This window comes from Cygnus olor, chromosome 6 (genome assembly GCF_009769625.2).
Source record: "Cygnus olor isolate bCygOlo1 chromosome 6, bCygOlo1.pri.v2, whole genome shotgun sequence".
Lineage (NCBI taxonomy): Eukaryota > Metazoa > Chordata > Aves > Anseriformes > Anatidae > Cygnus > Cygnus olor.
In genome coordinates, this window is record NC_049174.1 from 17,549,798 (window position 1) to 17,693,976 (window position 144,179).

At 38.2% G+C, this 144,179-nt stretch overlaps 4 long non-coding RNA genes across 5 annotated transcripts; all 4 read left to right on the forward strand.

The window, feature by feature from the left end:
* Nucleotides 1-26,349: 26,349 nt before the first annotated feature.
* On the forward strand, nucleotides 26,350-29,764 carry LOC121072422. Its single transcript, XR_005821201.1, has 4 exons — nucleotides 26,350-26,395; nucleotides 26,537-26,593; nucleotides 27,312-27,384; nucleotides 27,482-29,764. It is a non-coding gene; the product is annotated as an uncharacterized LOC121072422 (long non-coding RNA).
* A 2,384-nt stretch (nucleotides 29,765-32,148) lies between these two features.
* On the forward strand, nucleotides 32,149-92,330 carry LOC121072423. 2 transcript variants are annotated; one of them, XR_005821203.1, is made up of 5 exons: nucleotides 32,235-32,247; nucleotides 32,462-32,490; nucleotides 33,265-33,346; nucleotides 89,182-89,255; nucleotides 89,848-92,330. It is a non-coding gene; the product is annotated as an uncharacterized LOC121072423 (long non-coding RNA). The 2 variants fall into 2 exon arrangements; XR_005821202.1 differs by lacking the exons at nucleotides 32,235-32,247; nucleotides 32,462-32,490 and adding an exon at nucleotides 32,149-32,188.
* A 770-nt stretch (nucleotides 92,331-93,100) lies between these two features.
* On the forward strand, nucleotides 93,101-99,889 carry LOC121072424. The gene is made up of 3 exons (XR_005821204.1): nucleotides 93,101-93,238; nucleotides 95,703-95,847; nucleotides 99,767-99,889. It is a non-coding gene; the product is annotated as an uncharacterized LOC121072424 (long non-coding RNA).
* A 674-nt stretch (nucleotides 99,890-100,563) lies between these two features.
* Nucleotides 100,564-106,360, forward strand: LOC121072425. The gene is made up of 4 exons (XR_005821205.1): nucleotides 100,564-100,876; nucleotides 102,251-102,338; nucleotides 105,728-105,939; nucleotides 106,154-106,360. It is a non-coding gene; the product is annotated as an uncharacterized LOC121072425 (long non-coding RNA).
* Nucleotides 106,361-144,179: the final 37,819 nt, after the last annotated feature.

Consider the following 144,179-nt stretch of genomic DNA (forward strand, 5'->3'; position numbering starts at 1 on the left):
CCCACTGAGAAATTACTGAATGTAATCCTCCATGTATCTCTTTATGAAGAGCTGTATTACAGCTCATATGAATAGCTGGTGAGTAGAGCTTTAACACTGTTCTGTCTGAGCTGTGGCTACACTAAAGTTTGTCTTTTCACATCTCTTTAGCTGAACTATATGAGCACTACCCTGCAGGAGGCACACTGCCTATTATGTGGTTACATGGCAAGCATATTATTTCTTAAACTCCATGTGGAGAAAAGAGAGCCAGAGAATGAGAAACCCCTGAAAAAGGCTATCAATATAATGGAGTATTTGTCATAAATTACTGAAAAATACACTACCTATTGTGTCCTAGCACATAAAAAGGGATGATTTTAAGTTGCCTTGATGGGAATAGAATTCTTTGTCTCTGTGGTGGTGACTGGGACTGGCCGTGTCTGTGCATTTGTGGGTGGGTTATGGGTGAGCTGGCAGCAGTCTGGCAGAGGTCTATGGAGCAGGGGGCTTTTGGCATTAATGTGATCCCAAGGCTTGGCTTGGCTTTTCTGAGGCCTTCTGTTTAACAGCTGATGGGTTTGCTCTTTATGTACTCTGACTCCAGTCTCCTGAGTGAAAAACAAAACCCACAGCAACACCTGAAGTTTTTCATGTGGATATTGCTTTGTGCTTGCACCAGGTTCTCCCTGCGAATACATCTTTGAGTCGTGTGCTATGACTGGGGAGAGTCTTTGGGGCTGGTCAGGGTTGCTCACGGCCGTCTGGCTGGATTTGGTTGGGGTGAAGCTCCAGAGAGCTTTTTTGAAGGAGCTCAAAACAAGTTTTATTTATTTTTCCTAAATACTTATTACTTGCATTTGGGACTGTGCTCTCATCAGGCTTGCAGAGAAGGATCAGATTTGGAAACATCCTTGTGCCTTGTATACTTGGATTTTTTGCATGCTAGGGTCACAATCAAAGCAGGGACCTCTTGGAAACTGGGCTATACAACCCACAGCATTTATTGCTGTTGCTTTATGTCTTTAATGAATTGGGAATGTGAGGGTAGAAGTAAAGGCAATCGATGAAGTTTGGGCTTTTATGTATAAAGGTGTTACATTAGGGTAGCAATAGCCTTGCTAGGTGTCGGTCTGAAGCCACACCAGCAATATTGCATGAAATCCTGGAAAATGCATTGTTACAAAAATATTGACAAACTGTTGAGGAGCAACAAAGCAATCAGGGCAGAAGGGACCAAATGATGAGGAAAGATTAAAAAAAAAAAAAAGCTAACTGCCATATCTGTGACTTTGCTGGAAGATGATTGATGGGAAACACAGATAAGTTTGAAGGGAGCCTGAACTCCAAAAAGAGAGAGAGTGAGAACAGTTAGGATGGTACAGGAAGGTATAACTAAGAGTGATGGGGTGAAATTAAGCAAGAGAAAATTTAAGCTGAATCTTAGGAAAAAATCATTACTGAAATATATTAGGCTGCTGAGCGATTGCCCATGGGGAGTAGTGCAAACTGCTGCCGGTAGATTGTTTAGCCTGGGCAAAATGCTTTCAGGCATGCAGCTGAGGAAACTCCAGAAGCAGGAAAGTGAAGTATTTACCTTTTTCAGTGTTCTTTATCGTTTAATGTGTAACATTTACAGGCATAATTTGCTTAAACCTAGAGCTTCAAAAAGGTTTTCAGAGAGTGTTTTTTTTTTTTTTTTCTCCCCACTCAGCCCTGTTGAAATTGGTGGGAGTTGAAAAATGGAAGGTATCTATGGATTTTGGGTGATTTTGGATATAAGTGGCATCTTGATGGGGAGTTGGGAACTTGGATTCTCAGTAATGGTGGCATAAGCAAGTTACCAGGGTCTGGATGGCCAGAAGTCTTGCTGGTGATGAGGAATATTTCCTTGTCATGTGGGGCTTCTGCAACTCCCACCTTGCCTTTGTGAAGGAGACAAATAGAAAATAAACCTTGAAGGGAACAAGCCTAACCATTTACGTCTCTTTCTTCAGTTAACAATTTTGTTTCATAATGCTGCTTACTGTTTTTAGAGTTCTGGTTCTGTTTTTATAACTGTTTGGAAGAGTTTGGAGGGTGTTCCCTCCCACCCTCCATTTCTGCCCTCTGCCTTTTATTCTATGTATTCGCTACTCCCTATCTGAAGAAATTCTGCCTAAATTCCTTGAGGGTCTGACCCTTCCCTTAGCTTTAGTTTATACTCCTTTGTTCTTGTGTTTGACATTAGCTCAAACAGCCTTGTAAAATCTCATTTCTGTTCCCTTCAGGATTGTGTATTCCTCCATGAAATATTTTCCCCACTCTCCTCTAGCCTGCCTCTGCCTAGAAAAGTGCTTCTATTTTAGTAACGGTTTTGTACAAGCAGTTGTTGGTGTTATGAATTGTTTCCTTACTTTCTCTGTTACTGTCTCTGTTCCATGCTATTGTTCTACACTGTTTTAATTAAAAAATAAGTTTTTTACTCATTTTTGGATATTTAGTACTCCATTTCATTTTCCTTACATTCTCCTATTTTTTCCCTTCAGTAGCTCAGTATAGAGTAACAAACTGTAGGCTATTTGCATCACGTTTTGACCTCTGAAACGTATATTTTGGTCCACATCTGATGCAGTTCACAATGGAAGATGTAGTCTGTCTTCCCTAAAATCTTTGTTGTGTATTTATTTCATCAAAATGATCTTATAAAAAATCTTGAGTTAAGATATCCGTAAATGGAAATGGGAAATTAATTTTTGTAAAGTCTGTTAGACTTTATGTTCCTTTGCTAAGAATTATATTTTGAGCCTGTACTAGGCTGCAAATTGCCCTACTATCTATAATATATTATAAATTACATTTAAACCAGATCTTTATCATAAACAGTGCTAAGTAGACACTGTTGAATTTGAAAAACTATATTGCTGCAGACAGTGTGAAATGAAGAGGAATTTGGCAAGAAGAAAGTTGATTGAAGAGGGGAATGAAAATTTGCAGAGAAAAGTGTTTTGCTAGTCATACAGGAGAGCTGAAGGTTTCTGCAAGGCATGTCTCAAACAGCTCAGGCTGCTTTTTAGAACACAATTTTCCAGATTATTTTCTCTGGAGTGTGCCATTAGCTTCAATCTTCCATTAACTTCCTTGGTAACTTCTTAGAAGAACTCTCTAGAGAGCATCTCGTCGCTGGAGGACCAAATACCAGCTTGATGAAATTGAACAAATGAGTGATCTTACTGGTAGGCAATTTTGCTGTTTGTCTTGTATTTTGACTTCAACCAGGGAATAGAAAGTCTGTGATTTTATATTTTATGAAATACAGAATAGGCGTTAATCTAAACACCTCATGATTAGTTTACATGCTGCACTGGCCAGGAAGGAAAGAAAGAAAATGTAAGCTTTAACAGTGGTAGTAGGTATTATTCAAGAAATGAGATCTTTTATTGTGCAACTCTGACTGTGAACTTTACATGCTTCCTGGTGTTTTAATTGTCTACAAAAGTTTCTCAAAATGAAATGCAAAATTCAATACAGGCTTTTTGTGCAGACGTGGATATTTCTAGGATTGTGCTTGACAGATAATTTAGCCAACATCTTGAATACTTTCTTCTGTTTATCCAACGGAAGTACAGCTGGAGACTGAGGAAAAATGTTTCATCTTTGCAAGCATTATTATCCTAGACTATTGTGCAATGTTTTCTAGCAAGTGTTTTCAACTTACAGATTCCTACAGTATTTAGTAATGAGTTAAAACAAGCAAACAAACAAACAAACAAAAAAAAACATGTTCTTTGTTACCAGCTAAAATGTATCACAGCTTTTAGTATCTTGAGTAAGTTTATGGGTTCCAGGGTTCCTGTTGGCACAGTTCAAGCATAGTTTTCTGAGAAGATAATGATGCTTTAGAGTGATCTGGCTTCAGGACAGCCTTGCATGAGGCAGCTCTGTGGCAGCTCCCTTGGTGCATTTTAGGGCTCTGTCCTAGTAAAGGCGCACGCTCTTATCTAGGAGCAGAAGAGCGCATGTCTGATCTTCATGAGCTATGCAGTGAGCCTTGGGCCTCGAGCTAGCTGGTAGGAACTGCTTCGCATATACATATATCTATTTTTAATTTTGTCTCTGGGACTGCCACGCTACCACCAGCAGAATGGGTCTGGCCCACTCAGGAGTCCTCCAGGCTCAGGTGAGTGCTGCTCACCATAACTGTGCTTGAGCTGGTAAGGGTGAAGCAGTGGCCCTCCTTAGTGTCCTTATGATTTGTAAAGCGGGTAGCACTACAAACAGCTGCCAAAATGCCTGCTGCAGGGGAAGCTCTATCTTTCATCCAAATGACATCTTGGACCATTCTGGGAGGCGCTGGAGGCTTCCTGCGTGCAGTCCGGCCTTGTCAGACACACCAGATAGCACACGCAGCAGTGACACCCTGCGCCCAGCAGTGGCCCCAGGTTTGGGCCAGATCCCCAGGGATCAGAGCCAAGGCCCCTCCAGATCCCGTGTTGGAACAAATGAAGCCAGATGGCCAAACGTTGTTAAAGCTGTTTTGCTTCCAGACTTCTGCTTTTATAGTATGCTGTCATGATGTGAGGATATGTCAGGGTACCAGACAGCACAGGGCCTGCCAAAAAAGCAGCAGAGGGCTGTTCTGGGCAGAGGGAACAAAATCTGGTGCAGATCATGTTCAGGCCCTCTACCAGTAATGCTGTCTCTTTTCAACCATGTTGTTTTACATGGGTGCACAAGAGCACATGAACATGCAATGATCAAAGGATTTCCTTCAGCCAAGCCTTTCCAAGTCAGTTATCACCGACCTGCTGACTCGTGAATGGTGGTGGTCGGTGGCAAGGCCCACTCCGCTCCTGCAGCACAGGGCACTCCCCTTCCTTTAGCTCACAAAACTCCAGGTAAGAAACATGGATCCGAGCAGACCACAGTAAGTAGGACCAAATTAAAAATGACAGCATTTACAGTTAATTGTAATGTGGTGTATTTCACATGAAGGCAGGTGTCATGAGCAAGAAAACTTTTTCTATAATCTATTTTTCATTTTTTTTAAACAGAATTTTTAGGGAGAGGGTTTTTTTTTTTTTTTTGACTTCTAGAGCTAGCCAATACCGAGAGAAAAACTAGTTTGACATTCAGTAGAAACCACTGGGTTCAGGAAGGAAAGGTAAAGAAGCTTCCTGTCTCCAAATAAAATTGTCTGTGTAAGCCATTCATGGAAGATGAGGAGATTTCTCTTTAGAAAGATCAGGGAGATCATTGCTGTCAATGTGTATTTTTTCAGAAAACAGCATATTTATTCTTTTTCACTTCACATACACAGATCAGAAATATACTATCTGGGCTCAAATTGTGGAAAGTTTCCTGTAAAAATGGTTGCAGTGATGAATAAGACTGAGTTAGTGGGGTTTTGTTTTTACTCTTTGAGAATTATCCAGTAGGCTTAGATTTCTGACAAAGCTGATTACCTATTATTACCACTTCCATGCTGGATAACTGCAGCGAATAGCCTCTTTTTGATGGGATGGCAGACATCGCCTTACTGCACAGTGCAAAAACTGCTGTTTGTTTTATTTGATGAAGGCAAAATTCAGCCTTGGGGTAAGGAGTTAAAATGACAACAGGGACTGGCCACCAGCATGCTATCAAAGCAGTGCAGAAAAGACAGACTTAGCACATGTTCCCAACATCCTCTAGCCTGTTTTAGCATTTTAAAGAAAACAGGTGCATATATGATGGCTTTTATATAGGGCTGTGCTTTTGTACTGCACCTAGAAACTGTGTTTTTATACAGCATGTACCATGTTAGAGCTTCATCCCCATGAAGACCTCTGTGCTCCACAATAATAATTTTGGTCTTTATCACTGTGCAGCTATCACAGTCTAGGAGCTTAGCTGAGCTCTTGTGATAGCTTAGCTTTTTTTATTGACGATCAGAAAACAAATCTTGGCATTGTGGTAGGAGCTGATCTTAGTCTTGCAGTTTATTGGGCAGTATTCAAGTTGTTTGTACAGCTCCGAAGATATTCTGGATACTTTACAGACAAATATAAACCCGGCATCTGCCCCAAGGAATTTGCACTCAAAATACAAGGTGACACAGGAATAGGAAAGAGAAAACCAAGGAGGAATGGAGAGGACTGGGAGTAAAACATCAACTCATAGTGCAACATTAGCATCAGCGTTGTGAATACTGAAGTCGCTAAAAAGCTTCTCGTTCTGTGGATTGCATTCTTCTTTTCTCATTAAATATTCACTTTTACAGTGATGCTAATGGCTAGTCACTATGAGACTTTGTAGGTAGCAGGTGCTGGAGGTCTGAAGTTGCATGCCAGTGTACTAATCACAGTACACCGTACCAGCCAAGCAGCCGTGGGGTACGAAGCACAAGGCAGAATGCTAGTGTGAGCATACTGCTACCACATTGCTTCTATGCAGGGGCACTCATTTTGGGATGCACTGCCAAATCTCTGTTGTCACTCTGTCTAAAAGAGTTTTCTCCTTGTCACTGAACAATTTTATGCATACAGTCCAGTGCAGTAGGGCTGTAATCTTGTTTATTCTTCGTAGAAACTATGTGGTTTTCCAAAAGCCTTAGAGATCATCACCCCTTTGTTACCATAGCAAGCAGGTATGCACCCTGTGATCTCTCTGTACTAATTGTTAAGAAAATGTTCTCGGTAGTCCTTCACCGGCAGAATCCCAATTGCCAAGGTAATTAATAGTGTTACAGACTTCAAGGCCATAATGCTCATCAGTTATTAATTAGCAATTCATTTTGCTGAATAAATAATACTTATGATTGATGATGGAACTTGTAATTGGGCACTAGTAGTGTTTCTCAAGGGAACCGCTTCTCTGCAAGTATTAACTATGACAGTAACAGCTAAGAAACCCAGGATTACTTAAGAAAATCTACCCTAAACAACTGTGATGCAGCCAAGGGAATTTACATGTAATGCTGGAGAAGTAGAGCTTAAAGATCAGAGCCTTGCCTGTAGTAACCAAATGCTGTTATTTTTGCCTATTTTGCTTATGATTTTTTTTCCCTTTAAGTATTGTCTCCTTATAAGGAAGTGTCCTATATGATTATATTGCAGATGTTACATTGTCCTTATGAGCTTTCATATGCATTTTTCACAATTTCAGAAGATGGTATAAAAAAGGAAATACTTTCCAAACACAACAACTAATTTTAAAGAAATTTACTCAGATTAAATCTATTTGAGATTAATAGATTGTGGAAAATCAATTTTATTTTATACTAGTTGGTACTACTCTTTGGCATGAATAAAGTTGACTTCAGCCCTCCACCCCCTGAGCGGAAGGAGAAGCTGGCAAATAAAGCAAATAAGCTGTTAGCTTTAACTGGGTAGTCAACAAAGACGACAAGTAGGGGAGGTCAGCTGCTGACCAGATGCTGCCTTCAATTAATATTCCAGCCCTAAAAGACATTTATCGTTCAGTTTAGAAGGCAGAGCAGCTGAGTCATAAAAGCAGCCCACAAAAGATATTTTAAAGCATTTATAATGGCTAAATTGCTTGAAATAAATTAGCCCTGAAAATAAACATATTTTGTGCAGTCTATGTAAACCCAATTTCTTCTCCCTGCAAATTGCTCAGACTAAGTAGGAGTTTGTGTTTGACAACAACATACGTTTGCTTCATTACTCCGCATGGGTTATTTTTTCCCGTGAAAAGGGTTAACAAACTATAAGGTATCATTGCCAACTAAATGAGTCCTGCACCCTTTTAAGAGGGGAAGATGCTGCAGAAGAACAAGTTAAAAAGAAACGCAGAGACTGTGTTGTAATGCTAACAGGCAATTAACAAACTCATGGGTGTTAATTATCTTCATACTGTATCATGTTCAATTAGCTCAGCCCCTGCAACAAAGGCGACCATGAGCAATTGCTTTGATAGGCGTACAGTACTTCATTTGTAGTTAATCGGTTTAAGCCTTGCAGTTGCTAGGCTACACTGGTCTCCAGAGGTAAAAAGCTGCACAGATGCACTATGTTTAAATGACTACAGAGAACTGTTTAAACTCAAACCATGTATAACTCTTTATTGATTTTTCACAGAAGATCTCAGCTCTGATGATAAGGTTTTGATATATTTTCCTGCTACAGCCAGTTCCTTGGAGTATTGCAGAAAAAAAATCTGTCAATATGCTTCTATTATGATCTCTTGATCTGTGGCTATAAAAACCTTTAGCTGCAGCCCTTATTATAAAATAATGGAAGAAGCAATATTTGATTTCCCTCCCCCCTAGTCTGTAATACATGGAGATTTTTTTTTTCCCCACTGCCTCTGGAACCAAATTACAGTATGTTCCTTCTGTACTTCTGTGTTAGAATAATACAGAAGAATTTCTAGCACTAATTAATTTGATTGACTCTCAGCAGGAAAGGATCAGCTGTAGCATCATGAACTTTAACAATAACTACCGACTGATGGGCAGTTCACATCAATAAGACCATCACTAGCCTCCCTCACCTGTCACCAGGCAGGGAATGAGCAATAACCACCCCCTGCAGATGCACTGCTTAGCACTTTCTGCCCGATTAGCAATTTATAATGGTGATCAAGAAACAGTCAGCGGCAAATCAAGACAACTGTCTGGCTGCCTGTTTAATTGGCCTTGTTTGCTTTTTGATAAATGGCTCGTGACTGCTATAGGCCCCCGTATTTTGACTTTTAATAGGCCACTGTGATTAGACTACCAACAGATATTAGGTCAAAACCGAGGGAAGGTGCAAAAAATGTTAATTAATATCAATAATAGGCAATTATTAGTTAGACAGAAGGACCTACTAGCTGCGTGCTCTAATGACTCAGAGCTAACTTGAAGGGAAACAGTGCCAAATTAGCATAACTGTGTATGCAGGCTGCATGGTGGATCCTAGCAAACATCTGTTATGTGAGCAATTCAAACAGAATTCTTGCTTTTCGCATGATACCCACAAAATCATCAATTCTTTTTGGTCCTTTCGAGACACTAATGATACTCTAGCGATTTGCGATCTTGCAGTTGGGCTTTGTGTTGGCCCTTGGTTTCAAGAACTAAATTGCAAAAGTTACTTTGGGTGAGGTTTCCAAGATGTTTAGGTTAGTAACTCTCTGTATAAAGGTCCCTAATACTGTACTTAGAGGAACATATGCCGAGCAACTATGTTACACCAAGTGTTACTTCTATTACAGATAAATTTTTTTCCTCTTTATCTCTTTTAAGGAAAAAAAAAAACACCAACAGCACAAAACCAAACAAAAACCAACCACAACCACAGCAACAAAACCAGTGATGGGGATGGGCAGTGAAATATTTCTCGGTCGTTGCTGACCATTTGAATATATATGATGTGATATGGAGGTCAGAACAATTAAAGAGATGAGACAAAGTAGTGAAGAAGCTCCTCTGGCTCACTACATGCTTATCTGCATGTTTGCAGTGATTTTCATGATGCTGGGAATGTCATCTTCATTGCAAATATGAAGTGGACAAAGTGCACACAAAGTGGAAGCATTTCACTTAAAAGTAGCATTTTAAGTACACTTTATATAGAGGGCTAATGATCTTAGATTTTAGGGGACAATTTATTCTTGCAAACATAAAAGTCTAAGCAAGCTGAACTTTTCTGATGGTGGAGGTTAGAGGAGACTTGTTCAGAGCATATTATTCTGTAAGTAGTTTTATCATTCTATCAGAATCACACTGCAACAGTTTCTCATTCTCTGAAATGGTCAGAATTCCGTTTTAATAGTGGTAATATATGCTACATAATACTGTTCTGCCTGTTCTCCATTCCTCTTGCCCAAACATCTGAATGTGTTTGATTAAAGAGTTAGAGCCAAGCTCTGGCAGAGCTCTACCATTGGTATTTCTAAGGCAGCCAAAGTCCCCGCTAATGCTGATGTGTCATTGACGGGAATTGTATCATGACAATATCACGCTGACGCAAACAAAGTCAAGGCCTCATTATCAGTCCAACAGAAACATCTCTGGCTGCTGGCTCAGGGAAGTGCTGCAAGTCCCAGTACAGGCTGGTTACGATTTGGGTGGAGAAACCTCCATTGTTAAGGGCCTTTCCTTTTCTTTCTTATTTATTTAATTTTGTACATACAACATATGCAGCACCAAGATCAGGTTGACAAACAGTCTGATTTGAACAGGGTTTGGCTTTTGAAGCCTGCAGCACTCATTTTTTTGCTGATATGATCTGATATGTAACTTTTTGGAGCAGGAAATGTTTGTGCACATCTTTCCTCTGGTATTTCAAAAACTTTGACCTATATTCTGAAGTTAAAGGAAAAGGCAGGCTCTCAGAGAGCTCACTTCTGGTGACAAGATGAGAGGTATGTTTCAGATGTCTTAAAAATAGTATTTGGGAAAGAGAACATGCTCCTGGCACATCCTCTTTTGTAGGATTCAGGTGTCTGGCTGCTGAGTACCTGTAGTGCTGACTGACAGAGGAGGGAAATATCTACTTAGCAACACTTCACTTGTCAAGGGAAACTTTGCTGGAAGCTGAACCCCTCCCTTCAGAGAAAGAAAAATGCAGGGAGCCTGTAGGATTTAGGAGAAAACAGGTCACTACTTGTAGGGTTGGACCAAGCTCTGCACTTGCCCCTGTGTGGTACGTACACTTAAGGAAACCACTCTTGGCTTCTGACAAATATAGTTAGAAGGAGCACAAATGCTCATTTCCTTCGTTTTCCTCTTCTGATTGACCTCTGCTGCTTGGTAGCTTCCTCTGTAGGGTGCCACAGACCTTTCTGGTTTTGTAGTTTGGCAGATGGTGTTGTGTAGAGCTGTCTCAGCTTCTCAGCGGCCTAATTCTTGGCAGCCATGAGCCAGCTGAAAGGGAATTGTAGTAGGTTCAGGCGCAAACACCTCCACCTGTTATGACTCGTTTTCAGTGTTGCATTGTTTATTTGCAGTAGAACAATGCACATGCACCCCAGAGGAGATTATTGTGTAACACAGTGGTGAAAATACCTCTCTGAAAGAATTTAAGAGCTGAACAAACAAGATGGCAGGAGATGTTTCCACTTCCTTGCTGGAAGCAAAGGCAAGGAGAGGCAGTGATTGAGGCAGGCTTTGTTCACTTTGCCATCTCCTGAGCTCCAGCCCAAAGTCTTACCTGCAGAACTGTCCTCCTAAATACTCCAAAATTCTCCTATGGTATTTTTTAAAAAATATATTTGCATCTACTGCTTAATGGGCACACATATCACCTATAATCACACTTTTTTCTACTATAACATGTGTGGACTTTTTTGGGCGGGGGATAATATTTATGCCAAATTGGGAAAGAAAATTGTGACTGAAGAATTATCTTCCCACTAAGAATCATCTTAAGACTTTACATTGAGGGGTAGGATTAATATGAACCATAGGAAAACATAACAGCTGGGTGTTCCAGGTAGTCATGGCCACTTCATCTCATAAGGAAGGTATTTTGTTGTCTATCACCTCATTCATGCAACAAGAGAAGTACTTTGTACTTCTAGCTTCTGTAGGACTATGAGATTGTTATCAGCTTAAAGAGTTATACATGGTGCTACTTAAATTTTGAAATTTGGATGATACCAAGAGGAGCCATCATAGAAAATGATCCTTTTCAGGAGCTGATCTTTTTCCTTGAACAAAGGTCTTTTAGTTACATAAGTAAAAGAATCAGATACAGAACCTATATTTACGTGCTTCATATCATTTGTTATTTCTTTCAGGTGTAACTGTCATTATTACAAATACTGCTCTTTAAACACAAAATTGACTAAATATACTAGTTTTTGGCTGTCTTGGGCTGGGTTCCTCTGTCTTGGTCATAATTTCTTCTTATTCTTTTTTAATGAAACAAGCAAACAAAACCGAGGCTTCTGTTATCTACAGCTGAATTTTGATTTTATTTTCCTTTACATGAAATACTTGAAGACATGGCAGGCAGTAAAATTTTCTTAACTTTAAACTTTTATTTATTTAGGCAGGATTTGTCTTGAAAATAATTTGCTTAAAATTCAGGAATCCTGAAGTCTTAAGGGCATCTAAACTGCTCAGTTGTTGTCTGTTATCTGTCTCTCTCAAGCATTCTTGATAGCTAGAGACTTAAACAGTCTTCTGGAGGAAGAAAACAAAGCAAAACCAACAACCCCCTCTTGTAGTTTAGATATCCTGACTGACCTTCTTATTTTCTCATTTATTTTGCATAAATTATTTTACTAACCTCATCAGGGAAAGAGTTGTCGAATTCTAAGTCTTATACAGCATGGAAACGTTGCATAGGAACTCATGCTCAAATTGACATGTTCTAGTACTTAAGGACTATCATCTGAAAGAGCTCCAGGAGGTTTTCATTTCAGTAGGAGAGAAAAATTTACCCCAGCTGTTAAGTGTTTTTGTTTTGTTTTAATTTTCCCAGTTCCTTTGAATTATTCAGGTGCTTAGAGAATTGTTTCCCTCAACAGAAGTGAGTTGCACTAGTACAAAGAAGTTGCTCTTTGTCTTCAGGTTTGCTGTAAGCACTGGAGCCTTTTGCCAGATCACACTTCTGTCCCAGGGTGTCCTCATTGTTCTTCAAGATTAATTCTGATTAAATCTCTTTTGAGGTGCTCTGGATGGAGATGCTGTCTTCTTGTGGCTGCGTGTGATGAAGTTGCTTTTGCATAGTGAGTGGTCTAGAACGTGTATTTTTTTTTTTTGTCCTCAGACTGTCTTCAGTGAGCTCAGTGATTTTCAGTGAGGGGATTTATATCCCATTAGCATATGAACTTAACAAGAACGAAGAGAAACCAACACTCTGCTGGAAAAAATAGTATACTGCGGTCTTTAATGATTTTATAGTCTTGCATCATGGAGCACAAAGGTCTAAACAGCCCCTCTAACCTCAGAGTAGTGTAGAAACTGCTTGTGATGTTGGGAGTAATGACCATTTATATTGCATGATTCCCCTATATTAAAAGTTGGTTTGAAAGTTTTTTGCTTTAGTTTTTATAATAATACAATCTCATAATGAAATGCAGCCCTGATTTATTATTATTATCTTATTTCAAAGACATAAGAAGCATTTAAAATCCAACAGGTTTAATTCAGAAAGCTTGCATTCAAATTCTGCTTCATGACTGGCTTTCAAGCATTAAAATCTCTTCTGTAAAGCTGTAGGCACCAGGAAGCTGCATGTATGTATTCCAGATTTACAAGTAGACATGTATTGCATGCCTGTGTAAAATGTGAAAAAGCCTAGGAATACAACATCAGAAAAGACCTTTAACTTTTCAAAATGATATCCCCTGTATTTTCCATGGTTTCTTGAATGATATATTTACTACTACATATATAAAGTGAGAAACTGTATTGCTACATGTGTATATTTAACATTATTATTAAAATACATGTGGAATTAGTTACTTGTGGATTGAAATTTTTATGGCATGTGACTTTATAAGATTTCCATTTTATTAGCCTTTTATTTTAAATCAATAGGCAATACTTTATCACAGGCTGTCATCTCAGAACATTTGACTTCAGACTTTAGCAAAAGATGTCTCCATCTCCCGTGCTTTGCACAGCCTATGCTGGCAGCCTGTTGCCACATCTACCTGATAGGGTAATGATGTGAGTCTAGGTAATTTTATTTTATTTTTTCACACAAATTGTTCTTGGCAAAAGAGTCAATTGAAAAATGCCAAAGATATGTAGTATGATCTTTTGAATCTGAGGTTAAAAAAAAAAAAGTAAAAAATTCTAGACTCTTAAAAACAGAATCCAGGATAGCTAATTCTGATTTCCTGGATCCCTTGCAGCCAACTGTGTATTTGGTCTTGCTTGGCAGGTTTACTATGGCAAACTCTTCATGGCAGAAACTTCTGCTGCTCTTTTTGTACTCTACTGATAACAATGCATCTCCCCTTCTGTGCTTGCTGTGTTCTTAAATGTTACTGTCCTGACCATAAGTGTTAGAAATTTGCAAACCAATGTTGCACTGACTATATAAAGACTTTGATGTATTAGAAGGTATGGTAAAGAAATTAAAACCAGAACCAATCTACAATGTCAGAAGATAAGTTTAGGGCATAGTTCTTGCTAGAAGTAGAGATGGGTTGAATTAAAGCTCTCTAAATTCATAACTAATAAAGGTGGATCCCTGCCTTTCTCAAATTTATCATATTGAAGACATCTGGAGACTTAATCTTAAAATTCAAATAAAATATCTCTTAAGGATAGTGGGTTTTGGAAAAAAAAATCTTAAATTGTGTTGGAAAAAAACCTTCAAATGTACAGTAGAACTAGCTTTCAGGACATGCAGGTGATGCAGTACAGTCTGAAGCACATTGCTCTATTTCATACACTTAGGTAATCTGTGTGCTTCCTTACAGATAAAACTACCAAGTAGAAAAGCATTGAAAGTAGAATGATCTTTCTGTATTAAGCAGTAATCTCAGGATTTTGTACTAGGATTTATAGTTAAATGTTGTGAAAAGAGCACAGATATTTAGGTGCTATTAACATGAAATAAATAGTTCAGCAAAGATGGGAAAAAAAAAAAAGGCCCACATAGAAAGAAGAAAATGAATGACCTAGGAAATGTCTGGAGCTATGTAGTCCACCACAGGTTCCCCCCCAAATGTGTTACCTTTGTGTGATGATTCTGTCATCTTTATGTACCTTTAGCATTATTAATACAAAAAAGCTATGGGAGCAACATTAACATTGCTGATATTTGGGGAGTTATTTCTGGCTAGATTAACAGAAACAATAGCCTTTAGGAAGAGGGAAACTGTTGGAGCTGCACTTGGACTGTGCTGCTGCTACGGACTCGGATTCAGAGGGTACATTTGGGAGGAAAGTAAAAAATTCGGCTCTCATCTGAGCTCAAATCCTGTAAGACTCATTGAAAACCAAATCCCTCAAGTGTATCCATTTAATCTGTGAGGCCAGATACAAGATTAATTTGAATGTACTTCTAATCTATATATCTCCAGGCACAGGAGCTTCCCATAGGGGCTGCCTGAGATGCTGCCTGACATGGTGATGCTCACAGTTCGTTGTCTGAAGAGACTCGAGCAGCTGTGCTCCAAATACTCACCTTGCACGGAGGCTCAAAAGTGCTTTAGATTTATTTTAGACTCAGAGCACACAGCATGTGTGCGTGGACATACGTTTGACTTTTGTCTTTGGGTGGTTTGTGAACAAGCAAAGCAGGAGAGCCACCCTAGTGTCTTGGATTAGCTACTCTCTTCTCTTAGGTAGAAATCAAAGTTATTGCTGTCAGGAGGAAAGGTTTGTTATTCAACTTCCTGAAAAAAAATCACCCTAGTGACCAAAACCTCCAGCTTCCTTAAATAAATCTGTTGCTAGTTAGGATGTAGGACTTCAAGGGAAACAGAACAGCCTCTCAAAGTGCAGTTTGATGTGATCGAGTTTAGGAGAATAGATGCAGTTCTAAGCTAAAAGCTGAGTATTTGAATTGCCTGACACCACTTGTATTCACATAGGAAAACCAAACTAAAACAAAAACCATTAAGGCAATTAAAAGGTTTTCTGACAGAAAAATATTCTGCTATTGGCCAGCCCCAAACAGATTTCTTCCCTTACCACTTCTGTATCTTTTAGTGTTTTTATGTTCTTGTTGAAAAATAAAATTCAGCTACTTCTTGAAACAAAACACTCAGTATTTTCTAATGAAGCTTTCGTCAAGATGAAGTCCAGATGGAAAACAGAGGCAAATACAGCAACTTCACTCAGCAGTTGGTATCTGACTGCAGGCATCCAAGCCCAAATGAAATAAAATGACCAACTTCAATTCCACTACCTTAGAAAACAAAAGAAAATGGCACTTTGCTTTGATCTTTCTCTTTACTTTGTTTTACTTATAAATATGCTGAACATAAACCAAGTTGTTTCTCCCAAAGAAGACAGCAAAATGAGACAATTCTTTCATTTCATTCAGTATTTGTACAGTACTTGAACATGACAGTGCCTGATGTGGTATGCAAACCTAGATACAATTGACTGCTCGCAGGCAAGTCACCTTTTGAGATGGCCTCAGGCAAAAGGCTTCTCCTTAAGGACAAGTGCCTCCCAAACACTAAACATACCCAATGGTGCCTGTTAGGGTCTCGCAGGTGTATTGGGAACCCCACGCTGCTGAGATCTGGACCAGCTGGTATTAGTCCTCCCCTTATGTACATGCCTCCTCTTCCCAGTCTCAGATAGACCTCTGGCAGATTTTAACATTACCATGGTTGAGCCCTAAGAACAAAGGAGTGGTTTCAAGTTAGGTTTTTTCCTTTCCTTACTATTGCTTTCACTTCCATGGAAGATGACATATTTCTTTCTCTTCCTGCCCTGTCTTGAACAAGGCCAGCAGCCAGCAAAGCAGGGAAATGTAAAGCTGGTTCTGCAAAGTCTAAAGTTAAAATCCTGTTCTTTGCTGTGTACACAGAATGCAGGGAGAAAACTGAGACCCTGTAGGTTGCACTCATAAAGCTCTAGAGAAGGCTTCATGGTGTTTTTATTTTTATTTTTGGACATTTTTTGTTAAACTAAGTAACAATTATATGACTTGTTAGCATGGATACTTAATGATTGATTTGCTTTCCAGACTTTAGCAGGATGGGAGAAATTTCTGCATGACTTGAATATGAGCATCTGACCTCAGTGCATATTCTTTTCCCTGAGTTTGTTTAGGCATCTTCAGCATCCCACAATGTCAGGTTAGAGTGAGACAGTAAGTCAGGGTTTACTTGCTTTTTCCTTTGTACCTTACCACCCTCTTCCACTGTAAGTCATCTCTATACTAAATAAAAATAAGGATGAACTGTATGTTAAGTATATCATAAAACCTGCTGGTACAACCATAATTTGTGCATCCAACCACAGACTGTGTTATAAATAATTGTCCTTTACTTGACTCTGTTTTCAGTAGTCAGCCTGTAGCTATATATTTTCTCAGGAATTCTTCGCCACATTAAAAATTACCACGTTTAACTAATGTTCTGTTTAGCATTTTTGCAAAGAATAATTGACATAGATGCACAATCAATGTTGTCTATACTAACTTAAATTTAGCTGCTTCAGCTCTCATTAATGCAAAAAATTGCATGAAATGCTATAATCTGATGGTGAAAAGTTTAATAAATGAAGCACAGTTCTGCTTTTCTGTCTGTTATGTTATGCAAAATAAACGAGGATTTGTTCTTCGGGGGAGTAAGTTTTTTTGGTGGGGAAAAAAGGGGGGAGGAGCTGTTAAAGAAAGCTTTGGAAAAGCCAAATACATGACCAAATTTTCAATGAACCTCCCAGGATTTGTTTTTATTTAATACCACTTAGTTGCAAAATTTGAATTCTATTCCTTGGTTTTAACGGTTAACCTGTTTTAAAACTAAAGAAGCTTAATTGTGACATACGAAAGTCCTTATTTAGGGTAGATTTTTAATTTGATTGCTGTCTGCCCTGCTGTGTAAATAGTCTCTTGGGTGTGGATTTTTAAGAGTGTGTGTTCTCCTTTACATTTCACTGTATAACAATTCCTCTTTACCCATCCTCTCCATCCTCTGAGCAAGCCAAGAGCAGACAATAGATACATACTAATGGAGCTGTGTACTTGCCATCTGTAAGAGCAGCTGCTCTCCTGCATCTGTACAATATGTTGGAACTGAGAGCTTCACTAATCTGCATAATAAGGAGAAGGCTTATCCCACTCTAGCTAATAATCGCAAGCAATCGATGCACTTCATTCCCTCACTGTAGAAAACAACAAAGTTTCAATATGTTTACATATTCTCCAGATATACAGAGGTCAAGCAAAAGAATGGACTGCTTATTCTGCCTTAAGCAAAAAAAAAAAAGAAAAAAAAATAATTCCAATTCACTGTCATTTTTGAAACTGTTATCAACAAAACCCCATTATTGTATTCTTATTTTGCAATTCAAATAGAAAATTAAGAACCTTAAGAACCAAATTAAAATATCAGTACATTCAGTCAAGCATAGCTTTTAAGCTGTCTGTAGTATTGAGCATTTTGATTTTGTACTATGACCCCTCTACCTAACTCCAACACCTTTGGAAATATTAAATTAGTAATGTGATTTCCCCACCCTATGTCCTGCTGAATATAATCCAGACAGAGATGCGCTACTAATTAATTTCTTTTGGTACTAACTCGTTACAGAAAAGCACTTGCGGTTGAGTATACAAATGTCCTTTTCCTAGCTATTGTGCACATACGGGATGCATTTGATATGCATAGCCATTTTAGAATGGAAATTCTATCCATAACTCCCATATTGTCAGAAATAGCTGTAATGTTATATTACGCTAAGGAACAACAGAATGAGCATGAAAATGGGTCAAGAGCAAGTGATAAGCAGTATTTATTTTCATTTCATTTACAACACCAGGATGAGACGTACACTCATCTCTACTGGCATACTGTGGGCAGCAATGCTGAAAGTAGAACAATGAGAACAATTCCATGAAGGAAAAAGAAAAGTAAAATACAAAGGTAAGAGAATATCTGCATTCCTGTTGAAAACACATCTAAATAAATGCGGATCTTGGATTTCTTGGCAACATGTTGCAACCATACATTTTCTCATATTGACAACTTATCCTAGATGAAATGCAAGGTGACTCTGAAGGAAAATAGGAGGAGATAGCACTCTCAGACTTCAGTCAGCGTGCAGTCACTCTGCACCTAGCCCGGTTTCCCAGGAGGGAGGCAGGCCAGCAGGCCTCCCCCTTCCCTCCTAGAGGAGCATCCCAGCGGCACTCGTGGCAGCTCCCTGAAAATTTCCCTGTTCTAACATAATGCATAATGATAAAAACTCTTTCAAGAGCAGGGCCTGCAATAATCTATGAGCTTGCTCTTGCTGACAAAGCTTATAGGTCATAAGATAATTCTGAAATCCTTCTGGTATACTATTGTAGAGCTAGAAGAAAAACAAAAAAACTCCCTGAATGATGTGTTTTGGTACAGTGCATGGTAGTCAAATCAGTCAGCTAGCCATCTGGTAGGACCTTGAGCAGCGTATTCTAAAGTAGACACAAAAGTGCAATGTTATTGAAGATCCATTTTAAGTCAATGTGTAAGAAGAACATTTATTTTTTCTTTCTTTAAAATAAAATAAAATCCAGGAATAGAATGGTTTGATCGTACATCTATCCTCTGACATGGTTGTGGTTAATGTTTTTAACAGTGCTTGCTTTTCATTCCCTGATTATTATCATCATTTATGTTACTGTTTGGAAAAATGCATGACAAGTAGCACAGTCACAAAACAAGTCTTTTCCGTATGCATCTTGGGAACTATGAGTGGTAGGAAACAGGAAATTAAAAAAAAAAAAACAAAGACAAAATCTCTAAGTAGGGTGCCATCTAGTAAACCACATGAAAATATGAAAAACTTGCATACACGTGTGCCATACAAATCTACTTATACCCAAGAAACATTTCAGCTTCAACTAAGCTGAGTTTTTACGATGGGGCACAGCTATAGGTGTGTTCAGATGCTGCACTCAGTTTGCCATGGTCCCAGCATATGCTCCCCTGTCAGCAAGAGCCCACCTCGAGCAGGCTTGACTGTGCACCTGCGCTTACCTCTGCCAGCACAGGGATGTCCTCACCACACCATTTGCTGCCTCTCTTGCACAGGATGCATAAAGCCAGGTGACTTTGAAGCAGAAAATTCTGGGAACAGGCAGCAGTTATTTCACCTCTTGTGATGTCACTACAGTTTTTCTTGCAGCCTGATAGCTGGACACAGGTTAATTATCTCTGAATTTCAGTGGTCAGGGTAAACGGCTTCTCTTATAAACCAAATATTAATGCTCCAGCTAGGCTAAAATCTCTTATGTTAAAATCAAACTATTATCTTTTAGTTGTCCCAAAAGTCAAGGTTTAACCACGAATATTTGGTAATACTGTGTAGGTGATTATGTAGTAATATTGTACTTGTGAGTAGTTGTGTATGTGAGTGTGCAGACAGCAGATGCACAGGAAAAAGGGGAGGTGAGGCTAAATCACTTGTGACAAAAGTACCAGTGAATATCAAAGCTCTGGTTCCAGAGCCCAGGTAGGCAGCCCCAACAATCCCCCTTGGTGTCTGTGAGTGTACAATAATTGTTGAAACAAAATTGAGGGAAATATATTAAATCATGTTATTTTTTCCAATAATTTCCATTTTTTTTTTCTGGGATTTTGTGATGTTCTGGACACGTGAGACACTTCAGTTTGTCATATTACAGCTTTTACATTTTGCACTGTTTTCTTGCTCTGAGCTAAGCAGAGTGGAAGGAATCTTGGGAGAACATTCAGATCCCAAGGATTTGGAGGTAATGTCAGATCCTCCCTCTCACTGTGGTCAGCCATGCTCTTTGCTCACATCATGCTTAGAAAGGAACCAGTGGCTCTAATGGGGGAAAATCAGCACAAAACAGTGACATCCCCAGATGTCCACCCTCCATTTGGTGACTGACAAATGTGCAGCAGATGGTACAAGTGCTCCCAGATGTATTTACAGATCAATGTGAAAGTACACAAATAAATAGCCAACAACAAATGCAAGCCACCAACCTTACTGCCAGTGTCTTGGTGGTACTAATGAGGCACATGGAGGAAGAAAAAACGTGCAATGTGCCTGAATTTACCTGGGCTGGTGCATGGAAGGGAAATGCTGCATTCTCTGTTGAGCTGCCTGTATCTTAGGACAAGGCCCTTTTACCCCTAAGAGGAAATTCAGAGATTAGCACATTTATCAGTGGTATTGTCACCTTCTCTGTAGGTGCAGAGATCCCACCTGTTTTAAGGTAGCATCTGACTTCTTCCATCCTCCGTACATACGGAAATGTTGAGAGATGCACAGTCTTGGCACACGCTTATGGGGTGTCTCATGGGCATCACTTGCTGGTTTCTGCCTCTGCAACAAGTCCTCCATTTTTCAAAAGACACAAGAACAAGGGTGAAGTAAGACTGGCTTTTTATTTCCCTTTATAAAAGCACCAGCTATACAGGGAGTCTGACCACATTTCCCTCTGAAGAAGGCGAGGGAGCAGCTGGGGCTGTGGGGTTAAGCCACTGAGCCCCTCTCCCTGTGTCCTACTGGGCTGTGCTGGATGACCAGAGTAAAAAGGGAGCACTAATTTTTTTCAAAGCAGACTTTAGCAGGTTTCATGGTTTAGGGAAGGTTTGTTATCCCCCTGGGCTAATCAAGCAGGGCAAAAAAAAAAAAAAAATCAGTAGAACATTTTTCATTGATATTATTTTAACAGCGATCATTATGCCATGCTCTGTAAACAAATGTGAGCACAGCATGTCTGCCAGTCAAAGGTCTCGTAGTCTAAATGAAAGTGTACTTGAGGCTTCTATATGGGCAGAGATAGCACAGTTATTCCCTTGTTTACCTTAAAAGCAAACCAGCCTGACTCACCTGCCGTTCTCCTGCTTGGTTTTGGTGCTGGAGTAAGTGCCTCTCTTCTAAAAGCAATCATACACTCATACTTGCAAGTAATAGTCCTATTACTTGTGAGATGTTTCATAGCTGTGAAACACTTCACAAAAGGCTGTTAGAAACATTATTCTCTGGAAAATGTGTTAAAATTTTTGCCCAGTGAAATCAATGATAGCAACCTACTCAGACAAAAGAAGTATGTCTAGATGTGGGAATGCTTTGAAGTTGTGTAGCTACCAGCTAACCACCAGGAACATTTTAGAAATAGTCTTCCCCAATGAGCATTTATTAACTCAGCCACTTTTTCCATTTACAAGTATTTCTGTGGCTAGGTAAAATTGGGACATCCTAACGTCCCCAGTTTCTCTGAAGCTGAAGCTGTTCCTGTGATTTCTCAGTGCCATGACAGGAAGAGATTACTGGATTATTGATTTGTAGCATCTGCATTTTAGTATGCGTGTATTCACAAATTTAGCCTCCTATTTCAGCGCTGAGCTGAACGTTTGTTTGACCTAAGAACCTTCCAGAGCTTCTTTCAGACTTCACCTAGGAGGTTTCCAGGGCTGGAGAAACAATTACTGCCTGTGGGAGTTTGATTCATTACCCTCAATGTTAAAAATTAGCACCATTTGTCCATTTTAATATTGTTTGCCTTTAAATTCCAACTCTTGTCAAGTTCTTAATAACACCAACACAATGAATTCTATATAGTTACAAAAATATTGATTTTAACATGTTTTGAAGTAATGGATGACCTTAAAAATACAGCCACGCAGAAGCGACCAGCTCTCGAAACAAATTGAGTCATGAGAGTTTTTGCACTCAACTTCAGTGGGTCCAGGATTATGCCCTTCAGCTCACAGGCATGAAGAGACTAAACCTTTGTTGAGCAGTTATGATTCTTCCTCTGATGAATGTGTTGGTTGGAAGACTCGCTTTTTATGAGGTTTTTTGCACAGTTTATATTTCACATTGCCTGCAAAGTGGTATTAGACCTGGACTCTGGACCTGAAGTCCAAACAGGATCCAGGTGAGGGTTGGGCAGTGCTAAACCTGGGACTCTGACCTGGATACAAGATGCAAAGACAAACACAGAATGGCGGTCAATTGCTGCATGCCCCCATAGGATCAGTGGCTGGAAGGCTCAAACACCTCTTCTTTTCTGGTATGGGTTTTTTTTCCTCAAGCCCTCTCTGAAATAAGAGAGTTGCATTAACAACCGGACAGTGTTTACTAAAGGAAGCCTTGCCTTCTGGCAGTTCTTTGTTTTCCAAGTTTAAAGCACAATTGTACCCTTTGCCACTGGATATTTGTTTGCTTTCCTGTGAACTCCATTCTGCTGTGCCCTCTTGCATGCACAGCTTTTATTCTTTTTGTGTTGGATGTCATTATCTCTTGCATGTGATAATTTTGTTGTTTTGGTTGCTTTTACTATGACATATCTTATTGAATGGGAAAGCTTTTCTTCCACTTAAGATGCTCACCCTGATTTTCTGGATGACATTTGTATTTTAGCTGACAAAACTGAAATGTGTATGTCCAGCAACATACACAGTGGTTTTGTTACTTGTCACTTATCTGGGAGCTTAGAGAAATGACACTGCTTTTGCAACAAGAAAATCCAAATTTTAATTAGTGACTTTGTCACTAATTCTCTTTGGCCTTACACAGCCAAAGGTGTAATTTCAACTCAAGAAACTGTACCTGACGTATGTAGCTAAGGCAGCAATACCTGCCCAGCGTCCTGGATGGGATGTGCAGCTCCTGTGCCACAGCACATCGTGCCTGGTGGTGGCCCTTGCAGGAGCAGGCACATGTGGGCAAGCAGCAGCCATGTGTTCAACTAAGGCATAGTTACAGCAGGTGTTGTGATCCTGTTTCGATTTCTCCATTTGCCAAATGAGCATACTGACACTTTGTCGTAGGGGTACAGTGGAGTTAAGAACTGAAGTGATCCAGTATTAAGGATTTATGAAGTGCCAAGCCATACCAAATTTTGCTGTTAATAGAAGTTTGCATTTGCAAATTCTTACAAAGATTAAGTCAATTTCCCGTAACAGATACATTTTGTAAAAGGCCACAAAGGAGCTACTGTGAAAATGTGGATAGTGTTAAAACCCCTCTACTGGTTCAAGAATTATTATTTTCAAAATGCAAAATAGGTATGAACCATAAGATGTATCTATATACCCAGCTATCTGGACTTAATTTTCACTCTATAATTCCTATTTCATTTTCACTTTGCCTTTCAATAAAGATCAGAAGCTATCACGATGTCTCTTACCAACAGTATTGGTATAATAATCTCGAAGAGAGCATGTCAGGTTTAAAGAAGCCTGTCTGTGTCTGGATGTGAAGAGGTCCCTGAATGAACGCCCAGCTCACAACAGGGAATAGTACTGCACGGTGAACCAAAGGCAAGTGGTAGGGGAAGGAGCTCACAGTGCTTTGCAGCCTGGGTGAGCTATTTTACTCTGAGCTCCTGGCATCTGAACCTAGACTGCAACAGGTAGTGCAAATTCAGCTCCACTGCCTTTGCACGATAATGGCATAGAGTAGATATGTCATCCATTGCTGACCCTGTACTGAAAAAATAACTCAAGATGCACTCCATATACCCTGACATCTCTTGTACAAAAGCCTACTTACTTGCACTGTGTATAACAAAATAGGATTTGGTGTCCAATACTGTTTTTAAAATGTAAAAAAGCAAACAAATACAAATGCATACAAAATAAGTTTGACATAGTCAAATACCTGCTGAAAAGGAATCTCATATTTTTCAATGCAATTTGGAAGTGGTGGTTTTGGAAGGCAGTTGCTTCTGTGCACCTTTAAAGTTATTCGTCTTTTGCTTAGCGGTGTGTTATAATGGTTAGTTCCTGTTTGAAAAACATGCAGCAGGAGAGTGTATTTTCAGTTCTGTGATAATCAGCTTGTGCTTGCACTCACAAACATGGGCAAGTATTTGAATTGGTGCTGTAGGAAGTTAGCACTCAAAAGACAAATTAAAATTCTTGGTTTAAGAAATGTTACCATCACTACCAACAGCAACAAAAATCAGACCTTGCTCTTGACTTGGAATAAGGAAAAATGTGCAAGGCAAGAAATACTTAAAGATTTTGAATAATTGGTAAAGTCAATTTAGATTTTAAAATACGTTGGGTCTTCTGCCTATAAATGCAGAACCATTTTTCCCCTCATTTACATCATTACTAAGCCGGCTGAAATAAATGATGTTTTCCTTTTTAGTCTGTGATATTGCAGTGATGCCATTTCACACATCTAAGTGGGAGCAGATTTTGCCTGACTAAGCCTATTAAAAAAATTCCTTGTTTTTGTTGTACCAATGTATGCTGCGTGTGACAGCACAGCAGGTGGCTGTATCGAGGTGAACTCTAATTAATTCAAATCAAAAAGTGAAACCCAGATAACAAGCTCTACAATTAGCGAATTACATCAAGTGTATGCAAGCATCTATCAGCAAGTGGCTGACTGGCCACCGGTGTCCTCAGGGTAGATCCAGCCAATGTGTAATTCATGACTACAGTGAGTGCTTACACTTCTAAGCCAATGGGAGTTTTGTGGGTAGTTTCCCACCGGTGCCACCACTGTCTGGCCAGTATCTATGGGCTTTTCTCTCCTAAAGGGGCAAAACACCAATGGGAGCACAGTCTGGGGTTTAACCTGGGTTGCACCAAGCAGCAGTCCATCCAGTTGCTGTCACCACCCACTTCATTATGGAATAAAATAACCCACAATAATCTGAAATAAAATGGGTGGTCTTGCTTCATTACTATTAGGGAGTCTGGAGTTGTACAGCGTATTTATGAATAGTGCAGCCTTATGCCTACTTTTAAAAGCTGTGCTCCAAGTATTTCACTGTTCTTTTCAAAGTAGCTATAAAGCATAGGAAAGGCTTAGGGGAAAAAGATTCTGCTCCCACGGTAAATCAAAAGCGAGCAGACAAAGGTCAAAATACCAAAAGACACAAGAACATTAACACTTAGGATATAGAGATTTCTTAAGAAACTAATGCTTGCTCTTTCCCCAGATAACACAGACACCTTATCTTTGGGAGTTTACAAAATGGAGCCAAGCTATACAAGTAACCACTTAACTAAACCAAGGCCTGGATCTTTTAGCAGTCTGCAGTCATTAAAGCTCTCAGAAAGTCTCCCAGGAGCCAATGTGCTTGCTTAAGTATATGTTGTAAAAGGTCCCTGAGATTTACAAGGAACCACTCCATGCTAAGCTAGGCACCATCTGATAAACAAGCAATTTTAGCTTCAGGGTAAATGATGCTCTTTGAGGCTTTGATTTACAAGGCTGCCGATGATATATTTGTAGTTCTAGGATAGGTTCTGTTGTGGACCTGCTGTGATTACTCATCCATGAACCAAGTTAGGGCTGAGATCTTCAACTAGGAGGTCAGAAAACTGTCAGCGGAGTAAGAAATGTTTGATAAGGTTTATTTAGATGCTAACTGCATTTAAAAAAATAAAAATTAAATTAAGCAAACAGTGGTGAGCAATCCTTAAGCTTTCTAGGGAGTAAGGCTTTTTTTTCTGCTTTTTTTTCTTTTTTTTTTTTTTTTCGTTAAGTTAATTTTAAATATATTTTTGAGTCAAAAAGATATGAGAGTAACTCCCAAATTGACTCTCTGGACTAATTTTACTTTCATTAGACTATCTCTTGGAAAGAGGAATGCACTTAGTTTAACATCTTAAAAAAGAAAATACTAACTTAGAGTTTATGAAATTTCTGAGTTCTGTTACACTTCTCTCCAACATCTAAAACACAGCTTGGAAATAAACAATACATGACAAACCATATAAAATTCAGGAGTTTAGATTAAAAACCCAGACAGCCTTAGGGTAAAGGAAGCAGGACCTAGCATTTCAGGAACATGTTGCTTTCATAATTTTTTCACTGATCCAAGACCTGTGGGTCCAAACCTGCACACTGCCGAGTACCTCCTGAAAAGTGGTGAATAGTCTCAAAGGAGGGATTTTTTTTAGAAGTTCCTCTAAATTTGCCGACAGTAATATATAATTCATGGAATAATAATAATAATAAAAAAGTGATTTTAAGCTTGTCACTACAAATCTTTTTTTTTTTTCTCTCCAGAAAAAACAACAACAACAACAACAAAAAACAAGTTACATAGATCAAACCTTGTTAAAGGTAGTATAAACACAAAAGCTTTAGTTCAGGAAAAATACAGCATTAATTTATTACTTTTAAACAGAACTCATGTTTTTTTGAAGTTTAGAAACTGTAACACTGACAGTTGAGCTTGTTTAATGTCACTGTAAAAGGCTGGAAAATGTTTTTTGTTATCTCAAAAAATGTAGACAATTTTTAAAAGTATATCTAAATTTTTGCTATTTTTTCCAGATCATTTTCAAATTTAAAGCTCATATTTTTGGGAAACCATTGATATGATTATTTCCAAAAATGCTTTTCTTTTAAAATGAAGTTTGCAAAAACCCTTCTGAATATACAATTTTGTTTCTATACCTATCTGTATTTGGATCCTTTAAATACTTTTTCCATTAACCTCTGCTTTGCAAGTGCCACATGCCATGTATTTCACAGCCCTGATTTCTTGCAAAGTTTAATTGAATTTGTCTTGAAATTTACAAAATCATTAAGACTTCATAACGCAAACAAGGCATTTATCAAATGATCATTTGCCTGAAAGAAAACAAAATATTGTTTCCGAAACTGTCAAGGACTCAGCAACTGCAAAAAAAAAACTCCATGCTGCAGGATGTACCAGGGCTTGCCTATCAGTGCGTGTGTGTGCGTGTAAATATGTAATGCTGTGCAAAGAGTGCATGTGGTAGTCGAGATACGCAGGTAATATAATCCTGTACTGTGACATCACTCTATTTTTCAGAGTTGTGGTGGTTAAGTCTGTAAAGGATCATATTCAGTGTTTGGAAATTTTTAAGAACAGCAGTTGTGGTCACGTAAGTACCAATAGCTGGAGTTAAAGTTCCAAAGGCATATTATAAACCACTATAAGATTTGCATTTATATAATTATGTTTCTGTTGAAATCTTTCAGCACAGTAATATCTCGCCTGTGAAGACAAGAGCCTGGGTCTTGTAGAAAAAAGAAAACCTTCTGAGTGCCTGCTGGGGGATGGCACCCCTGAAGGAAAGCATCACCCTGCCTGCTCTCCTCTTCACTGTCTTGACCAGTAATTAAGTCCTGCTTTTTCTGCAGATAATGCGTGTGATACAAGCCAAATTGTATCAATAGCGTGATAATGCAGATATCCCATGGGAGATTTCTACTTCACAAAGCCCCCTACTGAAGTTTTAACAGTGTCAAGAAAATGACTTTTAATTGAAACAACCCAGAGGCTGTGCACTGTCTACCTTCCAGAGTGTGCGCTAGTGTCGTGCCTGGTGACATGAATGGGATTTACAGGTTTGCAAATGACTGGTGTGTGTATATATCTATCTCTCTGTTAGACATATAATGTATGTGAAATATGGTACCGAGGTTCAATTAGCAATGTAGAAGGTCACTTAAAAAGAGCTTGACTTTTGAAGTAGTTCATAAAAGCAGACAACTGGTGTTCCTTTTTTGGTTTCAAGACTTTACATAAAATTAAATATTTCTTTAATAAGAGAAAAGCTAGTAGAATAAGAAATAGCTTCTAAAACATAGCTTTTACTGTAATAAATTTTTTTGGTCATAGCTTTTACTGCCATACTATCAGTGAGAGAACATGTATGGTTCTGTTTGGTACTTCTAAGACAAAGACCATAAACATTTAGAAGTGTCCTTGCCCCAGCCTGTTACACTGATTATCACCCCAAACCATGTTTGTATATTGGTTGAAATGAAAGCCTCTCTGTCCAGTCTCAGAGTACTGGACTGGCAAACCAAGAGTGCGTTATTTCCTCCCTGCAATGCTCCTGGGACTGTTCTCACCCCTGGAGCTTGCTCTTTGAGATCCTCTGGCCTCATCGCATCTGTCAAGGTCAGATGAATGTGGAATCTGAATCCTCATGAATATCATTATGCCCCAGAATTTTCCCAAATTCTGAATGTTGGGACCTTTTCCAATCCTTTGCAAGGCTACTCATCTTGAAAAATAAAATAAATTGGTAAATCTCCATTCCAATTGCGGAAGATAGAATCTAGGCAGCTCACAAAAATGTGAAAATATGCAAAGTAAACAGATTGTTTCTGACAGTAACAACCTTGCGATTGTATAAAGCATCATCAAATTGCAACATGCACGTATTAAGTTTTGAGAACAACTGAATTCACAGTGACACATTCTCAGCTCTTGAATTCATTATCACACCTGCTCAGCTTGGAGATTTGCAGTATTGTACCTTGTTCTCAAAGGTGGCCTCCAAAGGAGCACCGTATTATCAAGGTAATCTCATTTAGGTTCAATTTTCTGAAGTTCTTTGTGAGCTATATGGAGAATTGTAGCAAGGGCAGGGCAAAAAGGTGCCAAGTAGAGAGAAGTATACTCAAGCTCTTCTTTTGGTACTGCCATCTGGAAAGATGCCTGAAGCAAGTCCTTAAGGGCTGCTGAAAGGAGACTGTGGAAGGTTGAAAGGATGTGTACTGCAGTGCCCTCACACCTTGCCATGATCAGCTGGGCTGATCCACATGCACATTTCCCTTTGTGACTTATAACAGCTTTATTAAGAAGAAATTCTTAGGGAAAACAAAAGAAAAACAACTTTAAATACCTAATTCATTGTTAGGCAAATGGTAGTAATGACTCACCAGAAAACAAACTTTTTAAAACAAGAAAAATGAATACTTCTAGACATTAAAGCTGGGCTCTCAGCCCCCTAATAAACACCTAGATAAACTTTCATTCAATTATACAGAAATACATACTTCATGACAATGCTACAGTCTCGATGCTGGTCAGTCTGCTGGGGATTCTTTAAATCAACAAGTTAACGGATATGGTTACGGACATTTTTAATAGTTTAATATATGAACCAGATGTAGAATTTTTAAGCATTTCAAAGTGCTGTGGCTTCTGTTAATTCTACTGGGTAGTTTATTAAAGTATTTTTCCACTTATTCTAAGGAAATATATATGTGCAGACTTGCATTTGGGCTGGTCAGTAGATATCACTAATGCTTGTATAAATAATTTTTCATGGTTGTCTTTTCCAGAAGTAGTTGTTATTGTTATGTTTGGAATCTGAGAGTTCTCTTGTAATAATATTTATTTAAGGTCAGAATTAAGGTTATACTGTGATATAATGCATTCTCTATAAAACACGTGCTGAAGCAGCGCACAATTTATTATGTATTTACATTCATTTCCTTGACTTTATATAATTGATACATGAAGATGAGATAGTCAATGATATATTTATTAAAAATACTTTAAAGCTGTTAAAGGGTTTCCATTTCTGTTTGTTTGGGTTCACTCTAATGTGTTTATTTACGCAATTCATTTCGTTATTTCTCACAGATGTACTAATACATCTTCCAATAAGAAAATTGTTTCCTCTCATGAGAGGCACCATGCTATTACAGCAAATGGCTGCAGCTAATAATGGCTGCAGACTGATAGATCTTTACAGCACGAGGTCTTTCAAGGTCTTGCAGAAGCAGTTTGGCAGAGAGAAGTCACCCGGCCACTGCAGCAGTGCGGGCAGGCAATGCTGGGTCTGACAGCAGGCATCTGCTGCCAGTAGCACCAGCAGTCAGTGACAACATGTGCCCCGCTTCTTCCTCCACTCTGCTCGCTCACATACGTGGAAAGTGGCATGCAAATACAAAATCTTGTCATAAGAAAAGGAAAAGTATTTAAAGACTTTTCATTCGTATTCCTTTTCTTCCTTTTCATCCTTATCCTAACAAGAAATGTGTCACCGTGTTTCACATTTTCAGTGCAACTCTTGCTCAAAAACGTCTGTCAGTTAAAAACCGGTGATATGTACCAAAATACGAACAAAAAATGTTTTTGGTAGGGTTCCCCTACACTCTCTCTGCACAGAGCAGAACGACTGACAATGAAGGACTTTGGGCTCAGAAGAGTTTCCTAGGAGCAAGCTGTAACAGGAGGAGCTGTAGAGATACTCTATTTCTATTGCAGTCACAGGACAGCATCTAAGCAAGCCAAGTGTCCCCTTCACCATCCAGTCTGTGGCAGCTTGCTAATCAGGTAGCAATCGGTATGAATACAGTATTGTAAAACAGAGGGAATTCAGAGAAGAGATAAGATTTTTTATTGCTTTTAAAGACAGAAGCTCTCTGTTTACAAGGAGAGCTCTGAGAGCAGCAAATGTTTCCTGCTAGCAGGAGAAAAGTGCATTGCACAGCAGAAGCTGCCCACTGGGTGATTGTTGCTGATAACACAACAGTCTGTCCTGATAGCTTTCCCTGATTTTTATTTATTTATTTTTTATTTTTTGTGTTGTCAAGGCAAACCAAACTGTTTTCACTTTGTGGCAAAGGCAGTTTTTAATATGTGTCTTCTGTCCACAATGCTAGTTCTTTTTTTTTTTTTTTTTTCCTCCCATAAACCAAGTGTTTCCATTTTCAGGAGTGAAAGGATAGGAACAGCAGGCACACAGAAGTTTTCTGTTTAATTCCTTGCTATAAGAAACCATGACTTCTTCTACATCAATCTGTGCCAGTTTCAAGATGCAGAATAAACTTTGCCTGCAATGTTAAGGAGATTGAGATGTTGTATTTTATCTCTGAATTGGTAGGGATAGTAATGCTGCATCAGACAACAAAGAGCAGTTTCTCTTCTCCTATTCGTCCAGTCCTTCATCTACTTCTATCCATCTTCTCCTATTCATCCACCATCACTACAGTTAAAACCTTTAGCCAGGTGTTTAACGGGGTTGGAGTTTACACCTCAGGGTCATAGGCAAGGCCGGGAATGCCAAACTACTGCACGAAGGTATCCTCATTGAGCCTGCAGCTCCAGTCGGCCTTGAAGAGGCAGAAGCCATGCTCAGCTCCTGAGGCCTTCCCTGCAGCCTGAGGGTTCTCACTGGCTTCTGCAAGAAAATATCCTCATGTCCAGATGCCAGCTTGTCACAGCTCATTGCCACACAGTAGTGCTGATTACCTCTTCTAGACATTAGCAATAGGCAAAGAAATCCAGGTATATTTCAATACGTAACCAGTCTGCTCTCCTTTGCCACGATTCTACATTATAAATCACCAAGGGTGCCTGTTAATAAATACATTTCAGCACAAACATGCCTGATATTTGTGTACTGAGATACATTTCCATATAACTGTGTGAGAGGACAGCTCAGATACCCACAGGTAAATGGGACTTGCCTTTATTACATTTCTATATGTTTGCTATAGCATTGAAAAGCTAAATTAGCCATCTAGCTCCATTTAACAACACTTGAGAAGCAAACATGCATCTTTAACAGTTCAAACAAGCTTTCTTATACTGATGACTTGCTTATTTCCACCAAACACCAGCATGCTCAGGAAAAACCTCCACACATGCCTTTCAGGACGGGTTGAGGAGTCAGCTGGCGCTGCTTCTAACACACCTGGTGCCAAGCAAGGCCCTTGGTGGCTGGGGGGAGGCTGTGGAGGCCCCAGCTGCAGGCAAGGGGCCGGGTAGCACCAAGGGAGGCAGGAGGACAGCTGAGCTGGTGGCAAAGCAGTTGGAGCAGGTGGGGTTGATTACCTGATCAGGAGCTATATAACGGCTGGGGAGGGGGATAAGGGGTGGTTTAGTTCAGCCCAGCCTTGATTTTGTTTTGGGTGTGAGGGGTGTGTGTTGGTTTCCAGGTAGTTACTTCTTTTCAAAGCTTCTGCTTTTACCCTCTGTTTGCAGGTTCACTGTGCTGGTGATGATGAGGGGTGCTTTGTTGGAGGCTTTTTGTTTTAGTATGGGGATAGTGTCTGTGTGCTTCTTACCCTGTAGGACTGGAAGGGCTCTCTTTTTTGTAGAGCTGCTGAAAGAAGAGGGAGGATGTGTGCTTCTTCCCATAGTAGATGTCTCACTTTGCTTTTGTAAATAACTGTAACTAATGTAATAATTTTGACAATAACTTTTTGCAGAACTCTTGGCACTGGCTGGGTATGGTTGGGTAGGTAACAAGTACAGTGTTTCTGGGGGTTGGTGTAGTCTAGCTATTTTCCGCCCAAAGAGCGGAAAACTGGAGTTAAGCTAGCGTTTCTTGTTTGCGATACGTAAACTTTTTCAGTGCTCAGTCCCTCCCTTTGTAGAGGTGAAATGTGTCCTCAAAGCATAGCTTGTATGCTAAAGAAGTTAAGATAAATTTTGAGTGTTAAAGATCAATAAAGAAACCTCTAAAGCAATAGGATCATCTCTGTGGAAGCAAATGTAGCTTGACTACATGGTGGCTGTTAGAAAAGAAACCCTGTCTGATTTCTTGCTGGTTTAAGTTCATTGGTTTCTTTAGGTTCAATTCTAATTTACCTTGGACTGACATAAAAATTCGTTTATGTATCTCTGCCTGCGTTGAATTATCTGCCAACTCAATAGCTGGTTGCTGATGCAACTATCACTACAGACTAGGAAAGTTGTAGCTGGTGTTGATGAAGCTTAATGAAGTTTAAAAGCAGGAGTCAAAGTCTGCTGATGACCATGGTTACTTTCTTTGTCTTTGCTTCAAGTTTATGCTGAACTACCCATGTAGGTAGCTGACTGCCAGCTATAACCCAGACAAATCCTAGAGTAGGTGAGGGCTAAGCCTTGTCATTTACTGGGTAATGGAATATTTCGAAGGAGGCAGTCCCCCTAATGCAGAGAGGAAAAGGACTGTGTGTCCTGTTTCCTGCTATTGAATCCCGCTCTTGCTTTGAGAATTTAATTTAATTTTGTTTTTTAAACCTATCAGACAGTTATGAAGAAGGAAAATGAGAAGCACTTCTGTTGGGTGACATGAAATGCATCTCAGGTTACCAGAATAAATGCGTGTGGTGAGTAACATATTCTGAATTCTCCTACGTAATATTTGCTTACGTTTTCTGCCATAAAGTACACAAAAATACATCAAATGTACTATATTTACTAATCATCAATGCAAAATTAAAAATAAAGGTTCTCAAGGAAGCTCTTTTGATAATTATTCAATGGTTATAAAGTTTATGTTCATTTAAAACAACACACAGAAAGTAAAGCTGAAACTGTAGTCCTGCAAAGGCGTTTGACTATCATTTAAAAGATGTGTATTTGCATGACTGTGTCATTTAAAAAATGTGTTTTCAAACAGGGAAAAAATGAATAACATGGAGAAGGTAGCAGAAACAAAAATATGTAAGTGATAAACAGCTAGGTAGAAAAATAAAATGAACTGACTGAGAAAGGAAAAAAGAACAGAGAGAATAGAGTGAATGACAAAAAGAAAACAAAATCCAGAGGTGTCTTAACTACTTCTATAAACAAACACTGAATTATTTGCAGTATGGAATATTTGCAAATGTATGGATTTTTCCCATTGTAAACTCAGATCACAGGATGTCACATGTTAGTTTTGATCTCATTGAAACGGACTGAAGATGGGGTTTGGAAAGGTTTTTTCTGATCACTGTGCTGCCAGGTGAGTGGGAACAAGCTCTACTCTGAGGCTTATCAAAGCTTTTAACTGAAGCTGGAGATTTGTGCAATGGGTATCTTGAGCATAAATTCTCTTCTTACTTGACGACCTTGAAGGTCTCTTCCAACCTGAATGATTCTGTGATTTTACATTTTGGCCTTTGTCCTTGTGTTACATCTTTGCTGTCTTTATTTGTGAGGAATGTAAAATTAATTGGTTATGGAAAAGGTGTGTGGCTTTTTGTTATTGCAAACCATGTATATATGTGGTTCCTAAGCTGGAATGAAAAACCTTAATGCTGCTTTGGAGTACTTTGGGAGGTGAGGGGAGAATTTCACTGTAGCTCTTAGAAGATATTCTATTAGTTCATTCAAAGGTTTGACTGTCCTAGCAGAACTGATCTGTTTAGCAGTAGGAAGGCTATTCTTTGGAAATGTGAGGAAAGTATGTCTTCCATGGTCTTTATAAACAATTAGCTTTAACTAAATGATTGCAACCTCTGCTGATGGAAATCAATGATATTTTAATACTAGATAACTCTACTAAGGTTGCTGTTTAGTTTCTTGCATGTTGTAATGAATAATCTCAGAAGGAGCTTAAATAATGCAAAGAAATAGGATTGAGTATCTGACCTTGTACTGGAAGAGAGGGGTCAAAAGAAACAGGATCAAGTCCTCAGTGTGACTCGTCAACTGTGTTGGATGGCTTTTAAGCTGGAGAGATCTTGATTCCCTGTTTTGCTTTTCTTGAAAAGGTTTATCAACAAGAGATACTTCAAACTATGTGTTCTGTCCACATTAATACAATCCCTGGCAAAATCAGTGGAAGTTCTGTTTTTAGTACCAAAACTTCAGCCAGGACCTGCAGCTCCTCCAGTTTATCACCTACCATTTTCTGATGGAGGTAGGGCATGTTGCTTTAAACAGCAAATTTTGCAGACAAATTCTTTGTAGCCTTAATGGACAAGACAGAAGATGAAGAAGAAATTCAAGGAATTGGATGTGTCTTTCATAGGACAGAATCAGATTTGGGAGACAGCGGGGTGGCTGGAGCCCTGCAGCAAAGGAGCTAGAAAACCTGGGTTCCTCATCACAGCTGGATGCTGGGTCATACAGCCAGGACATACCAGCATGTATTATGTCCTCAGCTTGTGTCCTGCCAGAAACTGGGAGTCAGTTCTATAGTTAATATTCATCTGACTGATGCTAACTATAGTAACTGATAATGCTGAGCTGAGGCTATTGCTCCAAAACGTTTCCAGTTTCAAGTATCTAGGACAGTTAGTATACTATTGTGAATATTAGTCATGTAAAGGAGACTAATTTTCAGATGCTTGATGTGAAAATATATTCATTTAAAGAAGCTAGTAGGGTTTTAGGTTTTACCTATTGTTGAGGTACTAGTAGACATTAATTTCAGCCTTGTACATACATGGAGATGCTGAAGTTAAGCAGAAGAAACTGGTGAGTTTAGCTTTTTAGGAGATGGCTGATACCTTTTTGCCATAGAACAGAAGTGTCCTGGAGATAAGGAATGTGTGGCTTGGGTAAAGATTTAAGTATACAATTTTCTTTGCAGTGTTATGTGTAGAAGTATTTTTCATTTTCAGATAGATGTGTTTTAAGCAACTGAGGGCCAGCCATGCTATGGTTCAACATGTTTTAGGGAGTTGCAATGTAATATATAATCATTCATATTTCAGATTAATGGATTGATTAGATTAGGAAAAATGTGTATACGTTGCACTTTAAACAATTTTAAAATAGCAGTGTGCAGTAATGAGCCAAGCTAGTCTCTTCTGTTACCTGCCTTATTAGAGTAATAATGTGCAGATCTTGTTTTGCAGTACAGTTATAAACACTTTTTGACATGTAAATTCACCGATGTTCTTCAAGCTTGTATTGATTTTTACAAAAGAGAATTGGTTTATTTGACCTACCTTGCTTAGATTTTTTTTTCCAGGAAAATCAATATAATAAAGTCATTCTTTCCTGTTATCCTCTTCTTCACTAAGCTCTTTTGAGAACAGTCTGAAAACGTCTTCCCTTCAATTATTTCAGTCTTGTTTGCATTAAATCCTTTCAAAGGGACCTATGTAAATGTGCTACTTTAATAAGGATGTCTCCCTATGATATAAGCTAAATAAATTTTACATTTAAGGTGAGTAAGAACCAGTTATGGAGAAAATTGTTCAATATGTGTTCTACCCTAATTTCTTTTTCCATACAGAACCAGCTCCAGCTATAAAGTAGGATGGGAATTTGATGATACAGTATGCATAATTCATGTTTTTGGCCTTCTGTCTGCCCTTTTTCTGGAATTCTACATATTTAGATTAGGTAAAATTATTGTTGCCTGCTATCAATACAGTTTGTTTTTGAGGAATATAATGCAACCTATAACATAGACTACTTGGGGAAAAACGCTGTTTTCTGTTCTGCATGACAGATCCTGACTTTAACACTATTTTGGTGTTCTGTAACAGGACTTTAAACAGAAATTTTCTATATTGTAATAATTTATCTATTTTTTAATAGAGGTTTATATACTTATCTTAGAAGTTTTTCCAGCTGTTTCAATTAATGTTGAATTTAGCAGTTACTCATTACTGTTTAAAAATCTACTGGCTTTATGATTCAGGTGTCACTTCCATGGCCAAAAGCCACTTTCTGCTGCTGCGCAGGAGTCTTACTTGCCCAGCAGCATAACTGTTTGAGATTTCCTGGCCGAATATTTTAAACTTCATAATCCTTCAAGACAAAAATTTAGACTGACATGCCTTTTCTGGACTTCTGGAAGTTGCGCAAGTCCAATGCAACTTGTCAAACAATGTGAAAAAATTTGGTGCTGCAAAATGCTTGCAAGACAACATGCTATTTTTCAAACTTTCAATGTTCCAGAATTATAGTGGGCAAAAAAAAATGCTTCATGGATTAAACTTTGTTTGATATTACTGTCCAGCCTGGTCTTGGTCATGAGGTGCTACTGTACTAAAGTAGTGGGACTCAGATTTGATTGAATATAAGCATTCGCTGTTAAATTTCTTTATGGTTTTGTTTACTCAGACCAACCGGGGGGGAGGGAGGGGAGATAGTTTCAATAAGACTGTAAAAAGACCAAATTAAACAATGGACTCCTGACTTCTAGAGTAAGTGTTAGAATAAGAATTCTTCATTTTAGAATAAACTGGTAATAATGTTGTTCAACCTTTTTCAGCAGCATTACAAATTGAACTTTTTTGGGAAAATGACAAACATAGCTTGCATTTTAAAAATTTTGAATAAGATTTTTTTAAACAAAACTATTCCAAATTGTCTACAAAAAGAAATTTCATTAAAAAAAAACCTCCCTTATTTCAATTATTCAATAGTCTTTTTCAGATGTAGTTTTGTGGTATTATAATGACTTTTCTGAATGATTTGATTTTTTTCTAGCTGCCTTTTTTGGAAAGAACTTGGCATATATGTATGTGCAATTATAGCTTTGAAACAGCAGAATTGTGCAGAATCCTTATGTAAAATGGCCAGTCTGGATTTCACAGCTGGAATTGCGTTTGTGTCTACAGATGAACATGTAAAGTGTTCTTCTGAATACTTTCTCAAGTGTTTCAAAGTTCCCCTTCTGCTCAAATTTATGCTTACAGAAAGAAAACAACAAAAAAGGAGTATTTCTGCACTCTTAAAATAAAGAAAAACTCCCTTTTCCTTGGATACCCTAGCTGCTACCACTTTCAGGTGTTGCAAGCTAGGGCTGGAAAATGGCTGGAGAGAGACTGTCTACTCTTAAAAATGTGGAATTTACCTTCATTCCTCTGAAAATACTTACTGAAAGGCAGGAATTGGTCCCTGATGGTTAATTCACTGTCACAGACAATATCAGCCCATCCTTCCCGAACTGTTTTTATTTACCCATACTATTACTTGGAAAGAATAATACTGTGAGTTCCATTTCCCCAGGGGTCTCCTGCTTCAGTATAGATCCTCCTGCTTTGGCATAGTCCCAAGTCTGTGAATTTGTATCAGAAATTCTGATGTATAAGTGTTCCTGTTTGTTCTGTCTGCAGTTACTTAACTGTCCTGCAAAGTGAAATAATAGTTTAGCACTGTATTTATTGTTTTGTTATTATGCATTGTGACTATTTTGGTTGCAAGTTCCAAATTCCTGGTAACAGTCTATGCTACGTAGCCATTCTATGCTGAGCTCAGGATTTTTTCTGTAGCAACTCTTTTCTTGTCTGGAAAATACTCTTATTTCCTAAATAAATATTTGTTTGAATTAAAATGAAAACATTGGAAGGGTCAATTCCTTGCTCTGGCACAGCTTAATTTTTTTGTATGTATCACTCACCAGCGACACTGGGATCTGCCTTTAGTGGCTGCTAGATGTTAGCAAACTTTATTGGTTTACCAGATTGTGAAAGTAATTGTGTGAATGGCACCGAGGTGCTTAGTACAAACTCTTGTGTGAAATAGCTCATATAAAGTACAAAATGATTTTTGAAATTACTTGAAAAGCCACTTGTGACTTTTTGGCTCCTGTTTCTGTTCTAAATGCTCTGTAAGATAATTTTGTTCATATCCATAGGATCTGTATTTAAAGCTGTTTGAAAATGACTGTTAGTGGATTACAGCTGTGTTCAGTTTGACTGTGGATGGTCCTGCTCTGTGCCTAGTAGAATTATTATGTGGCTGCTCTCATTAAAGCTCAGTAGAACCTAATCATAATTTCAGGATCACTTCTGCTAGAGTGGCTAGATCTGTTCTGGGCTTTAGTTTTCTCAGGACTAGCACTATTTCTGTGACTGTAGAACTGGGTTGGAAAATTCCCAACACAATGCAAAAGTAATTAAGTTGGCTAGATGGTCGAAGAAGCATATGTCCAAATAATTTCCATCCAAATAACTTATAAATCTTATTCAGAATCCATTATCTTCCTTTTCATTCTTTCTGCCCCATCCATATTTCTTTCAGGCTGTTCTGTCTCTATTGGCATTATTCATGGAGTTGCAGCCTAACAGATCTCTTGTAAGGAGCAAGCTCTCCTTTAGAGAGTCTTCCATGTACCAGTTAAAGGTTTTGCGTTGGGTCCCCCAGACGCTCGCCATGATGTGGGACTAAAGGCAGTTTCATAGTCTGGAAAGGAAGGAGCATCATGTCTGGCTGCTGGAGTCAAGATAGATGGAGTCAGCAGAGACTGGGTTGCTTCTGGAGTTAGTCTGGGATCTAAGCTGTATTTGACTGATAAACTTTGGTCTTGAGAGTGCTTTGACTCTATATTGCCTCTGTTGTGTATCTTGCAAGGAATTATATTTCTCTTCACTTATTTTACTGTGCACTTCTTGAGTTCAGTAGTGTCTCTCTTTACATGAAAATCACTGTCATAATTTATGCCATGTTCTTGCTGAATTTAGTACTTTGTAAAGGCAATAATCCTAAGTATGAATAAAAATTCAGCACTCCAGGCAGTAATAGAAGCAATTCTTATATTCCTAATATATTGTAGCATTTTTAAAGGTTTTAAAAAAAATGTTTTCAGTTTGCCTTTAAATGACTTCTGAATGATAGTCTTCAGCTGATTGCTTCCTTGACATCCAAATGACATCCTGTGTTGCACATTCATAACTTAGGATGTGAAATGTGTTGCAAAGGAAAGAATAGAAAATGGGTTTGGAGTTTAATATATTGCTCTTAGGACAAAATTAACAAGAAATAATGCATACATTCCTAGTCTTTATGTTTACTTAGTACATACACAGGGTGGGAATGAATATATTATATCATGATGTATATGTTCTCATATATAAAATTGAAACTATAAATATTTGTCTGTCACTTCATATGTAGAGCACCTATTGTAAGTCAGGGAATGTTGTGTAGGGAAAAAGTATTCAATTTAACTTCAAAGACCAAACCCATCTTGGCTTTAACTGAAGGTAGTGGAACTTGCTGCTGATGAATTTGAAGAACAAGTTCTTCAGTTAAGCCTGTCATCTGTACTTATGTAAAATTCCAATTGCAAGGTGTATATTACTTTTTTTTTTTTTGCTTAGCAGTATTGGCTAGTGATATATTTTAAATGCAACTTATTCATGCTAGGACTTCTGCTGACAGGGAATTAAAGGAGGATGTGTTTTCTTATAACTTCTGCAGAATGAACTGCCTCAAACTATTTTGGGGAAAAAAAAACACTGGGACAACAAACTTTTGCATAAACTGGTAGAGTTGTTCTATCTTATACCTCTTAGATATAGACCATGCTTTGAAGTTATTGTCATTCAGTGAAGATTTATTGGATTATGGACCTCTAGGAGCAGTTCAGCTGGTGCGAACCAGTGGATGGTGACTTGGATAATTTCATGAGACAAAGCACATCACTGCATCAGTGCTGCTGCAGGGGAGGGCCAGTCCCATTCTCTCCTCTCTCTCATGAACTTATGCTGCACAGGCGTTGCTGCCCTGGCAGAAGCTCAACTGGCACTGAGCCACTGCCATTTGAGCCAATGGTGGAGCCTGCAAAAATGATGGGAGGTCAAAGGGAAGGACCTGGGGAATCAAAGTTGGAGCTGGGGAGGGAGCAGGACCACAGGAGCAGAAGGGAAAAGGTAAGACCATTCCCCTTCATGCTTTTGTGGCAAGGAGCTTGCTAGTCTTGGAGACTGCAGCTGTAGATTACCTGGGAGATGTGATGGCGTCTGAGGAACCAGTTCAAACACCTACTGCTTTCTTTTACCTTCTGCACCAGTCCCCATCCCTGCCTACCTGCCTAGAGCTGAAAATTATCTGTTTATGGAAAGCTGTTAGCTCTTCCATGTGAATTTTGGCATTCAGGTTTGCAGATCTTCATATATTTGTAACAATTTGTGTTTTAATGCTTCTGCATGAAATATGAAGGGACTTGTTTTTATTCTTGGTGTATCCATTATTATCTACAAAGTATTACTATTCAGTCCTTCCTGTCTGATCAGTTGCTTTCTCTTCCTGCAGATCAAGGTTTGAAAACAAGTGCTTTATCAGGACCATATTTGTTTGTCTTTTTACATTCAGTAGTTCAGCCACAGGCTCTGGTATGATCTGTGAGCTTTAGGAGTGGTAAAGAGCAAAAATCTATTCTTAGAAGTGTTTTCTTTTATCAAGATCTAACTTGTCTTTTTGCCTATAGTCTTTTGTCTGTAGTTATTAATTATAGTCAGGGCAACATTTTCAATGATTAATTGACTACTGGTTAAAACAATAAGGCTGCTTAATAAGCAAAACACCATGCAGACTTCTTTTGCATTGTTGTCTATATTTTTGTGTGATCTTTAAGTGAGCTCCTATGCGCAATAGCAATTTTGGCTCTATAAAATAAGGGAAAAAGTTTCTAATAGCTGTATACTGTTTAGACTAATAAACTGATGGCTTTTAAAGAGGCCTCCATGCTCGTCTTGACACTCTTCTTGATTTAACTCCTGATTAAAACAAAAAAAAATGGTATCCTTTAAAAAGGAGGAGAAAAAAAATGTTGGACTTAGTAGAGCTGGCAGAAGTATATGAATAACAGCTTTGAGACAACAGGCTTCAAAAACCCTAGAGAGGAATGATAGCATTCAGATGAAAGGTGTATGTGATCAAGACGATCCCATTTTTAATTTCACCTTGAGGCTGATGAGTTCAAGCTACTGAGTTAAGGTATGACCCTTGTTGTCTGTCCACCTCCAAGTTGTGGTGTGCTCCTATTGCTTTTTAGATGTTGAGTTCCACTTCCTGTAAGAAAGTATCTGATTGCTTACAGGAAGTTATGCACACCCTTGACCTCTAAGCTGTCTAATTATACCATCAAGATGCTGTCAACATTTTCAAGGATAAAGCTAAGACCTGCAGGTAGTGCTGGCATAAGCTGACACCTGACTTGTGTCACCATATTGGCATTTCCATGCCATAGCCTCCTGCCCTGCCACCTCCTTTCTGTGTGCTTGCTCCACATCATGGACCAGTAGAATATATATTTTTGCTAGCTGAAGAGAGAGATGTGTTGCCTGAGGGACTGATCTCCTACATTCTTGCAAAAGTTAAATACCTTAAATAGTGGCCATATACACACGGATTACTTTTCATTAGAATATTTAATTCTTTGTTTTTGATTGCTTTGATTTCTTTCACTTCCTTTCACATGCCCATCCCTCATAACTTATCTCATTTTTTTTGCTATTTGGACACCATCTCTCTTAACTGGGATACCATTGTAATAATACTTAAATATGGTATCATGATACTATTTGAGATCAGGCTAAACCAGGCTCCCTTCCTACTTCCAGGAAGATGGCAGGGATGCTACTTCTTTGTAGCTTCTCAGCATCTTATCTACTGCTTTGTAAGAACAAAACAAAAAGCCTGATAATGTGTTTTAGAAGTGCAGTTAAGGACTACACCAATCAAATTTCATATGCTTTCATAGCCACTAGCAAAGGAGGGTCTCCCTTGGAAGCCCTGGAATTAAAATTATCACCAAAATCAGACTTCTACCACTGACTTGATAGGAACAAGGGTGTCCACAGGTCTCTAACTATAACCAATAGAATGTGCAGTAAATATAGCAAGGAAGAAAATTCAGAAATGTATTAAGTTTACTGTAGCTGCTTGGTTTGAAGGTAAGCAAGTTAAAAACAAAATAAATAAAAACACCACCAAATTGTGGTAATTTCAGTTTAGTGAGTCTTTATTGAACCAGCTTAATTCTGCAAGTTTGCTGGGAAGCTGTGTGAATACAATAGCAAGTATTCGCATTCTCTTCCCCTAGCAGGAGAGAACTCTTATAGATAATTAAAAGATGAATTATATCACTTATGTAATAACTTTTTTTCATGTTGGGATTGTCCTTGGCACCCCCTTATGTTTGGTTCCTGAAAGTAATCAACATGTAGAGAACAGTAAAAAGAATTCTTACAGCTGTGTTTTTATCTTTCTGTCTGTAAACTTTCAGGTAATCTGTAATATATTGTAGATGACGCTGCTTATCAATAAAATTGACTTAAGCATCTTAAATCAAACCCACAATTAGACTTAAATTGGCAATACTAATATATGTTAGTAATAGGATGGAAACCTCATTTTGTGAAACAATAATGATTTCTACTAGTTTATAAATTAAACTTTTAGTGTTATAATTGGCCTACTAATGTACTGTTGTTAATGCCTAAAGCAAGCTATGTTGATCTATTGTTAGGCAATAAAGCACTTAGAAATAAATTGTGACAATAAATCAGAGCTTTGAGAGATTTTTTTCTAGTTAAAGATAAAGGATAGCTTCCTAGAAAGGGATCTGAGAGTATAACACTTGAAAATGTATATATGACATGATTTAGGTGGTGTTGAGCCTTCTGATGTGCATAGCAAAAGGAGATGACATCTAGTATTTTTTTTGAAGATCTATATATTTAGAGAAACCTATTTAGTGAAAGCAGTGTACAAGCTGTAAGGTCCATAAACAGCATCAGCAATAACATTTAAGTATGGTGGCTATCACCTTTTTTTTGAAAAAAATAAATGTATTTAAAAAAAATCTTTACAAAAAATACAAGGAAGCTCTTTTAGGTGTTCAGCAGAAAATTGTCACCACTCTTGACATTTAATATCTTTACACTACAAAGTGCATGTCTGACATCAGGAAGGTCTTTGATTCAAATAGTGTTCATGTGGTAATAAACCTGCAAGCTGTATTAAGGACTCTTCAGGTTCCTTAGATCTATTAAGGCAGTTGGGAACAGTGGAAGCTAAGAGCTGGGTACTGGGATTCTTGGACAGACCTGGTGAGAGAAAAGCTGTGAGCAGAAATTTGTCTATGCTAGAGCAAAAATTGGAAACAAAGATGTCATCTTGTGCATCAGATATACTGACTTCCAAGTGGGAAAGTGTGTTGTTTTTTTCTGTGTTCTTGTTTTCAAAGGAACAAGAATTTGCATTCAGTAGCTGTTAGTAAGCAGGCTGTTACTGAGAACTTCTCCTGCTACTCCTCTAAGTGGAATTTCTTACTTCCTGAGAGACTTGTTTTCTGAAGATGAATAATTAGAGCCAAAAAATGCTCTACCACAGAATTTCAAAGTCAAGGCATTCTACAATTGTGGAGCTGATCTGGCTGTATTTAAATATATGAACTTTACAGCTGTGTTTGTAGCTTTTGGAAGCTTTTTGGTTTTTAAAGTTCTCCAACCAGAAAATCAGTGTCTCCTCCAACAAAAACTGCGGTCATCTTTGTAATGTTATTGTTTCTAAATAATGTATGTATGTGAGGTGATAAACATCTATGTTAAGACCAATACTTTGAATATTACATTTATGTTCAAGAATATTTTTGATTGTTTTAGGAATGTTTGAAATATGTACAAGTGGCAGTATTCCACTACAGCGATGTATGACACTTGTCAAACTCGCCAAAACAATCCTCAGAAAAAATGGTGTCCTGATATGAGTTACTTTCATTTCTAAACTTGTACAGTCTTGAAAATAGGAATTGCTTATTGAAAAAGACAAGTGATTCATGTAGCTAAATGTATTGTTGGTGGACAATGCCAAAAGATTAATATTAAATTTAAAATATTAATCCTCACTTTCTGCTGAATTAATATCCCTATGTAAGGGGAAGAAACTTATATTGCAAAGTCCCAATATGGTGAACTTTATCTTTTTCCTGCTACAGTTACTCTTAGCTCTGCTATAATAACTTTGGTGTTCTATATTCAAGATGTACCTTACAATGAAGCACGTCAAAAAAAATAAATGTAGTGAATTAATGCCTGCTTTTTGGATTTCTGCATCCTATCATAGCTAATCAGATGATATGCCTGGGTAGTGAAGCTCCTTTGGGAGATGAGTTATGATTTTATTGGAACAAATAAGATTTTCCTTTTACAACTTAAATTGTCTCTGAATGCCAGCGAAAACATCCCAAATTTTTTTCCTAACCCTGAAGGCAAATTACTATGGAGGTGAAAACTTTAAGAAATGCTATTCATTTCTAATAAAGAAGTTATAAAACATGAAACAGATCTAGCAGAACAGAAATGCTTAGGAAATGGAAAAGCTCATACAGAGACTGTGAAACACTTGGTGGTAGATGGGGAATTATGAAATGGAGGAGGACACTGGCATTAGCCTGGAGCTCCTGAAGGACTTAGGTACATGCAGATAAAGAGAAGTGAGAAGCCAAGTATCCTGCAAGACACTTCCAGAGTTTAAGGTCTATCTGTAATTCCAGAGAATACTGTAAAAACACAATTTCTGTTGTTTATTGGTTACTTGCTGTATTTCTCATCTGACTCTTATTTTTACAGAGAACAGGTTTCTGGTTGATCACCTGGAATTTCTGGTCACAATACTGATTTCAGACAGTTGCAGTGGGTTGATAAAATTTTAATAAACCTATATTGGTACAGGAACATGTGAACTGTCATTACTGGATCTTACCAGTGGTCCGTTACAGCCACTCATCTGTCTCTAACATCAGCCTACTACTCTTACAGAGCTGAAAAAAATAGCAAATCCAAAGTAGAAATGGATAGAAGACTTCTTGTAATTAAGGCTACAAATGCTCTTTTATTTTTCTCACACTTTTATTACAAATTTTGCTGAAGTACTGCCAGTGTATATTCAAATAGAACAAATTAAAGTTTTTTTGACTTGATTGGAGCCAGACCTGTGCAAGTGGCAGTGATCCTATTCCAAGAGGATTTTAATTTCAAAATAAAATTTTGTCCCAAACCCAGAAAATAGTAATGCTTTCCAACAGTATAGCAAGAGCACCTTGAAACTAACGCCTTTACTTACAGTGCAGTTTGTGATCTTGCAGGGATGGCATAATTCTACTTTGAAATAAAGGACAGGAAGGCTGTGTGTAACTTGAACTGGCTGCCCAAGTTCCTGGCTGTAACAATTACAGCTAGACGAAAACTTCAACAAAGATAAAATCAGGAGGAAATAACCTTCTTGTGAGTCCATTATGAAACTTGGAAAGAATTTGCTGGTGCACCTCTGCAAGTTAAAATGCTAATACGTACAAAATTTTCTTTATCAGCTTTGAGGCTGGAAAATGATGGTTGAAAAGTGATATAAATTCTAAAACTGGAAAATGGCATATGCAAATTCCACTGTCTTTTTTTCCTAAATCCTCTTATTAAAATTCTGTGGGACTCAAAAGCATGAGAGAAATTCTGCACATTTAAAAGTAGAATTTATTACATAAATTAATGGCATTTCAAGTGATCTTGTTGGAGAAAGACGAGTCTGGAAGGAGGAAGAGTGATCAGCAAGTTGCAGCTGTTTAAAATGACAGCTGAGAGGATTTCCAAATGTAGAAATGTAGCTATTGCTATATTGCCTGAGTCATAGCAAGAAGTAATAGAATTGGAGCTCTGTAGAGAGAATGACTGAAGTTGGTGGAATAGCAATGTGCATTTGAACATAAGAATTTTGGAAATAAAGGAGAGCCACAAAAAAAGGCGGGGGGGTGGAATTGGAGCAGCAGACAATGGATACAAATGCTCCAAGCAGCTCAGCATGCGTCAGATGCACATTCTAGTGGGTAGTATTTACTAAAATTTCAGGATTGTTCATGGGCGTTTTTATGACAAAGCATATTTTTCATCTTGTGTAATGGGGATCGGCTGATACTATTTTTTTCTTACTGCTATGGGGGTTGTTATTTGTACTTAACTGCAATGAAGCTATATGTTTCTGTATGGAGAGGAAGTATGCACTGGCTGGAGAATCATAGAAGCACAGAATGTCCTGAGTTGGAGGAGTTATGTGTTATGTGTTTGTGCCAAGGGAGTTATTAAGACAGTTCTGGGGTTAAACACTAGGTTCTTTATCTCTAAGTCCAAAAAGGACTTCTGCGTGAGGCCCAAGGAGTGCCTCTTTCTATTGTGGTCTCCTTCAGCAAGGCAAGTTAATCTAGTAGCCCCTGGCATCACAGTTATTCACCAGGGGTTAAACATATTTTGAGTAATGGCAGTGGGAACATTTCAAATAGGTGACAGTGGCAGCTCTTGTACTGGGGGCTGCTGATTCTCAATCTGATGATAAAACCTTCAGAGAATACACAAAACTTGTAATTGCTCTAAACTCACTCATGAGAAGGGAACTAACATACATGAAGTACTTTCTGTGCAGTAGTTAAGTGAAATGAGTAGAAAGGTGTTAGGTTTTAGATGGCAGTCTAAAATGGCCATATTAGTATAGCTGTTCTTCAAACACAGGGATGTTATAGTTGTTGCATATGTACACTGTAACTGAGATGAAATCAGAGCAGGGAGGGAAAATGGTCTAAGTCATTGGCAAGACCTTTATTCTGAGCTGGAGAAATTACTGTTACTTATAGAAGAAATATCAGAAGAATCTCTAAAACAACTGTGTGATGGAAAAGGCAGTGTGGACTTCTTATATTCTTCTTTTTATGCTTATTTTTTACCATGGTATCTTCTCTCTCTTTCTCGATCCGAGTGAAAATACAAAGAATAAGGAGCTGAGAAAATGTAGCAGTTAAAATGCGGAAGTCCGGTGCTTCCTATTATTCATCTGTAGGAAGTCGAAGTCAGTATCCAGCCAGCAGTCTGTGCAGTACCTGGAAATGGAGAAGCCTCTAAAGCCTTCCTGCAGAGCACTTCTCTTTAGTTTACTGCTAGCTGCTGCAGCTCTTTATTGCCACTATTATCTTTCCCTTTTTGCATATGTACAGTATAGAAGTCTGTTAGAGCAGCCTGAAGAAAACCTAAGGGACAAATTCTACCTTCTGATGCACTGCTAATACCCAGTCAACAGGAGTCTTAAGTGTTTTGTTTTAAAGTAAAAGTCATTGCCTTATAAATCAATGTGCTACAGATGGAATTTTTAAGAAATCCTGCAAAACTTCGTAATAAAAACATCACTGGTCTGTTCTGGGCTCATTTGCTGTGATAAGCACTGTGTTCAACAAACCTAGGGACAGTGCGAAAGTGTTGCAATGACAGGTTCAGCATCTTGATCCAGTCTGTTTTCCTGGGTCTGATAATGAGCATCATTGTAGAATTGCCAGTGACAGAAGGAAAGTCTTCCAAAAATACATGTGTAAATTAGTACCAGTTTATTTGTAGGCTGAAGTGTTCAAAGGACAGTTAATTACAGCTGTGTGTGCTGTAGCTGCATGTGCAGAGTGTTTGATCATGCTGCTGCATTGCTGATGGAAGTTGTGTTATGGAGTTACATTGGATTGGAGCTGGGCTTGTGGGGAGGTGTTGGGCAGCCTGCAAAACTGTTAATAAACCCGATGGTCTGTGTACAGCGACTGGCTACCTCATACAACCAAGACATTTAAAATTTCAATACTAACAAAAAAATAATGAAACACTCAGCTGCTGGGCCTCCACACGTCCTGTGTGGCAGTTCCTACCCCAACCAGAGAGATGGCACTTGGAGGTATTGCTGTACCAGGTGTACAGCATGGACTGCAAGGTCCATGCTGGACCTAAACCAAGACTGGAATAATTTCTGCAAGTACCCATTCACCCTCTGAAGTGTGTTAGTTTCCATTTTTACTCAGGAAATGGGAAGCCTTATTTCGGTAGTAAGCCTTAGTCTGTGCTAGGGCAGCAAATTCTGTTGCAGGCATAAAACATGTTTATGCTGTCTTAAGATAACTTACTGGCATACAGAATCTTTTGCATTGGTATTGCTAAAACTTTCCTATTGTGGATAGATGTACTGGAAGCCAGAAAGCCTAAATCTTCTGAACTTTAATTTTTACAAGTTAAAGGGAGAAAACATAAAAAACTACAAGCTGCTATAGCCTTGACTTACTCGCAAATTTTAATATCTAGAAACTAAAACTGTTTTTAAAGTTAGTATCTCTAGGGAGAAACTATTGCTGTTTCTACACGTCTCTGGTTTCCCTCTGAGATGCTTATGGCCATTTTGTTTGCAAAGCTCTTTCTCAATTTGTAGTAATCTCTTCAGCCCATGCTCTCACATAATGCAGGTTTTCGTAGTGCTCTCCGCTCTGGCGTGTCTGTTAGCAAGTTCTGAGTGCCATGACTCTGCTGTTGCTTGTCTGTGCTTCTGCAGGTGCCTCCCTGTCTCCCTTCTTTTATAGCTCTCTTTCCTCTGTCTCCCAAAAGACAGGCAGTATGTATGCACAAAAGTACTTTGTACTAAGAACTACCTTCCAGTGTGGTTTTATTTACGAATTTGTCAGAAGCAGGTATTTATGGGTACTCTGTTTATTCTTTAAATGCAGCTGGTGGTTGCTGCTGCTTTGGTTTAGAGCCACAGGACTAAATGAGACTGTGGGTGAATAACTGCACATCACCCTGAATAGAGCAGCCCTCATGTACTTCATCTACAAAAAATTCAGAAAACTGGAAACACTGCATAATAGCAACCAGCAGGACAGCTGAGCCAGTTCAGGACTCTGGCACCAGAAGGCTTCTGTAGCCATCTCCTATGCATCCAAGTCTGTTTCTTCTGTGCTTCGTTCCCAAATGCATTTGCCTCATAAAAAAGTAGAAATAAAATGGCATACAAGTATGTCGAAAATATCACCTAGCAAAATCAACTGAGTGGAAAAGCTGTTAAAAAGATGATTCCACCACAACTAAACAGAACTCTATGGGGACAAAAAATAGTAATAGCACTTGGTGAATTTATCATTTGTTTGATCTAGAGCCTCGGTGGAATGGTGCTGCACAGAAGCTGGTGAGCAGGAGAGAAACACGCAGCATGCGGTTAAGCTATGACATACTGAGCTGCCCTTCTGTAATTTGGTAGCAGCGTTCATATTTGTGTTTGTCTTTCTGATGGAAGACTTAAGAAGGTTTAAAGTGACCCTCCAAAAATCCCTTCAGGATTTTTCAAAGCATCTTCATTTATGTTTTGTGATTATATTCCTATTAACTTCAAAGAAAACACGGCTTAAAACAAACAAACAAAAAAAACACAGCCCACCAATAACTCCTTTAAAAAACATCCTGTAATCACTGGGTTTTTATTACCATTATCCAAAAGGTAAAATGACAAAAGAAAAAAGAATCTGGATCTGTTTGATCCAGAGATGCCTGGCAGTAATAATTTGGAGAAGAAATGGTACAAAGCAAAACAAAGGAGTTCTCCTGCATACTCTTGCTGTAGAATTATTTTTTTCTTTGCCTCCAAGTGCTCAGAAAATTCTACCAACAGGTCTTCAGCATCTTAAGTTTCTGATCTGCCGTCACTCACTGTCAAATTGTGAATTCTTTAAGGGTCTTTATTATTTTTTTTGTCCTACTACCTATAATAATGGCTCTGATGTAGGCGGCCAGAGCAGGGCTTCGAGGCCCAGAACAACAAATGGCTGGAGGTCTGTGGAGCCATAAGTGGAATGGAGCCGTCTTCTCAGCCTGGATGTAGGTGGGGGAAATATAGAAAAGGACTGAATTGCCTTGCTACCTCAGCATCTCCTCACAGCTGGAGGAGGAAGGCCTGGTCATGGCAGTTGCCTGTGGTGCTGGTGGGGAACAAATCTTTCTCCAGCATGGACCATTTAGGCTTTCCCAAGATGTGGGCCGTGTTGTCCATCTCTTCCCAGCTTGTCTCTCTCCTTCCATAAAATCTGCTTTGTTTAAAGGCAGTAGTTTAGTCTGTCACTCGTAGGTAGTGAAATACTTATTTTTGAGCCTTACATATTGCATACTCCATTATTTTAGTTCCTGGCAACATATTCAAGATTTTTTAAAAAGTCTTTTAAAAAAGGTAAACCTGGTCATGAAAAAAAGTAATGAAAATGTTTCATTTATGAAATGTGCAGCAATATGCTACACTATCTTATGAACACATGAGTGACATAAGAAAGCAGTGCTTTAGTCACTGACATAAACCTATCTTTGAGGGTCAGGTGTATCAATGGAAGGGAGAGCTCGTACCCTGCTCCCCATGATTAAGGTTGTGGCTGAGGCTGAGTCTGTGGACAAATGGGGATGCTCAGAGCACTGCAGACCAAAGTTACTGTCATTAAGGGCCTCTTCTGGAGGTTTTGGAGGAAATTGTGTGTGAAAGACTGCAGAGGCAGAAGGGAAGGATTTAAGGAATCATCCCTGAGGGTTGCTGGAGGTGGGTGAGGGAAAAGGATTTGGATGTGTTCCTGAGACGGGAGGGAAAGAAGCAGTAGGAGAAGTGAGAGAAACCTTCAAAGTCTGGATCTGAAGAGGCTGTTCTGCCAGGGTAGAGACCTGAATAAAAATGGAATAGATATCTCTGCAAATGAGAGACCTTTGAGTAGAACTTGGGTCAAACAAAATAAAAAACAACCACCTTAGATGATGGCCCCATCCCACAAATTATCCTTTAATGACTTCTATACAATTTTGTCTTCCAGTTCAGGGGAATTTAGGAGACAGGTAAGAACTACATGAATTTAAGAGATGAGGAAAAGAGTGATGGCAGTTTTGACATCCTTTCCTGAGTGACCATTGCCATTTTAAAATGCTTCAGACTGAGGACTGGATCTATTGATTTTGCATGATTTTTCATGTATTGCAAGCTGCCTTCTTTGCCATGTCTTCCATGTAAAATGCTCAATTGCCATTTGTTATTTATCAAGACAAATTGTTTCTATATGGAAAAATAACTCTCAGCTGCTGAAATGTTGAATCTGGACAGACCTATGCCACTTGTTCTAGGTGCTTGAGAAGATATCTTAAAAATAATAAAATAAAACAACTCTAAAGGTAAAGTAAACCTTTAAATAGTTTAAACATGTTTCAAGTACTTAAACAAAACAAATAACAAAACCAAACCAACTAAAACTTTTCCCTGTTTTTTGGGAATGAGGGAAGGGGAAGAGGAATATATACTGCCAGGAAAAAAATTGCAGATACATATTTGGCAAAAAAGTCCTTTTTTCCTCCTGTGTCTCATGAAGTATGAATAAAAACAGCACTTACAGCCAAGTCTAGCTCTGCTTTAGCATTTCTACTTTTTTCCAGCGTTCTGTTTTATTAAGAAAAATTAAAATCTTTTAATATAAAAATATATTTAATTCAAGTGATATAGCATTTTAGGATTCTGCAAACTGGACCCATAACCTATGATCTTTTTCTTTAGCTCTCATTTGCAGAGTGACCGTCTTTCTTCACAACGGGGATTAAATGCTCCCCTATGAATGCTCCTTAGCTCTTAGACAGCTCTGATCCCCCTGAGGAGCACAAGCTGAGAAAGGAAGAGAACCATCTGTATTAACTGTGTAACCTTTCTCAACATAACTTGTTAAAAATTTAGATTGGGCACTTTTAGTTAAATAAACTGGAATTGGCATAAGGGTGATTTGACCTTCAGGATCACTGTAATATAACATTCTATATGTAACTACTAAATTAAAAAATGTAATGCTTGTTAGTGGTACATAACTTCTGGAGCTTTCTTTTTAAGCTGACTGTGGATTTTTATGGCACTTCCAATTATTATTGTGCTGGCTGTTTTCTTAATTTCTGTACTGAATAGAGAAAGCCAAAACACCTCTCCCCTTCCAAGAAGTGAAGAGTATGGGTGTGTATGATTAGTGACAACCAGCCCTGGCTTCAAGATGCAAACATGCTTGATCCAGGTTATGAATACTCATTAAATTTAAGAATGTTCAGACTCATGAAATGGCTCCTTCCTATCCAAAGGAAGGACTTGAGTTAATCTGACATTGAGATTTTTTTCTGGTATGGATGTTATGTTGATCCTCTTCTAATAGCTTCATCACACAGGAAAACATTAGCTGTGAAACCTAGCACAAAAGGCATTTGTCTGCAATTTTTTTTTTTTGTAAGGGATCAGCCCGCAATCAGTACCAGACTTGTAGCTGTTTGATGTCCTATGGCTGAATCTGAAAAATCATTTAAATCAAGTGAAAAATGCGTTTTTTCACTTGTTTCTAACAATGATAATTTCTGCTTTTTGGTACTCTGCTTGGAGTCACCACAGTTCTTCATGGTACACAGCAATTTAGGAAAGATTGTTTGAATGATGTAACAGGAGAAAATGTTTTGGTTTATTTGTTGTTGCTGGTTTTAGTCCCCGTCTTATTGATCAGTGACTCATCAGGGAGAAGACAGTATTTTATTTTCAGATAGGTGGTATGGCTGCCTACATGAACAGTATGATTTGTGACTAACGCTGTAGACAGTTAAGCAAAGGAAAAATGTTAGTTATTCTTACTTTGTTGGCTGCTGGCTGGTGTACTTGACTAGCATGTGCTGTATGAAGTCATGTCCACTCAAACACATTTATCATCTCTTTCTGCAGCTACCACACTGACCACAAATGTTTGTCTCATGTCAGGAGGATTTTTTCTGATTTGGTGGAAACTAGCTTAATCTGTTACTGTATTACTGTTACCAGCTGCTACTAAGCTAAGTTGACCTAATATTTCTCTAGACTCAGCAGTCCCATCTTTTTATTTAAAAAAAAAAAAAAAAAGTTGAAACCAGGTTTACTTAACCTTTTCTCTTTTCTTTGCATCTCCTTCTCCTTCTCTATCTTCCAAGAGTATACAAGAAAGTTTATTTTTTTGGGTTTGCACGTGCTTGCATGAGGTGAGAGGGATGAGGACTTACTGCACAAAAGCCAAAGCAGTAAGAACAGCTTTTTCTTTTACTGCCAGTGAGTTAAGCCTCTTGGTGCTGAGCGGTGCTTGGAGCTAAGTGAGTTAACTCACTTGGCTCTTGCAGCAATGAGTTCTATAGCTGAAATTTTAGGAAACTTATCTACTGTATGCTGGAGACTCTTGCTTGACTGTAACTTTGGAGGCTTGAAAGGAATCAGCCCTTTGAAGGTGGTCAATGGCGCTGGAGGGAAAAAGCTAAGACAGACCTTGGGATGCAGCTCACCAGTTCTGTTGGTGCATCAAGCTCAGTTCATGCCTGTAGCTCTCTTGAAATTACTGTTCAGCTACAGAGCATTCAAAGCCTCTGAAAGCTGCAAGCATGATCCTCAAAAACACAATGTTCTGGTAGCCCTGATAACCTAGAAAGAGCTGTAGTGTCGGGGGAGATAATGTTCCTATGACGTCTCAGGAAAGACCATCCAGAAATGTTCCTCCAGTGGATTTCACTACAGAAAGACATTTGGGCAGCTGATGCAGAGATCAGTTCTCAGAAAATGAGGCAGAATAAGACACAGATGTAGGTGGTAATGATGTGATGAGGAAGTCAAAACAAATTGTTTGCACTGTTATTTATGCACAAAAATACTTTAAGAAGACCTTGTAACTAGCTTACAAAACATGAGTGCTAATTTCAGTTTGGTGAACTACTATTGCATATCTTATTGGTGCATTAACCGGCAAGTATTTGCAGTTTCACTTTGTTTCCACTGATGCCCCTATCGTCAAAGGACCGCAGTTCCTTGTCTCCAAGAATATCCTCTTTTCATTGTCTACTGAAGTGAAGATGGGTTGGTAACTGCTGCCGGTGTGTGTCCTGGGCTAATATTTCTGTGTGGTCAGGCAAGAAAAAGAAATATGTACAGAGCCAAGCTCCGTATGTGGATGTATCAGTGTATCCTTCCCCTGGAAATGTAGAAAATGTCTGACATCAAAAGGGAAAAAAAGAGGACAAAAAGGCTTTTCTCTTTGGTCACCTACCTTGAAAGTTGATATGAGAGAAAAATCGAGGAAAAAAAATGAATGAAATATGCTTTGTTCATGTGAAAAATGAAATAATAATTAAAATATTAGTATTGTGATACCCACATGAGAAGCTACTAATCCTAGGTATTGTAAACTAAATATTTCTCTTCCTTACTACTGAGTTGTTACTGACATTTTAACAAATATCACGTTCTTCCATGACTGTTTTCCAGAGGCATTATTCTGTGTTTAATATTTAGATTTCAAATGGCATTCTAGCTATAAACCCTGTGACAGTTTTACAATTCAATAATACCAGTACACTTATTTTCAGTGTTTTTATTCCTTTATTTTAATAAGTCAAGAGGGGAAAAAAGTACCCGTACATATAGATTTATCAGTGTACAATATTGCTTCATATCTGATGCAAAAAATAAAAACTCATAAGAGCTGCCTTATATCTTTATTATAGAATTATATTTTCTCTAAAATGTAAAGTTTAATTTCAGAAGGCTAAATTTTTGTTAATAGATTCTGCTTTCTAATTTTCATTTAAAAAGCTTTTTCTATGCTTTCAGAATATCAAAATTATCAAAATGTATATTATCAAAAATAATTCTTATTCCAAAAAACTGTTCATACATAATTGGGAATAATTTTCATCCACTGTTATTACTCATCTCTATGAGAGAATGGACTTGCTGTCTGTGATCCCATCTGCTCTTTGGAAAAAGGTCCTAGAAATTACCAGGTCAGTAAGTTCATCTTTCCAGTTGCCTTCAAGTGCTGTAGTTTAAAGTGCTTGTTTGAAGGTAAGAACTCTATTCCCTCACTGCATGAGCAGTATCATACTGTGAGATTTACAAGCAAGCAGCTTAATTCCTTCCTCATATTGTCTTCAAGGTATTCCACAGCCTTTATTTTCCTTATTTATTAAATAAGGCTGCAAGTTTCAAATCTGAGTGCTTAAAATTAGGCTTTTAGATCTGTAGTCAGGCTTTTAAATAGCAGTGTTCTGATTCTCAAAAGTGAAACCAGGTTGATTTTGGAAGCCTACAGAGGGTATTAGAAAAACAAATTTAAGCAGGCAGCTTTGGCTTTTTTTTTAACCTCAAATTATGGTTTGCACTGAGGTATTTTCTTCTGATCACAGAGAGCTATGTGGTCGTCATCACACAGCAGCAACCCTGAACTAAACTGTGTATGTGCAAAGAATAGGAGTCATAACACTCTTCTATTGTGACCACTGAGTTGTCAGATCATAAATCACCTTTAATTTATTTAATGTCTTAAAGTTATAATGTGCTTGTGTGTCCAAACTGGGTAAACTGCTCTGTGCGTGAAATGAATTCTTTATTCTCTTTAATTCTGAAGTTTGAGTGATTCAAATATGAAAAAAAACTTTTCACCTTGTAAAACTGCTTTTCACCTCTCTTCCAAGATCACATTACTTAGGAACCTGTGGCCAGACTTTCTGTGCTACCTTCCTTTTGCCTTGCTTGTGCCATCCCCAAGGTGCTCAGCAGAGCATGGCGGGACGGTGATGGATCCAAACTGATCCTGTGGCCACCGCATGGGGATGTGTGCAGGGGCAGTACAAAGCATCCCATGATTAACTTTACTCCTCCTAGACAAAGGCTCAAGTTAGGCTACTGAAAATCTGCTCAGAAATAGCTGGACTGGATCCAGCTCCACGTGTATATAACTGCCCAAGCTAAGCGCTTCCATATTGCTTCTCCCTGCCAGTGGTCTCTCTGAAGGTAAATTTATGGCTGTGTTTGTCAGTACTGTGTCTGAGTCAAAATAATAACCTTTCCTCATAAGCAAAAAAACATTCTTTCTTTTAAGGAGGATTTCCAAAAGCATAATGTGGAGAAATCAATATGGTCACTGTACAGAGATATAACTGTGAACAGGTACCTTTAATAGGGGGGTGCTGCCTCATTTAGTCAGGTAAAACCCCACTTTGCCATGTCAAAGTGGGTTTGGCTCATTGCACTCGGGAGAGAACTTTTTGCCAGTCTTTTGAAGCTCCAAAAGGTCATAAAAGCCCTTAATGTTTATCTCATGTAAACTACCATTGCTGTTATTTTATAGCCAATTCTGGATACTTGAGTAAAAATAACTGAACCTTCATAGTGTTTTTGGATGAGCCCAGTGTATATTAGAAATAACTAAACAGCATCTAGTGTTACAAAAAAAATAAATCAATTTATTTCTCTTCTTGCCTACCTTGTTCTTCATAGTAAGAAGGCTTACACAACTGCTGTCTCTGTGTCCCCCATCACTCCTTCAGCTATTGAGAAAAACAGTTTAATTGCTTAAAAGACGTGAGACAGCTAAGGGGTGAGAGATTGGTTCCTGCAACATAGGGTGTTCACCAGTGGTGTCCCATGGGGCTGTGCTGTTCATAAACATACTTATAAAAGGGCTTGAAAAGGGGGAGAGAAGTGAGGTGACTAAGTTTGCTGTTGATACAAAATTATTCAAGGTAGTAAGGATGAGGGCAGGCTGTGAAGAATTACACAAGGATCTGAAGAGACTGTGTGACTGGGCAATAAAATAGTAGATGAAATTCAGTGTAGATAAATGTGAAGTGATGCATGTGGGGAAAAACAATCCTAGTTTCACATATAAAATGATTGGCTCTGAGCTGTCTGTTGCCACTCAGGAGTGAGACCTTGGCTCATGATGGATAGTTCCATGAAAACATCAGCCCGTGCTGAACAGCAGGCTAAATAGCAAATCAAATTTTAGGAATTATGAGAAAAGGACCAGAGAACAAAACAGATAACAACATTATGCCACCATATAAATCTGTGGTTCACCTGCACCTTGGATATTGCACGTAGATCTGACTCTCTCATCTCAATGAGGATGTACTAGGACTGGGAAGATTCAAAAGAGGGAAACAAGCATGTAGGCAAAGGCTTTGATGCGAAAGGCTGAGTGGTTTGGGACTCTCATCTAGGAAAAAGACAACTGAGGGTGATATTATAGAGGTCTACAAAATCATGAAGGGTTGGAGAGGGATAGATCTGTCACTGTCTGTTTCAGCACAAGAGCCAAGGGCCATCAAATGAAGGTTATAGAAAACTGGTTCAGAAAGCAGATGTCATTCTTCAAAAGTGCATTATGTGCCTTGCCAAAAGTGTGTAGAGGCTCCTTGGGAGACTGGGCAAATACTTGGATGATATGCCTGGTCAAGGGCTGCTAGATGTGCAAACAACACAAGCTCAAGAAATCTCCTGAAAAAGTGTTGGAGAGTTTTAGGTTAGAAATGCCATGTGTTCATCCTGTACTTTCCAGTGTGTCCACTGCTGGTCTTCGAGGTGGATAAGTGCATTTGAGTAGGTGAGCATCTACGGTCTGATTACTTGAGTGAATCTATGAAGTATATGCATGCAAGCAATTCATATATAATTGATATACCGCCAGAACTGCAATCTCTTCTTGTCCATTCCCTGAGTGCAAAGATAACAGGAAAAGCAGTCTGACTTTGGTAGCACAACAAACCAATTGTTAAGGTCTAACAAAACTTTAATGTGCCCAAAAATGCTTATAGTGCAAATTCAAATGTGATTGATGCTGGAACTCTGAGCATACATTAGTAGAAGAAAATGTATACCTTATGAATTTGAGTAATATTCAAGGGCACCAAATAGTTATTGAAATTGTGTATGAAGGTGTTCACAGGTGGGAATCAAAAATTTTGTTGGATCCTCCTCTAAATATGTTGAGTTGTAAAACTTGGAAATAGTAAATACATTCCCCTTCTCATTTTATTTTTTTTCTGAAGTCAGTACTCTATTTACACTTACTGCATGTACTGGATGCAAACATTCTTTTCACCATATATTTTTTCAATTAAAGAAATGAACTATTGTGCAGGCAAATGAATAAATGGAATAAAATAAAACAGTTGTGGTCAATCAGTGCTCATTCTCTTACTTGTCTTGCAAGGAGCACAGTGGTTTACTTGAGCAGTTGCTGCTTGGGACTGAAGAGAAGTTTAATTTATGAATGAAGAAAATGTAGTAGTATAATGTGTATAGTAAATATGACAATGCAAATTCTAGAAAGATATGGAGGAAGAAAAGGCAATGTGCACAAAAGCTATGTATAAAGCTGAGAAACAGTAATTAAGATGCGTAAAGAATTACCTTGAATTCTCCTACTAGTTTTTGGAATATGACACCTTTCGTGTCTTCCATTCCACAAATCAAAATGCACTTTTTGAGTAAAATAGAAAGATAAGTACTAAATTTGCAATTCCTATATTTTTTATTATGCACTAAAGAGAAAAACCCTAACTTGCATTCTGGGAGTAAACTAAATTATCTTTCCTTTTGTATTTTGCAGAGCCTATGAAAGTATTCTGGTAAAAGGTAGGGTGAACAGTATATTGATGAACAGTGATGTGTAAATTTTAGATGTGAGAGGTTGCTTTTCTATGCCTATTCCTTAATCAACGTTTTAGGTCTTTCTTCAAAGAAAATTGCAAGGTGAGGAGCCCAGCAAATGGTGGTGAATGAAAAACTAGAAAAGTAAAAGGCCAATCTGACATCTTATTCTTACATTGTGGGGAACTTTTCTTTAGCACAAGGGATATTCTTATCGAATTATTTCCTTAAAAAGGCAGAAAAAATAAAGCCCCAAATACCTGATGTATATATATTGCAGGGAAAGTAGGCAAAGTATTTTCAGCTCAGTGTTCATTTATCATCTTATGTCTGTAAGGCTGTATTATTCAGCCAGAAGTATTATGACCTATTTAAATATTCTTTTAGAGTATTGGCTAATATTTAGTTCAGTAATAACCTAAAAGATGTGAAGAATGGATTTTTATTTAAAAAAAAAAAACACATTTTTAGTACAATGTAACATTGCAGTGTCATCTATGGTATTCAAGCAACAGATCATCTTTCTTTTGTAACTGATGAACCTATTTCTAGAAGATGTAGGAAGTTGCCTGCTCCAACACCATTTTTGTTAGCATGCCTATAAAAGCCTTGTTAAAATACACTTGTTCCAGCAGTCCCTGACAATACAATACATGAATAGTTTGTGTCCTTGTTTGATTTTGCAACCCTCCACAACAGAAATTAGAAACAGTGTTAAAGTATGAGTATAAAGTCAGTACAAATATCATTCATAATAAATGCTGGTACTGCTTAGTGTTTACATCTGAGGGAAAACTTCATGTGAAAAAGAGCTTTGTTACCTCTCAGAGAAAGGAAGACTTGAGTCTGGCACTGACAGGAAAAGCTATTCTGTGTAAGAGCGACTGCAGCAGCAGCTGACCACACAACTCTGCAACTCTTTGGTTGTTGTTGGCTCCTTCAAAAAGCCTGCCAGGTGCTTTCCTATGACCTTTCCTGCCTTCTGCTGCCCTTTTATTTTGTACATAGTGTAATAACAAGAATTAACTTGTATATTTTTCTAGTTTTACATATCAGTGCTGGCTTTGCAGAAGGCCAGCCTAATCTTCTTGACGCTATCCTACATTTTGTTTGATTGCTAACATTAGATGATGTGACTGGGATAATGTGCTCATGTGCTCATATTTTCATGTGCTGATTAGCAACACTGCTGTGAGTACAACATCTTTATCTCTTCGGAAAGATTGGTGGTTTTGGTTGGCTGTTGGAAGTATTGAAGATTTCTGATCATTTTTTAGCTATCAGTAAGACAATAAACTTGTTTTTGTTGCTTTCCAGCTTAATCCGCTAGGCAGGCTGGGGTGTTTCTGCAAGTCTGAACTACAGCGTGTTTGTTAAAGATGTTTCAATTAATTCACAGTGCTTGCTACAGAAGGGATAGTGGCATCTCTGTGGGTGCTTTCATTCTGTTGAATTCTTGGTGGCATTGTTAGCTTGATTGTTATTTGCATGGCCAAAGAAATTGAATCCTTTTTATTTTTACATAAATGAATCTTAACTATTTAGTGCACTTTGCAAAGTAAGGCATCTCTCTAGAGGTCTTTATTTATATGCTCCTTTAATGACATTTTTTTTCAGGCCCTCAATTCTCAGCTGATTTTATAAAGGAATAGTCACTGAGATACTGAATCCTGAGATGGCTTCTTTGCTGCTGAGGGTTAGGAGGGTAAAGAAATTATCTGAAGCTTATCTTTCCTTTCTTTTCATTTGCTACATTCCCATTTTCATTAGAAAAAGATATAAATGTTCACCAAGGATAATTATCAGATTTTGGAGCAACTTAGCAGGAACTATGGTGGATTTGAAGATGTCAAATCAATTGATTTGAATACTGGTTTTAGTTCAACCAGAAGTTAGTTGTCATTCCCAGCTGAAGGTCCCTGACTGCGTTTTTGTAGGGCTGCAGAGTTGTAACCAGCGTTAACACACAGAGCTCTGAAGGCAAGGTGCTTCCTGAGAAGTCTGTGGCACTGTGGTGATTTGAGTTTGTGGACTAATTGTTTTGTTACAAATTTAATTTATTCAGGTTTCAAATTTTTCATTTTGAACTTTGGAAGCACCACATAGCTCTAAATAGAGAAAAAAGAAAATTAGATATTTCGAAGTATTTTTCTCTTTTTTCATAATCAAGACCATTAGATATGAGTTGTCCTTACATTTCCCCAGCGGTAGTTTACCCAGTCTCTGCCTTGTGATATTGTTCCACTGCATTATCTCATACAACAGCACTTAATTTTTGTTGTTGTTGTTGTTCTACCTGCTGAACAGGAGTAAGATAGACGTTTGTGCTCTTGACCCCTTGATGAGACATTTCTAAACATGGAGGGTCCTCAGTCAGCCCCTTAACCAGTTAAAGCTCTAAAATATTAAGCCTATATCCACCATTATAGAAATATATAAATGTATCTCCAAATGAAAATAATTTTAGATATCACCGTACAAATCTGACCCTTTGCATATTTGTTGTATTGCATACCTTGTTGTGGGTTATGTGGCAGAAGACATGGTTCAAATCTGCAAAAAGTTAACCTTCGTTGTGTTGCTCAGATGATCTCATTGAGCAATGCATGCTCATGCATTCCTGGGTTTTGTTGGGCCATGTCTGTGCTCAGGAAGCCTACGTTTCAGAATTGCAAAGCTCATAACATCCAGCTACTGTGTTGGGAAACAAAAAATGCTCAGTGGTTTCCCAAAGCTATTCTACGTCCCTGTAGGAATAAATTAAACTTATGAGAGTTAATGCCACAAAGAGCTTGAATGATCCCTCTAAGTGAAATATTACAAACCTCCTTACCTCTGTCCCGCAGTCCCTTAAATGAGGGCAAATACATGAAAAAAGTATTGTACCAAAGAATAGTTCAGGAGCTGAAAGTGGGACTGGAAGGGCTGTTAGTGGCACAGCTTCAGTAGTGTAAAAAAAGAAAAAAGTACTGGAGATACACTGTTTTCTACTTCTGAATTAGAAAATACTTCTTGCTTCTCTTAGTTTACTTCTGGTTTACTTCATGCTAGGTTGATGAACAAAGTAACAGGATCTTAATTAGAAAATGTATTCATGAAACTGCCAATATTTTCCGGAAGTATAAATCCAAATTTAGTCTGATCTGTCACAATTGCTAAATACTGGTGTAGAAGGTACCTGAGAACTTGCTGCTGATGATCGTTAGGAGATATACTGTGAGGTCCATGAATGCATGGAGAAGCCTCTCTAATTAATAGTCCTGCTGTGTGTGTGACGTATCTGTGCTGCTGTGTAACTTTCTGGATGCTAGACACTTACGTTTAATGATATTTGCCACTTCAATAGAGGAAAAAGATTGAGTTGATGTTAAATTGCTTTTCTCATTGTGTGTGCCATAGAAAGGGAAATGAAACGTTTTTTTTTTTTTTTTCTGCATGCCTGTGAAGTGAGGGCTCTGGTTTTACCCCATCTTCCCAGTCTGCACGTGGGCAAATCTGAGTCAGCTGTGCCCCATCTGGGAGGGATAAATCCTACTGTGGTGCATCCTCATGCTACCTCTGATGGCCAGCCAAGGACAGTCCAGGGCAGCCACGGCTCCTCTTCAGGGTGGAAGAGCCTTCCCATAAGTTTAGAAAACTCCCCAAAAGCCTGAGATCCAAACAAACTCAGAATTCAAAATCAGGCAACTAAGTTTCAGGGCTTCTTGTGCTCTTCATCTGAAACAGCCTGTTACTGCTGCTAAAGCTGAGGCCTTCGAGAAGTTCACTTTTTGAAAACGATACCTTTTAAACCCCCCAAAGATACTATTTTCCCCTCACTTTTAACAATGCTTCAGTGTGGAGGACTATGGAAATAGCTCAGTGGCGTGACTGCCACCTACTGCTCGCTGCTGATTACACCCCATCAGCAGCTTCGGCAGCAGGAGGGATATATTCTTGTCAAATTCGAAGAAAAGCTATTTATTACAAGGCATTTTTGATCTAAAAGAGGCTACAGCTGGATTTGCAAATATTAAGTGTTGCTTGTGGCTTGCAATCTATAAATTTCCAGCGTGAAAGATGCTGAAGAACTTGAGAGGTGTATTTAGCATGCAGAGCTGGCAAAAAATTGGAGAAGCTCCACATTTGAATTTCAAAACCCACAAAGTTAAACAAGGGAAAGCACTTGATTTAGAAGCCTCTTGGACTTTAAAATGGCAATATGGGTTTTCATCATTTTTTGTGTCTAGCAGTTTTCTAGTGGGGACTGTCATTTAACTCTCATTTCACCCAGCATTAATTCCAGTTTAAGGGGAAAATTGAGGAGCAGTCTACCAAATGCCCTCTCTTCTGCTTCACCAAAGGCCCCATCCTGCATCATACAGAATTGTCCTCTCCATCTGAGGCCCTCATGGGGGCCCTGCCGCCACTCACTGCCATCATCTTGTGCAGTATCTGTACCACTCAAAATCCTGAGAATCAGACAGCGCAGTTCAGACCATTTTCATGGCAGCATTTCTGGAAAAAAAAAAAAAAGTTTTAACTGCTATAATCCAGTTTACAGACCAGTGCCGTTACTTCAGGGACTGTCACGAGCTTTTCCTGTCACTTGGTGTCCTGCAGTCTCGTGCCTGTGATAATTATAACAGTTACTGCATGAAAAATACTGGGAGCACACACAAAACATGACAAAATGACAAACTCAAGGAGCAAATTGTATTACTATATTGTTTACTAATAGAATCAGGATAAAAGGTAAAATAAATTTCTTCACAAAGATATAGGCTATATTTCAGATGTGCTCACCATAAACTACAAATGGGGAACATTTTATGTAATAGCCTCTCTGATAGTAAGCAGGTTGCTACCTCTGGGTTTTCATTTACTACATGCCTTTTCACACATTAAGTGCCTGTGATGGGAAATGGATTTAATTCCTATGAAAACTTTTCACTCTGTTCAGGAAAAACAAACAAAACAAACAAAAAGCTCATCCTCCCTCAGTTTACGATGCTGGTGGAAAGCAAAGGCATGCTCACAAAGTTCAATGGCAACCCCATATAATGCTTTCAAGAAACTAACCATTAGGGCACCATCCATCGAGACAAAATAGTGGTGTTTCTGCAGTACTAATATCATCCAGTCGTGTAAAAGAAAAACAAGTCCTATGATTCAAGTGACCAATCTAATACAATAATGAATAACAAACAGACACTTGGAGTGAGCTGCTTGTAAATTATTCTGAGCTTAAAATTCTTTTAAATAGATTTCTCACAGAGGAAAATGTCAAATATCCAGCACCTTTACAATAAATCCGTGGGCTTTTCAGGAACTAAAATATGTAAGTAATGTATCTGTTGAATTTAGTTCAACGAGTAACTCAGCCAGCTGTACTCATAACTTTAGGAAAGCATTATCTTCTGCTTGTTGTTTGTCTGAAGCCTGTCTGAAGATAAATGTTATTTAAAGATTTAGAGAAATGCTTTTGATCTGGTAACATAAATTTATCATTTTCAGAATAAAAAAGAAAAAAAAAAGAGGTAAAATTAGTAACTTCCCCTCTGATGTGGTTAATAAGAAAACTTGGTAATGATTTCATTTGGATGAGTAATGCTTAAAGACTACCTGCCTTACTAAATTTTAAAGAAGGTAGTGTGAGAAATCTATTAAACTGATAAGTACACCTAGCAGAGTAAAATATTTTTAAGAAAACAATACGTAATTCTTGAGAAAGCTCCATAGTGTATGCAGTACAAGTATGCAGTCAACCAGTTAAAGGGATTTTGAATTTACCTTATTTTATAACTTTAAAAATCCAAACATAAATGAACAAAATCCAGCTGATCAAGTGCTGTTGAATAATTTTTGCAGCAATGAGCTGTTGATTGTTTTACTGAACCTAAAGCTGTGCTAGACCCCTCACAGCACAACCGAATGAAAGCATGCAAAGAGCTTGCAGTTTAATTCCATGTGACAGAACGAGAAGACAAAGCAATGTAGGTTGTATTAATAAGTTCATATGATTATTCAGCAATGTCAGTCCACCAAATGATTCAACTGCTATTTTGGGCATATATTATACATATATAAATTATATTTATAAATCACATAAATGCTACGGTTGACTCGTTCCTTAGGATGTGGCAGGGGATGGCTTTTAAAGGGCATTTTGGTGTCTGCCAAACCCATTCAGGAGGGTCAGAGGCAGCGCCTCGCTAAGCAAAAGCTTTGTCTGCAGGAAGACTTGAAGGATCAGGTCCTTTTGTATTGCGTGAGCCAATATTGTCGTAAAAAGTTACCAGATTGAATTAAGGATTAGCTGTACTCCTCAGGAGTGAATTACACATTTCATCCCAAACCAGTGCCAATGAATGCTTTGTATCTGAATTGCCAAGAGGTAGCATAATGGCAAAACTGACACATACTTGATAGCTGTAACCTTATTTACATCGACCCTGACAGAACTCATCACATTATAATGTAGTATTAATAACATGTTAATTGAACTACTAATTATCATCAGCCATTAAAGTTATAGGTTGCTGCTTCAGTCCTCAAATACAACATTTATCAGCAGCTAAAGAAAAAAATGCTTTTATTTAAAAATTGGTAAAGAAGCTGGACAAATAAAATTAAGCTGACCTTTTGATAGATGTCTGTTTATTGATTTAAATTCACCATTTTGTGAACAATGTCGAAGAGGTCTGTTAGAATAGAAGCATGTATAATAACACGAGCTAAACTATTTCTATTTCTTTGTGTGTCATTATGGAGAGATCGAAGCAAGCTTCACCTAAGTGTAGTGATGCAAAAAAAATAATAGTACCCAGTCTGGATGTGCAAAGGCAGAGGAAAACAAGAGCTTCATATTAAAGTGCCTTCTAGGTAACTGACATGACGCATCTAGTCAGACGTAAATAATGACAGACGGAAACTATCATGAGGTCTGTGAAGCATCAACATGCTGCCATCATTTTCTTTCTAACCTTGCCTTGCTAGCAGCTCTCAGACTTACAGGCTGAGAGATCATTTAAAAAGCAAATCCTAATGATGCTGCCCACTGTAACAACAGCCAGTGAGATTGGCATCAATTTAGCTCGGTTTGGGAGCTCAGGCTAGCAGCCATGGCTGGCTCCTGACACCCTCACCAGGAGCTATCCCTCCTGCCCTGGCTCCTGTGTGTCCTGGGGAAAAGGAGGCTCCTGCATGGGCATGGGGGAGAGGGCAGCCACCACTCCCACCTGCATCTCAGCAGAGAAGCCCTCTCATTCCTTCTTGTTGGATTGGTTCACTTGGGTGCAGGATGCCTGGAATACATTTTTCTCTGTATATGTTTTGTTTGCAGTATGTGCGCATAGGAAAACAGGTAGTGACATGCCAGTGTCCCTGTAGCGTCAGCTGAGCAGTGTTATGATTCAGATAAACACATCTGTACATGGCTGCCATAATGTGGAATGGCAGAGCAGTTTTGCAGCTGCAACTTGGGGAGAGAAAAAAAAAAAAGCAAACACAAAAACCTCATTGCAGTTATCTATCTTGTCCAGCTCAATAGACTCTGTTCGTCAAAACTGCCTACAATAAAACAGTCACACATTTTATTTAAGCCTGTGACTTCATTGCAAACCACTGGGAAACAAAGCTGATGTGCAATAACATAATGGCATTATCACTTTGCAAATCAGCATGTGGCTTTGCTTGGGTGCTAGCAGGGCACGAGGTCTCAGAGAGAGACGATGACAATGTGGGGGAAAAAAGCAAGTAGCTCAGACTGCTTGTTTTTGATTGTAAACATTATTTTCATATACAACTATGAATTTCATCCTGTTTGGTAAGCCTGACCCCAGCCTATATCACTGTATTTCCATTGTTTGTATGTAAATTAAAACATGACAAAAAAAAAAAAATCCTCCCCAGCCCTCCCCATCAGAAGTCTATTTACGCTTCATGGATCTTTCCAGTACTTTAAGCACAACTAAGCAGCTATCTCAGGTAAAGAAGATGCAATTTTTTTCAAGGAGGCATTTAAAAGATTTCTCCCCACACACTTCTGAATGCTCTAAATACTAATGCAGAATTCGTGACTCTCAAAGTAAATAGATGGCACTTAATTATGCTGGTGATGTCAGGTACTGTATAGGTTGATTTCCCAAGGCGTAAGTGAAAAATGTACTATTTGGTCTTAAATTTAGACTTAATAAATAGCTAATTTAGGATCTTGTTCTATATGCAAGGATATAATCACAAGGCATTCATTTTTAAAAGGTTTCATTTATTCTTGTGAGCTTAATTATTGCAAGGAAACTGTGAGCAATTTGTTTTTTTACCAGTGTCTGATTTCTGAGAATGGTTATTAAATATTAAATGGATGCATAATTCAGGCAATTAAGAAAGTAATCACACAAAGTAATGTAATGGAAGTTAATTATTACTGCATAAGCAAATAGTTCATTAATGCTAGTAGTTGCTATGGCTGCATTCTTAATACATGCAGAACTGAAGCATGAATCCTCTGTGTATTCAGAGGTACTAGAAGTATGGTACTGCAGAAAGAGTGCTCCTAATGAAAGGCGCAGGCAAATAAGGTCATATTGACCCCTGACTTGTCTGAATGCTGTTGGATCATCATTACTTAAGAGAGTTTTATCAAAACCATGGCTGCCTCAGATGCTTATAATCTCTCCTGTTTGTAATACAGACCATGGCTTAAATCAAGGAAGAACTTGGGGAATTCAGCCTGTTTAAAATAAAATAAATAAAAAACCCACCAGTCCTGTTTCCCCTGTTAAAATCCTACCCAGTGGTGCTTCCCTTGTTAAAAGGCTATAAAATCATTATATGTAACTTAAAAGGATTGTACAGTTTTTCAGTGCAAAAGCATAATAGCTGACAACCACCTTGTTAGATTTTGTTCTTGAACGACTAGAGCAAAATCTGACATTTCCTTGCTAACATTATTTCCCTAAAGCATAGCACTTCATAAAGACTATTTTAAGTCAAGAGACACTCACGCAGCTGTATTCTGCCGAGTAGGCTGTGATGCAGTGATATTAACCTTACAGTCACACAGTTCAGCCAGGGATGGGGGGATCTGACTGAGGGATGAACAATGCAGAAATTATAACGAGGGTCTTGTTGCAACCTCAAGAGGTGTGCAGTTGGGACAGTTGGTGCCTTCTTTTTCTGGCTTTGGAGATGAGCAGAATGTTACTTGTTCATTTTTGACTAGTCAGTATTTTGACTATAGAGTAAAGGGGGAAGAAAATAAGACAGAGCTGCGCTCATGACAGCAGCAATTATCACGCAGGACAATGATTGTTAAACACTGCAGTTATCATGCCCACTTCTGCCAGCTGCAGGTTCTCATTTATACTTGCTCAAACTACTGCCATGTTGGGTATAAGGAGATGGATTTTGTGCTAGTTTTGCACTGAAGCTAAGCAAAAGTGGCATTGGATTAGTTAGCATGACTGCTCTGAACTGCCTGGGATGTCTGTAGCCCCAGAGGACCATTTGACAACTGAGGATGCTGATGTTCACAGTTTTAAGTCGTGTATCTCCTCATCTCAGAGCATCTCACAAAAAGACCGTAAGGAAAAGAGGGTGTAGGAACTAGCTGTTGGTAGCTTGGTGCTTGCTGAATTTTCTGGGGAAATCTTCAGATAGTAGCTTCATGGTTCCCTATGTATGTAGGACTTGATCAGGCCAGGGAATCTAAGGAGGGGAGGGAAAGTGTTGTGGTGGCAGCTCAGCAGTGCATCCTGTAGTCTTCCCAAGGAGCTGGGTCAATCACCTAGAGTAGTGATATGAGAAATCGGGAAATAAAGCTCTTATAAGCCCCTGTAACTGTCTAGGGAGAAAAAAAGATTACCTTTTTGGATTGAAAATATGCTCTTGCACACACACACAATGACACTTCTTAATTTATATTTAGGACTACTCATTCCATGAAAGTGTTCATTATTTTGAGATTTGTAATGCTGTTTCAGAATGAAAACAAATGTTGAAGTACAGGAAATTCCCATAGGACAGAAATTGTGCTTTTTTTTTTTTTTTTTTTTTACCAGCTTTAATAACCACCAATGCACCAGCATGAGCAGTCAATCAAACAGGAATTGAGCCAGCACAACCCCAGGAAAGTTCCTTTCATCCCTTCTTTATTTGAGAAGCAAACCCTCAGTCTTTTTGCAAGCCCTATTAAATGTACAGCTTTTGTGGAACGTCTGGGAAGGCTTGGGATTTGTCTGCCATGGGCTGAGTGTGAGGGAACAAGTACCAGACTCCCGCAGGCCCCACAAACAACACCTTGCAAACTGCCATCTGAAGCTTTCCCTGCCCGGTGCCCCTCTCAGCAGTGGCAGTGTCGCACTGGAGGTGGGGAGCCCTTGGGCTCAGACACCAGCAGGCCCTCTGCAGCGCTTATGGCTCTGAACAACATCTCACGGTGCTCCTCACACCTCTTTTGGAGCCCAGCTGCTATACACTCAACAAAAAGCCTGTCTCCATGCATACACTGCTGGCCCTGCTGCACCTTTGCACCCAAGTGGTTCCAAAGTGCAGCCCTGTGCAGAGGGCAATATTACCACCCAGAGGAAAAAGATAGCAAAGGTGGCTTCCCGTGGATATCTGACCAAGTGGTCATCTAAAAGGATGCCTAGGTCAATTCAGGTGGTAAAACAGAGACTTGAATAATAAATGTTTCTTCAGTCCTGTACCTGAAGCAGAGTGATTGAATAAATTTCTTGGATAGAGCAGAACAAGGGCAAAAATGTCATAAGACCATTTAAAGCAAAGAATAAACAGGCACTTCCACCTCAAGCGGTTTCTCACAGGCCACTGAGTAGCAGGGCACCTTGTGTATCTTAGCCTAGGAGCTGTTTAAGAAGAAATGACCGATGAGATCAGCTGTTAAACAGCCGTTTCCACTCCTGCCAGGACTGAGTGCTTAATGACACGGCTGGCAGTGAGACTGGCCAGGTCTGAAATGCTTCATGTGAACAGCTGAATATCTGTTACCCAGAAAGCCATCAACCAGCGCAACTCATGACAAAAACATCCTTTGCACATCCGCAACAGACCTCACCACTGAACCATCCCTGCCAGCCACTGGGGCTGGGATGGGCGAGCGGGGCAGTGGTGCCCACAGCTCTCCAGAGTGTGCTGGGACTGCCTCTGGGCACCTTGGTGCTTCTCCCTCTTTGGTGGTGTTCTTATCTAGTACATACGTTTTTGGGTGACTGCATTAGGAGCTATGATTGTTGTATTGACAGCAGTTTTAATTGTCGTGTGGGCTGCTTATTCATATTTTTGACGAATGAATGAGTGGTAAGTGCACTTGGAGGTCTTTCAGTGCAAATTCATTCACAGTGTACAGAGGGATATGCACAAACCATTCCTAGTAATGATTTTATTTTTAAATCCTGATGACCCCACAAAGAAAGCAGATTTCTGGAAATGTATACACAGAGGGTGAAGATCTGATTAAAACTATGATTCTCTGAAATGAGAGAATTCAATATAACTTCAAAATAATTTGTTCTGAATACAAAATTTACTAACATAATCATCTTAACACTATAATGTGCTATATTTTTCTAATCACATAGATGCAACTTATTTCAGGTATGAATTTTAAGTCTCGTCTGCTGTGCCTAGTATTGCAGAAATATCCATCAAAGCTTCCATTTAACAGCAATAATGGCACCATTTTTTATTAAAACTTGTCTTTGTGAAGCAAAATAATCAGTAATTTCAAATACTGATTTTTATTTTAAACAGTCTTGTAATTCTTCTAAGCTCTGGTTTAATGTGTAATATGGATAACCAGTGGATGTTTGTTTTCTCACTTTCCATGGTAAAAGTGATGAATTCTCAGATTCAAAAGAAGTACTGGACCTTTATTTTCACATAAGAAATGTAAAGTTTAGCTTTCAGCTCTATGTTAGAGCTTAAAATTATCTTGTTTTATTTAATTATTACATTATTAGAAATTTTAATTCCCACAGTAAAAATATGTTTCAGTCTAAAGAATTTTTACTGCTAAAGCTGACAGTTACCTGATGGAGAAGGCAGAGACGCTAGGGCTTTTGGAATGGAGGGGAAAGTACCTAAGTCATGGCAAAAGCTTAGCACTTGAGTACATGAGTTTTTTCATAATGTACCAGCTGGCAATAAGAACTCATGACATCTACCTAGTCCTATGTATCTCTTTGTAAATATTCTGCTAACTTCATGTGAGAAATGTATTGTTTGATCCTGTAGTGCATGGCATGGGTATTTCTAATGGCCACAGAACCAATAGGGTTCTTCAAGCATATATATATATATATATATATATATATATATTTACTTTTAATAGGAGTAATCAGATCAAAAGCTGAGACAAATATGCTTACCTTATCACAGAATTTATTAAACTAATTCAAATAAAAATCTTACAAATAGTAAAGAAAAAAATAAATACCTGAGAAAGATGAAAAAATAAAAAAAAATGAACATTAGAGTAGTTTCATTGTTAGTAGAGTTGCAATGAGGAGCTTGCTGGTGAACTTCCCTAATCAAGCATATTACTCCTCCTCTTTGTGTAAGTTACCTACTGTTGTAATATCGTATACTTTAAAAAAATAATTGTAATAAATGAAACTCCACAATACTGGTTCCTATTTAAAACTAAGAGTTTTTGCAGTAGGTTAAGTATAAAAATCAACAGCTTGCTGTCATCACAAGTGATATTATTTAAACTGCTGACTCTTCTGTTTTTAAAATGTCTGCGCTATGATAACTGACTGGCAGCTGAGACTGGTCTTGTCGAAGCCTTCTGAAGCTAGGTTGGAATGCTGCATTAGCAACATGCCTGTGTGTCCTTTGTCCTATGCCAATTGTTTAGACAATACAGGTTATTATTTCCATCAAGTGTACTGTAATTGGGGGATGGAGTAGGACAAAACACAATTTCTCATTTCTCGAGAAGCAGTTGTAAATAGATGAGAACAATAAAAATATTACATGTGGAACTAATCTGCAGTGCAACTGAACTGGGTGATACGGTAGGAAAAAGAAAGCAAGGTAGAGGTAGTTTGAACTGAGAAATAGGCTGGCAGAGCCAGATATTCTGAGGGAAAAACATGATATACTCTAGAGTCAGAATTTCTAAAGAAAATTCCACTCTTCATCAGTGAAGCCAATTTCTTATTAAACAAAAATCTGGATGACTTTTAAAATGGTATGAAGAGAGCTTGAAAAGATAGAGCAAAAACATTTAAGAGATGGTAGTGCATGTGGAAAGTGCCAAACTGAATATAATGGGCCTCTGCATCTGGGAGGCAGAATCTTCACAGGAAATAGTTCAGGCATTTTTTCTTAACTAGCTCTAAAAAGTTACCATGGGGTGGCTTATTTTGAGTGATTCCTTCTCATTTTCTCAATAGTCCTGTTGATTTAACTCAGCATAGTCATACAATAAACATTTCAATAACCGGGTCAACATGCAGTATTCATAAATTCTTGCAGAGCAGCTCTACATCCATCATGCAGTATAGTAAAGGTTGAACACCAGGCTTATCCTATTTTTCATTTTCCTTAAGCATATGCACGTACTTTTTCAAATCATACCACACTGTTATTCATAGATTCTGGGAGGCTGTCATGAAATGTGAATAAAAAAAGGTGTATGTATAATTGTATGGATTCTGATAGCAGAGATAACAAGGAGAAGCTGAAGTTTTAAATATGTCTTTAAGTTTTGGATCCAGAAAATATTTTCCTTTTTCTCTTTGGTCTTTGGCACACAAGTATAGAAGTAACAAATGCTCAGTTGTGGACTAGGTAGGTAAGGTGATGTATCCTATTATCTGTTACTGTGTCTGTATATATTGCATTTGTTCTCATTTTAATAGATATTCTAAATAAATATAGGAATCCTGAAGACCCACCATCTAAGCCTTAACAGAGAATGTACTGAACTGGAAACTTCCACTCTAGGTCCATTTGAACAGAGGTTAAAAAGCAGTATGTGCTTGTGATGGTTCATAATCAGTTGCTTATGCTGTATATAGGACTTGTTTTTTAAATATTTTCATCAAAGTATATTTCATGCTCCTTTGATTTTTCTCTTAACTCTCTACTTGTTTCATCATTTTATTTGATGTATGATGGTTAGGAACCTTTTTGTTTGCTCTTCTTAGTCTCTTCTTTACTTTTAATTGTTTTGCTCACACATCTTGATGAGGTCAGTCACTACTTGTCTTCTTGAACTCTTTGACAAAAAGCTGCTAACCTTTCAAAGGTAAAAAAGCTCCACCTGCATTACCTGACTGCACACCCCTTCAATGAAGTGACTTTGGAATTTTCTGTGAGCCTTGGCAGAGTATAATCTGTGTTGAAGCTACGTAAACCCATGTGATTCCTAACTGGGAACCCAGTCCTGTCCTGCCCAAGGCAGTACTCCTATTATAGCTCATTGTCATATTAGTACATGGTGTTAAGCACTGTTTGCATGGAGTAAACTGAGAGGTGGAACATTTTGAAAATCTGGACCCTTACCTGTGTATGTAAGTCTGTTAACAGCTCTTGGAGTTCAAGATGTTGTGACTGTTATGTAGGGATAGCACTGTAACTTTTCATGGAAATTTTCTAGATCCAGAACTCATTAGTGAACTCCTAATAGGTTCATGACAGTGGTTTGCTCTTGAACTGAGATGCTGGTGGATTGCCAAGCTTGTTTAGCAAAATGCTCCCAGGGAAATTCCAAGGAGTATGAGATCTGCACATAGTGACTCCCACACTTTGTCTCAGTAAAAATATAAAAGCTATTTCAATACTTCTAACATTAGGATGTATTACAAAAAAAAAAAAATCTAATAAAAACTGAAGTTGCTATGCCCTCAAGTTTTAAATAGGAAATTAATATTTAGCAAGGTTTTTTTTTTTTTTTTTAGCCTTTTAAATAAATTGAAAAACATGGTTTTTTTTTTGTTTTGTTTTGTTTTGTTGTTTCCACTGGAGAGATGGAAATTGTTGTTTTTAGTTTCTATGGTATAAACCAGCTAAGTTTTGGAGGCCTACTGAAGCACATTACAGGTGTTCTTAGCTGCAATACATTTCTTAAATTTTGGATAAGCTCTGGAGAAATATTAAATATTTGTACCTTAAACAGATTTTTTTTTTTTAATTTTCTCTGTGTCCGGCTATATGTTTTCAGCTAGCTTTTTTTAGTATACTACATATACCACACACTTGTCACTTGCCAATTATAGCGTGTGAATAATAAAAAGATATATGTAGCTTTTATTTAGAATTTCTGTTTACAATTTGTTACATGTAATTAACTTAATATTACAACAAGGAATAAAATATCATTGTCTATTTCCTCCCTTCCTCAGTGTAATACAATAGACTCTATTACTTGAATTAGGAAGGTAAATTAAAGGGAGACAGGAGTGCTTCCCTTTTCACTGAGCATCTTTAAAGCCATACTGGGAGCAAATTTTAAGGTAATTGTTAAGAAAGATTTGTGAGTAGGATGTGCAAGACATGAAAAGTTTGTCCCTTATTATTGTTCAAAGACTGAGTGGCTAGGGCCATCCAGGAATAATGTACTGTGATTTCTTCAGTACAAGGAGTGCAAGAAGAAACAATAAAATTAAGCGGAAAAAACAGAACAAAACAGGAATACGTTTTATTTATTTTTCAAGTAACATTTCAGTTTCAGAGAACCAAATCTGCATATACTGGAGCAAAAACGTTCTTCCTGGCTTCAGCTTGTTGAGATCAGATCATAGATGAGATCTTTGGTATAATAGGGCATTCCAGTTTACTTAAAATATCACATGTGAAAATGACTGGTATACAGACCTATGGTTATTTCATCCATGTGTTATTTCCAGTCTCAGGCCTTCAAAAATGCTGATACTTTATCCTTGAAAGAGCATCCTGACTTGTAATATAATTACAGGTTGCATTTCAGTAGTCTCAATGAACAGAGAAAAAGAATGAAAGGACATTTTACTCTTTGGACAGCAAGTCTCAACTAAAGAAGGACACATTTTTAGTCTTTGCCGTGTTTTAGTAAGAATACAGTCACTGAATCTTCAGGAGTGAATTAGTCCAAATGTTTTGTATCACCTGTAATTTTGTAGTTGAAGAGAAAATAAAGAGCAAAGACACCTATGAAAACATGGAGGAAATGGCAGAAAAGCAAAGTTTAAAAAGCTTGCTTGGGCAAGTCTTGCAGACCAGAAACACAGGTCAGGAGTCTGAATACCTAATAACACTCATGAGAGGAGGAAATTAAGAACAAGATCAAGAGTAGCATGGGATCAAGGTAGTCCACACAGCCATGAACAGGCAAAAGCACATTGCAGGACTGTCACGTGCATGTAAAGAAGTTACCCTTCAGCAATACTGCGTGGTCTCTTTGAACAAGTGTGAAGGAGGGAAATTTAAATTTTTTGCCTCAAAAGCAGATACAGATCTTGGCTGAAGTGCTAGTGATGTCCTTATCCATCTTGGCCCTAATCCTGAGCTCAGTGAAATCAAAGTAACGTGATTCCTGTTGACTTCAGAGCACCTTGGGTCAGACGCACTATGAAGTATTTGGTAAGAATGAAGTGCTGTTGCTACACTCTTTCCTGCTGCCAGCTCCAGTATGCAAATTAATTCAAAAATTCTATAACCAGTGTGAAGTCAGTTGTATGTTGCTATTGCTACTTAGGGATAAATACAAATACCTGCAAAGACAATAAGTGTGAAGTCTCTACAGATGCTGTCTGGGACATTTCTAGGCAGGAGAGAGCTTGGCGCCATTTTTATAGTTATGCCTGTTAAGATTTAATAGATGGAAAGTTTCATTAGTGAACTGTGTTGCAATTAACTTGAAGGAGGTTCCAGCCTACTGTATGCAGTCCTTCCTCAGAGAAAGTTATTTACATTTCCTTTTGGTAATAATTTATTGGCTTTTCAGCACTTGAATGTTAATGAATAGCGAGGACCATGATTTAACAAAAACCTACCAACAACATAACATGATTTTCTAATTATTCTAACAGAGGATTGGGTCAGCTGTATAAATTTTTATTTCTCAGTGAACACACCAGTTGCTGAAAGTCAAGACTGAGTTGACCTAAGGGCAAGGGATAATGCAGAAATGCAAATTTAGGGGAATAGTTTTCTCCTTGGTAACATCAGTAATAGGGATTAATGAGGTAATGACCTCGCTTTTGTTGTCTCTTTACCAGTCCACCCTGAGGCCAGATCCTGCTTGCTTCATGCAATATTTTCATTGTAAAATAGATTGTATTTAGGTCTTGGTCTTGTGGATGACCTGCCATGGGAGAGGAGTTGCACAATTCCTACTGACTTTAGAGCTATTGTAGATTTTTTAGTGCATTTAGTGCAGGACAGTCCCATATACTTCTTCTGAAAGAGGAACATTTGGTTGCTTGAAGCTGATTGATGTTCATAGTGACAGAAGATCATGTTCCCTGAACTTTCTGGGTCTACTTAAAAACAGCTCTATCAAAGCATGCCTTCCCTTTTATCCTGCTCAGAAAACTCTGCCCTTGGAGGCAGGTCCAGGGCAGGGCAGTGCGAAGGCATCCACAGCACCAGATGAGATGAGCCTGGCTGCTGCCATCTGCAAGCTCTGTCTCAGTGGACAGCCCTTGCTGCCCACCTGAGCTGTAAGATCACATTGCTGAGATGTCTGGAGGACCCTTTCTCCCTTTGAGAGGCTCCCAGTGTACTTTTGCTGACAACCTTAACCATGAAGTGAAGGCAAACTGCTCTGAAAAATTGTTCTCCCCCAGATCAGAGGAAACTTTCTCAGATTTCAGTCAAAAACTTTTGGGAGAAAAAAATGAAGAGATCCATATGAACATCCTCTGGAAGACAGGTTTGTGCTGGCACTGGTGAGCACTGGAAGACTTCTGTGCAGAGTAAATATTCATGTAGTGCCAGCAAAACTGAGAAACAGATCATGTGATAGAGCGAGAAATTATAGTGGCCTGAATAAGTTGCAGGTGATGGCAGTTCAGAGCACAAAAACTGGTAGAGATTCTGGTTCTTACTGAACAGATATTTCTTCTCTGAGAGACACAACGCAGAGCTGGCAAGCTGGTGTTAACAGGATCTGGAAGGTTTGCATTTCTTATTTATTGTGAAATCTGTATATGATGACGAGTGTATGATGTGTGACTTGTATTTGGCCTGGCACCATAATTACAAAATGAACAAACAGAAAAAAGGAAGGCATTATACCATGTTATGCTATTTAACCTATATAGACAGTACTAAATATCTGTGTCTGAGTCATCATAAAACCCTAAATATTTTCACTGCAACAGTGGTGCTATAATTTTTTTCATGTTTCGTTTTCGGGATGTTGTACTGGGTTGGGCTGGGATGTTAGCTTTCCCTGCAGCAGCCCATACAGTGCTGTGCTCTGCACTTGTATCTAAAACAGCAATGGTATCACACCAGCGTTGTGTCTGCTGCTGAGCAGTGCTGGCACAGCATCAGGACTCTCTCTAACCCCCCTAGGGGTGGGCAAAGATGTGAGAAAAGAAACATCACCAGGGCAGCTGACCTAAACCAACCAAAGGGATATTCCATACCATATGATGTCACACCCAGCAATAGAAGGTGGAAAAAGGAGGAAGAGGGGAGGGGTGGGCTCTCGTTGTGAAAACGTCTGTCCTCCTCCCGAACACCGGCTACGTGCGTTGAGGACCTGCTTCAAGGACGTGGTCAAGCATAGCTCATTTGTAGGAAGTAGAGAGTAATTTCTTTCCTCTGCACTTCCACATAGCCTTTACTTGTTTTGTTTAGTTTTCCCTTTCCCCCTCCCTTTTCCCCTTTCCCTTTTTTTTCCCCTTTAGTTAAATTGTTAATTGTTTAGTTAAATTGTTTAGTTAAATGTTTAATTAATAATAATCTTTCCTTAATAATTATTTTTTTTTCCTTTAATTCAATCATCCTTATCTCAACCCGTGAGTTGTTCTTTCCTTTACTTCTTCCCCTCCTCATCTAAGGAGGGGGAGTGAGAGAGCAGTTGTTCTTTCCTTTACTTCTTCCCCTCCTCATCTAAGGAGGGGGAGTGAGAGAGCAGTTGTGGTGTTCAGCTGCCTAGTCTGGTAAAACCACCACAGATGTAAAATTACTAACCAGGACTTAATAAAAAGAAAATGGTAAGCCATCAAAGCTTACTTGGTAGGAGAACGTGTTCTGTGTGAACCGTCCTCTGGGCATGGTTTCTAGGGCTGAGGGAAGAAAGTGTTGTCAGAGTGGACACATGGACTTGCCAAGAGACCCATATGTATGTGAGCAGCCGGAACATGCAGGTTTGGGTCAGAGCTGCAAGGCAAGAATTGTTTCTGCCACTTGTAGTCCCAACCAAGTGCTTTTTCTGAATGGGCACCTCTGCCTGCCACGTTACAGAAGGCCCATTTTGTATTAAAGATTTAAGAGACCAGAGATAGGGAAGAGGGGAAGCCACCATTTATTCCCACTCCCGTTATTGATTCATGAGAAGTGGAAGGAGGAGTGTTAGAGATGGGTATAAGTTATCCCTTGCATATCAGCTTGTTGTCTCATGAGCTCCATCATTCTTGTGGGAGAATCTTTCTCTTCCCTTTTCTGTCTCTTGTGCTGTCATAAAACACTCTGGAAGGTTTTAGTTTTGTTTGCAAAAGAAAAGGAGAAAAGCTGAAAAATTAAAAGAATAAAAAAATCTGCTTCAAATATGATTGCAACTGTGAAGGTGAAAGGGAAGTTTTGGACATGTACAGATCATCCTTTACTTCTTATTTTGATGGACATAATACAGAAAATAAAGGATGAAAGAAGGCAATGAATGTATAAGTAAGGGATAAGGCTAGATGTGTCCCTTCGGGAAAAAAAAAAAAAAAAGATATTACCATGATGCTAAGAGCAGGATATCTGCATACGTGCACAGATGCCAATACATGTTACAGCTTTGGCTTAATAATGAGAAAGTAACTATTTTTTTCTTAATTTTGGATCTTTCTACTTCATTTAATAAATTCAGTATTATTAGTTAACACTAAAAAAAAATAAAAAATAGAGTCAGAATAAGATGGAATATGGTAAGAGAAAAGCAGCAGCCATTGGTCTGTATAAATAGGACTAAGAACATTTTCCAGAGCGTTCCTCACACACTCACAATTCATCTGTAGCTTCCCTGAGGCAAGAGTGAAGGTGTCAATCTCACTGTTGTGGATTTTTTTTGTTACTAAAGGTGTCTGAGCTTGCCCAAGTCAGTTAGGGCTGCAGTGTTGTTGTGGCTGTGGTTCAGTGGGACAGCAGTGCATTAATTCACAGCACATGATAACCTTCCAGACTCCCCGTCTCTCACCCCTCTACCAAATTATTATTTGCATTTGAGTACTGTAATCCTAGAAAGAATACTTCCAATTACCTTAAAGGAATGTTCTGCAATCTTTTGCACATATTTTGTTACTACAGCAGAGACTACTTTGATTTTGTGACATAACTTGTGGTTAAAAGCTTTAGGCAAGGCCACACACATGCAAACAAGGACTGGTGAGTTGGATAATTAGTAAGAATGGCAGAGCCCTGTCTCTTTACACAAAAGTTAGCAATGATATGCAATTAAAAATGAGCTGTAAAAGGTAAAATCTTTTAGATATAATGGAAAGCAATAGATCAGGTTGAGCAAAACAATGTAACTACTGGGAAAAGAAAAAAAAAAAAGAAGAAAGTCCTAGTTTTCAGTGAAATCTTTTCTAAATGTGGAATCGGAGAGACTACTTTGTGTGTCTCTGCAAAGCAGGAATGTCTCTGTTGTACAGTGGCTGTCCTGATGGCTCTTAGGTTCTGCTTTCTTAGAACACTTATTGAAGTGTGAATGGGGTACATTGACAGTATGAAAAACATAAAAATAGAACTAACCAGAAAAGAACAACATCCATTAATATTTTCTCTTATGCATTTTTTATACCTCTTTAGTTTCTTGCTGAGTTCTGGAGTCTTTGGCCTTGCAACTGGTGTTCTTTGCATTGTGAAGGCTTCAGGCTGCCCCCAGCTTTATTTACATTTCAAAAATTTTGGAGTACATTCCATTCTCTGCTTATATATTCCTCCTTATTTATCTTATGAAACTAAATTTCTGACCATTTTCTTGTCATAGTCCATGATATTTTTTATTAGGAAACAAGATCTGCTTCTTATTGTGGAGCATCACAGAAGAAGGTTCTTTATTGCAAAAGTATAAAAACTTGTGTTCAATGACAAAGATGGTCAAAGGAAGGAAAAGGAATGCAAAGTAATTGACTAAATAGCTTAGTCATAAAAATCAAATGTAAGTGTCAGTCTAATAATTATAGAATGTTTAAAATGTGTGCTCAACAAAACCATATTTTTTACAATGAAATTATTAAATACTATAATTATTAAAATCTGTTCAATATTACTGATTCAATTCTACATTTTGTCTTGTATTAAGGTATGATCTTAATCATCTACGAAGTGTTATTTCATTGTCAAAAATTATTTGAATGGATTTTTTTTTTTGAAAATACTTTCTCATATGAAAGTATGAGAAAAGTCTGTTTTTTTTCTTGCAAGTATTTTTAGAGTTGGTTGTTATTCATAAAATACTCTAATTTCAGTGGGATTTTTTCCTCCAAAAGTATTTACAAGAAATTTTATTATTTGCCATCACTTTTGTTGTGCTTCTGGTTCTGAACTTGAGCACACTGTCAGCACATGCAGAAATAGCATGTGACTGAACCTGCAGAGGAGGAAGGCAAATAGTAAATTAAAAGTTGAAACTAGCAGCATACAGGCCATAAATGTAATGAGAAGCATTTGTCAAAATCAGTTAGTAAACATTGCAATGTCCTGAGGAGACCTCCACATGGAGGAGAGTTTCCGTCATCGGAGACTTGCAGGGAAGGGCTCAACAAACACCTGTCAAGGTCAACTGACACAGCTAATTCTACTTGTGACTCATGCACAAAGATTATGTGGTCATGCTGAGTTACTGAGTACAAGGAAGGGATGCCAGGATCCTTGGAAATGAATGCTTTGAAAAACATTCAAGGAAGTGATCCTCAGTGGTAGATTCTGGGAGAATACTGACTGTCCCAACCATATTTAGCATGGCTTGTCATGGCAGGAAGCTACTGCAGTGCAAAAATACATTTTTGCTTCTTGGAGTGCCTTGGAAAATTGTGTGTTTGCAGCACAGTCCATTTTAGGTTTTCATTGTGGTCTGCAGATCGTTATAAAAGGGAAACTACTGCTCTTCCATGAAAATGGTAAAATCTGCAGAGGGATGTGTAACAGTCCTCTATCAAAGACGTTATTGGGAAGAGTAAAAGCAGTTAATTAAGACTGTCATTCCAGTTGAACAGTTACTTTATCCCACTGTAACAGTCAGTAAATATTGTTTATTCAATTATGACTGTCCTGGAAATAAATCTGTTCACTCACCAACTGAGGAGCACTGCTCGACAAGCTCCCTCTTGGATTTGTGTCTAGGAAACCAAAACAATATTTCTAACAGTGTAGATTTCTTAGTAAGAATATTACCTCTCTGGCAAATAACGGGGAAGACTAAGAAGAAGCAAACAATTATGTAACTACTGTTTCTGAAGATCGTAATCAGAGCACTTCTCATGTAAACTGAATAGCTAGTTGTTTAAAGACCTATTGTACTTCAATTATTTTTTTTCTTTTTTTTGAGCTCAAAGCTTTTACAGTTATTTTCCTTTTGGCAAGTCAGATTGGTTACTTTATTTGCTTGATGGGGGTATTTGGAGGAAATGGGGAGGTCTTGATTGTGCAATGTAACTGTTTTCAGCATGCTTTGGTAAAGTAGTAAACTCAAGTCTTAAGGAGAAGTTAGTATTTTAGTGAAAAAAAAAATCCTATGGCAGCCTTGGTGACCTTGGAAGAAGAAATTACTTTGTTCAGCATAGAAGAACATGACAGAAAGCTTCCAGTTACTTTTGAGTTAGAGAAAACATGAAGATAGTTGTAATGTATTTCTGATAAATCAGAATGACTTCACATTATTTTGTGTACTGCATATTTATAGTACAGCTTTAAATCTTTGGAATGAGGTAGGCTACAATAGATGTTGGCACTGTCCAATCTGTCTATCAGATGATATAATACGGAGGTCCTGACCGCTGAGGTTGCTAAAGATCCACAAACATACCTCACAAAAGAATTTTTAACCTCATTTTTCTGCTAAAATAGATTTTAGATATTTCTGGAATAAATATATTCTGCTGAAGTAAGTTCTTTCTAAAGATTTGGTGTTATATAGTGCTCTATCTCATTTCTGTCCTCGGTTGTGCACTATTAACTGTATGGAGTAAATTGATACTGTATAGGACTTCACAGGAAGCTTTAATTCAGTAGCTGGTGAATGACTCAAATGTAAATATATAGGTTTTGTATTTCAAAATACGCCAGATAATTATTAACAAAGACTGACCCTTGCTTTTTTAGTATATAAGGCACACCTGGGTTCATAGGTATTTTTGATCATTTTTATATACAAATCATTAGCATTATGTAACGTTCTTTCTAAATTTGTTGTTTTCATGTCACATTAAGCACCAAGTTATCAAATGTCATCATACAGATAGAATTTCCATCCATTTTTTTCTTTAATATTCTGAATAGCCAGCTAATGTTAACATGACACCTTTTCTTAGGGAAAGTTAGAGCAAATGTAGTGGAGTGTCAACTTCCCTTTCTGAGTTTTTTTTGTGTGTAGTCTTCTTTCTTTGTGCATTGATGCCTCCAGTGGAAGTGTGTATATCGCAGGAATGGGACCTTTCAGCTAGGTGGACAGGAAGTGTTTTACTTCTAGTTGGTGATGTGTAGGTATTAGCATTCGAAGCTCTCATTTATGTCTTACAAATGGCTCATATGGTTCAGAACAGAAGATGAAAGGCCTTGAATAGGGTTAAGAGAAATCTCTGTGGTGACTCTAAACTAATCCTTAATGGGCACGTATTTGTAAAACAAATAATGAGGGAAAAAAAAAAAGAAAAAATCACCTCTTTTTGTGCTGGGATCAGATATGCGAAATATGCAAATATACATTGAAAATGGTTCTTTTTCCCTCTTACACAATGGGTCAGTGTTAGGATCTGTAGATATGCAAAAAAGTGCAAATATACATTGAGAGTGGTTCTTTCTCCCCTCTTACCCATACAGTCAGGGTTAAGGTCAGGAGGTATTTGTTTGGAGATGATGGTTACATTGTGTAAAAGAGCTTAATGAGCTTAGTGAATGTTGAAATAAGCTTAACAAGAGAGGAGTAGTAGCAAGATATCTAGCAAAATGATCTAGTTTGCTTCCAGTAGTCTAGCAGAATCTTAAAAGATCTCTGATAAGGGAGCAATCCTGAGTGATGCTTTACCTCCTAATAAAGGCAAAAAGTGGCAGTTATTTTTTGAAACCTTGAAGACCCACTCCTAACTCCAGCCTCCTACCGTTTGTTATGCATTGCATATGTGTGCAATACAAAATGAAGCCATGTTTATAAACTTTTAGACTACAGACTGACCTGCATCTGCGCTGGAAAAAATGGTCAGGAGTATAATAATCTAGATGTTCTGGGCAAGAGATGAAATGAGAAGATGTTATGTACACATTTGATATGGTACTTCTCTTTGAGGGAAATGTTCCTATGAAAGTGGGGTTAAATAAATGTGTCTACGACATGCATAATATTATTTGGAAAAGAATAGAGATTCTGATTATACTGAAAAATAGAGAATCTAAATCATTTGGAAGTTTCAGAAAGATTTGGCTCAAGTTTCATTGACTTGATTTCTAATTTTGTCCTTCTTGGTTCTCTGAAATATCCATTGAATTGTGCAGATGTAATAAAATTGCAATCTGTAGCTAGACTGTCAAATAGTGTAGCTGGAAAAAGCAAAACGTGCTCACGCATCTAAAATCTTTTATTTTTGGTCAAAAACTTTCCCAACAGTCTACACCTTGTGGAATCTCCAAAAAAATATTGTTACATTGTTCACATTACAGTAATGTTCAGGGTTACAACAGGGTTGTTCTTTCAAGGATCATTACCTGATTTGCAAAATGGCTGTTTGGTTAAGTGGCACAGAGGAAGGTGAGAGACCTAGATCTGTATTTGAGAGAGTGTACATGGTGCTCAGGATAAAGGCATCCTGTTCCATGACTACAGCACTTGGACTCCAACACAGGCTACTGCAATGAAAATAGTTTACTAAGAAACTTTTGAATCTACAATAATCTGCTGCATCAGCAGTGTTTTTTGTTTGTTTGTTTTGTTTTTAAAGAAATGGACCCCTTAAAACAAAACCTCCAAGAGACCTCAGTCTGTTCAAGTTTTTTTTTTTTTTAATGAGTAAATAATATTTTAGGTAACAGCTGACAAGAGAGTCTATCTAAACTTGCATCCAGAAGACAGCCCAATGGTATTTTTTTGTATTTCTGTGGATGAATTTAGCTACTTTTCTCTCAGAAAGAGCACAGCTGTGACTTGTGAATAAGAAATGCTCTGAGATTTCAGTGATTAGTTGATTTGCATCTTTAGTTGAAAGGAAATTTTAGCTAATTAATGGACTCGACTACACTTGTTTCAATTTAAATAAGCACGCCTAAAAGCCTTCTCTGCACCTCTGTTTGTTTAAATTGGGTTTGCCTCTTTGATCTCATGTTAACATACTTTAATGACAGGTAAAGATTGATAATGGTGTATTGTAAAGTTCAGGTAATAAATGGTGTTTTACTCATAATAATGCTGAATAATGTACTTTTTATGACCCAGTTTGATGGAAAATTTCCTTGTCAACTCTGCCTAATTGTCCAAACAAAACCACCCATTACTTAAAGAACTACATGTCTAACCTAGACACATTAATTAGGGTCATGACTGAGCTACACAAAGGAATATGGTAACACTTCAGCTATCTTTAAGTATGATCTTTGGATAGCAGTCCTAATGTTAAACTGAAGTTTAATGGGGGAGATGTTGTTTACACTACCCTTTTGTAGCTCATGGACATATGTTGGAATCCATCCATAGTGGCTGGGTGATGGGAAAACAGCATCTCCCTGAAGGTCTTTAAAGGTCATAAACAATATTAGTCTGAACATCAGAAATCACAACATCAAGTAAGCCTGAATAAAAAAGGAGGAGAAGAGGTTTCTGGGTTTTCATCCAGTCAGAAATTGAAGTCAGTAAATATCATGTTCCATTGAACTGAGGGTTAAAAAAGGGGTTAGTCTTCAGCTGTCAACATCTTGGAATCCTGTACATCAAAGTGCTGTGCCAAGCCCTCCATGAGTGCTGGCACTCTCTCAGTACTTCATCTACTTTGAAGTTTCAGGGATTTTTGCTGATAATGTAGCAAAACTACAGAAGTGCCAGTGTAGCCTTGAAAACAGAAGTCCAAATTTCAGAAAATTCCCATTTCAGAATTTCAAGTGTTCAAAACCATTTTAGGTGTGGGGATTTTTTTTTCTGCACTGAAGATTCAGCACATGCTTAAAGTGTGAGACTCTGCAAGTATTGGTTTAATTTGTATTAGGAAATTTCACGTTTCTGATCATGGATTAAGAAACAGTTTTTAACTCATTTGGGTTTATGCTGCACTTGAAAGTAAATGTTTGCGAAAATGTGTTCTATCTTGATTAAAAATTTTCAGTCCTATTCTATGGTAGCCTTTCCTTTTTCTTGCAGGACTAACCTGCACAAATGAATAATTCTTTGCATATTTAGTTCCCTTACTACTTTCATTGGTAGGTTGCATGCTTGTCTTTCCTCGAAGGATAGAATAGCATGTTCCCTGTTTTGATTCCTACATAAAAAAAAAAAAAAAAGACAACAAAAATTACAGGTGTTCCTGCTAGTTTATGTTTAAAAAGTGATACTGAATTCTCATTGTCTAAGTTTCATTGCACTTGTGCTGAATTTTGTGGGAAGTTGAGGCGTGACAGGCTGGTTAGGGCTAACAGCTTCCGATTACTTGTGTTGAGGTTAATGCAAGAAATAAAAGCAAACAAACAAACAAAAACCCCACTTCGTTCTTTATTTGATATCTTTGCATTATTTTTCCTTTTATTATTTATAGAAGTTTAATTTGTAAATCAGAGCAAGCAGATATACTTAACCACATAATCCCCTGGTGGCACTTTGACTACTTGTGTTTGTTTTGGCATTGCACGATGGAGAAAGCAGAGGCTGCTTCTGTTCCCCATGATGAAGTCCACGAAGACTTTACCATGACTCTTGGTGAATCTGATCATGATGATTAGATTTCACTTGAGAATCCAGATATAGGCTAACGTTCTACATTCATTAAAGCCTTTAGGGTACAGTCATATGTCAGACTACTTGCAGAAAGTTTTCCTCCTTCATGTGATATAATAGAGAATGCAGGACAGTTTTCCTTTAGGTTCAGCTATGGACTTGTAGGTGGGTTACAGGTTGTTCTCTAAGCTCGGTGGGGAGTTGTTGTAAACAGCAGTGCTCTGGGCTGCACCCAGGGAAATGCTAGCTAAAAGCCAGGAGTGCTTGGTACAGTGTTGTTTTTTTGTTTATTTGTTTGTTTTTTGTTTGTTTCTTTCTTTCTCTCATCCCCTCTGGGAACACAGGGGCTGCTGAGCCATGTGGTTCATTTTATAGAAGGGTACTTTTTGAAATAATGGATGTATCAAAGGAAAATTTGTACAGGTTTGTAATATATATATAGTTCAAGAATAATGGAACTGTAGAGAGCTTCTTGATCTGTTAATTAGTGATAGGGGTATGATACAGGAGTTTCATATTCGTTTCCATATTACAGAAAGGTTGGGAATATATTGTATATAATTGTTATGTAAGTAAAATAAGGAATACCTTATGATATAGCAAAGAATGTTGATGTCAACAACATTGTTGATGTTGATTTTCAAATCCTTCTGTCCCTGATAGCTGTAAGGCAGTCAATAAATTTCAAAGGGTCAGTCAGATATTATGCAAAAAAATGCATCTTATTGCCTGTGCAAATTTTGTTCTAGAAATCACTTAACTACTCTTATTAAGAAAAAGCACCCAATTTCTTTTCCTGTGTCATATCTCCCATAGTTTAATGCTGGTTAAAAACAAAACAAAAACAACAATGGCAACATCATTCGATTTCTTTCTCTTCAAATGGAAATCTGTTTCTTAATTTGTCTGCTATAATCATTGAAGGAATTAAAAACACTAATAAGCAAAGTATTAATAAATGCTTCTTAATTAGAAAATAACAGTAACTCAAGAGACAAGTTTTGTATTCACATTTTTTTTCCTTTTAATTCTTATAACCTTATGCCGACCTCCAAGCAGAAGTACGCCATGACTCATTCATGTAAATGTTCTGAAGGTTGTATTAGTGTAGCCTACATAGAAGTTCTTTGGTCAGGGTGTTCTTGTATTTGATAAGTTTAACAAAATTTGTTCTGTATTGGTGGCACTTGAAGTAATAAGAGCAATACTATGTGAAATCAAATTAAATCTGATTTCAACAAATTCTCGTTATATGTTAAGCAAACAAAGTATAAAACTATCTAGCCCGATGTGAATGTGGTTCTCAATGGAGCCTACATTTAAAAATGCCATATCTATAGTGAATTACTTAAAATTGTAATGAAAAATAAAAACATAATCCTGTAAAAACATGAGCTTCCAAAAGTAGACTATGCTGTGGGACAAAGCAATTTTCTAATGAGAGGTTTGCTTAATGCAGAGTTCAGACCCCTTTGAAAAAACAATGCTCACTTTTCTAAGTACCATACAAGCAAACGTGATATTGCTGATATAAGAGAATTTGTATTCTCTCCCACTGCCCCCATGCAACTGAGCATTCCTTGGGTCTTGGAAACATCAGCTTCGGTGTGAGACTGAGTGTATCAGCATGCTTGGAATAAAAAGAAAAGCACCTCCAGAAAAGTAGTGCTTTATCCTTTTCCTCTCTCTGTTGTTTTCATACAGTATTAAGAGTATATAAGATGTTATGCCAAAAGGGATTTGTCCTTTTTATCTAGTAAGAAGAATGCTTTTGTTATTTGCATTTCTGAATTGCTTAGCTGCCCAAGCATGCTTTATGTGTGCTGCTTGAAATGTGTCATTGGATCACGTGAGTGCTGTTCTCTAGCTGATGTTGGACTTCCTCCAACAAATATGGATTATGTTAAAGTAGGTTCTGAATTGACGAGGATATGTTAATAACTCCCAGATGGGCATCTTTGTGCAGGGAAATACAAACGGTGTATGGCAGGAGCTAGTGTTTGGCAGGTCCATCATTCCGTCATTAAAGGCCACATTATTACTTACAACTCTGCTTGCATGACAATTGCTTGCATAAACTCAGTCTCGCAATAACAAATACACACAATTTGCTTTTAGATATGTTTTTCTCTTGCAAGGATTTTTTTTATATGCCAGCTGGTTTTTCCTCCAGTTTAATATACGGATTTTTGAAAATGAAATAATAGCATGAAATGAACACTTAGGTTCTACAAATTCATGGTTAAGATCTTTTTTTTTTTCTTTTCAGATGTGTGATAGAAGCACAAAATACTTACACCTTAGGGTTTTTTTTTGTTGTTTGTTTGTTTTTTTCAGTCTGTATTATTCAAAGCTTAATGCTAACTCAAGAATTCTGGTTGGATCAGCACATTTGCACTGTGTTTATTTAAATTTTATTTATAGTTACAATTGGATGTGCTATGTTTAAAAAAAAAAGTTTATTTCATTCTCTAAGGGGGTTTGTAGCCTTCCTATGAGCAGTTAAAAATAATGTTGTTTTTCATGTAGTTGCATGGATGAAGTTGTTATGATTAGATAACTATATAGGCAACATACACAAGTATGAATTATACAATAAAAATGTTTGCTATTTGCTATGCATCTTGATCACTGCACTTGTGCTTCATTTATTAATCCATTTCACCAAAACATTCAAAAGCTCTGTTCAAAGAAAACATCTGCAAAATGTCTCTGACTGGAAAATATTCCTTCCTTCCTTCTCCACCCAACATTTTTTTTGCAGTCCTACCCCTCCTAAATATCAAGTCATGAACCTGAAAACAAATTCAAAAGCCATACCAATTTTTGAGGTATCAAAAACTAAAAATGAATTACATCTTTCACTGCTAGCTAGAAGGGGAGCAAGGGCTTTGGATTTGGGGAATGGGATACTTTGGGATTCCCAGTTTCTGTTCTTATCTTCAGTCCTACAGCGTTGATTCTGGGAGTGGAGCCTATAAAGCTGGACCTCTGGTAATGATTTGGGGAGTAGTTCCCAGGTAAGATAATATAAATAACATGGGCAATAATATTAAAAAAAAAATAGAAAAAGATGTAGCGAATGTCATGAATGTTTTTATCAGTTGCCTAGGTCATTCTGCACCAAAGTCAGATCTTTACCTCATTTTAATGTATTCTCACAAGCATGTATGTATATTTTCTCACTTATGCACCTGTGCTCAAACCTGGATTTTGACTGGCATATCAATGATGATGATTACTTCACCTTTTTTATTAAGAACAATGAAGTATACATTTTGCAATAATCTCATTGAGCCAGCTGATGAGAATTTGCATTTGCAGTACATTTTGGAGAATACTGCTGTGTTGGGGCAGTATTTTCTGTTGATGACCCAAAACATCAATACCATCCAGTGTCTGGAACTGACCCAAGCAACAAAGATACTGTGAGGGCTTCGCATATTTTTGTACTTCTCCAGTCTCTTTCTGCATGTTATGATATTATTACTCTCAATCTGGCACTTAATTTTCTTGGCTCTTAAAATGAGTGTTGTAAGAGTAGTTGAATGTAATATGTGGTATTTTAATATTGTGACTCTTAATGCTACATAAAACCTTTGTTTCCTACAGGTTTATTGAGCTGGTGTATTAGATTTCCTGCTGCATGAGCAAGAAGATTATGGTGGCTTACGTCTAAGTGTACTTTTGGGAGGCATTTTGTATTTTCTCTATAAATAGTCTTTCTAAAACACAATTGTGAAACTATTAATGTTTATATCGCATTATACATCTCTCTAAGTTTACTGTGCTGAGTATACAGTGTGGTAGCAAGAGGAAATCTTTTCGTCTAAGAAACATGTTCAGAATTGTCATTGTTAAAAGGCTACTAAAAGGCAAGTTTGTTATATTTATCTTTTTATCTGTAGGGTGTTTTTGGCTTATTACACTGAGTCATTCCTGTTTTCAACAATAGTAAAATTACATCTCTTAAGGAGTTAAGCTCTTCAATAGAACTTATAAATGTTAAACTTCCAGCAGAAGTGTGGGCATCCTGGCTATTCCTTTTGTGTTGGAAAAATGTCAAACGAGTCAATTATAAGCTCTTTACAGATAAGCCTTGGACTTGGGACTGAGAGCATGTGCACAGTAAAACTTGTATTTTACACTGTATAAACTTTTTTTTTCTTAAGAAAAAGAATGCATTTATTATGTAATTTAAAGAAAAAAACAATGGAAACATCCTTCGTCCTAAGATAAATGGAAAATATATTTAGGTGGAAGGAAGCAGAGGAAGTTTATATGTGTATTATATTACTGATGTATATTCTGTTTTGAGAATAATTTAATGAGCAATTTCTTCACGATTTATAAGAAGATGCCACAGGCCTAACTCTGCAAGGTCCCTTGGAACCATTTATTCATCCGTATGTGAACAGCCAGTTTCATTATTTTTAAAAACAGAACATGAATGAAACAAATGGTTAGTGTTGCTCTGTCCAGCAAAATGAAAGATTATCATCTCAAGCAGTGGCTGTCAGGTGGACCAGGTCCAGCTCTGCGTCCTCCTTGGGTTCAGATGCAGGGTGACGTGCGGGTAATCTGCAATTTGCTGGGGCATCGTTAGCTGGCTCTGCCTCCGGGGTAGGATTTGAAGCAGGCCTGGAGCAGCTGTGTGCCAGGTGGGTTGGGGAGGGATGCTCAATGCCCCGCCATCACCCGCTGGAGCTGGTGTCAAAGCCCCGGTGACATGGAGGAGGCATTAGGTCACATGAGTTACATTAAGTGGCAAGTGATAAATTCAAGATGACAATTCAAAACAGCGGTGTTTCTCCCAGTAATTAATTCCAGTGGTGCCTGAGGCAGTGCTTGGTTGCTACAACCAGTGTGGCCAAGGCTGAACAACTAATGAGAAAACATTACAGCAAGGATTTAGGGGCCAGTGCATTCTGGCAAGATGAGGTCACTACGATTAGAAAGTATTAATGCAGGTTTACTGTGATAAACTATGACAAAGAAACTTTGTGTTATTTGTGAGTGGTTAAAATGAATTTTTTTTAGTCATTATTATTATTTTTTTCCCCCTCAAAAGGCTTTTACACGCTGCTTGGTCCAGTGGCACCAAGCACTGCCTTGGTACTGTCACATGCAACCCAGGCCAAAGCTAGTTAGTTGCTGCAACCAGACACAAATCCTTTCTTCCCTTTCATTTGTTCTAATTACTTTTGTCAGGTAATAGTAAACACTCAGCTTAGAGGAATGAGTTTTGCTGTTGTTACCTAAGAATAGAAAGAATGATGAGAAAATAACATTTCCACATTCAGCATCCTCCTGCCCTCAGTCAGCAGTGGAGATGTGGTTGCACAGTACTGGCTAGCAAAAGCCAAGCAAGCGCTTCCTAAAACTTCCACTGTCTTAGGTATGAGGAAAGGCGGCCTAACAACAGAGTTTTATAGGTACAGTCCTTCACTGCTGCTGCAGCAGCACAGGTTTGACTGAGTTATTTGTGAAGAAAAATCCACAGACAGTGGAACTTAAATAAAATAAAAAACTTTTCTGTGAGATTTTCCCAGGCTGTTAACCCCCATAGCTGCAGATTTGCATTATGAATAACTACAAGTGCTGTGTACTATCTTAATGGAAACCCATGGGGTATAATGTGCTTATTAAACGCTTTTACCAACAGACTTGAAAAAGTGCTCTGCTAATTATGAAGTAATACTTATAACTGTTTCATGTTAATTGAAAGGGTATAGATGAGATGGACTACATGTTGTGGCATCTGCGTTTTTGTTGTCTAAAGCCTAACAGTTATTTTCACGTTTTGCTTTGCTCTCTTGTTACCGTATTTACGCAACAACCACTTTTCATCTGAAAGCACTGCAAATACTTCAGTACAAGTGCTTCCCTAGAGCAGATAGAAACAGTATTTAATCAGAACAGTAAGACTTGATCTAGTCCCAAATGTCAAATAATATAACTAACTAGCAAGCTTGTAACCAAATCTTTATATTATCTCAGAAAATGTTTCATGTACTATGTACTATTAATGTTTGTACCCTACATCTTATATTAAAGTACATACCTTTATCTTTTAAAACCAATTAAAAAAAAAATCAGCAAGACTTTATGCATTTTCTGTTGTATTTCACTCACCTAACTTATACCATATATTTTTTTCTCTCATTCAATTATTTTTATACGGCATTGAACTAGTATAGTGAAAATATGCAGTCTCTGATAAAACAAACAAACAAACAAAAAACACCAACAACCTTAAAAGTGATGTTTGAGGTCTACAGTTACATAAGTATATATATATAAAGTATTAAATACATTTTCATAATCAGACTTGCAATGACACTAATATTTCTCTGATGAACAGTGGAAGTACCATCAAGGGTAATATGCAGTAATATGAGGTGTAATCTAGTAAGTGTCAATGGTTTCCACGGTACTAAAATCTTTTTGAACATGTTCCTATTTCTGTTTGTATAACAAGCTTGTCAGTTTGCTCAGGTTTCATTCATTTATTTGTGTAGTTGCACAGTGGACAATTATTTTATCTTCTTTTTCAGGCAAAGGATAAAATATCCCATAGTTTAATCTCCATAACACACAGCCATAGAATTTCCATGAATTAATTGGTAACTGTAGTTAAAATATATTAAATGCAACAATTAGGCCCTATTGCCAATTATTTTTAATGTTTAAAACACATTTAGGCCAAAGACTTTAGGAGTAAATTAATCTCTAAGCAGGACAATTAAAACCCAGGGTTAGAACTATTAGAGTTCTAGATAAATTCTGGAATTTCTGTAGATTCCTGGAATGTTATTGCAGTGATGAAACAGTCACATAATTATCTGTATTTCAGAGGAGAATGTATGCCTTTCATGGAAGGCATGGGGAAATGCTTTTTGGCTACCCATTTGAACTCACCTTGGAGCCTGCCATATGAAGAGAGATGAACAAATGTGTAATGGTGTTCAGATGAATAGGAGTGCATTCACCAGATCAGCAGGTAAGATCTGTGTAGTGCTAATTGCTAATCATTTACAACCCACGTTAGATCAATTTGCTCATCAGAATTTTGTGAGCATAATAAAATGTGAGCAGGTGTAAGAACTCTATGCGTAGGTTTTCTATTTGCAAATTACAACTGTTGCAAGTCTTTGTTTTCATGGCAGGCATTATTGATTGTCTTATCTTATGGCAGGAAGGCTTCTGAGTAATATACAGTAATATTAATGTAGAAGAGAATGTCTACAGATGCCATAGTGTTTAAGAAAAAAATTGTCATGAAGATAGTTTTTACATGTTTTTCATGTCTTTCTCTGGAATTTTATAATTAGTGAAGATAGCTATGTTTTGCTGCTATTTAAATTATGAAATGCTTGGGAACGGTATTGTGAGAAATAGTTCAGATAGGTTGAAGTGTTAGGCTCTAAATGGATTATAATGTTCTATATTTCATATTTCATAAAGGATATTTCTTGTTAAATTGGAGTGCCTGGAAAGCAAATTGACTGCAAGTTTTTGAGAACTTTTAAAAATTATTCTAACTAATAACCATTCCAAAATGTCTCATTAATACAACAATGATCATATCAAATAAAGCCTCAGTATCACTTCCAGATTTAAATATGAGTTATTAGGTAGGCATTAAAAGTAATGCACATAAAAACTTTAAAAATAGATTTTCAGTATGACTGCGGGATATGTTCTCACACCAGAGGATGGCCAGTGAGTCTGGGCTTTAATTTTGATAAAAATAAGCCACAGTATAGTTTAAATACAGGCTTTTCATTGAATCCCAACTACTGAATTTCACAACATCAAAATAAATGTTTTATTCCACAGATTTAAGCAGGATTTGGAAAGTCTGTGTCATTTTGTTTTTTTTCAGAACAAGCCCACAAATTTATTAATAGTTTCTACTTTGGATCCCAATGCCAAACCCATATGGTTGGTAGAAAAAGAGAAGCTTGGAAACATTTTTTGCTGTGTCATATCTCTGGTTTATGCTTACCAGTACCTGCATTTGTGTATTCTTCTTCCATTCCTTAGTACCTGAAGCTATTTAGTGCAATGAACGTGAGACCAGCTGTACACATAAACACTGAGACATGACAGGGTTTGCTGCAGTGGGAAACCAGGGAATATATAATTGCATCGTTGTCTCTCGTTCCGTTCCCACATGTAACTTGCTTAAATGTCACTGCAAGCTACAGGCTCTCACTCTTCCCTTCGTTGTGAGCCTTATCCAACCCACGCTCAGCCATCGCGAGCGCAGAGCCTGAGCCGGCACCCGACACCCCTCGGGGATTCATATTCAGGCATCACCGATCGTTGACCTGGCTATTGTTGTTTGTGATACTTACTGGTAAACTTTTGCAATCAATACAACATCAGCCTGTGCAGCTCCTGGGAATGGAAACCTGAAGCAGCGCACTTAATCTTGAGGCTGGCTCCTGCTCCCTGCTCTGCTGCTAACCCAGGCGGTTGGCCTCCGTGATGCAGCATGATTGCCGCAGAGGTCAGGAGAGAGCTGGCTCGGCAAGTGCTGATGGATGGCTGCTCATGATGAAGGGCCTTGTCCATCCAACGAGAGGCGTTAATAATGATGGACCATGACTGTGCGCACAAAAAAGCATGTAGCTTGTTTGTGGACTTGCACAGTGAGAGCTGGAGGATGCCGTGTGATAGTTTGGAGCAAGTCTTTGGGGAAAAGAAGAAAAAAAAAGTAATGAAGTGAGGTCTCATTAAAAGTTAGAGAAACCTTCCCACTCATTACAAAATTGAAATGTTTTCTGCAAATACGTTGCTGCACATGTATTTCCCTGCCATTCTTCTTGTGTTGGACCTTTTCCTTGCACTTAAATAATAATAGCTACATTGCAAATTGAAAAAAAACAAGAAATGATCCCAAAGGCTGATGAATTAAAATTAACAAAAAATGATCTCTACAGGAATTTACTCAAACTTGTATGCTTCACTGCCAAATACCATATTTTACCTGAAATCAGTGGGATGGGCTGAGCCCTGGTACTTCAGTATGTCTGGCAAAAATTAAGTTTCTCCTCTTTAGAAAGAGAATTCTTTGTGAATTAAATGAATTGTGGAAAAGCTCACCTCTTACTGGAGACAGCTTTCTACTAGGTTTGTACCTTAGAAAGAAAATGCTAACGTAACCAAATAATCACTTCTGGGTACATCTAGGTGGACACATGATTTTTCTTTCCCAAAAGTGTTATCCAGTGCTTTGATTCTACAGGTTTCCTATATCTTACCTCCTCTGTCTCCTACAGATATGGATTGCAATATCAATGCTACCCCCCAAAAAAAACAAAACCACCCAACAATGGAAACAAAACACACACACCAAAAAAAAAAAAAAAAAAGAAAAAGAAACCTGTCACCAGTTAAATGCTAAAACCACAGGCCAGCAAGACTTCAGTAATATGCTCTATTGCTCTGTTCTTCAGCAGATTCAAGGAAGAGAAGTGGTGGTGTTTGTGGACCAGGATATTCACAGCCATGGAAGCACTTCTTGCAGATGCAACTCCTGGGCTTCCGCATGGGAGCACCTCTGTATTTACTTGTATTTTAAGATGCATCAAGCAGCTGTGGGTGAGTAGCTGTTAATGTCTGTAGTGGGGAGGACATGAAAGCTGGTGAACTGTCTCCAACCTTGTTTCTAAATTTTCCTCTTAGCTTGCAGACAAACTGTGGAGAAAATTTTAATGACCTATCTTAGAATTTATGATCATGCAATTTAAGGTTTTACAGCTGAAAATTCAGCTATATGCTGAAGTGTCCATTTGAATCTTGATACCTTTTTGATCGTGGTATTTCATATGCTTGAAAACTGGTGTGTAGGTGGCTAGAGTTTTTCTGCAGACACCTGCAAGTTTCCTATTTCAGTCCAATAATTTGATATTCAAAACAAGACCAAATGACTCTTTTCTAAAAATAGATTCAGTTATGTGATTACTAAAATAATATTTGTGTGATCTTTCTAGTTTTCTGCTAGCGCTACATTGATGGCTTTGTAATATTTAATACACTTTTCATGAAAATGTGTCAAAATTCTCTGTTCTTCTCATTCTTAATGCATGGTGATGAGATTTTCAGTAGACCTTTACACTTCATTATGGCAACATCTACATTTACGCAAAAGTAGCTTTATGAAAGGGAAAGGGTTGGAAGGCAGAGTTGACTGATGAGAATTGAAACTAGACTATTAAGGCCAGTTAGCTTTAAATGAATGTAGGCCACATCATTCCTGGTCATGACTGGGCTTAGACTCATGAGTTTCCAGCACACATCTCCAGAGTATGGCTCACTGACAGTGACACGTTGGGTTTGTGTATAGGTTTTGAAAACAAATAAAAAACCCACAACCAACAAAATACTTTTTTTTTTCCAAATAAATGAATTTTGATTAACAGAATTTAGATGCAGTGTGTGGGTTTTTATTATTGTTATTTTTTAACTGTTCCATTTTTGTCTATGAAGGCAATGCAGACTGTTAGGGGTAACCTACTGGTCACTTGAGCCAAGGTCAGAGGCATTAGGTCCACTTCTGTAAACTGGGAGGACAAATGGATGTGATTTAACAGGTATGGGAATCAGGAAAAAAAATGAGTTTTGACCAAGAAAGGAATCACATGCAGTAACACAGAGGAAGGTGCTGCTTCTGCAGCACCTTGTAGACTCTTACTGCTTGTTCCTCCTACTGCAGCACTGCCGTTCACTTGGTGTAGTTGCTCTAAAATGTTTGAAAGTGATTTCTTACAAAAATTTTCAAAAAAAAATAAATCACAAAGACACCCTCCTAAGTGTGGATGATCTTTCAAAGGAAAAACCACCATTTCTTTTCATAGTGAAATGTGTTTTTCTTGATTTTTAACTAAGGCAGGAGGCAAGAGCACATTGCCAACATGCATATCTGCAAATACTCCAAGAGATTGTTAAGAGCTCAGGCACAGTTTTTCAGTCAGAAATTTTTAACTAAGGAGAAGTTGTTGGGTGATAACTGCCAACTGTTTTTAGTAAATAGCAGGCACAATCACAGGACACATTCCTTCTTTCCATACCGTGATAGCAGTGCCCAACAGTAATGGCTGCAGTTTTTAGGCATGATATTGTTATTAAAGAGCTCTAAATTACATTCACAGGCCCCAGCCAAATGGCAAAAGCAAAAAACTTTGCTTGAAAAAAAAAAAGTAAAAAAAAATAAATCTGCTTCTGAAGCTGAGCTGATGCAGGAGGTGCTGCTTCCCCTGAGGTAGGACTCCTGTGCCACCAAAACAACACAAAAGATGCAATGAAGCAGGAGCTCTGTGCCACCATCGCCCTAAGGGAAGACATTCTTCCTGCCCAAGAGCAAAAGCAGCAGAGGGTAGAGGGCATGTCTGCAACCCATAAAAATTGGAAAGGTGCAACAATTAGGGAGCATATTGGTATGGTCTTTAGGGTGAATCAAGGAAACCCAGTTGGAATGAAACTGAGTATCACAAAAATTTACCTAAGTGTAAGGTCTATTAGGTTAGGTATCAATTGTAGAAAGGAAATTGTGAAAGCCTATTTCTTAAGACTTTTAAAACTGAACAATTCAAGACCCTGGAAAATATACTGTAGATAGCATAATATAATGACAGGAGGATAGAGTTACTTTAATAGGCTTATTTCATTTCTAATTCCTATGAGTCAGTTAAGCTATTTATGCTTAATTTTACATAGTTATGACTACAGAGTATAATCATCCAAATTGTAATAAAATCCTTATAACAGATAAAAATAAAAAAGTGATGCCTCATTTTGCTCAAATGAGCTAACCTACCTCAAAAATGAATGACAATCCATGCTGCTGGGGCAGTAGTGGGGTCACCAATGATGCCTTTAAGTAATATTAAGTACTGTGTGGAATTATACTCCTGTATTTTGTTTGTCTAGAAGCTAAATAAACCCAGTAACTAGGTGACTGGCTGGGAGGTATGTGCAAAGTGCCTGTGATGTGCCTAAATGCTTTGCTGCCAAGTGAGCACGGGGTAGAAAGGGCTGTGGGCCCGTCCTTCCCAAGCAGCTGGTGATGTCCTCGTCTGTCTGACCTTTGCTGCTGGATGAGTGATGTCAGAATTAATCCCAAGTTTTATAAATTAGTGCAGCTCCCCTCCCTCTCCTCACAACCGTATACATATGTATAGTTATAAAGATACACGTTTATATAGTTGGGTTTTCACTCAACCCCAGTTTTATTCTGTGATTACTCTCCCCCAACACTTTATTCCTGCTTTGATTTCAGTTTGGGTAAAGACTGCAAAAACACTCACATGAGTATTTCTCTTGCCTTTTCTCAAATGCAAAAACCACAAACACTCTTCTTTAAAATTATGTTTACAGCTATGTAGAGAGAGCTGCTCTTATGTTTTGCTGATTGCTTTTTGTTGACACTTGGATCTGAGATTTAGAGCCCATTTTGTTTTTTACAAAGCCCTGTTCTGAATTTTCTACAAGCAAAAATGCACTGTTAACAATTAACATGGAAAAAGCTGCTTTGGATTTGTTTTAAGAACTATTTTGGTGCTTGTAACTGTCTCATGCATTATATTTTTAATTTCCATCTGGCCAATCATACCAGTGTACAAGATGTATCATCCCATGAATGGTCATTAAATTCAGCACTAAACCACCTGATTGTGACAGGAAGAGAGAAATCTGAGCACAGTAAATTTCACTTGGTTAGGAAATCTGTTTATTCATCACATTTATTTTAATTAAAATGGAAAATAGTGTGAAATACCTTATTTTGCAAAACAATAAAACATTACCTACTAATGGGTTAAAAATAAACAGAGGCTGTCATGTATAAAAAAAAAGAAAAAAAGAGCTAAAGAAAGAGAGAAAAGGTAATGACAGTTTTGAAGTATCCAGTACCTGTTGTGACAGGAATAACAAATTAATTGGGACTATAACGGATTCTTTGTAAAGGTGAAGTAAACACACTTGACTGTATATTTTTCACCATCAGTTAAGTCTCAATTGGTTCTAAAAATAAACAGAAGACATTGAACAGTTTTAATGGATTTTGACACCTAGGTATTATGCTGTCACTCCAGTATAAATGAATCATAACTTTAGACTGCGCCAAGGAATTACTACACATTTGGAGAAAATTTATGGTGCACCAGGCTTTGAATCATGATGTGATACCAAAACTAAAGTCACAAGAGGAAAAAGTCTGGCATAAATTATTATTTATCCAAGCCATGCATACCCGCAAACGCAACAGGTACAGATTACAGGGTGAGTTGGAAATGCCACTGTATTCCTAGGTGTTCCTGCCGTCCTGACCTCCGTTTTGGTAAATCTCCCAGTGAGCTGCATCCAGAGCGGTGTTGGACAAAGTACTGCGAGGACCAGAGGTTTGATGCTTCTCAGGGTTCAACTTAATCAACGGTTTTACCAACAAAGCTAAAGGAAAGGAGAATTTCAGTAGTTGACCATATACTTATATTAGGCTTAAATTTATTTTTACCTAACACAGGACTTGTAGATGAAGTTTTTACTCTGGGCTCAAAGACACATTAAGCTGTCTATGAAGTGAAGGACACCTGCAGTCACTAGTTGCTGGTCTCCAAACTGGCCACATCATTTGGTCTGCACTCTTATACAGGTAGGTAAACATTTAAACTATGTTATACAGGCATACATACAACATTTGATGAAATGTTCTCTTAAATACTATTCGGAAAAAAAAAAAAAAAAGCCATAGTTTTTGCAATTGCTTAAATGATGATAGCATGCTTTCGATACTTTTAAGGAACATTGGGATATATAATTATTTCTCTATAAAATTATTTCTAAAAAATTTTCCTTTGTAGGCTGGATTGTATACAGTGCACAACTGTGTAGTAGTGACGTTTGTAAGTCCTTAGAAAAATATAATTTTCTTAAAAATGGCTTCATTCATAGCAGAAGTAGTTTTTAAAATATTTAATTTACAGTACTTCTTCAGCTTCCTATGCAGCCTTTCTTGAAAAGATCACCTGTTTGAGCATTTTGCCTTAAATCTTAGCCACTTCAGAGATTGTTACAAAATACTGTGAAGAAATGGTCTAGTTTTTAAGTCTCTATTCAGCATAAAGGAACAAATCCAAAGAAGATTATAAACAGAGAGAGTATGTTTATATTTGGGAGTCCACAGTGTATTGGTTTAGAAAGCTTTTCTACATTCTAGCCACGGAGCTTTATAAACACGGATTGATTCATTATTTTTGATCTGCTGGAACAGTAATCATCTTCTTAATGGCTTTGGTACTCTTCCCTTCAAGCAGTGGTGTGATGCTGAACTACCTACAACTGATCTTAAGGCTGGAGGCCAAATTCATGGGCGATAAAATGTTCTACCCTTCACTGAGCCAACCCTGCTCGTACTGCCTGTTGTTACTTCATGCACTGCGGCTTTGCCTTTGCCCAGGCATTGCCCCTGCAGGTCCTGGTGCTGTAGGAGGCCAGGTGGCTGCTCATCCTGCTCTGCCCCTGTCTTCCTCTGGGGCCTCTTGTTCATGGGCACCGCAGCTACTTACTGGAGCTATTGATCTGGTACGAGTGACCAGTGTGACTTCAGAAAGCAACTTTACATGTGATTAACCAGGTTAGTGCCAAACATCTGTCGCTCAGAAAAGAGCTATGCACAGGATGACTTTTGGTGTTCTCTGTTGCTGATCTGGGGGAGAGGTTGAGGCTGAAAGGGACTTCTCAAGGTCACCTGCTCCCTGTCTCTGCTCAAGAAGGGCCACCTGCAGCAGGCTGCCCGGAACCATGACACTACTACAATCTTCCGTCAGGGATTTGGCCAACCTGTTAGGGACTTGGCCAACCTCTTTTCAGTGGTTTGTGGGGACAGGACAAGGGATAATGGCCACAAGATGAAGCACAGGAAGTTCCGCACCAACATGCGAAAAAACTTCTCCACTGTGAGGGTGACGGAGCACTGGAACAGGCTGCCCAGGGAGGTTGTGGCATCTTCTTCTCTGGAGATATTCAAGGCCCGTTTGGACGCCTACCTGGGCAGCCTGCTCTAAGGAACCTGCTTTGGCAGGGGGGTTGAACTTGATGATCTCTCATGGTCCCTTCCAACCCCTACAATTCTGTGATTCTGAGATATAAAATATCCACTATCTCAAGCTGGGTCATTCTTGGATACAGTAATGCTAACGTGTCAGCTGCTGGTGGACAAATCTGAGTGGGCCCCCAAAATTGGTGCAGGTAGGGTTGCTGTATGATTTCCCAGCTTATGTGGTGCTGGCAGCGTCCCCCTGGATGGGGACGCAATGCTGTGTGGTGGAGGTCGGTATCCCAGTGTTTTGTCTCAGTTTGTGAGCAAGAGCACTGACACCCGAGAAACTCCAAACAGATTCAGTTTTGTAGCTTGTCCAAACAGCAGGAAAGGGAGAGGTGGAAGATGTGTAATGTAGCATGATGCATTTCTCCATTTGCCTGTTTCTAATGTGAAAATGGTGTTTTTTAAAAAAATATTGAAAAATTCTCATTTTGAGATATTGTAATACTTAAATTCTCATGTAATTGTCTCAATTCCTACAACATTATGCAAATTATAATAGTAATTTATTAATGGTATTAATTTAAAAAGGGTCTTGGAAAGGAGCTCAGAGCATTCTCGTGGTGTGATTACTTTGCAGGCACTCATTTTTAGGTCTTTCTCATTTCAGGCTTATTTGGGGCTTGGCAGCCTAAGAGGTATGTTGCATTTCTTTTTATATAGAGTGTTTTGCTTAAGGATTATCAATTAATTCTTCATGAATGTCCTCAGTTTTATCTGCAAATGGTTCTGGTAATGGAGATGTACTGTTAAGATAAGTACTTTATGGACTGTTTTTGTGTGAGGGGACTATTTCAATTTTTTTATTCTTGTGTTCTACTAACTCTAAGGTATTTTGTTGTCATAAATAATGAAAGAAAAATGTCACAAACTATCACTGTTTCTGTGCTCTGCCTTTACTGACAGCTGTATGATGCTCATTCAGTGCAGCAGATTGGGAGCTGAAAGTTTCATCAATAAATATGACTCTGATGGCTTCATGTCAGCGGTCAAGGTAATGGCCTTTATTATCCTGGAAACACTTCCACAAGGTGCATGTATGTTTTTTTCTTAAACACTTCTGAGAACTTTTTTTTTTTCAACTGATGTGCACTATTTTAGTCATTATCCTGTGCAAGTGATATAAGGTATTTTAAATAGAAGAAATGATGTAATTATCTTTACTATTTTTTTTTACTATATGCTGAAGAATGAAAAATTGAGTAAGAAATAATGCTGAAATGTCTATTGTAAACTTTGTGATGAGAAGTATTATGTCTCGTACTCTATAAAAATAAAAAATAACAGGGAAACATGGAACTGACCTATCTGAAAAAGTAAAAAGCACAATACTGAGAGGTATGCAGTATTAAAAATCAAAAAAGTGTTATTCAGCTTTAGTTGGACGGGACATAGTTTTGAGTTTAGTTGATTTTTTTATTATTGTGGTTAAAATATTGAATTTTTCATTGGATTTTCCAGTCCATTGTCCTACTAAAGAAATTTTGTAACCCATATAGATACTGCCAGGAATAGTATGCATTTATTTTGGAAAGAAATGAGCATTACAGTGTTTCAGGCTTTCAGTTCTTGTTTTTTATTTTTTACTCTATTTGGTAATTATACGTTAAATATTTCCTATTATTTAAATTGTTTTTTTCCAAATTCCAACTGTTCTTATTTTTTTTCTAAATGGTCTATTAAATATATTTATCATTAATTAAATATCATTTAATTATATCTACAAATACTTTTTTTTCTTCACATCAGTTAGGTGATACTCGGTGCTTGGTCCTCAAGTAAATAAAAGTCTAGGAAAGATGATACCTACTTCTACAGAAACATTTGTCATTCAATGGCTGTACTATAGTTTTCTATTTTCTCTGAGTTTTAACATATAATTGTATTTTTTTAAATATCCACCTACTTTTATGCTGTATATGGTCTCAAAATGCTTTCTAATTTGCACAAATTTCTGTGTAAAATATATATTCTACAGCATGTAGAAAACCAACAAATTTCAGTGAACTCCAACATCTGGAAGAACTAACAGCTGCAAGTAGATCATCATGCTAGTGGAACTACTACAAGATGCAGTTTTGGACCTACTTATGTGAAGAACATGACCTTTTCCATGTTAAAGCTGTGTTTCAGTCTTGGTTTCTTTTTTTATCTTCATTCTGTGTTTTTTGTTTTTTTTTTTTAATTTAATTTTTAGTAAATTTATCTCCAAGCATTTCAAGAAGAATGTATAGAATATCCATGAAAACAACCCAGTTTTGATCACGTGTCCTAGTCTCATCTGGTAGAACAGTAATTTCTTTGACATATTTGCACCTGGCATCCTTTTCCTAAAATGACATTTAAAATGCTAGTATCCAATCAGTGCTGGGAAAATGAGCAATCCCGAATGCTGTAGGTGTAGGTATTCCCAAGGTAAGCTCCCAGCAAGGCCCTGGGGGCTGAGCCCTCCATACAGAGGGGATGCTCTGTTTGCAGAGGACCTGCAATCCCCTGCGGAACTTGTTCTGGTTTCAGCAATGCCGAGGCAAGCTTCTTATCCTTCTGCTAGTGGCAGAATTGAGGAGTTAAAATTCCCACCCTTGCATGCTGGCTGGCTTAAAGAAAGTAGAGATATGAAGCAGATAAAGCAACATTTTACCGAAAGTTCATTCATCAAAAAGCTGCATATTTTGAAAAGGGTAAAAGTACTACTAGACCCATCAGGGATAAGTAAAGGCTATATACTATAGATTATTTTAATCCCCTTGCTAGATATAAAAGGGATAATTACATATTTGTGGTTGAAGCCATGTGGTGGAAAAATCAATACAACTTTTTTGTATGACACTTCATTAGTGTGAAAAATTTTAAAAGCTGAAAAGAACTGCCATGCAATTAAATGCCTCTGCTACTCCAGATTCAGTAATGGGTTTGTATTATTATCTAGTTTATTTGAAATAGTGGTTGCACTATAGCAGTAATTGGAAAACATTGATTATGCACTTGTATATAGAAAACCTGGCAAATCATTACAGGGCATAGCAACAGTTAGTTAGCCTTACTAATGAAGCACTAATTGCTGTAAGTAGGTTAACATGTTAGTGAAACTATAGGGAGATACAGCCTTGGATTTTTTTATCTGTTCAGTGCTACGTATTTTTTTTTTAATTGCATTTTAAGAAATCTCATTCTGCAAATGCAAACCACAAGACACTCTTGATGCTATATTTGGAATAATTTCAAAGAGATTTTGTTTTGTGTTTTGATTTTTTTTCCTTTGAATATAATGTCGAGTACATTTAAGTCATATTTATGCTACTCCTATCAACATTGTGACTTTAATGTATGTAAATGGCTAACTGGAGTGAAATGCTGGTCGGCTCCATTGATTTCCTTATTCTAATGCAATTATGTCATCCATGCTATATGCTTCTTCAACAACCTCTTTTTTTTAATTAGACCGTTCTGTGTTTGAAGAGGTAGTAGTTAAACATTTATAATAAAATGTGACCAATTCATAAACTTTTTTTAAAAAAACAAATTCATATTGTGAAAATCTGAGCATATCAAATCTATTTAGTGAAGTGTATCAGAACTAGGAATAACAATAAATAGATTATTATAACTATTGACTGGGAAAGACACGTTACAATTTCTTTAATTATGCTGCATTAATGCATTCTGTTTGAGAAGTATATGATCCAAATATTCTTATGGCAGGATTAAAAATAAATAAATCTAGATTTAAACAGAATGTGGATGTTTAGCCAATAAGCTCATGTAAATTTGAATTTAAAAACTCAAAAAAATTTGCTAACCATTGCTGGCATTGGAGTGGATGGCCTTCCTAAAAGCTTTCGCTAAAACATATCAGTCCTGGAATGGAAGTATTTATTTATCTAATGCAGAAGATCTTAGTAAGGTGACAGTATTATATTGGGAAGCACTTGTTTACTATGTGGGTTATCGAGCACTGGCACAGGCTGCCCAGAGAGGCTCTGGAGTCTCCTTCCTTGGAGATCCTCAGAAGCCACCCGGACATGGTCCTGGGCACCCTGCTCTGGGTCTCCCTGCTTGAGCAGGGGGTTGGACTGGATGACCTGCTGCCAACCTCACACTTCCTGGGATTCTGATTTTGTAGACAGATGTGTGTACGCTGGAGGCACAATATAGAGTTTGTTTATTTATCTACCTTTGTATGTAAGTTGGGTGGCTGTGTCTGTTTTCAGACATGGGCTCAGGTGTCTGCTTCAATGTGAGCAGCTGGTGAGGCTGATACAACTTCCTAAGGGGTAAACCCGTCACAAGAGAAGAGATCGCAAACGCTTGGCATGGTTTTTGTACACTCTCTAGTCTGGCAGGAGAAGTTCCTCAATGCTAACAAATGCATTTGATTTTCAGAGAGCTGTTGTGAGATTGCAGGCTGACTTTGAGTGAAATCAGGCAAAATCCATGCATGAAGGTGTGGCCTGGAGGACTGCAGGAGGGATGAAATCCTCACACATCCTGGGAGCAAGGGCACTTACTGGATCTCCACTCAACACTTTGCTTTCCAAAAGGATTCTCTGTGGCAAATCTTCTGCATGGGATAGTACTCTCTGACCAAGAAGAAGGTGAGCTGATGACCTTTCCTTGGTCTGCCTGAGATATTTCTCTGGGAATGCAAGCAGAGATCTTGGCTGCGCAGGATGGGTTGCAACAGCATCTACCCTTCCTGCTTCCCTCCCACCGTACAGCTCAGCAGCTTCATTGCATTTTGATAGTGCTTGGCTGCAAAAATGCAGGGCAGGATTTCCTTGTTTAAATAGGTGTTAAATTCTCTCTCAGATTCACAGGAATAAAGAGTGGCCCCCTAAGAAGTTGCATAACGACCTTGACTTATAGAACATCTTGGAACAATTCTTACATTGAAAAGTAAATGAATAACAACACATAAAGTTTACCAAGCAAGTGTTAGAAAATGTGAGTTGTGATTCTTGCCACATTCCAATTTTTTAAAAATAAGCGTGTGTTTTTTCAAAAGATTTTAAAGGGGAGGAGGGATGTTTTAAAGGGAAAACTGCTTCCAGTTGAGAGCTAACCTCAACTAGTTCTGCTTTGACTCAGCTTTCCAAAGAACTTAACAATATTATACCCCTCTGTTCATAATAATGAGCTGTTTTGTGCAAAGCAGCTCATTATTATGAATGTAAGGGCATGTTTTGACTAGTAAAGCAAATCATAAAAATTGCTGCCCATGTCACGTTTTTTCCTTTGTCAATAAAAGATTTTCCTCAGGGTCAGAAACAATTATTGACCAGAGAAAAATCTCAAGTCTTATTTGGAAATTTTTCCCAATGAATCTGAAAGTAGGGGAGTGAAGTTATGAAACTAAAAGTATGTGTGGTGAACATTATCTGCAAGGTCTTTTATGTTAAGGAAATCATGACATCTGCCAATCTTTCAAATTCCAAAGGGTAAAGAATGAGGTCTGTTAGGCTGTCATTGAACATGACAGGCTTAATGTCAAGTTTATAACAGAAAAAGGGCAATCTTATTGTGGTTTATTCAGTTTTATGTTGCTTGTTCAGTAGAAAAGCTCATTTTTTATCTAATTTATAGCATTTGAAATACCAAACAGATTTTTTACATATCTCCTGAGCTCACAGCTCCTCTTGACTACCCCTTAGTCGTTCCTTTAGGGAGCAGCCTTAAATCCTTCCAATTTAGAATCTATGTGAGACCAGACAATTGTTTTACTTGAGCATATCCTTCAGTTGTTATAGAGCTGTTTCTAACTCCAAACATTTTAGTTTAATTACTGCTTAGAATATTTGCTATATTTTTATCTAGGTTGCCTCTCACTTGAGCCCATTGGGCTGAAGAAAGAATTACTCCCCGTGCTGTTCTGTAGCCCTTCTTGTTCAGATCTGTAATTGGCCCTGTGTTTTTGACTTTTTGCTAATAAGCAGCTTACTTGCTCTCCCACTAGACTCAACCCACCACTTTTGTTTCATGAATTTTACAAAGGATTTTAATAGATGCTTTAGGCTATGCAAAATGTTATATGAAGGAAAGCATTAATGCTCTAGCCTTGACACAAAGGACGTGTGAATGGCTGCTTATCATTACCGTCAGGTATCAAAATTTTCATTAGGAGTTCTGGAGGACAAAAGGGGAAAAAGTGTAGCTATATGAAAGAATATTAACCTATACTGTGTAACCAACCACAATTGCTTAGCATTTTACATTAACTCTCCTCAGACACTGGCTCTCATTATTTTTACACATACATAATAACTGCTTATTATAGCAGTACAGTTCACACTGATATATTGTAGATAAGGTTGTGTCAGCACTTCCATTATAAACCCTATTTTCAGAGGTTTAAAAGGCAGCTGTAAAAATTTACTCCAGACAGAAGATTGGTTTTCTAGGTTTCTGCCTCGAGCAATTTTTTTTTAAACCAATTAAAAACAATTGGCTGTTTTTTAAGCTATAGAAGTAAACAAAACAAATTAAGAGGTTTAAAGCACGTTTTGCACTTCTGTAACTCACAAACCTTTATTAAAAAAAAATATAGAAAGCAGTCTGTTAATATGTTATATTGCCAGTAGTTTTCTGTAAAAGAAATATATACTGGCTATTGCAACAAAGAGTTATAAACCAGGATACCACAGCTTAAAATTACTTACTCCTGAGTTCAGCAAGATGCTACTTAACAAAAACATTTTTTTAGCTCTAGAATGTAAGTCCAGACTTTGCTGTCACCAAACACGTACTTTTTCTGAAATCCTCACTCCTACAGGGGCTAGAAAGTCATTTCATGTTAGATTTCTCCTTGGGCTCACTGGGAAACAGAGGGGTAATTTTACACTCACATAGATCAGCAACAGACCCAAATGGTTTGGGGTGTTGGGGATCGCTCCTCAAAGCTTTCCAAGCCCCTTTGGCAAAGCACCGATCAGGAGGTGGTACTGGCTAAGAGGACTTCTGGAAATGATACGCAAATCTTTTCCTTTCTGGTCGTCACCAAGCCTGGCACTGCCACCTTTGCAGAGACGATGGAGGTTAACTCTGTTCCCTGATTTGCATTAGGTGGTTATCTCTGGAGGCAGCCTTGCTGACAAAGGGCTCACTGGGAAGAAGCTTATACAGTCAGTCTCCAGGTGAATTCTGGCTTCATTTTGCCAGTATGTGGTATTTCTCACCAACAGTGGTGTGAGTACATGCAAGCACTTAAGCTGGAGAGCAGCCAAAAATTCCCTGAAAGTTCCTGAGCAGAGGACTGAAGTGTCCCCAGCTGGGTTTGAAGATGACTTTGTGACATGTTAGATACATGATGCTTCCTCCTTGCATCTTGAATGGGAAGGTGTGGCTGTCATTTGCAGAGCTCTTCCCTTGGGCTGTTGAATTCTGTGAATGATGCCCAGGTGCCGTGCATGGCGGATGGAGGAGCACTGCTGGATTTTGCTCTGTAACTGTACCTGGCAGTGAGAGGGAAAAATAACAGCACACCCATGGTTATGGAGGTTACTTGGGAGGTACCCAAATTAGTCAGTTTGATATCCCAACATTTCAGCCCATCTGTTCAAACAGGGATTTACCCACTACTGTGAATTGTGCCTTACTATCTACTGGGTAATATTATGCATTAATTTTTGCAAATGGTTTTAGGTATGACATTTCTGACAGTTGTTCAGCTGAGTTGGATTAATAATGCATTTTTATAACCCTCATCTCACTTAAAAATATATTACAGTGCAATGTTTTGAGAACCTCTAGAATTGAAATAAATATTTAAAATATATTTAAATAAAGTTGGCTCATCGTGGTAGACATCATCAAAAGAAAACAATCCCCATGCATGTTCTTGAAACCTTGTTGCAAATTTGGAGGTGCTTGTTATCTTTTCCCCTAACTGATTTAATGAGGGAGTGCTCTGTTCCAGAAATGTGGCTGGGAAATGTCATCGCTGTATCTTTTATCATAAGATCAAGAGGCCAAATTCTGAAGTTCTCTCTAAGTATTGGTTCAGTTTCTGATATGGTAAACTCCCTATTGGAGAACCAAGGAAAGTATCTGGAACTTGGAAAGAAGCATAAAGGCACTTGAAACAAAGTCAAGCTTTGGTAATTAAAGTTTTTATATGACATGGTTTGAGGTGACAGTTCATACAAGTCAGAAGAACATGCATGGTAAACCGAATGTTTACTTGCTTAGCTCTTTTTGGTATAACATAGTGATAACAGCCCAGGAACCAATCTGCTGCTCAATGAAAATACCTTAGTAAGATACTGAACTTCTGACACGTCACCTTCTGTTAGTTCCTCTTCTGGTCTGAAGGCAGAGACTCAGCTTCTGGTTTCAGGCAGGGAACCATTTCTGCCTGCCTTTCTGAATAGCAAGGTTAGATGAGGTGTGGAGTATCCATAATCACATCTGTCTGCCTGGCAAGGCAATAGCTACACAAGCATGAAACGTAATAAGGAAAACACTGAAAAGAAATGTGAAAAGGTAGCAAAGTTCATGCATCATAATGTGGTTTCTATCTAAAGAAAAAAAGTCAAATTTTGTTCTAAATTTGAGTCAGTCTTATTTATGGAAAAGCTGATGATATCTCTAAAGCTCATTAGGTATAAGCAATCTTATTTAAATTTGCATTAAAAAAAAAAAAGCTGTTTGTGTTTGCAACCTTATAAAAGAATTTCAAATTAAAAATTGAGGCGAAGTCTTGGGCAGGTTTCATCTGAACCAAAGAATTCTTGCCTTGCTTCAGTGCTTTGATCTTTCTTGAAAAAGCTGTTTGGTACACACTTATTCAGCATCTAATGAAACTATGATATAGCTTACAAATTTTGTTGGACAATGCACCAAAGTGCACCGAAAATTTGAAAACCCAAAGAGTGGGTCTGCCAGCAGTAAGGAGCAGAGAAGCCATACATCTGAACATGTAGATAGAAATGCAGATAGGGAGAGCTAGCTGGCAAGAGCATGACTGCTGTTCCTATGGCACTGAACGGAGGGATGTAGAGCTGGTGGTGGGGCAGGGGGGAATGAAATCCTTCTCTCCAACCTCACAAGCCAGTCCCCCAGGTTTCAGTAAGTAGGGGGTATGCTACACCCTTACAAATTGCATTGAATACCCACCGTATTCCATATTACCTGCCTTATGCTGGATTTTAACACAACATCCCCACTTACTACTAAATGGGAAGAACAGTGTTTGTGATAGTCCAGAACCTGTCTCTTCTCTTCTGAGTTGTAGGTTACTTGCGATATTTAGTGCAAATGAGGGATCACCACTTCCCCTGCATGGCAGTGTTTTTCCACATGAATTTCTCATAATTGAAATGGCCAGGGTTACATTACGGGTTTCAATTATCTTGAAGCAAATAACTGTATCTTTAAAATATTGTTGAAGAGTTGCATTTTTTTTTCTAAAGAAAAATTTAAATTTTAAATGTTTGCAAGGGAGACATGGGTACAAATTTCTGCCAACCTTACACGTGTGCTGTCTTCCACCACAAGGACAGTTCTTACTAGTGTTCTTCACCTTACTTCCCTGAAAGCTTATGAAAGCATTATTTAAAATAGGCATTTCTTTCTGTAATCCAAGCAGAGAGGGCAAAAACAGTTTTTGTCTCTGTCTTACTGGCTGAGGCCAGCTACAGGTAGAATATAGATGATTTATTTCAATTAACTATGGTTACATTTGAACTGCAGCACATGTCCCTAGGGAGGTACAAGAGCAAGGTAACTAACTCTGAATGAGCAGTTCAGTTCCAGGGATGTCCTTCAAAGTGAAGACAGATGAAGTGTGTGTGTGTGTGACTGTTTCTCATCCTAATTAATATATTTAAGCATTTTTTTCTTCTTAGTCTTGGTTTATGTACTAAAAATAGGAAAAACATACACATCAACTGTGGAATGTGAAACACAAGGCAAGTTCTATAAAGCACTGCTATAATGCATGCTACTTCCAAAAACTAAAATATTCACAAAATTGCTCATTATGCAACCCTTTAAGAGTAGAAGTGGAGAAGAACTGAAGGACTGGTGTGATAAGTAAGTTTAAAATACATTGAGAAACAAGTAAAAACTCCCCAGTGTCCGTGACTAATATCAACAACTAGAAGATCTCCAAACACAGAGGCATGATTTGTAGAAATAATGTCATTAACTTACAGACCTGAGAAAATTGATTTTCTTCCCTCATAAATCAGCAAAAAGTTCAGAAAAAGCAGCTGATGGTGTGTTTGAAAAAGGCAGACCAGCCTCAAAGAGGAATTGGAGGCAAGAGCAAAACTTTCCCAGCTGGCTACAACATTTATTATTTAACTTCAGCAGATGGATCCACCTTAAGAAAGGTCCAAGGAGCTAGATGGAAACCAAATACAGCAAGAGGAAGTTGGGGATGTGGGTGTCAGGTTGTCAGTAATCTGACAGCTGTGGTAACTATCCTCTAATCCAGCGGCTCCAGCCACGCTCTCGGCTGACACCGCAAGGACTGACTGACAGCTGAAGAGCGGGTACTTCTTACAGGCAAAAGTGACATCCAGTCTATTAAGGCTGACAAGCACAAAGCAGAGATTTGCCCTGAATGGTTTGGTACTGAAGCCTAGTAAAGGGGTTATTTGAAAGGTCTTAGAGAAAGTGTCAGACTCAAGCTCAGATGATAACAATATTGTAATGATAGCACTGGACAATGAAGTGCTATGATTGCCCATACAGGCCAAGAAGATTGCATGTGGATATTGAGCTCCAGACGCCAGTTTACAGCAGTAGATTCTCAAAAGCAAACATGCCAGAGCTCTAAGACCACCCTTTGTCAGAATCTTGAAGGCATTTTTTTCCAGTGTAATGATCTACTTGTGCCTTTGCTGTTTTTGCTCTGGTGTTAAGGAAAAAAAAAATAGCAGTAGGAGCAATTATTGCAGGCACCTGTAGAAGATGCAAATGGTGAAGCAGTGTTATCCCTGATCTGTGACTTGTAGGTTAAAACAAGATGTGCAAACTAATTTGCTTAGTGTTGAGAAGAAAATATACAGTAATAAAGGAAATAGCTGGATTTTAGCTTAAATTCAGAAGTAGTTGAGGAATCTGGGTCTGACATAGCAATGTGAAGTCATGTTGCGCAAAATGGGACTGGTTTTATAAATAAATGTGAAAACATTTTGCATGGTGTAGCAGCTGAGTAGCTGGCCGGTGCAGAAATTGTGAGGTTCCAGAAGGAATTGCAGACAGTAGATCATTCATAATAGCAGTACCTGTACCTGCTGTTGAGCAGAATTAAAAAGGAAACCTCTTCCTTATTCAAAAAAACTCTTTTTTTCTTTTTTTTTTTTGTTTGTTTTGTAGAATATAGCATTTAAATGATGGAAGGGTTTTTGTTTTGTTTGTTTTGTTTTGTGGTAAAAAAGCTTAATTCCATAGGCAGCAGTTCAATCCATCCTTCCCCCAGCAATATTCATCAGATCTCTCATCTAGTCCCTACAGCCTACAATTTAGGCTGTCTTTCCAAGCAGCAGAAATTGCACTATTTACTGCATCTCAGAAATTATCATTAAAAATCTGACCAATTGTTTTCCCAATATCAAAATGATCCTGTGGTTTATTTATTCCTGGATGCTTTCAGGACATTGCCTCTTCTTTCCATTAGATTATTTTTGTAGCTCTAATCTATTAGTTGAATCTAGTCTAACAGAGATGAGACTCAGTTTTACATCTCTTCTGCATTTTCTGAGGAATGAAATTTTACAAACCAAGATAAGCCAGTTGAGGTTTAGAAGCAATTCAGACTCTAATCAGTAAGAAACAAATATGGCTGAATCATGATCACTGCCTGGAGAAGCAAAAGAGACGACAGGAAAAAATCTTCTAAACCCTGCATCTGGTTTGATTGCCAGCAGATAAATAGCCAAGGCTGGAATAACATCCAGCCATTGCTGCTGTGTTTTTTTTTTTTTTTTTTTTTTTTAATAAATGTCTTGAAGCAGTACCATGTGCTAAGATAAAGTCATTTAACAGCAATTTAACTCCTTCTGATGTGGGAAATACCAAAGAACTAATATTGTGTGCTTTTCTGATGTGGGAAATACCAAAGAACTAATATTGTGTGCTTATAGTTGGTAAGAATTTGTATTTCTGCAAAGAAGCAGTAGTCATAAACTGAAAACTTGGAGAACAGCAATAGAAAAAGACATCAGATGGGCACAGACCACCCAAAGTGACAAAATTTTGGCACTGGAGATCACTAAAGATAACTTCTGGTTATGGCTTAGCTTAACCAGTTTTTAAATACAGTGACGCAAACACTACATGTGTTTGCATCCAGCCATATCCTCACCCAGCTTGGGCTTCTCAGAAAACTACCTGATGATATGCCATGCCATGCTGTGCAGCTAGATTTCCTGCTAGAGGACTAGGAAAGTGTGGCAATACTGGAGGCTAGGGTGAATTCTACGAACTTGCTTTACAGCTGCTATTTTTTAGGGGACTTTATACTAATGATATCTTACTGCCTATTTTTCTCAGTGAAAGGGATTTGGGGTTTGTTTGTGCTCACTGTAGGGTGTTTGTCCTTCCTCTTCCAGAGATGGAGAAGGCATGCCCAAAAGCTTGCCCAGAAATAGCACTTTAACTCTCCAAATCTTTCCCTTTTTACCTTTCGTGACACAGTGATTTCATAACACACTGCATCAGGACCTTGCCTAAATTTTGACAAAATTAAGATACCATGCCTTAACTTAGGGTGCAGCGACAAAGCCCCTACCACTGGTGGAAATTACTTAGTCTGAACACAGAGAAATAACTTCAGGTGTGCGGAAAAGACGGTGCCAGTAACCAACAGTAGGAGTGGGAACAGCTTTCAGCCAAGGAGCCAAGACAGAGTGAATGTGAGCTTGGACAGTCCTGGTGTGCTGTGAGCTGTGCTAACAGATACATTACATGGATCAACTTAATAAGGTACGCGGATCCTGGATGGGCTTTGGACTTCAGTGGTCATTACAATTTCTTTGCTGAAGTCCTTTATGCTACTAACAAAATTTCCTAAGAAAAAACAAACAACAACAGAAACAAGTGCTACACTTAGCTGTCCAAATAATCTGTTCTTTTAATTCTTACATGTTTTCTGGATTTCTTGAACATCTAGGAAATGTGATAGGTTTCAGTTGATTGAGCTGATAAAAGCAATGAGTAGAACTGAGTCTGGGTTAACATATGCTGTGCGAAGTTTAAACTCACTTTTTAGAAAACATCCCTACCAGTCAACAGAAAATAAAGGCAAATTATGCAGCATCCCTGTGCATGTTTATTCAACTCTACTAATATATATGTTGTGTTTTATTGTCTGGTGGGTTTTCTTTGTTTTGTGTGTGTTTTATAATGGTTTTTGCTTTTTGGAAGGCAAGAATTTGCTTTTATTTCCTTGCCAAAATTCTTTTTTTTTTTTTTCGGTTTCATGTTTTGACAGAAAATCATATGTGCTTCTGGGAAAATATATTTCTTTGATCTGTTTAATATTTTATTTGGATGGTAATTTAATGCTCTTTTTCAGTACACTATGTTTTACAAAAGGCAACCAAACCCACTTGCAGATTTTATATTTCCAGAAACAGGACACCAATATATCATTTTTGGCAAGAGTTCAGTAGAAAGAATAATCTGAAACTCTGTGCCAATGTATTCAAGTATTTGCTGTCCTAAACTAAAAAACGTACTTGCTTACTGTATAGTAGCCATCTGTCATTTACAAAATGACACATCCAATTTAAAACTACTAGGAAACAAAATGTTTAATCAAAATTTTAGGAATGCTTGGTAACCATGAATCTTGGAGGCCTAACGACTTCACTGTAACAGTGCTATTTCACTGACAAGCCATGTGGTCCACTGCAGAGGACATGCAAGTCAGCTGTCACCTTGGGCAGGATGCTTTACTTGTCCTTTGCTCCTTTTTTCCAGTCTGTGGAAAGGAAACAAATATTTTACCATTTATAGGGAAGGTATTGATGGGATAGGAAGTTCAAGTAAGTTACTTATATCTAAAACTTTCATTAGGTTTTTATTATGTCTGCTTGCCAAAGATACTAGAAAACGCTATAGACTTTTGGATGTTAATGTTTAACTTTATGGCAGAATTATGTGATGTGGTGGGATTTGATAGCGTAGGAAACCTGTTTTAGTTGCATGTTGCAGTGACATAACTACAAGATATGAGTACAGGCTGCAGAAATAGCAACCTTAGTGATGAAAATCTTGGCAAAAGTTTTGTATGAAGGTTGGCTACCCCTGGATCATCAAACTCAGTCCTCTTGTACATTAAATTTTGCTGTATCTTTTTTTACTCATGTATTGTACTTGGTTTCTATTATCACCTTAATTTTTCGAGTTAGTTTTGCACTACATATATACACAAAACAAAAGAAAAACCCTGCCCTGAGGAGTTCAGCCTAAACAGATGAGACAGATGGAGATGTGAAATGATTCACCCAGGATCACAGCAGAAACAGGAGGCTGGTCAGAGATGAAGGTCTACAAACTCCAGGTGGACCCAGGGAATCAGCTGCTTTGGCTCTTCTGGGCTCCTCCTTGGAGTAATACGTCCCTCCAGCCAATGTCCCATCTATGTCCCTTCATTTCTCCAGAATAGAAAATCCAGTGTGCTGTGGATATAAAGTTTTAAATATGAGTTTATACCGGGAAAATAGAAGTGCCTGATGATAAAAAACAGAAGTTGCGTTATATCCTGGGTGTGTGTTTCAGAAGACTGAGCTCAGATAGTATTGTAAGCTGTTGTTTAAATCATGCATGCAGCCAAGTAAAATGTTAAATCTTTGTTAGCATCTTTCCTTTATTACGCTTTAGTATTTCCCATTAACAGTTGGTTTTTAAACATGGTAAGTGAATTCCATACAGTAGTTGCGGAAAGTCTTGCAGATAAACAAAACAAAACAGAAAAAAGATAAAGCAAATAACGTCTGAAGACCTGAAAAGAGAAAAATTGGATAACAAACATTCAATCAGTCTGAGGTATTTTGTAAATCAGAACACTTTTATTTGGATATACTATTGTTTAACAGCCAGTTTAAATTGGGACCAGCATCCTGATTCTGGACAGCATGGCTTTTATTGGAAGTCCCTGCCACTTTTAAACATCTTTAATACATTTTAAAAATAGAACTGTAAAAACCAGCAACCAGACTTCAAAGAGAAGACATGTTGTGCCAGAATTACGAAGCTGGTGCCGATTTTCACTGGTTGTAAAGCCTTGGGAGCGCCTTGCAGTCCGTCCCATGATGATGAACGCCAGGAGCACAGGCGGCTGGCACAGAAGCACCCGCAGCGTGGCAAGGCCTTCAGGAGGGGATTGGGATTATATCAGGATTATATACTGCATATAACCATAATCTGTGTGAGGGTGCTAGAAGAAACATGCAAGATGGGGGGGATCAATTTTTTGTATGACTCTTTTTTATAGGTGATACATTTGTGTGTTAAACTGAAGGGAGATGCTCTGCTGGGTTAAATTGTCACTACCCAACTGGAGCTCCATGACCCTGGGTTGAGAACTGCAGAATTAGCCCTGAAGTTGATGTTGTTTTGACATGCGTTGGTGGAGGATTGGACCTGTAAGTTTTTTGACTCTGGCAGAGTGGTGGAGGCACTTCAACTGCACTGCTGTCCTGGTCTGTTAGATACTGAGCTCCCCGTGTTTCCTTCAGTAGGCAGCAAGTGAGCTAAACATGTTCTAGAGAAGTTTTATCCTTGTTGGTAATCAGATTACTTCTCCAGACCCCTCCCATTACCTGTCTGATTGTTTCTGTCTTCCACAGACAGGTCCTTTAAAGTACCATAATTCATCAGCCACTTTGCCTCGGTGCTACCAGTGCTATACCTCCTTCCCAGGAGAAGTCCCATGCCGGTGTGTCCATACACGGGGTCCTTCCTCAGTAGCTCTTGGCAGGGTGCATTCGGCGCTGTCAGCATTGTAGCACGGGAAGGTATTGCTGCAGCACAGCTTCAGAAATCAGTTTGAAGTGTGAAGGCTGCAACAACTGGTTTATTGCTACCTCTAAATAGGCAGGGATGTGAAAGGGACTCTCCAGTGACATATCTGCAGAGAATGTTCACCTGGGAACGGGCTAATTGCACATTTGATGTCACTGCAAACCCACCTATGCATAACTAAAATGAGCATGTATCTGACAACTGCACTGAATTTTTAAAGAAATTTAAAAATACAGTGATTGTAGAACTCCAGGGCCCAAGATGGGTCTGCTCGACACTGAAAAAAATATTTATTAAAGATAGGCTCTGTATTGATTTTTTTGAAAATTAAGACACGAACAAGTGCTTCACTAAATGTTTAGTGAACGAGCTTCTGGCAGAATGTAAATTCATGACTATGTTAGGAGTATCTCTGGCTATAGCTTTTGGCATGGGCTCTTTCTGATTTTCCTGTTAAAGAGAATTACAGTTTTTGTTGTGTATTAGCATCTAGTCTTCAAATCTATAGGTGTTTGTTGACACCCTATGCAAAAAATAAATAAAAAAAATAAAAAGGTTCCTGTGAGTATGTTGTTCCTGCATAGCTGAGCTATTTGATATTTCCATGACCATCATTATGGTTTCAGTTCCTCTTACAAAATTTAAATAAGGTGCCCAAATAGCCTACAGAGAACCCTCATAGTTCTTTTTTTTCCTTTAGTTGCCTTGTCTAAAGGAAGTCAGCATTGGTTACAGTTGAATTTCTTCTTATTTTTTATTTCCCAGCAGTGCTGTATTTGTCTACGATTTTTCTGTCTTAACCGATTTAGAGTTGAGTTAACTCTAATGCTACTATTGTAATGCTGGAGAGCAGGTTACCAGCTGCGCTCCAGAGAGCTGGTTACACTATGCAATGCCCTTTGTAGCCATGAGGAAAGGGGACCCAGGGGAAGCACAAGGAGATTCCCTCCTGATGGTGCTGACCACACAGGCAGCCCCATCCCCTAAAGTCTCCTGAGCTTGCAGGCTCTTAGAGCTGGGCGCTGCTGCCACACACCGTGTATCTAGATCTTGGCAGGGGCTGAGCAGTCTTGGAAGAGATTTCTGACTGCACACTTAGCAAAAGAGCTCTTTAGGGGAGGAGGGTGAACCTTACTGAGTCCTCTTCGCTCCCCCATGGAATTACTGCAGTGTTCTCTACATGGGACTGCTCTGGGATATTAGCACTGGATGCCAGTTCTTGGGCTGCCTTATGCACCTGAGGGTTTGCACATTAAGACTCTTCATCAGTTACAAGCAAAGTGTAAAGGGCAGTGGACTGCACCAGCCACTGGGAAGGCCTCTGGAGTTTCTGTTTTTCACTGGCCTCTAATAAGTTGAGGCTAAAACCTCTGGTTTGAGGAAGAGGCCAGTAGAGAATTTTACAGCTGTAGACAAATAGCTAAAAGGATTTGGCTCATTAAGCATTAGCAACAAATTGCCCAGGAATACCTGAATATATTTTAAAAACAAATAAAGCGTAAGTTAAATACACAGAGGATTTTTCTTTCATCAGAGGATAAATTTTCTTATCTCTTGCTAAAGGCCTGCAAGTGTTAGCTTTAATGGAGTTCAGGAAATGTGTGGGAATAGATGTGTGCAGCCATTACTTAGGCAACTGTTTCGTCTCTGAAAGGATTCACTGCCTTACCAAACAGAGGAGAAAAAATAATGTTTTCCTGAGATCGATGGGTGATCTTAACTTTCCTCAGAACCCCATGACTCTGTATTTTTCTTTTCTGAAGAAAGCAGATTAATAAACAGGTGATGGACTTGAATGAGACCATTCCAGCTGGTCAGCATTCACTTGCGGTGGAACTGAGAATGCTGGATCTTGGTTCACTCAGTTTGTATCTGTCTTTTTTTCCTATGACACTCTGTATTTTAAACTGAAATTATGACTTTATGGCAGGAATCTTACACATCCTCATTCAGCTGTTAAAATTCTGCTCTGATCAACATCAGAGAAAATGTTTGTGGAAGAAATAGAATATATCTTTCTGTATGAATTGTGATGATGCTGTTAGTCCCTGGAAGTGACATATTCTCTGACATCTGGTATGAGACAACAGGACACTTCTTGCCTACCAGCATTGGAGAGTACCCTTTCTAGAATGGTTCAGCGTAATAGAAAATTATAAAGTGTGAGTTTGCATAATATATAAATGCTTGAACAGTTTTACAACTACTTTTTTGACAAGGTTTCAGACAAAAAAAAAAGAGAAGACATAATGCTTAGTGTTTCCATTCAAAGTGTTAAAAAAAATTATTCAATGAAATTAAAATATACATATATAGTCGCTCTTTCACTCACTCCTGATAGCATTTTAAAAAATATGCAAGTTTAGGTAATTATGAAACAAATGCACCCTCCCTTCTGTCTCCCCTCTATATGCTTTATGCAGTTCTGCAACTGCATTACATTACTAGTTTTATACACTGGGCGTACTCTTCAGGCATTTTAATTCATTCAGCCTACTTTTTGTTCTTACAGAAAGCCAGATTCAGTAAAGAATGCACTGCAGTTTACACCAGTAAGTGTTACTTATGTATACACTGGATTTAAAAATAAATAAGGATAATCCTTATGGCTTTAAGAGCCAATATTAGAGATTGATACAGTTTTGACTATAGAACAGAATATTGCCAGTAGAATATTGCCAGTCAGAAGTCTGAGTCTTGGAATTATTAATATAAAAGTTATGCTCCCTCTACAGACAAGCATATAAATAAACACATTATTTATCTCAGCATCTTGGTTCATTTTTGTAAGAGGTAGAGCCCTCTCTATAATACATTATTTGTTTCAGCAGTGTTTTCTGGAATGCTGCCAAGCACTGCTTGTTCCTAAGGTAGGTAGGAATTAAGAGAATATAAAGGTGCCAAAACTGAATAGAACTGATTATTCTATTTCTAGTGATTTAATCCTTTCAAATCCAAACTTTTCTCACCTAGCAGCCCTGTTTGTATGAGTAGTCTAAAGTAAGCACCTCTTTTATTTGTCAGAAATTAACTGGAAGGTACTAACAAACTGTTTCCTCTTATTTCACTAGAAAACTGGAAGAAGCCTCTAACTTGAGGAAAACTTGCATTTCCATTTGGACAGATTCTGACTTGCAGGAGAAAGTAATTTCACTGCACTTGGGAAGCTCAGGTATGATGAAGGTCATCACAGAGCACATGAATTTAAGAATGATCCTGGCTCCTATTTTTAAGTACCAGTGTTCCCCTGTGAAAAGTCATAGATGTCCTGCAAATATTTGTAGCAGCTGTGGCCTAAATATTGTTAAAAACTGGAGCTCCCTCTGCAACGGTCCTATACAAAGTCTGTAGCAAAAAATGAGATCTGTTACAGGGTAATGACAGCATTAGTCTTTATTAATAGGAATTGTCTGGGGGAAGGCAGGGAGCAAGGAAGGAAATTAATAAGAAGAAAAAAAAGTAAAAAAAAAAAAAAAAAGAGTTAAAAATGAAAGATTTGTTTCTGAAGTACCCTAAATCCCCTTTCTGCTTGGTGTGAGTTTTCTTCTGTGATTTCACAGGAGGGAGAAATACCTTACACAGGGCTGCTGTTGCCAGTGTGAAAAAAGCTCATGTTTTTGCATTTGTTTTGGAGCCTGTTTGGTGAATTTCCTTGAAATCAGCAAGGTTTGTGGAGGTCACTAATCTCAGATAATTAATTCTGGAGTTAAGCCAGCTGCAGGGCAGCTTGTATTTCTCTTAAAGCCAGCACTGCAACACCATGAGGGAGGGATTTGGTGACAGGTGCTCTGATGGTTGCTTCTAAGAACTGAATTTTGGGTATTATATAAGAAAAGAATTCAAGTCAGATCCAAGCTAGAGATAGATTTACCTGGGTGAGGTCTTTATGACTGGGCTCCTTGGGAAATGATACTTCTCATTGATGAATGCTCTCTTATATGCAGTGGTAAAGTGAGACTATTGCTTGTGCTGTAGGTTTAATTTGACCTGGAGTGAGTCTCTTTTTTCTTCTGAAAAGGCAGAGATTCTAAGCACTTTGAAGTTTGTGCTTTGTCTCTATTTTTAGAATTATTGTACACCCTTAAATGCCATTGATTTTTGGATTAATTTATGCATACTAAGAATCTGAGGATCTCTCCAGAGTCTCAGGGTAGATTACTGGAAAGGAATCTACCAGAACAAGAGAGATTTTTCTGAAAGCACTGTCCAAGGGTGTCTGACAACTGTTGAGAGGATAAGGTTGGCATTTTTTTTCAGTGGAAGCTCCAAAGAAAACCTGTTTGCAGATAAAGTTGTTGTCAGGTACTTGTGCAGATGGCAATAAAGAACACAAGCATGTACATCAGATACAGCAGACTGAGAAAACGTTGCAGAACAAACTGTTACTGGTGACAAATTTTAACGGTACACCCATATGATGGTGTATCACTACACCAGGATATTTTCTTATCACAGGAACATGGCAACTTTGTAGTGGATCAGACTATTGTGATGTTCTCGCTCCAGTCTGCCTAGTTTGTGGTAACAATCTTTTCTTGGTAGCCTGCTGGTGGCCCTGGGATAATCACCTTTGTTAGTTAATTACTTCAGGGAGCAAACGTGGGATCAGATTGTTTGTGAGTGATTAGTGGGTCTGGGCGTGCTAGGAGGCTGAGCACTTTTTACATGTGCACAAACACACACATGGAAGGGAAAGATTTGATCTTCAGCTCCTCTCCATCACCTATTAAAATGCCTGACATTCTTGTAGCAAAAAGCGTGACTTCAAGGCCAAAGCGATGGCTGCTTTGCCTAGTGTTGGGCATGCATAGTCAGTCATGCACAAGAGTAATTTTGCTTGCAGAGTTATGTGGCAAGTCATCATGGCTGTTATTTCAGAAGGTGGAATCAGACTCGTTAATAATCTAGGTCTGCACCTTAAGTCACCATATGGATATCACGAGAGTCTGTTCATTAGCTTGCCACACATATATTTGACCCTCTTTGAGATTTATTGAATTAGAGAGCTTCTTTTAACTGTTTATAAACAATAATGGACCTGAAATCTTCAAACTTTTTCTTATGTCTGGGTGTATACAGTGTACATTTGTGTTGTAATTAGTATTAGTAATGCTGAGGCACACATTATTTTTGACATTCCTAATTATGGTGTGGTTAATGTACTAGCAGTATTTCTGTTGCATTAATAAACAGTGTTTGTTTCTTTATAATACATATCAGTTTGGGTCTGAATACCCATATATGCAAGTTTAAAATTCAATTTGTACCACTGTATTTCCAAGCAAAATACTTGATAGAAAGTCAACAATTAGGCATGGTAGTAAGCTCATTTAGCTTCAGATATGGGACAGTTGATGTCACCAAGAGTTACAAATGGTCTTTGCATGTATTTAGCTTTGTGTTCAGGCCTTAATATTTCAAAGGTTTGTATACATGTTATATCAATAGAAATATTCATATATGAAAAGTTAAGTGAATGCATAAATGTCTTTGCAGAAGTGGGATGTAATTAATTGGAATGTTAAAAAAAAATGTACGGTTATCTACTCTAAAAGGGTGCAGTATTAATGTTTTCTGGCTGTAAAGCTGGTTGTACAAGTGCCACTTTCACGAACAATTATTTCTATCTGAAAATGTGGATATTTTCTAGAAAAATCCTCAGAGGCTCGTTGATAGATTTTTGCAGCTTTGACTTTCAGTATGAAAATTTGCTGTTATCACATTAAATCTCATCTAAGTGAACAGTAGCAATATGCTACTATTTCAGTGTGTATGAGCTTAGTGGCAGATTTTTTTCCTCAATAGCCAGGAACCGTTTTCATATTACCTCATTGAATTAAAAATATATTTAAAAAAAAAAAAAAAAAGAAGCACTTTTTACTGTAGTGAGCCAGTTAGTAATTGGTATTTATTCTGAAGAGCAGGGAATTAAATGCTCTGCTAAGGAAGTCTGGAGAAGATGGCCAAAGCTGCACTGTCAAGAGCAGAGTTGCGGTGAGGAGCCCTGTGCTACACTACTTGGGAGTGCAATTTTTATGATCTTCAGTCAAACAGTGCTGTACGAATGAAATCTTGTTATCTTGTATATAAGAAAGTAATAATAAGATTTCCTTTTAATACTTATTAGTCAGCTTCTTAAACGGCTATTCTGAGGCAAGTACTTCCCCCTGGTAAGTGCAGAAGATCAGCCATCAGGAAAGTATTTCCTGAAAAACAATTAGCTTTCTAGTTTTAGGAGTGGGCAATCAATTGTTGTGCATGTTGTTGGTTTTTTTCCATTTTCTTTTGTTTTTTCGCAAAAATAGGTGGTGCTATATTCTACTAATTCTGATCTGAGGGGATCTGTCTGAAGTGTTGGCTATGCATTTGAAATACCTATGCATTAATGTTTTGAATCCATGTAAGCTAGAACCCTGTGTTTATTGCTCTGTAAAGACAAAATAACCAGAACAATAACATGTCTGGCTGGCAAACCTCATGTGCATCATGTTTCCTTTAAAAGGCACTTACTGCTTGCCATGTATGTCCACGGTAAAACAGGAAAAACTATATTATCATTTAAAAAATGCTAAATTTTAAACGACAACATATACAAAGTAAAATAACATCATTATACCCTTTGAACTTCTTTTCTGTCTTTTCAGCACTGAAGCACAAAACAAAGACTAACGTAATAATTTGATTTTGAACAGGAAATTGCAAGTGTTAGCGAAGTGAATGTAGGTAATAATTGTAAATGCTAACACTGTCTATTTATTATTTGCTGGTTATGATTAAATAGTTAATACTCATAATTATTTCAGTGAAAACACTGATGACAACTATAGTTACTGTTGTATAGGATTTAATTCAAACCATCTGTTTTTATCCACTTGTATATATCCTTGCTTGCAGTGAAGTGTTTTTCTGGAAGTTAAAAGTGATTATTAAGGGAATGGAAATTGTTGTTTTTCTGCTAATATCTGGGTGTGTTAGACCTGTGATCTGGCCTTTCTACAGTTAAAAACTGAATGGAGATTTGACAACAGTGTTCTCTGTTTAAAATATGGCCAGCTGATGATAACAGATACTATCACTCAATAGCTACTACTCCATCCCTGCATGACATATTTATGCTTGTTGAAATGAATTGTCACTTGGGTTTAAAAATATTCCATTTGACAACATCATTGTGTTTCAAGATGTTTTTAATTCATGTAATACACAGCAGTAGATAGAACATGCTATTCAAGATAAATTTAAGATGTCCTGAGCCCCCTCCTCCTGAAAAAAAAAAAAAAAGTTTTCCAGAGTGTGATTCTTCTGAGGAAGTTTTCCCCTAAATCTCAGAAATAAGCACCTATTTCCCACTCCATTGCCATTATTCCATGAGAGCTGGTGGTGAGCTCAGGATTATGAGGTGCTGTGCAGATCTAGGATTTGTCTCAGAGACTGCCCCTTAGACAAACAAAACATATTTCCTGGGAATGGCCAGGGTTGTGGAAGTGCTTACCATTCATTCTCTTACTCAGGATTTCTTTCTTTTTCTTTTTTTCCCCCAATATCTGTAATGTTTCACTTCCATAATTTATGTAAAGAAAAGATTGATTACTTGATCTGATTACTTATTTCAAGTAATCACTTTTATGCCAACTAAATTTTAAATAATTTCACACATTTCAAATAAAAAAAAAAAACTAAATTTCAAAGGATTAGTTCTTGAAAAAATATTTCAAAATCATAAAAGTTTTCAGAAGTGTCAATGTGATCAAAAGTGCTAGAATGCATTTCTTCAGCTCACATAAATTTACTTATTTAATTTTAGAAATCTGAAAAACATAAGATGCAAAAGAACTGTTCTCCAGCTGCAACTCTTAATACAGATATGTAACATTATTGTATAAGCTGATTTGAGCATGCTCAGTGGGTTTTAAAAATTTAGAACCAGAGCACAAATCCTCCAAGGGACTGAGAACCTACATTTCATATTTAGTACCTTTAAGCCCTATTTCAACAAATGGAAATATATCCTGGTTCATTCACAGTTTATCTTGTTGACAAAACTGCTTTTTCCATCAGAAAATGTCAGGTCATCAAAAGAGATTTTTTTTTTTATGGCCATTTTCCACTTGAATTAAATGTTGTCAAAAAGATTTTGCATGGAATAGGATTTTTCTTTAGAGCAAAAGGAATTAACAACTTTATGAATAAGATGCCCACTGAGGAGTTAGAAAGATATACCATTTTATATCTTGCTTGACTTGACTCTGCTTTGTTTTTTTGCTGTAATGTTGAATAGAAATCAGTTTCAAAACCTCAACAGTTTTAACAAAACACAATTATTTTTCAGCCCACTCAGGGTTCAAGGGCTCTGGGTAAGTGCAAGAGGTATTCTCCAGCTTGTAATACAGGACTGAATGTGTTTATTGATGCCCTTGAGAATAACATTGTGCAGCAAGAATTGGTAAAGTGAATAATCAAAAAGTAGAAATATTTGAATGCTTGTACTAAATTCTGTGTACATATAGTCAGACTGGGCTATGGGTTTGATTGTAAGTATTGTAAACTAACTATTTCAAAATGAATTTAAACTTGATTGAATCTCAGCGTGAAGATGCCAAAATTCAAATTGATTCATTAGCTGACCTGAATTCTCTGATAAAATTTACTAGCTTGCACAAGCAGAGGATTTATTCTGAATGATGTTCATGTCGTTAACAGGAACTACCACTGGCAACATACATATAATTAGAGCCAAAAATAAACAAACAAACAAAACAAAACAAAAAAACAGTTATTTGAAAACAAAACAAAGCAAAAGCTCTGTCAGTTTAAAATAATTTTTTGTTGTTGTTGTCATCACCTTTCAACCAGTATAATAGCCAGAAGGCAACACAATGGAAGTTTTTGTTGAACAGAGTATGCTTGCTTCAAGAAGCTAGTGTGCCAATAGAGGCACACATCAAGTGAAGCTAACATACTGGGTGAATTATGTGTCCCATCACACCAATGACTGCAGAGCTATAAAACCACCCTAAGTGTTCTAGTTACAATCAATTACATCATGCTTTAATCACATTTTAATGATGTATTAACCAAGATTTCAACAGCAATTAGTTTAATGGGTGTTTGATTTTTTTAAAACTATTTTAACTGTGGTTATATCCAGTAAGATTAAAAAAAAAATAAAAATAAAAAATAAAGCATTGATTGTGACCTCTTTCTTCTTCAGCAGTTTTGTGTGATGGGACTGAAGAGAGAGATTTTTCAGTTACCAAGCATTCACAAGCCTTAAGTAATAATGTGTTTGACTTTGCCATGCAATGATATTCTGTGAGATTTTCTCATCTAGGAAGCTTCTGCAAAATATAACATGCTGCACATGAGATTGTTAATGCATCTCTCCTCTTTCAGGGTGGGAAGTGTTATGCCGCCTCTTAATATTTAGGCAAAAATAAGAGAAACACAGAAAGAAAAATTGTTAATCATACTAATTTTTAATAGAAGGGTTTAGAGAAGTTCCATGGCTCTCCATGACATTTTCATTGATGCACATTTTCCTTATAGAAAACTGACAAACATCTCTGGGCATCCAGTTCCCTGTAAAGCACTCCTAAGAATATTAACAGATAAAGAAAAGAGATTTCACAGCAAAACCCACATAAAAACCCATATTAGGAATGATACCAAACTTAAAGAATGTTGTAAAATGAGCATGGAAAAATGTACAAAATGAATTCATGCCCATTTACATGCTTTCAGTCAGGCTACCAGATAACAAAGCCTCTGTCTTTGTGTTAACACTGCAGATTAGGTCAAGTTTTTACCCCTCTGAGCTCTTTTCCTGTAAATGACGGGTTTTGATGTGAAACAAGCAACATGTCAAAGCAAGTTGAAAGATGTAGGCATTTTATGCCATGTCACAATGACAGGCCGGTGAATATTTGGGCCATTAGGGGCTTATTAGTGAATAAATGACCAGATGGTTCAGTGATGCACAGAGATGGACAGAACTGGATGCTACTAATCAGCACTGTCTGTACTTGATGTCAAATCACATGACACAGTAACCCATGGATACCGAATAAAAGTTACCATTAGCAAGTCAATTTGATATCTGTGTGGTGTAAACAGACTTATAACTGCACTTCAGAGCTGCCTGTTGTTAAGAAGAAATAATGGTAAAGTATTTAAATAAACACACGCTCCTCTTATCAAGTTATGATAAATATAAATAGAATTTCAATTCCAAAGACCTCCTTTTTATTCTGAAGAGGCTGAGGAAGGTCATTTACATAGTAGACCATCTCCAAAGACAAAAAGGCTGAACTGGAAATGCTGTAAAGAAACACGAGACACTTTCTTCGAACAAGATGGTTAGCAACATAAAGTGATGCTTTGTTTGTGCATTTGTCACAGAAATACAGACTTGGAGAATAGGACCTGCTTTCTGGGGGACTGCTGCTTGTGTCTTGGTATATTTATTCTTTGATTTTACCGATGTTGATATATGTTCGCTTGCCACTACCTTAAATTTTTCCCATGGGTTTTTCAAAATTTATTTCGACAAACCCTTGTTAGCAAGTCATTCACAAAGCATTGCGCTGAGGTTAGAGGCTTTGGGTGTCTGGTAAGGATCTGATCCTGATCCAGATGCAGGACCTGATCCTGAATCACTATTGCAGGAGAGGCAATGCCAGGCTGCATGTAGGGTGTAAGCTAAGGCTGGGGCAAGGGCAAGAGAGGAGGCTCCACAGCTGCACTAAGTCTCAGTGGGTTTCAAAGAAATTTTGTCTGGAATTCAGTGCACTTGCAGATGGTAGAGGTATGGGCTGCGTCCTTCTCCCTGAGCCCACGACAAATGTGCCAGTAACACACATACTTTAGGCAGAGATGCATGCATTTTTGAAGCACTTATTACTTCTTTCATATGATTCTTCATAGCAAATGGGAACAAATGCAGCATTAGGACCAACAATGTTTGACGATGTACTAATGTGATTTACAAAGTGTTTTAAAATGTTAAAGAAAATTTGCTTGAATTTTTCCATCTGAAGAAACAGTTGTAAATGCATGTTCCACTTTGTCTCTAAGGTCAATGATGTTAGTATATGTATTTTATGTAGTGGGTGAATATGTAATAACGTCTGGTGGCGCTAGCTATGTTTAACCATTAGTTCCCCTTCATCATGATTCTCTCTTGTGCACCTCCTTTGCGGAAAGAATATGGAATGAGTGTCTTTTGTATGAATGGTCACAGAAATTGAAAACATGATGTTCCTGTGATTAAATATAGAATCAGATTAGGGATTAGACCTGTCCTGTAAAAGAAGCACTGTTACATAAACAATCAAAAATATGCTGATACTGTGAGCATACTCCAAACTCAGACTAGCACAAAATACACAAGAACGGATTAAAATTGTGGAATACATTGTCTATTTAAAAACCCCTCTTTTAAAACCCCATGCATGCATTTTTATATGGAAGATATAAAGTTAATAAAATAGTATATGTTAACTACCCAATCTTGTACTTCAGAGAACATACGCCACACTGCTTATACTGCCATAATAATCACTGCAACATTGTATTTTTACACTAATATTTTTAGCTGCATCTGATCCAGTGATCGTCTGAAGATGCCTGAGTATAAAAGTACTAGGAAACTGGACATACGTCTAGGGACCCCTTGGCTGGAATTCACAGTTATGGGGTGTTGTGAAGAATTAAAATCAAAATGGGTTGGAGAAGTATATGTAAGGGACCGAAAGTGTTGTAGAAGTTGTTAGGTGTGTATTGGCACATTTGTGTCGGTGACTTCAGTACATTTTTCTGATATTAAATTCTCCACTGACGTAATTTTAAACTCACTCTGTGGGAGAAAGTGCTTTATAGCTTATCCCTTTTCCATTCTTTCTGATCCTAGACCTGAAAATGAAGCATGCCTGCAAGCTTTAACAGAAGTCTGAAAAATGCAGTGGTCTACCCAAAAGTTTCATTTGACCATCCCTGAAACCTCAAACTGCATTTCAGTCTGAACTAAACTTTCAGTGAATCTGGGATAACTTTACTGATTTGAGTAGAAGCAATTATAATCTTGGTAGTTTCAGCAGAGGGTGAATTAGTTTATGCTCTGCTTCTATTAAAAAAAATTAAATTCTGGAGTCTATAAGGAGCTGAAGATAAGTGTCACATGGACTCTTGTGGTTTTAAAAGACTTCAGTTATAACTTGATAAGTCCTATCAACCAAATAAATATAGCATTTTTAAATAAAACAAAGCAGCATTCCTTTTTAATATTTGATCTTGAGTCAAAGGGAACTCTGCTGTTGGGAGCTGGATCAAACATCTAATAGCTGTGATTGAGGTCACTAATGAATGCTTCTTTAACTATATTCATTTATTTCCTGAATACTTTGCCTTAAATGTGACCAACATGAATCTGAGGAGCAGGGGTTACTGCACAGCAGATTGATGCTGTAGCAGCTTTCCCATTCTCCTTGAGATGGACTGCTTTATACCTATGGTTTTCTCTTGCTTTGCATAGACGGTTGACTATGAATTGGCAGTCCAGTTTAATTCTTTGCAGAAGTCAAGACATTCACAGGGTACTTTCTGAAAATAAGGACCTAGTTATGTTTTCTGTTGATGGCATTGTTATTTTAAAGTAAATGCAACTTTCTTGGAGAAGCTATACCTTGTTATAAGGATCTTGTTTAAAAAAAATATATCATTTGGGGATGGAAAGTTTTTATTATTATTTTTAAGCATTTCATGGGAAAACTTTCTGTGTTGATATATGTAATATTTGTATGACACTACTAAATAATTTTGAAAAGACTTGTAAAATAGTTGTTGTCATGTATTGTGGTCATTATAGCAGTTAATAGTTGTTGAGTGTAATATCCTTTAACTTTTGGTTAGCCCTGAAATGGTCAGACAGTAGGACACAATGATTTTTGTAGGTCTCTTGACCTGAACTATTCTAGTTCTAAAGGCCCTCAGGCAAAATCAAGAGAAATACATCTCAAACCTGGGTGTCTGCAACCTCACTTACAAGGTAGGTATCTGACAAATGGATTGTAAAGGAAGGATTAATGTGGATATGCACTCAGATGTGACACGATGTTTTCCCTCTGACTTTCAGGATTGAACGTGTACACTGATCTCTTATTGCCAGCTGAAAATTGTTTAGAGTCATTAGAAGGCCCCAGAAGACACTTTTCCCTCTCCCGCCTTATGGCGACAGCTTTCCATCTCTCCTGTACAGTTCAGGTGGAGATTTGCTCTGTGGCTTGCTGGAGCAAGGACATCCTTTGCTGTTCAGTTTTCTTAACTTGCCCGTAACTCAAACCAATCTAAAGTAAAATACAGCAAGTAACATATATTTGAAAGCATATCATGTTCTCCAATTCAGATAAAAAAAAACTTCCCTTCACTGTACAAAGAGAGGTTGGGTATAAAACATTAAAATGTAATTTTTAATCTTTAATAGATACGGAAAGCCCCCACAAAGCAGTCACTTTAAAATTTTAGTTAGTAATTAACTAGCCAATAGCCAAAGATTAGACAAGTATACTGGAGGACAAATCTCATGATGTACTAACAGCTTTGGAGAAAGATTGTAAAAAACGTTTTAAGTAAATGTGTTAAATTGTGAGTCTTAGAGGACATGGAGGAAAATCTGGCAGCCTGCTTAAGGGCCATTTCTGTTCCCATTGAATTCAATTGGAATTTTGACATTGCCTTTTGCTGAAGAAGCGTGACCCCATATTTAGTGCATTACATTGAATAATTGCAATGTACCTGCAGAATGACAATGAAAAAAAATGATGTCTTTGACCTGCTGCCTCTGGTGGCTTTGTTACAAGCTTGCTGAGGGTGCAGCAGCATCACATAAGCTGCTGCTTATTTACTAATTAATTTACCTGTGTATGTATGAATAGCTCTTTTGCAACGGTTTCCTAGCAATTCAGTTCTGATATGCATCCTTTGTTTTCAGTGACAGGATGTGTGGGTGACTGGGTGTGCATGACCATGGGCTTCCCTGTCATCAGATGTTGGGATAATTTTCATGATTACCTGTTCTTTTAGCAAATTAATTTGAGTAAGTCTCCCATTTGTCTATACCTTCAGAGGTTTGGGATTTGAGTCAAACTCCTATCAGAAAAGCAGAGCAGCTGATCATTACATCTCTATTGCATATTTCAGTTCATTTTGTGAAGTTTATGAAGGAAGATTTTGAGCACTTTTAAAACAACATTGACTTAATTCTGCCATGACAGAGGGAGCAATAACTGGTGTAACTAATCCAGCAACCTTTCTTCTAATCATCAAGCCCTAGTCAGGAGACTATTTCAGTATCATAACATGCATATGTGTGAGTGTAAATGTGTGTATATGCACCAGGTAAGTTGCATATAGGGAACATATAGTGCGTTCTGGTTGTATGCACTTCCACTAATGGCAGAAGGAGCACGAAGACCTGCTGCCTCCACTGTACCTGGCCCAATAAAGCAGCATTTAAACTTCTGGTGGTTAAAATAATTCAAATGAGGAGGGAATGTTCCCTGCTTCAGGTGCTCAATCTACGTACTGCCAAGTGGTGTAGCTTTGCATGCTCTTGCAGTGATAGAAAGCAGCCCATAAATGAGTGGAAGAAAGTCAGTCTTTTGAGAGAAAAGAGAGGAATTCATGCTCCCAAACAGCCTCCCATCCTGTGAGTGCGGCGTGAGAAGTACCTTAGTTATGGATCCCCAAAGCTTCATGATATCTCATGCAAGAGTACTTCAGCAGTGATTTCTGGCATTGCTGTGCTTCACATTTTCCAGACTAATAAGCTTCAATATCAATTTTCACCCAGGCTGGGACAAAAGCAGATACCTGAAAATATCAATTTCATAGAAAATAAATAAATAAAATGATCAACTCTAAAAGAACAGATGAAAAAAAATCCCTATTTTCTCTTTCCTATCTTGTTCTTGTTCTCTATCCTGTTCTGCCTTTTTTATCCTCTCAGTCCTGAATTTATTTTCTCCTCAACTGACCAGGAATCATCAAGAAGCAAGTCTGACTATGGAAAGGCGTGATGCTCCCTTTCTCAGTCTCCCTGGGCAAAAAGACAAGTTATATGTGTGAAACATCTTCCCAACGTGGGTAAAGATAGGACACCACCAGGATTCCCTGCTTTTGCCACCACTTGCAGGTGAGAACCTAGCGCGCTAACAAAACAGTCACCTTCTTTTCCTAATATTGCCAGTTCATGTTGGCATTCACCTTGCCTGACAAGTTCTCGGTCGCCAGCTGCTAAAAGAGAGAAGCAGAAGAGAGGGGATTTTCCTCCCTGTTAACGGTGGAGATGGTGCTGTTGCAGTGCCCCTTCTGAGCTGAACCCTCACCATGAAGCAGTTCCTTCGGGTAGACAACCCAGTGCAGGAGGGTGTGAAAGGCTTACTCAGCTCTTCATGCAAATTTGTTGTCCAAAGACAAAGCAACCAGACTGTCCTTGGAAGTCTGATAAATTAGATGCAAAGTAATTGTTTCTATCAGGCATCACAGCTCTTGAAGGATAGACTGAGCTGTAAAAGGCTCCTCCTTCCTCACTCCATCTTTTATTCACCACATGAGTAACACATCCTAATGCCAGACTGCTTTACGATTTATTAGCATACCGCTTTCTTTCAGCAGGCATTACTAAAGAGCTTCACCTGCTCCAGTACTTCCTAAATAAATTGAACACGTGAAAACAAAAATTTTTATCTGAGAAGATTTGAACTTCTCTGAATTTTTATTTTACATTTCAAATGTTTAATACATATATATTTTTTATATATACATATATATTTTTTTAAAATGTTCAATTGCTATGATGGACGCTCTCATAGGGGTAGCATTGATTTCTACCTTCAAATAGCTCCTTAATTCAGAATATATTAATGTTTTAGGCAAATCTCAAAAAATTTAAATGTTGGCCTTCATGTAGATACCATTTCTTTCAAATACTTATTTAACTGAACCAAAGAAATATCATCATGCATTCAGTCTTATGTGATTATAATGCTTACACTGATGAGGTTGACTTTTGGTTATGGGTAGTATCACAGCCAAAAACTAGCTTAAAATTCTGATTTATGGTGAACAAGACATCTGACTTTTAAGAAGGATTCTTGAAGTAATAAATACTCTTAACAACAAGTACAATAAATCTTAAAAAAGCAGCCATATATCTAGTGGCAACTTATATTAAATATGTCTAATAACTAATAACTTCACCTTTTAAAAATTACTTTTGTTTTTCTTATCCAAAAAGGATAAGTAGGATTTTCCTACTCTGACAGTAAAAGAGGTGCACTTTTTAGTTTTTCGCAGCTGGAGATGTCACATTAATGTTACTACTGTTGGTAAATTTTTTTTTTGCACAAGCTGACTACACTCCCCCTATCAGCAGAAACCTAGACATTGTTTCTGGGGGCAAAACTTTTTTTGTGATTTGGTCAGATTCAAGGGAGGAAAATGCTGTGTCTTCCAGGGGTGATGATGATGGGAACATGGAATATGACTGAAAATTAACTGCACTTTTTTTTCCCTTTTGAGTTGCAAGATAGAGTGAAGAGCCTCTACACTGTTCCACATGCATCCAAAAGCAAGTTCAGGCTTCAGAGGAATCTGCAGAAAACATAATTATGCTACTGCATTTTAGAAAGGTGAAGCTACACAAAGCAGCATATTCACCCACCCTGTCTGAAGCAACTAACTTTGTTCAGAGCACTCTGGAGATGCCAGCAGCCATGCAGGAAGCTTATCTTCATACACAGGTGTGCACTCTTGATGTCTAATGTGACGTGATGTCTAATGGAATGTGGAAAAGAGGGCAAGATGCTGCCAGTGCTGGCATTCTGTTACAGAACAGAGTTGTGAACCTTGCCCATGATTATGAATGGTTTTCATCGCTCTACTAAAATGATTGGGAAAGGCCAAAGAAATACAGGGAACTAAGATGTGAAAAAAGGAATGCATAGTTTTGTTGTAGAGCAGATGGAATTCTTTTGCTGTAGTGCCTCCTGTTCTCTCTTCCTTCAGTTGGATGTTAGTGAGTCCTTACATCAAGACCATCTTTGCTTACATTCTTTTTCATGGAATAATTAGCTGTTATCAAAATTATTTTTTAAAGTGCTTGCCTATGATATTTTGGGCATCATCTGTGGGTGGACAGTGGAGCTGAATAAGAGCAAAGTTCTTCTTTAAGGTAGAGGGGAAAAAAAAACTGTATTTTTTTTCCAAGAGAAAATATGGAATCATTTTTAAATTCAGAGGGATTTTGAGACTGAGTTTTAAAATCCTAGGGTATATGTGTGAAATAATCTATCAACTAAAAGCTATGGGCTGGTCAGCTGACCTACAACCCCTGCTACTCTGATACTCTCCAGTGTGTAGTAGTATATGATTCATATGCACTTATTTCTGACTGTGTTCATCTTCGAAATAATCACTTCATTCTAGATAAATGTATTCAGTGCTATGACTGCTCCATCCATCATATTAGGTAGGGTTGTGCAGCTGAATGTAGTTCTATTCCAAATAATGATGGTCTCTAATATTTTCCTGAAAATGTGGGTAATTTATTATCATAGGCTAATTATGCCCAATAGGGCTGCAGGCTGACATTTATTGTGAGAGGTGGGCTGGAGGGAGTCAGGAGGCATTGCGTTGTCACCAGAGCAGTTTCTGGGAAGGAATTTAGCTGCTTGTCCAGCATTTCTGCCAGAGCTCAGGGAAGTGTTTCCCTCCCTGCAGAGCCTGCTGAATGCATTCTCTTCTCTCCCATTTTGGACAGGATTGATGGTTCCTGGTCCTTCTCCCTGCTTAGGGATCACAAAGGCTCCTCCTTCTCTCCCCACATCAGCTCCTGGGCAGGAGAAATGCAGGTGCTTTATTTCAATGGCAGGCACCTTCCCACTGAAGCTAGGTCAGTTGCTGGATTTGCAGGCCACACATTCCTGCACCCATGGCATTGGTTTCTTGTCCAAGTGGCAACTTCTAGCAATTCCTCCTCCTCATCTATGAATGCACAGATAGGGGATGCAGAGCAGTAAAATCCTGGTTAATGGCCTCCTTCTCCTCATCTGGGAAGGATTCAGCCCTGGGCCTTCCCAGAAAAACTCAGGTCTAGGAACTTCCTTCGAGACGTGTTCTCCCAGGCAGAAAGAAGAAATGTCACCCAGCCTTTCCATCGTACATTCACCTTTTTTTCTGTGTGCTTCTCTTGCATTGTTGCTCTTTGCTCAGAAATTAATAGCTGAGCAAAACATTGTTTTAACTCCCATGCAATATGTTTTTGTTTGTGTTGGGAATTACTCTAGAATAGCTCTATTTTCCCCAGAGTAATGAAGTTTTTTGTTGTTGACCTGGAAGTGAAGAGTACATTTGTTTTTTACTATCTATGCATGAAATAGCTCAGTTCTCTGAATTCTTCTTTGATCCCAGTTGTATAACATTTGTATTTCTCTTTTTCTGAATGTCTCACCACTGTGACCAAAGTATCACTAAGAATTTTATCAGAGTCTTTCCATAATTTTGAAAACTTCTTTTAGGTCATATCTTTGGCTGTTATTTTCCAGGGGGAATAACTCAACTCCCTTAACCTTTTCTTACAACTTAGATTCTGGAGACCTGATATTATCTTTGTTGCCCTATGGTACATCCTTTGCAAGGCAGTGCTGTGCTTTCTGCATTGCAGTGCCCAGCCCTGCAAAGAGGTGTAGGTAGGGTCCAAACAGGTTATAGCTATTAAGGATCTTCTCACACAAGAGTGTATCGCAGCTTGTTTACTGCTCTGTCCCCTTGCTAATACCACTTCATATCTTGTTTGCCTCTCTTCCTGTTACTGTGCACTAGGTCAATGGTTTCAATGATTTTTCTACAGTAATTCCCTAAAGCCATTGACTATGGTAGAGTGCCTCACCTAGGAAAGGGCTTGGCCATTTCAACACCAGGGAATTTATGCTGGGCGGTCCTGGGGAATAAGGAAACCATATTAGTCAAAGTGCTTTCAGACAATATTACTGTTCATGAAAACAACCACTGCAGAGTGCATAATGATTCTGGATTGCAGAATGATATTTTGGGCCAGCCATAAAAATACATCAAGTTAGTGATTCATTTTGACAAAACAAACAAACAAACAAACAAAAAACCATTTGCCACTATTGTTGGTTGTCTTTGTGGACCTGTTCACGAGCAGCAGGAGCATCAGCAGAGAGCACAGCTTCTTTATTAGAGGTGCAGTTCAAAGGGGTGTGATTTCGAGGTTCACATAAGGTGAGCAGCTAAGACAGCAGAGAGCAGTCTTTGGTCTGTTAAATTGCAGAGATGTTCAGATAACTAGACAGTCAGCAACTTCTGGGCCTGTGATTAATTTACTGAGAGTTTGCACAGGATTGTTCATTCTTAAATTACTTTTGAAGGCCAGAAATAAGCTGGGGGCGTATAAGCATGTTATGTGTTTGTTTGGGGGGTATGGGGCTTCCTCCTTGATTTCATGATTTGCATTGGAAAACAAAAAACATAATCACTTTTTAGCCTGGTTAAGTATATTCATCTAATTATTGGAGTTCAAAGGGTTCGCTGCCATCATACACAGGTTGCACCGCAGCACCTGCAGTCCAGATCCATGTCTGGATGACTCCCTCATCTGGAAACTGACCCAGTTCCCCTCTCCACCTTTGATTGAAGGTAAAACAAAAACGGGCAACTACCTGTGAAAACAAGGCAAAACGATTTTCAGCACAATTACAGAAAACGTGATTGAGATGGCGTAAAGTTTATGGAGGTGAAGAAGAAATAATCAAGGCCCAGTCAAGGCCAGGCTGGATGGGGCCTGGGCCAACCTGATCTGGTGGGTGGCATCCCTGCCTATGGCAGGGGCATTGGTGTTAGATGATCTTTAAAATCCCGTCAAATCCTAGGCCATTCTATGATTCTATACGTTTCTATGATGGAGAGCCCAGATAGTGTTGTAGTGTTAGAAATGACCCTCTAAGGCTACTCCCTCCCTCCTCAGACTGCGGAAGTTAGCTGTGTAGCACTGGGCAATGCTCTTGACCTTGATTCCTTAAGTCGTCAGGGAGGAAGGAAAGCGTATCTGTTTCCTAGGCTATTGGGTGACTTCAGTGGTACAGGGATCTAAACACTTTGAATGACTTTTAAAATCTTGGCAAAATCAAGAAGTTTCGCCCAAGCCAGGTAAAAGGGAGAAGAAATTACTCGAATGAAGAAAGGGGAAAGTTGTAATTATTGCATTTATACCATATAATTTTCATATGTGAGGGTGAAGCCCAGCACTCAGCCACTGATCTGAGGCAGTATCCCTCACTGTACATGTCAGCTAGTGATGTGCACTCAAGACTGCTTGGGATCCCCTTTGGCTTGATGTCTTTGTTGTAGACAAGGTGCAGTTTCCTGCATGATCTGAAGCACTGTCCCCAAACAATCAACAGATTTGTATTAAGTTGTGCAACAATTTTAAAGCATTTCTGCCCAATTGGAGAAGTAATAAGTTTTGTTTCCCAGTGTTGGCATGGCACTTTAGGCTGCAGAAAAGAGAGGATTTAGGAATACGTACAAGCTAATGACAGATTATAAGCTCTGTATCAATAAAGACATTAAGGAGGTGATGGAAAACAAGAAGGACAGGAGCCCTTCTGTCGATCCCCTGACCCAGGACTGCTGTGGCATCGATGGGCGCTACTGTGTTTCACCATTGTGCCCACACACCCTGTGTTGGGACACAGAGATGTTGTCAATCCTGGACAAAGTATTAGCCAGTTAATTAGAAAATAATTATTCCCAGCCAGCATACTACTGCAGGGTAAGCTATTCAATATTACAACTACGACTAACTGTTCTTTTATATTACAGCGGCCCACTGGCTGTCTTTTGGGCTTCTCAGGCAGAGCAAAACTGCTCGGTCTCTTCAAAACCTTCTGCAGGCATCTCAGCCTGCCCCAGCACCCAGGTAGGGCACAGAGCCTCAGGAGGGTTTCACTGTAGGGTATTTCTTGAGGAAGAGCTAATGTGAGCTAAAGCACATGTAGTTTTCTGGGTTCCCTCCTGTCTGAAATTTGTTTGAGAAATCAGGAGGAAAAAAAAAAAAAAAAAAAAAAAAAAAAAAACAAGATGCCTGGACATAAATGGGTTGGGAAATATGTTTTTGTAATTCCTTTTGGCCTTTATATTATTTAAAGGGTATAGATAACACATTGTTAACGATGAGACTTGCTGGTATTCTGTCAAATTTCACGTTCTCACAGTGCAATACAAAAATCTAACAGTGGTTGTTACTCCATCTGCTGAAGCCATTGGAAATATTACCAACAACAGAACTTCCCCGCAAATGACCCAGAACAAAAAATACTCGTTTATAGTGGTAGGTTTGGTTTTTTTTTTTTTCTTTTTTCCTGCATTGTGCTGGCAGGTAGGAAAGCCTCTCAGCTGGTGGCAGATAATTTCTCTCCTGTGCCTACATTCAAATTCCAGGAGTCTGACCAAGGTCTACATAACATTGCTGCTTTCTCTATATTTTTACATAAAAGACTACTACAGAAAACACAATTGCTCTGGGTGAACTACAAAAATAGACTTACACAAATTACAAATATGATAACAGTAGAGTAATTGTGGGTTTTAGTGATAATTTCCTAAGAAATACATGCAGGAATAGTTTATTTGGGTTTTGGTTAATTTAATTAATTGATTAGTTATTTAGATGTCCACAGGAAGCTTTCATTCAAAAAAAAAAAGTCAGGTTTACTGCAATCCTACTTTTTTCAAATGATTTTCATTGCCATCAAATAAAGGACATGTTTGTGTTTGTTTCCTCTGTTTAAATTCTGCTTCCTCCTTGTGAAACTGTTAATATGGTAGAGCCCTGCTCTGAAATTGCCTACAAACTCTTAAAAACATAGTTAATTACAGATTGCCCAATTTAAAGTTTACAGCATTCTTGATACATGCAGAATATATGGAAGGTTGTTTATGCTACCCAGCAAGAAGAAATACATCCTACTGCTTCTGTGCACTCAGAGATCATGCAAGAAGGGCTCCTTCTGCTGACAGCAGCAGTGACGCTCACTAAATTCAACCAGGAAGAAAAACTTAAAAAAATTACGGTGATAATATGGATGAAATCTATTCAACTGCTGCACGGTGCAGAGTGGGGTCTTGCAGGGCATTCAGTTGCAGAGAGGCCTGGATGAAGCAATTGCAAGCTGGTCTGTAAGCATGTAGTATCATATTCCAACAGGGTCTGCAAGTAACCTGCACCTACAGATGTTTGTTGTTTTTGTTTGTTTGCTTCAAAAATGTTCTGGGAGGCTGTTAATTCTATTAACATAAAATTCCTTAGCCTGTCAACTCGAAAAAAAGCTGATGTAATTTCTATGACTCTTCCCAAGCCTGGCCAGAACTCTAAAATGTGGCCCTGCCAAACCAACCTGAGGTAGGTGCTGCCAAGGAAAGAGGAGAACAAGGCCTCCTGAAGTTCTGCAGTGCATGTGGGCATGGATAATTTTCCAGAAGTGCATACGTACCCCTCAGAGAGGGGAGACCTGTGATGGAGAATGACCTTTTCATTGGGTCCATCATGTTGAAAAGGTGGGTGGTTGCTCCTTGGTGTGTGGATTGTGCGGAGCAAGGAGGTGCTCTCTGCTCCTTACCACTCTGACCCTGTTCCCCAGTCTCACTTTTTTTTTCCTCCTTTTTGTGAGCAGGAAAGAGAGGCTCGCTCCAACCCCATGTGTCCGTCCCCAGGTGCCAGCCCCCAAGCTGCCAGGTCCTTCTGCTCTGTCCCAGCTCCTTGTGCCGCAGAGGTTCTGCAGGCATGCTCAGAACACCATGGGGCATTCAGATCACCCTGAGATGCTGGAGAAGTGCTGGAGCACACCAAAGATACCACTCAAAGAGAAATGTGCGAGGTAAGAGAGGAGACTAGGGTGTCCTGAGCAAACAGGGACCGAGGCTGTAGCTATCCATGTAGCTATCTTATGTCCAGAGGGACATAAACTGGGAAGTTGAGTGAGTGGTGTTTGCTCTTCCAGGTAAAAAATAATTTTGGAGAGAGATGCATCTTTGTAGGGTCACCTGACATTTTCTCCAGACCTCTCAGAAGGGGAAGCAAAATGTAAAACATCCCTATCTTGTTGTATGTCATTTTTTAAGTGACAGCTGATTACATTTTAGGGATGTTTTCTCATTTTCTGAATTAAATCAGTTTGGCATTCTGTAGCAGGTAGTACTCATTAACCTTTTAAGGATTGCCAAACTGGTTTGAAGCACTCAGTGGGAAAAAAAGAAGAAAGAAAAGATAAAAGTTAGACATCATAGTCATTATGGTGCTTTTTGAAGCCACAGGCAGCAAAGACCACATTTTCTTGCAGTAATTTATTAGACGTGACTCTGGTTTATGGTACCCTTGAGCAGCTTTGAAGAGGGTACTAACTATGAACCAAACTCATGACATATAGTATGAATGATATTATCTTAACAACTTTTAATGTTTAGAATGATACCGTTTTTTGTAAGCAATGATTCCATACTTACTCTTCCAGGCCATTGGAAAGTCTTCTTTCTGAGCCTCAGTAAGCACACATGGCAGAAGCCAGGAGAAAAACAATTACTTGGTCTTAAATCACTACTGCTGACAAATTTGGGAATATGTAAGTAAGAACAAAGTGGGAAATTTAATGTTATTCTGCAGACTTCTGACTTCCCTTATCTCTCCCAGCCCTAAAAATACATTGTGGAGATGGATTGGATGATATCCAAGCCATAATTGTTCTTAAAAAGTACATATTGGTTTGGTGAGGGAGGGAAAATATTTAAAAATGCTGGTGTATATATATATATATACTTATGATCTGAGTGTGTGTCTGACCAATGTCTATGATTTTTATGGCCTCAGATAGTGTTTCTGCAATAACTAACTATTAGTCCTTGATACTTCAGTACTTTAAAGACTTTATAAAAATCCCACCTAAGTGATGACAAACTCAGGCTAAATAAGAAGCTAGGACTACACAAAATAATTTTTTATTTAATTTATATCTTATACAACTATCCTGCAAGCAGAAAAGGTCTGTAACAGCCTTTCCTGGTAATGTTTCTCTTCCATGCAGTGCAGCTACCCCATCACAGAATAGTGTCAGTGCATTATTTTTTGTGTGTACGTGTGTGTGGTGGTTTTAAAGAAAAATAGAAAAAAATCTGACACAACCCTTCTCCCAAGAGAGGAGAATGGTTCATGCCCTTTACTTGGGGGCAGGTCATATTCTGTAGCAAGTTTATCTCTAGGAACTCCCCAGATCTGGACTTGGGCTTCTCCCAGATCCACTGCTGGTGGTGGCTTTGCCACCTCATAATGCAAAGAAAGACAGCCCATCACTTGGCTCAAGGGGAGCCCAGTGCTTAAAAATACGTGTGCTGGAGGTTTGATACCAGCCACCTGGTCATGATAAAACCAGCAAAGGCAAAACCAGCAAAGGGACAGGGTGCTTCTCACCTCTGTTGCAGCTCACTTTTCTCGTAGTATGGGCACCAATAGCCTGTCATGCCTGATGTGCATTGGTTTTAGACCAGATATTTCTGAAGGAAAACCTGGGGCTCCTGCCCCTCCTTGTACCCGCATATTGCATGCCCAGTCAGCATGAGGGAAGGAGGGGGAGCTGAGGAGCAGCTTCCTTTATTTCATTTCCCTGATGTGCAGCACAAGATGTGCTGGATAACTTGAAGATCCTGTCAGGCGATGACTTTTCTTGAGCTCGGGTGGAGTTTTCAGGCTACCAGAACATGTAGCTAATTAGCACTTAAACCTCTGTGTAGCAAAGGCTATACATGTATGACTATTTTATGTTATGCTTAAATTATTGCATGCATTTTTAACCCTTGAAAGTGCATTTGATATTATTTCTAGAATTTCTGGGTTCTAGAGATAAGTTTTACTTAAATATATACGCTCAGCAAGGAATATGTGTGTTTAAATTTCTCTCCTTGCCTTAAAAAAGAAACACGAATGACAATAATTCAGGAAATATAGGGTAACAGGCTGGTAAAAGCACTGAGTGATTCAGATTATTTTGAAGCAGAGGAGCCCAGAACTGACCCTGGAAGCTGGAGGAGAAGAACTGAAAGCCCGTGGGGTGCCTGTAGGCTCCACCAGGCAGGCAGTGCCCCACACCACCCTGCTCACGTTGCTTCATCCTAGCGGCTGCACTCGCACACCCTGGCAAGGACATGGCCAGAGCTTGCCTCAACTTCCAGAAGACAAACCCAGTTATTTATCTAAGGTATGGTTAGGAAACCAAACTATCCTCTTGCCTCGTTCCCTAATTTGTTCCATCCTGGAGCTAATTTGTGCCAACTGAGGTACACTGGGCTGCCCTCCCTGGTGCCTCCTCACCAGAGCGGGATAGCGTGGTAAGGAAGGTGAGCCTGGAGAAGCTTTGAAGAAGATGGTATCAATTTCTTAACCATGTTTCACCTTTCCTCAGATGCGGGACTTTGTAACTGGTAGCCTTTGAATTTTGTTGGTACTTGCAGCACACCTGCGCCTGTCCGCACATTAAACCTTGACTGCAGGACTCTCGTCACAAATGAACTGTCAAATCATTACTACGTTTGATGCAGCATAATCTGTCTTGAAATTAGAATTGGTCCATCCAGGCTCAAATTTCACTTGCTACTGAGGCTAATGCACTGTTTTGAATATGCATTCATGGAGATTCACATCCACTGGGATCCGGAGGGAGTACAAGTTAAGAGCAGATTTTCTGAATTAGCATGTCGAGAGGGAAGGGTCTTTCATTTAGACTGCTGCAGATGCCTCTCCCTCTTGTTCATTACAATTGCATTTCATCAGCTTTATGATGTCCACATGTCAATTGAGTGTGAGGATTTTGCACACAAAAGAGCCTCAGGGAAAACGACTTCACTAGCTAATCAGCTGATTATCATACCTCAAATGGGCTGCAGTATGCTGCTCCAAATACTATATCAGCGAGAGTGGAATTGAAGATTAAGACAGCAAAAAGAAAGCTCTACAGCCCAGTTTAAAGAAATCAAGCAGGAATTTGTCAGGGATAGAAAGAAGCAAATATAGTTGGGACAAGAGCCTTTGAAATATCATGAGGCTGATTAAAAAAAATAACAAATGCCTTTCTTCAAAAGGTGTTGGGGGGTGAAAGGTTAATTAACTGTATTATCTGCCTGTTTATGCCCAGCTGTGTAAAGCTCAATAACACAAGCTCCCACCCTGCTTTTTAACATTGCATCCAAGAATCCAGACCAGTTGCAAGAACAGCCTCTCCTAATAATTGAATTAGCCTCTGAGCAAGCTGGAGGTACACAGCAAACAGACTGGCTCTCACGTTGCTTCCCTCTCTGTACGTACCTCCTGTTTGGATGGTGATCTCTAATGTGTGTTTTTTAGGACCCACTTTGAGCGAATGATCAAAATAATAACAGAGGGTCCTATGGAGAGTCTCACACAATAGCTGGTGGTAGCTCGTATGTGTGCATTCCCCCCAGCCTAGGAATGCAGATCTCTAAGAAGTAACGTTTAATGGCTAGTGTGGGCTTTTTCTTTTTGTCTGAAATTTACCAAAGTTTTATCCCAGCTCCCTGGAGCCTTCCCCAAGTCTATCTAAAATGCAGTTAGAGCAGAGGCTGTCTTTTGCTTCACAGAGCGTCTGCCTTATGCTTTCATCAGAGTAGTCTAACTCACACAGATGCACTATTTAACAATGCCATCCCCTGCTTTCATCAGAAGGGGGAAGGTTGCAGAGCTGAGCCCTGAAGAATAAGGGGGGCAGGTCCCCTGTGATCGGCG